This window comes from Acinonyx jubatus, chromosome B4 (assembly GCF_027475565.1).
Source record: "Acinonyx jubatus isolate Ajub_Pintada_27869175 chromosome B4, VMU_Ajub_asm_v1.0, whole genome shotgun sequence".
NCBI classification, from domain to species: Eukaryota; Metazoa; Chordata; class Mammalia; order Carnivora; family Felidae; genus Acinonyx; species Acinonyx jubatus.
In genome coordinates, this window is record NC_069387.1 from 99,845,107 (window position 1) to 99,959,369 (window position 114,263).

General features: G+C 36.3%; 1 long non-coding RNA gene across 2 annotated transcripts; it reads left to right on the forward strand.

Moving 5' to 3' along the window:
- Positions 1-11,412: 11,412 nt before the first annotated feature.
- Positions 11,413-91,434, forward strand: LOC113602895 (uncharacterized). Of its 2 annotated transcripts, XR_008300362.1 has the most exons (7): positions 11,413-11,978; positions 32,555-32,627; positions 40,290-40,356; positions 40,596-40,667; positions 57,900-58,054; positions 59,056-59,210; positions 89,096-91,434. It is a non-coding gene; the product is annotated as an uncharacterized LOC113602895 (long non-coding RNA). The 2 variants fall into 2 exon arrangements; XR_003424426.2 differs by lacking the exon at positions 32,555-32,627.
- Positions 91,435-114,263: the final 22,829 nt, after the last annotated feature.

Genomic DNA, 114,263 nt, shown 5'->3' on the forward strand with positions numbered 1-114,263 from the left:
CTGACCTGATATCATTTATTTTTAGCCCCGTACTAAATTAGAGAAGGAAGTAGGGGAGCAATCCAAAATGTTAGTGAGGAGATACTCAGCAAAAACACTACAAAGATTCTCTTGTTCTCCTTCTGGATCAGAGGAGGCTTTGTGAGTGAACCATTGTACAGATGAAGAAACAAATACTCTCAAAGATTCCTGCAAATGAATCTGTTTGAATCTTGTCAACTTGCAGGAGCTCTACAGAGGATGCCTTGGCCTGTCCTTGGGCCTGCCCTCTTCTTGTGGTTACCAAGGATTAGGCGAGTGGTTCTTGACCTATCTTTGCCACATAGCCCTTTGGTAGTTGGAGGAAACTTAAGGACCCCTCTTCTGAGTTATGTTCTTTTTAGTTTTGTGTTTTGTCTGTTTTTGACTTTTCATTTTGGAATAATTATAATCAGGAATCAGGAATAATCAGGAAGTTCCAAAAATAATGCATGGAATCTGTATATGTTTCATCCAGCTTTCTACAGTGGCAACAACTTTTATGACTCCAGCACAATATAAAAACCAGGACACTGACATTGGTACAATGTTAACTAGATTATACAATTTACTCAATTGTCATAGGCTTTTCGCATGCAATTAATTTTGTGTGTATGTGTGTCTATATCTGTAGATGTATCATCTTTTTGTCAGGATTGTTGACTTTGAATTTATTGCCTCATACTACATTTCTCATATCAGATCAAAATTTATCATACATCTACGTCTTATGCCACATATTATCATAGTACGTTTCTAACATCATCTCTATAATTATCTCAGATCTACAAACACTGATAGAAAGATAGGAGAAAGTAAAAAAAAATTAAACATAGACTAAATATTTTCTCATAAATAAAGTGAAGCCCACCTGTATTTATAGAACACTTGATAGGTACAAAGTTGTTTTGATAGGAACTGGGAGATTGTCTTCCAAAACAGGAAAATTCAGCTCCCATGGCAAAAAGCCATTAGAAATAATCCACCAAAGAGAAGGAGAGAGTATCATTAGTTTATTGTAAGAATCTTCCATTTTTTCATGATATTTAGTTTAGAAGTCGAAGAATGTTACTTTGATTGAAGACTTGAATTTAAGACCCAATCTCAACTGTATGGCCTAAGGTAAATCACTTAACCTCTTGGAGACTCAGTTTATATAGCTGTAAAAGAGGAAACCAGTGGCTCTAAAAATACTATGAACACAAAATAATTTTTTTTCATAGTTATGTATTCAGCAAAACTATAAAGTAAGAAACTTCCTCTTGGAGATTTCACGTCCCTTTGCATTGTGGCTCTCATTGGATTTCTTGCTGTTCTGACATCCCTCCTTCAAAGTGCCTTACCATTTTAACCCATTTAGTTTCCCTTGTTTTGAAGCATTATATGCTCTTGGCGAGTATTTCCCAAATCAATTTGACGACAGATCCTGCTACCCCTTTCAGCAAAATCTATCAGCAAGTCACTTTGGGAAATGTTTTCCTCTGTCTCTTTTCCTCTGGCATCTTGACATTTTTATATATCTATCCTACCATATCTTCTTTTAGGAAAAGATATTTGATAAACCTATTCATTTTATTCTAATGGGGGAGCTAATGTTTCTATGTGCAGTTAACTTAGTAGATTTTTAAAAATCATGAATCAAAAACCACTTTTTGATAATCTCTAAATCATAGAGGAAATATATTAATGGAGCAAACTTGTTTTCCACGATCAGTATTTTATGTCATAGGACCTGCAAGATTTTGATTGGGTAGACATTATCTTCTCTCACATTATACAAGAGTCTAGTGTTATTCTACCACTTTTATTTATATCTATTGATGTCTTTTTCCTATGTAGTTATCTTAGAAAGCATTTCACTTGCATTTTTGACATTAAAAAATATCTGACTCCATTTAATTTTTCAGCTAACAAAAATCTACTTTCATGCCTGAGCAGGTATGGAAAAAGACAAGTCAGACATTTTCATACTGGCAAATATTATTTTCTTTCTTAGCTTTCCTAGTAGCAAGGATTGTCACTTAACGCTGGTGACATTCTTGACTTGAAATTGAGCTTCTCCTCCCATATTTTACATTCACTTCTGTGTTTTCCATCTGATGGATTGATCTGACATCTATCATAGTGGCCTCCTGTCAGTTCCTCCACTACATTATCCCTGTAAAGCTCTTATACATACTTTACATCCTGTCATTCTCACAACTATAACAATCTTCTAAAAATCTGACTTTTTAGCCTCAGCATAGATGCTCTCACTACTGATAGAAACGACTATAATCGCTGTGACAACCAGAAGGTACACAAGATCGTCATCAACTCTTGAGATATAAAACACCCCATATTGATCTGACACTTTATCTTTCTTCCATTATCTCCCTAGTTCCTCAAACCATTCTGAGAGCTATCCATGGCAGGTAACGTTATTCTTTACAACTTTTTGGAGGCATAGAGAAATTAAATGACTCACGTATCACACCAAAAACCTGGTTCTAGTCAGTTCTCCTGTGTTCCAAGCAAGAGGTTTTCAGTGGACTGTCTTTGTAGTGCCCCAGCTCATATGAGACCAGTCATGCTTCAGGTGTTTGAGAATACATTTCAGGTCCTAAAATGTTCATGCCATCTCAAGGCAATATGCTGCACAATATGCTGCACAATATGCATCTTCCCCAACCTGCCAGTGAGTTCTCATTTTTGTTCAGATTATTAGTCTACATGCTTACATGACCTGCTCCTTCCTCCCTTAATTTCCACATTGCCTACTGCTTTTATCCGCACTGATTCTATGCATACCCTCCCATACTGGCCTTCTTGATATTTTTTAAACTTAGTGGGCTATTGTACTGGCTGTTTCCTCTCCCGGAATCATTCTTCTCTGAGGTATTAACCACTCAGATATTCAAATGTTTCCTTTTCAGTGAGGCCTGCATTTTTTACCATTTCTTTCAGAATGGTAACCCTCCTCCCTCCTTCCATCCTTCTTAGCATGCTTTATTTTCTTCCATTGTACTGACCATTTTTAATATACTTATGTGATACATGTATTGTGTGTTATCTGTGTCCCTCAACTGGAAGGTAAGCTATTGGTGGGGACTTTGGTCTCTTTTGTCTGTTGCTGTATCTGTTGGAAAGGAAAGATTTTCTCTACTCTTCAATATTCTTCTAGCTGGTCTAACAGTTAAATTGACCTAAGACCGATTAACAGGAGAAAACAAGGAAACAAACAAACAAAGTTTATTATGTGCACATGGAGACCCAAGATTGAAATTGAGATCCGAAGCAATGATGAACGCAGGCAGTTTTACACGTTTTAGACAAAGAAACATAAATCTGTGAGCAATTGACAAGAAAAAGAAAAATATGAATGTCTGAGAGCTTCCATTAGGAAGGAATTCTAGAATTTGGGCTGAGGTAGTAAATTAAACAAACAAAAAACAAAAAAAACCACCAAAATAAAAACAACAGCAACAACAACAAGAAACCAGGTTTGTTTATGCATAGTTTTCAGCTCTGAATTTCCTATGTCTGACAATCAGGATGTCTCTCTCCCCCTGGTACAGGGAACCCACCTTTCACATGGCAGATTTATTTCCTACTTTCTGGATGCGAAGGGGGTCAGAGTGTTCTTTTTGTACTAGCTTCTTCTTAAGTAGTTTTAACTCAAAATAATCCGTATGCCAAAGTGGCACCTTTGGGGGCAGCATGCCCTTGGCCCCCACATATCCACAGCATTTACTGGGCTCAATAAATAACAGTTGAATAAGTGAACACACACTCTGCCAGGCTCTCTATATGTTTGCAGATACCGCCTCCCCTCAGAAGTAGGCTTTGGGATATTGCCTGCATTTCTTAAGTTAGAGGGGTAATAACCCTGAGCTCCCTCAAAGGAGATTGTAGCAGAGCAAAAAGCTCACTTTTGCAGCTTGAGGGAAATCCAATTTAAAGAGCCACCATATTCCATAATAGAATATAGTTTGATAAAAGATTTTGAAAATAATTTAAAAGCTTCCTGGTCAGCATTACTTTTATCAGCTGATATATCTCTATACTGTCACTCTTCTTTTCAGCTTTGAAATTGTAAAATGTTTTTTTCCTCTGGCTACAAGTCTGAGGAAAACAGTATCTAAATGCTATTCCTCTGAAAATAGAGTGAGCAAGCTATGGAGAAACCCACATGTGGCATTCTAATTTTTACATTTTTCAGTAACTAAAATGATTGTCTTCATTCATGGGACTAGTTTGCAAATACCTAGCTTTCTCCAGTTAGACAGTTATGTGTAAATGCTTTTGGCTTGTGTGTGTGTGTGTGTGTGTGTGTGTGTGTGTCTACCTATGTTTGGTGAATTGGTCATTTAGGACCTTAGTGATTGTTTCAGTGCCTGGATGAGCATTTTGGCTGTTTTCATCCTGAAAGGGTATAAACTATGTTCAGAGAGATGTGCTTCACTTCTTACATATTATGAAATATTCAAGGTCTACTAACCATCACAGAGCGGCATTTCCAATTGGAAATCCTGGACAATGATTACTTCAAAACAAATGGGAAATATTTTAAAGACTCTGCTTCTTCTTTTAAGTGTTGGCTCTGAGAGAAAAAAAAAAAAAAAGGTAGTCACTTAGGTGTTATCCGAACAAGCCCATCCAAAAGATTCCTCTTTCATCAACTTCTACCTTGTTTCCTTAAGATGTTGAGTGGAGACAAAGGGAACTTTATTTCAGTGTGGATCTCCCAGAGGAAATGTTAATTGAGGGCAATGGTATTGTGTAGCAATTCTCTGGCTCTGTCAAGTGTTCAAATTTGTTGATTTACTTGGAAAATGAGAATTGGGAAGGTGTGTTTGTGGATAAGCACTTGCATTTTTTCAGATTGTGTTGGGCACTGTAAATGGAGGTGAGGAAGTCAAAGAATTTTTTTTTTTAAAAAGGCAGAGGCATGTCTCAGGAGGACTATCTGGTACAATAAGTGACATGCTAATTTTTTCTCTGAGTATTACGTTTTTATTCTCCTTGAAGTTTATCATCGAGTAAAGGAAACAACAGCTTACTCATTCCAGTTTTTCATGAAGCCTAAGAACAAATACATCTCTCTCTCTCTCTCTCTCTCTCTCTCTCTCTCTCGGCAAAGCAAAAAGGAAAATTGACTTTATTTCAAGATGTATATCAAGTGGAGTAACAGTGTACTGTTTGAGACAAACATTAGGTGCACTCTTTCAAGCTATTTCACAGCATAGCCCATTTCTTAAAAAATCAGGTGAAGTTAGTGAAATAATAAAGAGAATGTCCTCAATTTTAAAGTCAATTATAGTGGATCTGAAGCAGTTTCTGCAAGTATAGTAAGTTAGTAGAGTTTTGGATTTGGCCCCTAGAACATGACGTTACTTTGGAGAATAAGACTGATGTGCTGAGCTAACAAATTCACGTTTCTGTGGGAGCATCTGGTATGTGCATACAAGGTGACTGCACACTCATGAGATTGGTAGCATAGGGTGGGGCAGGTGGAGGAGTTTTGGGGAGAGCAATTCTTACTCCTAGTACATTAAAACAAAAGGACAGTCCTTGGTTTTTAAATAAGAGCTGTAAAACTATTTTTGTAGGGGGTTAAATAGTAAATATTTTAAGCTTTGCTGGCCATGGAGCCTGTCACCATTACTCAACTCTATCAACACTATACTGTGAAGGCTGTGTTTCAACAGAACATTATTTATGGACTGGTGAGCCTGGGTAGCTCAGTCGGTTAAGCGTCCAACTCTTGATTTCAGCTCAGGTCATGATTTCTCGTTTCGTGGGATCAAGCCCCTTCTTGGACTCTGTGCTAACAACACAGAGATTGCTTGGGATTCTCTTTCTCTCTGCTCTCTCTGACCATTCCCCTGCTTGCTCGCTCTCTCTCTCTCTCACTCTCTCTCTCTCAAGATAAATAAATAAACATTTAAAAAACATTTATGGACATTGAAACTTGTATTTTATATATAATTCTCAGGTGTCATGAAAAAGCCTCCCTTTTTTTTCAGCCATTCAACACTGAACAACCCATTCTTAGCTCACGGGTTGTGTAAAACCCAGGATTAGGCCACAAGATGAGCCATGGGTTGTTGACTTCTACCTCAGGGCAACAACTGATACATGTAAAAACTAGTAAAGGATCCGATACATTTTTTAAAAATATTTTTTAATGTTTATTCATTTTTGAGAGAGGCAGAATGTGAGAGGGGGAGGGAGAGAGAGAGGGAGACACAGAATCCAAAGCAGGCTCCAGGCTCTGAGCTGTCAGCACAAAGCCCGACGCAGGGCTCAAACTCATCAACCACGATATCAAGACCTGAGCCGAAGTCGGATACTTAACTGACTGAACCACCCAGGCCTTTTGTGGATTACTTTACCACGAAAACCATGAAACTGGCCTTTTGTGGATTATTTTAATCACTGATGACCATGGAATTAGCTCTTAATATACAGAGGAACATTCTTCCTCTATACATTTAACAACTTTTCTTACAGGAGGTAAAGAGAATTATATCTAGTTTCTTATATTCATGCCCCTCATTTCAAGCATAAGTTCCTTCACCACCTCTAACACTTGTCTTCACTATTTAGTGCTTTCTGTGTCCTAGGCAGTATGGTAAATTCTTCAGAAATGTCATTTTTTTAAAATATTTTCAAAAACTCTTTAGAAATGCTTTTACAATTCTCAGTTTGGAGATGATGAAATTGTCTTACATGGATTGTATAACATACTCAAAGCCACACTGCTGGCAAGGGGTAGATCTGGATTATGAAACAGGGCTTTCTACTTTCCAAACCCATATTTATGCTATATTTTTTTCCTATAGACATTAGTACAGTATTAGCAAATCTATGGGTCTCTAAGGACTCTGGTGAGCCTCAGACTGATTGACCATATGCATTCATTAAAGTTTTTGATTTCTACCATGCAATAGGCGCTGGGGTTAGACTGGTAAATAAGTATAATTCCTATATCAAAAAAGTTTTAGTCTGGCAGAAGAGACAGATACCTAAATAGTAAAATATAATTCCCCACTCTAGCAAAGGTAGGTATAAAAAGTAGATACAGAAATTTAGATCCAGTAGTGATTAATTTAACTGAGGAGAATGGAGAACTCTGGAGATACTTGACACAATTTTGTGAGATTGACCAGGACCTTGTAGGACTGAAGCATAAATGAGTGATTTCTGCTTCCTAGACTGATATGTTTATAGCTGTAGTTCCTAATATTCCTAGTTAAGGCAGCGTTTGGAGCTGTAATATTTGTTCCAATTCTTCTGTGAGAATTGGATTGTTTTCTGGATGTGCATTTTAGAGAATAAGCTAATGTTTTCTGCCCAAATAAGATAAAACACCAAAAGCTTTCCAAACCAAATAACGTATTAACTCTCTTTGGCAGAAATCAATTAGAACACCAAATGAGTAATTGCTTATACTTCTGAAAAGCATCATAAACTATAATGGAAAGAACAAGAGGGCTAAAAATAAAATACCAGAGGCAGTTTCTTCATCCATTTGATCATTTATTCAGGCAAATATTTATGGTAAGTTTCCATTAGAAGCCAGTGACAGTTTTGGATGATGGAGATATAGCAGTGAATAAATTTAAGAAATCCTTGATTACTGGAGCTTACATCTAAGATAAGACAAAGAACACATAAACACAAAATAAGAATTTAAAGAATAAAAGTGCACTGAACATAAAAAAGAAACTATTGTAATGGAACAGTAAGTGAACTAGGAGAGGAACACTTTCTTTTTTTAAATATAATTTGTTGTCAAATTGGCTAACATACAGTATGTTATAATGTGCTCTTGGCTTTGGGAGTAGATTAGGACAGGAACACTTTTAAGAGGACAGCTAGAGAAGGCTGTTCTGAGGAAATGATATTTCCACTGAGATTTCAATGGATATTAGAAGTCAGCTATGGAAAACTTGGAGCCAGAGAATTCTGGGCTAAGGTCATATCAGATATAAGAGAAGGAGCTTCGTGGTATATTCTGGAATCAGGAAGAAGTCTTGCTTAATGGAATATACTTACTAAAAGAGGAGATGGTTATGAACTGAGGAAGAAGGAAATATAAATCTTTAACAAACATTATTTTTAATAGTTTTATCTTCATTCTCATTGCACTGGGAATTTATGAAAGGGTTTCACACAGTGAAGTGATATTTGATTTGTAATTTGTAAACTCTGCTGTTATGTAGAACATGAAATGTAGTTGGGCAAAGGTAAAAGTCTATTGCAGTTGATTATTAGTTCTTATTATGGGTAGAATCTTTGTGCCAATTGACTGGGGTAAAAATGGTAACGATTTTTATGCTTCCAAATGAGTCTAAATGTTTTCTTGAATTTTGGGATACAGAGAATTGGTCAGTTGGCAAACAAATTTGCATATTGGCAAATGGACCAACTTGCACATTTGGGCCATTAACATGTACAAGAAGGTGGACCTACGTGTGTCATAACTGAAACCTCACTGAAGTGTTTATTGAAGCCTATCACCAAGATTCTAGTCAAAATCTGACTTAAAAATATTTGTTGGATGTCTTCTTTGGGCAAAGAACTTTGTTTGGGCCAGGAGGAATATGAAACTGACATAACTCCCGCCCTTAAGAGTGTGATCTACTGCCCAGGGAGCCAATCTTAAAGAATCAGATTTTCACAGTGCTTATGTAACCCTTATGAGTGCACCGCTATTGTCCATGTTGCTGGCAAATCCCCCATTTTCTTTTCTTGATAAATGAAACATTTGGCTGGCCCGCTGTAATTAATGGTCCATTTCCAATAGTGTCTTTTGCTGTGATGAGTGTCACTTTAGTGTGGTTTAAGATCCTTCTCTTGCCACAATTAAAGTTACTCTGGCAGTCCTTTATTGCCACAATTCAAGTTTCTACATAAGTCCTATTCTTACAATGTCTATTAGCTGAGTCCCTGGTGAATAATTGCGTCCCTGGTGATAAAGTAAGTGTTTGAATGAATGATTCTAGAGGTTAGGTAATAATACTCAACATGTATTGTATGCTCACTAAAGGTCCATCACTGTACGAAATGGTTTTGCAACTCTTATTTTCTACTTCTATTTTCAACTTTTACTTTTCTACTTCTACGTATAAATGAGGAGACTGAGGCACAGAGAATATAAGTAACTTTCCCCAGGTCTCGCCTGACTCAGCAGCCTGCACTGAGCTGGGGCCTCTGTCCTTTGTCCCCACAGACCTGAATTTGGAAACATTCTTGAACAAAAGGCAAAGAGGGAAGCCTGACCCTGCCTACCTTTGCGGCTACGACTTCACTTATACTCCCCTCCCAGTCTAGGCTCCCTCACAGCAGGACCACGCCAGCTTCCCTAGGCACACCTCTGGCTCATGCTTCTGTGCTTGTGAGCAAGGACATGCTCCATGAGCACGTAACCTGTGTGGTTGCACAGGATGCCACACATAGAAGGGCCCCCCGCTTCACTGAATGCTGTGCCATTGTGGTCTGAGAAGTCTTCACGATTTTATCTTTGAACTTGTGTTCATTTGGTGAAGTTCCAAGGAACAAAGGAGCATGAACATGAAGAAAGAGAATAAATATCATCTGTGTCTTACTTTGCTTGCTGCTCTATTTGCCCACGAGATGCCCCATGAGTACAGCAAGTATGGTGGACCCACAGTGTATTGAAGGTCAGTGCAACTCCAAACAAAGTACATGTATTAAGTCTACAACTGAGGCAGAAGGGGCACAGGCAGGCAATCTGAAAGGCCTCACTTTCCTATTGAAACTGAACTGGCTTTAAATGCAAAAGGAAGAAAATGGCATTGTAGGAAACTTAAAATACCAAGGAATACTATCATATCTCTTGTTACTTGTATTATTTCCCTGTATATTAGCCAACTAATAATACTGGAAAGGATGACATAGAAAGAAAGGGAAAGTTAAGGACAGCCCATAGGTCCTTTTTATTTCAGTTCTTCTCTTCTGTAAGCAAAGTAGAGAGTGGTGGAATGTGTTGGTATCAAAGAGTGAACTAGGGGCGCCTGAATGGCTCGGTCAGTTAAGCATCTGACTTTGGCTCAGGTTATGATCTCGTGGTTTGTGGGTTCGAGCCCTGCGCCGGGCCCTGTGCTGACAGCTCAGAACCTGGAGCCTGCTTCAGATTCTGTGTCTCCCTCTCTCTCTGCCCCTCCCCCTGTCTCTGTCTTGCTCTCAAAAATAAATAAACATTTAACAAAATGTTAAAAAAAGTGAGCTAGAATTGATAGGTTTTTGAAGCACTTTTATTGTTTGGTAAGAACAATATGTACACACATATGAACCATGAAATATGAATCGTGTGATTCTGTGATTCCACACTCAAGTTAAATGCTCTTATATTTTCGTTTAAAACTCATATTGCAAAAAAGTTCAAGATGAATGGCACAATTGATGCTTATAATTTAAAATCTTAATGGTTTTCTTCTTAGAGCAACGTTAAGTAGCAAACAAGAAGCATGATAAGAAGTGGAGGAAAGGCCATGGGAGACAGGAAGAGGTGTGTATTTTAATGCCTTTTAACACCACTTTCCTCCCCACTTTTTGAACAAAGGTCTGATCTCGTGTTTTCATGTTGTGCTGGGCCCCATAAATTACGTAGCTCTGCCTAGCACATACTGTCCCTATGGTCAACACATCAGACTTCCCTGGCATACCTGGCAAACAGCTAAGCAAACTCCAAATCTGTCTCGGATGTCACCTGTGCAATGAGTCTTTTTGTATCTCTTAGAGATAGAAATTAGGTGTTTCATTTTCTGTCAACTCACAGTAATTAGCACCTCCTTACTTGCTTAGATTCACGCGTTCCACAAATATTTGTAGCCTACCATATCACAGGTGCATTTTGTACCTTCTTTGATGACAATGTCCTTCTCTTGTATTTGCCTTCCTATCTTTTCTGCTAAATAGAATGTTCATGTAGATATTTACTGTGTCACATCAGGTTTTTTTTTTTTTCCAACAGGCATTCTGTTGAGTGCCTACTACATATCAACCACTGTGCTTCATTAATGCTTTTTTTATCCCCAGGCCCAAGCAGTGTCTGAACAGAAATTGATAATAAATATTTTGTAGGCAACCAAGTTGATGAAATAAATAGGAGCCATAAATGTAGTTGAGTAAATAGCCAAGTATCAGCATGAAATTGAGTAGAAAGAATAAATCCAGGGGCACCTGGGTGGCTGAGTCAGGCTCAGGTCATGATCTCACAGTTGTCGAGTTTGAGCCCCACGTTGGGCTCTGCATTGACAGTGTGAGCCTGCTTTGTATTCTCTGTATCCTTCTTTTTCTACCCCTCCCCTGCTTGCACTCTCTCTCTCTCCCAAAAATAAATACATAAACATTTTAAAAAAGAATAAACCTAAATTAAAGAAATGCATTCTTCCATGATGATTTTATCAGTTTTCTTGCATCTACATTTCTTAGTTCACTGCCAGAGAATGCAAATAGGCTTCTGGATGAGTCACATTAGAGTCATCTATGGTTCATTATATGGCAAAACTGGAACATCAATGACAGACTCCTGGATGGCAATGTCTACCATCAGGGAAGCCAGCCTGCTGCCCTTGAACTTCACTGAACTAGATATGGGCAAAGAACAGATGACAGGAAGAAGTTACTAATACATAAAAAGGGGGAAAACAGTCCTTGGGACATCCAGGGGCATAACTTGAGGCAATGCAGCATAGCTGTGAAATCTTCTGGGGAGAACAACAGGGTACTCAGTAAGCCAATATACGTGATCAGTGTGAGCACAATCTTTCTTTATTTTTTTGTATCAAAGTGTCCAAAAATGGATGAAAAGAGGCAGAACCACAGGCATTAAGTTGTCTTGAATGCAGGCATTGTGATTGCAACCAAGAAGAATTTCTTGTAGTCTTCGTGGGAAAACTATCACAGGAAGAAGAAAAAGCAATGTCGAGTGAGATGGATGGTGGAAGGTGAGTTTAAAGAGTTATGCCAATGTCAGTTAATTATGTCAGTGTGCCTAAAATATTAACCTGTATTCTGAAGTCAGGGAAGGAGTTAGCAGAAGGTTTTAAATAGAATTCAGTGGTTATGCTGGCAAAAGGACACAGTGATGGAGTGCAGTTTGCACTGAATGAGTTGGAATAAGCCAAGTGGATATCTTGGGAATAGCATTTTAAGCAGAGAAAACAGGAAGTACAGTTAGGAAACGGCAGGGTGGGTGAAGTGGCTGAAACAAAGTCATTAAAGAGAAAATTTGTGGGAAATAAAAATTATGGAGGTCTTCCAGATGGGCCAGATCATAGAAGAGCTCATAAGTTATGGTTGGGACCTGGCTTTTTATTCTAATTGTGATGGGAAACCACTGGAGTGTTTGGAACATGTGAGTTTTCTATTTGAGAAGGATCACTTTGCCTACTGTCAATAGACTCAAAAGTGGAAGCACAGAGGTCAGCGAGATGATAAGCTACAATAATAACTTATATCAAGATGTTCATCGTGGAAAGTAATAAGATTCTAGATATATCTTTAAAGTAAACCTGACAGGGTTTACCGACAATTAAATGTGGCATCTAAGAGAAAAAGAGATGAGTATAATTTCAAAGTGAGGTGAATGTGGGGGTCAGGATGGGAAATGGGGCAGCTGTGGGGTAGGGGCAACCCAATGGTAGTAAGGCAATTTCAAAGTTCAGTTTTTTTATATGTTAAGTTTGAAATACATATTGGATAATGTATCCAGCATTCCTGTCAGCTATGGAGTTGTATATGATTTGGAGATGAAATTCTAGACGAAGGAGATCAATTAGAGAGTGTAATGGTAAAAGAGCACACTCTCCCCCACCCCAGGAGGGTAATGTGTTTTAAGTCTATTAAGTACCAGAATGGACTCATACTTAAATTATATTATTTAATCCCCATCATAACCCTGTAAAGGAAAGTAATATCCTCATGTTACAAACAGGGAACCTGAGATGCAGCAAGATTAACAATTATCGAGTGCTGAATTCGTCATCATAAAATTGGCTTCCATCATGACACCTAATAATCTTCTCAACAGTGAAGGAAAGTAGCAGTTATGGGGTACAGCCGGGGATGAAATGAAATGTGATGACCAGAAAGAACATTCAAGTTCCAAGTTTGGGGAACGCTCACCCATTCCCATGGGAATGTATTCAGAGTGTGAGTCCATGCAGGGGTATATAGAATAAAGGTGGGCCATTCCTGGGTTTTCCATATGGATATGCCTCCTGACTGAAGTGTTTCCCAACTTCTCAATGGATATTTACTTTGAAGAATAAAGCAATAATCAGCTAGACAAAAACTGAAGGGCATAGCATGGGCTATGCAGCTCAAAATTAGGTACGTCATCTCTTCATATAACTCTTCTCATTTTGCCAATGGAATATTTGTAGCATTGTTTGATTAATTTCTGCCTCTTCTACCAGAACTTAACATGTCTGAAGACAGGCTCTTTTTCTGCTTTAGCTACCATTATTACCTTAGCCTGCAACACAGTGACTGATACGTTTTAGGCACTTAGGTCATGTTTATTGAATGTAAACATGTGAGTAAACAAAAGACTACGGCAAAATTCACTTGCATCTCTTGAGGCGGTATGACTCCCCTTTCTCTGGTGTTGCCTTTCCTTATGAAGGAAGACCACGTATGATTCCTTTTCAAATGTTCTATGATATTGAAGGCAGTGGCCTGAAGAAAATTGAGAGTAAATTTTAATTCAAGGATGGTGAGTAATAGTCTCTCTAGAAACAAATTTAAGAAGCCCTTTGTGTGTATTTTTAAATACATGTTTAATGTGCACCATGAGCTTGACTCCTTCATTTCAAGCCCCCTCTTCTTCTTCTTCTTTTAATTTTTAAACATTTATGAAAAAAAAAATAAAGAAATGTTTATTTCTGAGAAACAGAGGCAGAGCCTGAGTGGGGGAGGGGCAGAGAGAGAGGGAGACACAAAATCCGAAGCAGGCTCCAGGCTCTGAGCCCTTAGCCACAAAGCCTGACATAGGGATTGAACCCACCAACCACGAGATCATGAGCCAGAGCCGAAGCTGGACGCTCAAACCCACTGGGCCATCCGGGAACCCCTCAATTCCCCCTTTCTTAAAAAAGGGCTTGGCTCAAGCCTCACAGGATAGATAGTCTTGGTAAACATTTGTTAAATGCATGACCAAATCCTGATAGGATTATGTATTGATTTAAAGCTCTGAAAAGCAAAAAGCTGCGAAGTGTTATAATGGGTTAAAAAAATTCACCGACTATCACTATCACGGGGCTTATGTTAGTTTTCATACTGTTCTTTGCCTTGTAAAGACAATCTTAGCACTTATTCAGGTACTTCTATTGACCTGTCTGAAAGTTCTTTGATGTGTGAAATTCTCTTAGCCATAAAATAAAGCAAAAGTTTGAATATAAGTTATTCAAAGAAAGACCATAACTGTGATAGGACAGCATGGGCCTTGCAGAATTTTTTAGTAAAGTGAAAAAAGGCTTTTCAAAGCCCAGCAGTTGCTACTATGTATTTGACCCACTGTTTCAGCCTGCAATTTCAGATGTTGTGGAAACCTGGATGGAATATAACATGACCAAAAGAGCAGTGTTCTTTTCCTGAACCTTGCCTCTTGCTGGTAGAGTATAAAGTATAATAGCAAAGAAAATTTTAGGCTGAGACTTGAGCTTCAAAAGACAAAACATAGAGGTTGTTTCTTAGCAGGAATGAAACATATACATTTCAATGAGAAAATGGGAAGTCAGAGGTCACAATTGCTGTGGAACACATCTCATGATAGAATCAATATCAAAATGATCACTAAAGGTACTGTGGAGGGCACAGAAGGCCAGAACAATAATGTTTCAGGACTCTGAAAAAAGGCGAGGCAGGAAAAGCTTTCTGTCTGTCAGGTAAATGTGCTTTTATTTTGTTTTTGTTGTTGTTTTTTTTTAAAATATCCTCAAATGTAAAACATAACACTCTAACAGTTGCAAAAAGTTTTTTAATAATTTTTTTTAAAATGGGTATAGAAATACAAATACTCTTTTTTTTATCAAGTAGTATGTTCCTAACAAACAGTCATTAGGAAACGTTCTGTTTTTTATTTTATTTTATTTTATTTTATTTTATTTTATTTTATTATTTTATTTTTAAAAACCCTTAATTCCAGTATAGTTAACATACCGTGTTTTATATTAGTTTCAGGTGTACAATATAGTAATTCAACAATTTTATTCATTAGTTTTCACCATAATAAGTACACTCCTTAATCACTATCACCTATTTCCCCTACTCCCCCCTGCATCTCCCTTCTGGTAACCATCGGTTCTGTATATTTAAGAGTATGGTATTTCATTTCTTCGGGTTTTTTTGTTGTTGTTGTTTTGTTTTTGAGGGGCGTGTCCCTTTTTTCTTTCTTTGTATTGTTTTGTAAATTCTACGTGTGAGTGAAGTCACACAGTATTTGTCTATCTCTGACTGACTTATTTCACTTAGCATTATTCTTGCCTTCTTTGTTGAAGATTAATTGACTATATAAATATGGATTTCTTTCTAGGGTTTCTATTCTGTTACATTGACCTGTGTGTCTCTCTTTGTGCCTCTGCCATACTGTTTTGGTTACTACAGCTTTGTAGTATATGGAAACAGTCTGTTTTAGGGAATCAACTTTCATGACTGATGAGGTTGACTTTGTGTGGGGTATTGGAGAATAAGGAGGAAGAATTAAGTATGTGAGGCAAGACTGATTTGGTCAGTTGGTTAATTGGCAGTGCCATTCAGTGAATTAGGAAAGACAGAAAAATGAATGGATTCTGGTGAAAGAGTTCTGTCTGAGATATCTGTTTTGTTCACTACTAAATAACCAATGCTTAGCAGAGACCTGGCACCTAGCAGCTGCTAAACAAGTATTTGTTGAATGAACAAATGAATGAATGCATGCATGGATGAATGAATAAATGAATAAATGAATGAAATAGAACCATTAGAGATAGAGCTGGAGAAATTTGGTTTGGAAACAGTATTGGAAATCACCAGTATTCAGGTTGTAAATTAAAGGAATTTAAAAAGAATGAGCATAGAAAGGTCATAAGACTGAATGACAGACTTTTGAGGTAACATATCTTTTTTTATAGATAACAAATTATCTCTAGCTCCTAGAGTTGGGCAAACACCTATTAAGCCCTCATCTAAGAACTTTCTGGAAATGGTGCCCATGCAAACAAAAGATTGTACATGGAGTCAATACTGTGCACTGAGTCAAGGGCAAGTAATAGAAAAAACCAAGATAAATAATTTGAGCTCCTATTGATACTGTGTTGTTACAGCTTTTACAGCCATCTTATTTAATCCCCACATGAACTTGGTGGGGAGATGCAGGGCAGATATTAAGCTGGCATTCACTATCTATATCTGTCCTTATTGGTCACACTTCTGTGCTGATTGGCTGGAACTTGTGCCTTACTAATTATTAACTGTTTCAATATCACCCTTGAAGATAGACATTATTGGTCACATTTGACAAGCAAGAAAAATGAGGCTCAAAGACTGAAAGTCCAAGGTCACGCAACTTATAATTCTTTTAGTTGATTGTGAACTGGCTGGACATTTACGCAATTAAAGCACAAAAGCTTCCCTCAGCTTCCTTCTCTGTTTCTCCCATTCCAAATGGAAGAGAAGACATTTGTTTACTGAGAGTCAAGAACTCTTTGTTTCTGGAGATTGTGGCCTCTGTCACATTCACCTCCTGAATGAGTGTGCATTTAATAGACCAGCGGTTCTTAACAGTTGGAACTCCCCATGAAAGTATCATGGGTATTGGCTATTTCTGTGTAGACTTGTAGAGACTTCCTGAATCCTGGCTGTTTCATCTTCTTACTTTAGTTTTTAAGTCACTGAATCTAAAGAATACGACTAAAACCTGCCTTCTTTGTTCTACCTTGTTCTGACTCCTTATAGCTGCCCTCAAAGCAGCACAAAACATATTTTAAACACGTGGTCTCTTTAAGATAATATAAGATAATACATTTTATGTAACAAATAGTACGATATGAAGCAGACTTTGTTGTCCATGCTGTTTGATAAAGTCTAGATGTCATAAGTTTTAAGTGTATAGACAATCATGAAAGTGGTGTGTCAGTAAAATACTGAAGAGCATAGTTAAATGGGATCTGGAATTACTCTGTCAAGGAATTACTCTGTTCAGGTACAGATGACAGCTACTTAAAGGGATTCATTTAGGTAATTTAAATTGCTTGCATATTGTGTATAAAACATTCTATCTTCTTTAATAGTGAGCAACAAGTTGAAAGACTAATGGAGGAGGCAAGACTGAAAAATGTTCATTTCCAAGGGATCCTTTGATTAGCCTCATCTGAAATTTACCCTTTATATTTAGTATCCTTAAAATTAAACAAAGAGTTTTTTCATTAGTTCTAATGTAACACTTCTAATGTGTTTCAAATACCTTTTGCCGAAACTCTTTTCAAGCTTTAATTAAGGGTATTTTTGAACAGTTAAAATCAAATAACACAAACATTTCAGAGTTATGTTCCTTTTCAAGGACTCCTAGGAATACCTTTTTAAAAGTTTCTGCCAAAAAGTCAGCTGTAAAGGCAATAACAGTATCGCAGACTCACAATTTTAATTAACATTGCATTAATTAACAGCACATAGATTAAAGTCCAAGAAAATGTATGCCTGTGTCTTTGGGTGAGGGTATATTAGTGCAAGTTTCTCAATGTGTTCGTTGTTTTAATTATTTCAGAGATATTTAGCATCTACTTACTTGGATCTTATGAATACAGAGACTCTCCGGAGAAAGTGTGAAAGTATCTCTAACATCAGGCTCAGTTGTGCATATAAATGGTGATTTTAGGGGCAGAGGAAGGTAGAAACTTCCGAGTTGGCATCATCTCCTCTGTCTCCCCACCATACACAGACCCAATCATTCAGAGGCCTAATAGATTCTACTAAATAAATGATTTCACATTTTGTTCCTCCTCCTGAACTCTATCTAGTTTAATTTCAGTTATTATCTTTGGTTTTGACTGCTGTCAGTTTCTTTTCACTCGATTCTGTAGTCTGCTAACAGAATTACTTCTGTTATATATATTTTTGTTTCTGATACTCAGCACTCAATACTATATATATATATATATATATATATATATATATATATATATATTTTTTTTTTTTTTTCCTTTTCAATGAGGGCACCAAATTCCCCTACCTACAGGATTGCTTTTGATGGCTATTCGGCCACTGCTGACCAGTCAACTTCTGCCTGTCATCCCCTCTCAGCCCCCAGCACGGTGATTTATTTGTTCAGGGGCGGGACCATAAGCCAAGTTGGTACAATCAGATCGGTTCTTAGAATATGTGGTCGAGCCAGAGAAGAAACACTCTCTACAGCCTGGGACGATGGGGCCCGGGTGCAGTTGGTAGCTGTTTGGACAGCTGACAGAACTGTTTGTGATTCAGAAGAGAGCTATTGAAAATTGACATTGTTTTCTTTTGGATTAGTACTTGGCAAGAATGTAGCTCTAACTCTCTGGCAGTTTTATTGCCACCAGATGGAGCCTGAGATAAAAGCAACATGGAGGAAAGCAAAGATGTCAGAGAGTGAGTCCTGGGGACAGGGTGTGAACTCCTAGGTCAGCCAGCCCCTGAAACTACTCCCATGAGACAGTTTTATTTGAGGTTTCTGTCCCTTGCAACCAAATGGATCCTAACTGCTCTATCCTTAGGCTGAGGTGTTAACAAGTTAGCAGAATATTCAAATTCCTTCACAGTGGGGCTCCAATCACTCTTTCAGGACCACCTCTGTGCTTAATAGCGGTACCATCCAGCGCTCAGGAAGACTGCACTATTTACCATTTTCCCATCCTCTAATAATGTTTGGCTTTGTGTACTTGGTATACTACTCATCTTTTGACCTGCTCAAATATTACCTTTTCTAATAACATTTTCCCTAATGCTCCAAGGAGGAATTATCTACTCTCTTTGATTCCCAAAGGTTTTTGCTCATAGTTCTATCACTGTGCTTAAAATTCCTCTGTTTCTTGTTATTCTTCCCTCCTTACCGCTCCATTATTGCAAAAGCAGCACCTCATTCATTTTTCTATCTCTACTTTCTGGTACAGTAACTGGGAAAACCTGGTGTGGTGTTCTGTATTTGATGGGTATATATAAGTAAATCAATCAGAATCATCAGGAAGGCAAATTTAAACATTGTACCTTAATCTCAGTCATATGGATTCATTTACCTAGGGTGGAGCCCAGAAATGTGTATATTTTTAAAGATACCTAGATGATACTGATTCTCAGACATGTACTAATACATGTAGAACATGGCACTTTAAATTGAGAAGCTTTGGGGCATCTGGGTGGCTTGCTCAGTTACAGGATGAACTCTTGATTTCAGCTCAGGTCATGATCTCACGGTTCATTTCCTGAGTTTGAGCCTGGCATTGGGCTCACTGCCGTCAGTGTGCAGACCCTGCTAGGGATTCTCTGTCTCCTCTCTCTGCCCTGCCCCTGCTTGTGCTCTCTCTCCCTCTCTCAAAAAGTAACTAGATAAATAAATAAATAAATAAACAAACAAACAAACAAACAAACTTCAAACAAAAATAAGTTCAGAAGTTTAGATGATGGAGTAGGGAGGATGAAGAAAATCTTGAAACATAAATTGACTTGGAGTCAAGGAAGGGTTGCAGAGACTCCACACTTGGCCCTTGGAGGGAAAGAAGGAGCCATGAGGAAGTGAGGGTGGAGAGGACAAAGTGACATGGTGTCAAAGATAGACCGTGGCTTGCGTCTCATTTTTCCACCTCAAATTGCTTTTTTATTTTGCCAAAAATAGTCCTTTTTCATAAATTTTCAAAATATAATGTGATTATTGTGTGGTTGGGTTTAGAGAAGTAGCTTAGTGATCATTTTAGTTCATTTGTTTACCAGTGTTTCCTATACATTATAAACCGAGCTAATCACATATTTCATCAGTAGAGAGAACCCTTGATGTTCTTTTTGTTTTTTGTTTTTTGTTTTTTTTTTTTATTTCACTTCATCTATAAAATGGAATCTCTGTGTTATAAAAGACATCAGAGGTTACAGGAATGCTATCAGAGTGGCAGAAAGAAAAGTCACTGAGTCTCTAATAATCTGTTGATAGCTTCAGACCTGAGAACATTTCATGAATTAGGTTAAATGTGCTAACATTTGGAAGAAACTGGAGGATTAATTTTTAAGCTCATTAGTTCTGCAAATGGCTAAGAAATAATGCCCAACTGCTAAAAATAGATCAATTTCTTTTTCCTGAAGGCTTTAAGTGGCATGTTTATTACTTCTGCAACTTAGTACTTTTCTTCCTTGGATTTTCATTTATGTGTATCTGGTGTTTTTTGTCTCTTTAAAACATTTCTGAAATTGCCTGAACACAACCCTGCTATAGAAATGCTGGCAAAAGCAAATGTGAGCTCTCCCATCTGTAGCTCTCTACCTTTAAAAGCAATATCATGATTGACTTAGTTACCTTTTGAGGGAGAAATAAATATTCTTTTCTAATTCATAAAATTTTTCATGACTGCGAGTTTGAGGAATTAAAAGACAAAATTCTAAGCAATTAATTATTGCTAATTATGCACGGCAGTAGACTATGTGCATTATGACTTATGAAGATAGCAGTTGAGAACAAAAGGACATATTAAATAAACATATACTGAAAAAATATAGGCTATTTGGGGACGTAGATGCCCCACACCAGCTTATTTTCGTTTATACTCGCCGTTATACCCATTTAAATGATTTTAAATTAGTATTTTATTATAAAAGTATTAGAGTAATTGGAAACTGTGCTTATCTAATAAGATTACTGACATAATACTTTCTGAAGCTAGAATTATTGATTTGTGATATATATTTAAGTAGTAAGAAAAGCTCTAAATTGCAGATTAAACTGCTTTTAACCCAGCATTCCTTTACCCCAAATTATAGTTGTTTCATATAAATTTCTCCCCCCTACTTTACTGGGATGTAATTGACATATAGCATTGTGTAAGTCTAAACTAGGCAACATGATTTTTTGAGATACATATATATGATGAAATGATTACAATAAGACCAGTTACATCCATCACCTCACATAATTACTTGGTGTGTATGTGGTAAGAGCATTTGAGATTTACTCACCTAGCTGACTCTAAGTATATAATGCAGTATTGTTAACTGTAGTCACCATGTTGCACATTAGCTCTCCAGAAATTAAAACTGAAAATGTATGCTCTTCGCCCAACATCTCCCCATTTTCCTCAGTCCTTAGTTCCTGGCTGCCGCCATTCTACTCTTTGAATCTATGGTTTCAGCTTTTTGAGATTCCACATGTAAGAAGTAAGATCACGTAGTTTTTGTCTTTCTCTGTCTTACTTGTCACACTTAGCATAATCTGCTCAATGTCTACCTTTTTTGTTGCAAACAGCAACAAAAGGGCATATTCCTTCCTTTTAATAACCAAGTGATGTTCCATTATATATATATATATATATATATATATATATATATATATATATATATATATCCCCATATTCTTTATCCATTCATTCATTCATTCAACACTTAGGTTGTTTACATGTCTTGGCTATTATGAATAATAATGTCGTAAACATGGGGGTGCACATATCTCTTTGATATAGTGATTTCAGTTCTTTTGGAAATAATCCTAGAAGTGGGATTGCTGGATTATATGGTAGTTCTGTTTTTAATGTTTTGAGGAATTTCCATACTTTTTTCCATATGGCTGTACCACTTTACATTCCCTTGCATGGTACACAAGTGTTTCCTTTTTTCTGCATCCTTGCCAACACTTGTTATCTCTTGTATCTCTGATAATAGCCATTCTAATAGCTGTGAGGTGATATCTCACTGTGGTTTTGATTTGCATTTCCCTGATGATTAGTGATGTTGAGCATCTTTTCATATGTCTTTTGGACATGTGTATGTCTTCTTTGGAGAAATGTCTGTTCAGATCCTTTGCTCTCTCTCTTATTTTTTTCCCTATTGAGTTGTAGGAGTTCTTTATATATTTTGGATTTTAACCAGTTACATATGATTTGCAAATATTTTAATGGCATCAATTGTAATGTCTTTTCTTTCATTTATCATTACTTGACTCCTCTCTCTTTTTTGTTGGATAGTTTATCTATAGTTCTGTCAGTTTTATCTTTTCAAAAAAAAACAACTCCTAGTTTCACTGAGTTTTTTAAACTGTCCTTTTCCTCTCTATTTAATTTATTTTGCTTTGGCTTTTGTTATTTCCTTTTTTCTGCTATGTCAGACTCCGTTTTTTCTTCTTTTTCTAGTTTCTTGAAGTGTAAAGTTAAGTTTGAAGTTTTCTTTTCGTTTTTTAAATGTAGGTATTTACTGCTGTAAACTTCCCTCTTAAAATTGCTTTTGCTATGTATCTCTTAAGGTTTGATATGGTGTGTTTCCATTTTTGTATGTCTCAATATACTTTCTGATTTATTTTCTGATTTCTTCTTTGGCTCACTGTATATTTAGGAGTATGTTGTTTAATTTCCACATATTTGTGAAATTTCTAATTTTCTTGCTGTTCTTGATTTTTGGTTTCATGCCATTGTGTTCCGAGCAGATGCTTGCTATAAAATCAATTTTCTTAAACATGTTAAGACTTTCTTTATGGCCCAACATCTGATTTATCCTGGAAAATAAACCATATGTACTAGGGAAGAATGTGTATCCTGATGCTTAGGAATGAAATGTTCTGTATATGTCTATTAGGCCCATTTGGTCTGTAGTGTTAATCAAGTCTGCTATTCCCTTATTGGTTTTCTGTCTGGATGATATATCTAATTTTAAAAGTGGGGTAATAAATCCTATTATTATTGTTATTATTATATTGCTACTTATTTGTCCCTTCAGTTCTACTGATATTTGCCTTATATAAAGCTATTGTTGGGTCTGCAGTGGGGCCAATGTTTGGCAGGCTTATTACTAGGCTGTTGGGTATACCTGGATCCTGCCTGGCCCCTAGGTGGGAGGGACTACCTCCAGGACCTTATACAATAGGGCGGTGCTAGGACAAGGATCCACTTCAGAGTCTGCAGTTGGGTCCTTATACAGCAGACCTGTCACCAGATATGTGGCTCGTGTCAGGTATCTGGGAGGGCTTTGCAACACTGGAAGTTGCTGAAGCCTGCGTCTGGGGCTGGCAGACCTTTTCCTGACCTGGGGCCAGGAGAGGCTGGAGTAGAGCTCTTTCAGATCTTTAGCCCAGAAGAGAGTGTCTCCCACCAGTCCCCTGCCAGCAGGACCGCTCATAGGCTGTAATGGTTTAGTATAACTCAATGATATTCTTTATTTCCACAAAATAACACTTCACTGGACTAAATACAGCATTAACGAAATAGTATGTGGTTCTAATTGCTGTAAGTTTTACTTGAGACCCAATGCCAACATGGGATAGTGAATTCTCTCTCTCTCCTTGTTTTCCCTACGTATTTGCCATGTATATTCTGGCCTATATAATCCAGTTCAGTTTGAAGAGGGAACGTACATCTTCATTTTCTAGTTAAGTAGATGGCATATCTAGTTAAGTGGATACATAAATGAGTATATAAACACATGAATGGAATGAAGGTTATACAGCAATCATGGAAATATTGCTGGATATTCTTTTATGACAGTCAATAAAAGGACTACAGTACTGATCAATGGAGCTCTTGAATTGCTCTTTTGGTAAGGGAAAAATTTAACCCTGGTGCTGAAAGCCTGGCTTAAGCTGTATCCCTTGAACTCTGCCTTGATATTGAGCCCACATGATGAACTTAAATTGATTAAATCTAGGATGCTATGTGTTAAGTCATGAAAATGCTGGCTTTCAGAAAAGATAATAAATTATTTTTAGAAGAGAAATCAGGTTATTTGAGAGAGTGAAGTGGGGGTGGGGGATAAAGAGGATACTTCCATTGAACAAGGTATTTGGAAAAGTATATTAAGAAAAAAACTACAGTATATATATCTAGGTCTGCCATACCTATATGACCATAACTGTGATTATATCCAGATTTCAAATAGGTTTGAATTCTTTTTTCTTATTTTCTTTTTGAATTCTTATTGAATTCTTATTTTCTTTCCTTTTATTTTCATATTTAACTTTTTTCTATGTTTTTCTTTTACAATCAGTAAAGAATAAAATTCAATTAAAAATACGTGAATAAAAACGAACTAATGTTTGGTAAATAGTTAAGAATAACTTCCTGAGAGCTAACAAGTTCTTTCCTGTAATTAGAATACTCTCTTTTAGTTTTAACCACAGAAATGACAACATACAGGCTTAGGATGGAAAAAAATATCATTGGGGCATTTCACCTGAAAAATGATTGAGTACCCTTTACTCTTTATATCAATTAAATATAAATGGCTAAAGTATTTCCCACTTAGTTATGACTCTAGAAAATAAATGTTCAGGTAAACATTTCCTAAACTTGTTCAATGAAACATTAATATCTTGAAAATTTGCTCACAGGCATTCCTTAGAACAAGGGTTTTATAATCCACTTGGTCTGGGAAATTAACTTCAACAAAATTAAACAGCCTTATTTTACAGGTAGTTTCTCAGAGCCATTTCATGTAATAATGTGCTTTGTGATTCTCCAGGAGCAGACACAACTTGTAATGTTTCCTAAACCTTCACCAAGAATTCCCATTAACACATGGCATAATACAGTTTTGGGAAAAACATGATGGCAGATGTCTGCTGCTACATTCAAGTGGGACATAATGCTCTTCAGTGTTTAGTTATCTCTAATTTTACATTCACATTGTTTTGTTCACCTTTCATAATTTATCTCTATCCTCAAACGCAAAATGGTCTTGCATTGCTTTCTTTTTATTTTTGAGAGATGGAACCAATATATCTTTTTTTACAAGAAAGATTTGTTGTTATGAATTGTATTCTGTTACAATAAGAAATCTAGAGAATTTATTCATTTGTTTATTTTTGATTATAAAATTTTCAAGTAAAGAACCATAAAGAATTAAATAGTGAATACTTGTGTAAGCAGCTCCAAAAAATAAAACATTACAAGAAATGTTTCCTTAGACTCCTCCTACTCCATATCTACTATGTCTAAGAGGTGGGCATCTTGAATTTCAAAACTTAAAATACAGGTTTTTATATATTTACAGGTCTTTATATATTTCACTTTTACTTAATGCTTTATGTGAATGGTATGACACTATATGTGTTTATCTGTCCTACAATTTTCCCCCTCCGTGATGTGTCTGTGAGTTCTATATTAATGCTTTCAAGGCCACCATGATCGATCAAACAAACAAACAAACAAACAAAAATTTGGGGTGACTGACAAACTCAGTTTCCTGATGTGGAAGTCTTTGACTGGTTAAGGCTTGATTATTCGACCTAATATATCATTAATTAGGATAAATGTCCCATTTGTTCCTGAGACACAACTATTTTCCAATTTTTGAATGCTGTTTTCTACATGCCTATGATACATGGGCATGTTTTTATCCTTTTGGTTCAAATAAATCCACACATTTATTCTGTTTGGTGATCTCTCAACTAAGAGAGATGTTTGAAAATTTTCTGCATCCAAGTACTTATAATTTCCTCACTTTAACTTAGCTTTGCCAATTTCTTCTTGTAATTCTTTCAGTTTTTGCTTTATATCCTTCATAGTTTGTGTTATTAGGTGTAACATAATTTAGAATTATGGTATTATGTCTTCCTGGGGAATTTAACTTCTTAATCGTGATATTGTATCCCCCTTTATCTTTACCACGCCTTTCTTCTATTTACCTTTATTTTATTTGATAGTAATATAGCTATACTTAATTTTCACAAACTTCAATTAAAAAAATTTTTTTAAATGTTTATTTATTTTTGAGAGAAAGAGTGAGACACAGCGTGAACGGGGGAGGGCCAGAGAGAGGGAGATATAGAATCAGAAGCAGGCTCCAGTCTCCGAGTTGTCAGCACAGAGCCCAATGCAGGGCTCGAACCATGAACTGTGAGAACATGACCTGAGCCGAAGTCGGACGCCCAACTGACTGAGCTGCCCAGGCGCCCCACAAACTTTAATTTTTAATATATTTATAGGTCTTTATGTTTTAGATATGTCTCTTTAAACAATATAGCTAGAATATTTTAACAATCTGAACATACCTATTTTTTAACTGATAAATTTCATTATTTTATATTTATTGTATTTATGAGTATACTTGCCCTTATTTCTATTAGTGACTTCTAGCTTTCAATTTGTCCTGCTTTTTTCTCCTTTTTTTAAGTATTCGAGTGCCTTTCTTTGGAACGTTTCAGATATGTGTTCCTGTGCTTATTTGGAAGTTATACCTCAATTCTTTTCTTTAGCAGTCACCCTTAAACATTTAATTTAACATGCATATTTAACACAATCTAAAGTTAATGAATATCTCTATACTGCTTCTGAGCAATTCAGTATGCTTTGACTTCCATTACTTCCTTCCAATTTACGTAGTATTATTTTCCAGTATTTTAGTTCCACTAGATCAATCTTGTTTTTCATCTCCCAGATTGTTACTAATGTTGTTGCCTTAAGCAGTCATCATTTGCTTAGATTCACCCACACCTTTATGATTTTCTTTGATCACCATTACTTCTTTCATTGTACTTTTTCCCTTTTGGTTCAGTTTCTTCCAGAAGTTCCCTTATTGAAGGTCTATCGGTGGTAAATGCTCAGTTTTTGTTTTTCTGAAATGTCATCACTTCACCTCCTTTCCAGGTGTAAGTTTATGATCATACATCATTCTAAATTAACAGTTCTGAACAGTTCAGAAGTGTGTATCAGTATCCCATTCTCTTCTGGCCTGTATTCTTCCTGCTGAAAAGTCTGCTTTAGTCTATTTGTTCTTCCTACGATGTCTCTCAATTGTGACAGAGACAGTTAACCATTGGGTTCCTGAGTCATCTTGGACTCAACAAGCTGCAACCTAACGCCCAATCTTCTACACATTAAGAGACAAATCAATGCTGCCTCATTCTTCTGAAACACCGTGGGTTTAGAAGGGATTTAACCCCAAGAACTCTGGAAAATTTTGTTAATAGCCCTTTCCACTTTCAGTTCTACCTGTTGCTTCTCACACCATTGACAGTGAGAGAGTTGAAAGATCTTTAGATGAAAACCCTCAGAGCAGGTGAGGTATGGTCTCTCCATTGGACATTAGCCTGGGAATGAATATCTCTCTGAAAATTTGAAAATCAGGCCACCAAGATTCCTTGACCCTGTGACTATTAAAAAAGCCTGGAAAAGAACCCATCTTTTTTTTTTTTTTACCCTAGGGCATGATTTGCTGGCTGCATCAAGAGTGGGCCAAGCTACATTAAAATGCCCCTTTAAAGGAACTGGATGTGCAACCAGAAGGTTTGGGAGCCATTGAAAGGAATTGACAGGGCTTCTCTGTTGTGCACTACATACAGAAGTTGGGTGTTTACTTTTTGAGTTGTTAGAACATGTTAGATTCTGTGCAGGTGGAGAAACGATAATGTGATTTCTTATGAGTGCTAACCTGGGGGGAAGAGTACAGACCTAAATTGATAACACAAGATTATTTTGAACCTGGACTCCTCAAGCTTCCTCCTGTTGTTTCAAGAGCAGTGTGTTTTAAGTGTGTGCGTGGGTGGAGGTGTGTAGAGAGGACCAGGGACGTCTCACAACTTCCATTTCCTTTCAGTCCGTCCTGTAAGATCTCTAGCTCTCAAGTGACTAAATTGGCTTTTCCTGGCTTTTCTCACTAATTCATGTGCCATTCAGGGAATCCAGGTGGTTTCCAAGAAAACCATATCTTGCCTGACCTGTGTAGGTAATATTTTTACCACTGTGACTATCCTTAGGTCCAAGGTAACACTACCTCATCGAGAAGCATCTCCTCTTTGGAAGGGGATTTAGACCCCAGAAGCCAGCCTCAGTGAACTGACAAACTTTATGTTGTTTGGGAGCAGAATGCTTTCTCCTGCTGCCATTATCCTCATATATCTCCCCTCAGAAAAGTGGTAGTTCTGACTCAGCCTACTGCCTGCCAGGCAAGCCATCCTAACAAGACTTTTCCTCAGCATCACTCACCTTTGGCCAACCAGTGTCTCTTACATGTCTTGTCTACACGCCTCACTGGCACAAATGACACAGCTTACATTTCAGGGTAGGGCTCTCACCTGTTTCTTGGGTTCCCTGCGCACTGCTTCTCTTTAGCTTGAGCCTTTGTTTTAAATTGAGCAACCATTTTCTTCCCATTATCTGGATTTGATTTTATCATTTGTTCACAGATCTCCTCCTCACCCCCAGAGCATCTGTCGTGTCTACCTGTCCACTCGGATCCTTCCAATCTCCATTAGCTCATTTGTTTAAATTGTTTGCCTGTATTTATTTGTGTATCACATTGTTTTGGGGAGAGGGAATAAGGAATGATTCACTAATTTCCAAAATAATATTTTTTCTTTGTTTTCCATGTTTCCTATGTGTATTGTTGTCTGAAACACACGAGTCTCCAACTTTTTTTCAGTAGTTTAAATAAACAACATTATTCTCAGAGTGAAAGACTTCTTTAACATGAAGCTGCATGAAATGATATTGATAAATGGCCTGTCAGCTCTGTGAGTAGGGCAAAGGCATGAGTTTTATCGTGGACATCAAGAAAAAGAAATGGAAATTAGGCCTAAGGTCAAATCAGTGTTAAAGCCAACCAAAGCAATTGACTGGATGGAAGCATTTTATAGGACCTGAATTAATAAATAAAGTAGATATTGATGTAGCTTTAAGAGATCTGAAATGGAACTCTTTGAAAATTAAAAATACATCTTGAAGCATTTTGTCCTTTCCCCCCCTCTCCCGCACTGATGAATACCCGACTGGAACTTTGTGGCACATTTACGGAGTAAAACTGGAATTCATGAATTATTATGCACAATGTTCTTAACCGCACATAGTCTCTGTCACCAGAACCATTGTCACCCACCCCCACATCTTGTCTCTCCATCCAAAACAGAGAATATTTGTGCTGTGAGACATGTTGTATTGAATTACAGGGAAGAAATATGAAGAATATCCAACTCTCGACATCCAAAACTGAAGCACTAAAATTGCACATTAAATGTATTGTTCAGATGAAAAACACCACATTTTCCTTTGATTTTTACAATAGTTTATGCTGCTTGGAAATTATGGGCTGGCATTTCAAAGTAACATTTTAGAAGAGGAGAATGGATATTTTAGAAGAAGATTTCTTTGGCATACACTGTGTCAGAATGGATTTTTTTTTTCAAATGGTGAAAATCCCTATAAGGTTGGAGTCTTTGAAGGCAGACAGACAAGATGGAAGATATTATGTGACTTAAATACATCTTTCTGTATCTTAACTCCCAATTGTTTCTTTATGAATGACCTCAGAAGGACTGATTTTACTGCTACCGAAAACTGTCTGAAGATGAGAAGCCATTTCAGTAAGAAAAGCAGAGTAAACAAAGCTAAGATACTGAAGTGAATGCCATGAATCCTGAATAGAACACATGGATAACCTGATTTGTTCCATTTTATTAAGTTACAATGAAGTAGAAGTTTGTGGGACTCTACTGTACATAGAGGTCAAAGTGGTATGTGTTTTTATCAAAATGAATTCTAATTGTTCAGCTGTATGAAGGTGAATCCTGGCAATATAGCACAGTGGTTAGAAGAGAATGAGCTTTGTGGTCAGACTGAAACTGGCTTCAAATCCCAACCCTGTCAATTGCTAGTTAAGTGCTGGCAAATTACTTAATCTAAGTCTTATGTCCCACATTTCTCTGTGTCACAGGATAATTGTTTATTACATGAAGAGTGAGAAGTACATAAGGTATCATCAAAATTAAGTAAAATTTGGGGTGCCTGGGTGGCTCAGTTGGTTAAGCATCAGACTTCAGCTCAGGTCACGATCTCGCAGTTCACGGGTTCGAGCCCTGCAGCAGGCTCTGTGCTGACAGCTCAGAGCCTGGAGTCTGCTTCATGGATTCTGTGTCTCCCTCTCTCTTTGCCCCTCCCCCACTCATACTCTGTCTCTCTCTCTCTTTCTGAAAAATAAACAAAACATTAAAAAAAACTTAAAAAATTAAGTAAAATGAAAGAACTCAGTGCAATGTCTGGCATGCATATATTAAGTTCTTAGTAGATGCTACTTTTTTTTTCTTTTTAATTGTTTTTTAACGTTTATTTATTTTTGAGACAGAGAGAGACAGAGCATGAACGGGGGAGGGTCAGAGAGAGAGAGAGAGACAGAATCTGAAACAGGCTCCAGGCTCCAAGCAGTCAGCACAGAGCCCGACGCAGGGCTCGAACCCACGGACCGCAAGATCGTGACCTGAGCCGAAATCGGACGCTTAACCCACTGAGCCACTCAGGCGCCCCAGTAGATGCTACTTTTTATTATTATTATAAGACAAAAAGGTTGTTATATAGGAAGTAGGCAAATTCTGATTTTCAACTTTTCCATTTTTTTATAGTAAATTAAAGTAGGCTCCTCCTACGTGTGGGGGCTATGTTTCGAGACCCCCAGTGGATGCCTGAAAACAACAAATAGTACCAAACCCTATATATATATATATATATATACATCTATATATGTGTATATATATATATATACACATATATAGATGTATATATATATACACACACACACACATATACATATATACACACACCTATATATAGGTGTGTGTATATATGTATATGTGTGTGTGTGTGTATATATATATATATACATATATATATATAGGTATATATAGGTATAGATAGGTAGATAGATATAGGTAGATATAGGTATATATATAGGTATGTGTATATATAGGTATATATATAGGTATATATCATAGGTATATATGTGGGTATATATATGTATAGGAAAAACATAGTTATATATGTATATATATTAGACATATATATTATATGTATATTATGTTATACATATATTATATATATTATTATATATATTATATTATAAATATATTATATTATATTATGCATATATATTATATATATAACTATGTTTTTCCTATACATATATATACCTATGATCAGTTTAATTTATATATTAGGCACAGCCAGCAATTAACAATAATAAAATGGAATGATTATGACAATATACTCTAATAAAATCACACATTCTATGTGAATGTGGTCTGTTTCTCAAAATATCTTACTGTGCTGTGCTTATTCTTCTTGTGATGATATGAGACGATAAAGTACCTGTGTGATGAGATGAAGTAAGTGAATGATGTAGGTATTGTGATGTTGCGTTAGGCTGCTACTGACCTTCTGATGATATGTCAAAGGAGGATCATGTGCTTCGGACTGTGGTTGACAGTGCATAACTGAGACCATAGGAAGCAAAGACACAGATAAGGAAGGACAATTCTAATACTATTAATAACTTCATAGATGAAAGTTACCACAAACTGTAAGGAACTGTGGCAAAAAAAAATTTTAACTTTTTTGCATTATCTCAGCTCTACTTTACCCACTTCCCTGATTATTCATAAGCTTTGAAAACTTCTTCCAAAAGTAAGTACTTGTCAGTCTTCTTAATGGCCTCCAAGGAGAGAGATGTCAGGAAATTCACTTGAAGACTATCTTGGTGTTTAAGCCTGCTGAGCTTCTGTCTCTACAATTTGACATTCAGTGGAAGCAATAAATGGTGATCATATCATCAAGAAATTAGATTCACCCTTCAAAACATTTTAGTGACCCATTCGTTTCACATTTCTCTGTGGAAAGATTTATACGTTTATACTCAGAATGGTTTTGTGTGTGTGAGCATGCGTGCACATGTATGTGTGTACGTTGAGAATGCCAAGTCTGAATCTTTCACAGGTCTGAAGTGGAGTCTCCTCGTGGCATAGCCATGTGTTTGTAGAATTGTACTAAGTTTACCATTTAGTCAAATAGCATAATGCATTTTACCTATGTGCTACCATATTAAACAAATCCCATACTTTTCTTTATTTAATTGCCTACACATATGGAGAGACTTATCTGAAAGGCTGTCTTTAATGGGATAAAAAGTCCTACTATTCTAGATTTTCAGTTCTCCGTAAATTGGCCAGGGCTGTTGATTACAAATATGAGAAATGAACTTCAACAAGATTATGAATGGAAGAAATTTATTATGAGAAAGATAGGACAGAGACACTTCATGAACCCAAAGGTGGAAAAGTACTGAAATTTCAAAAAGAGGGATTGCAATTAGGAATTAGATAACCTTTAGAACTCTTGTAGCCTACCTCTCTATACCTGTTGTATTATTTAGACTTAAAGGCTATTTCTTTTTTCTTTCTTTCTTTCTTTCTTTCTTTCTTTCTTTCTTTCTTTCTTTCTTTCTTTCTTTCTCCTATGTGCTTTGTGGAAAATGGCTGGCTTATATTTGCTTATTCATGTTTAAAGGATAAAAAGAAGAAAATCAGCTTACATTGAACTAGAATTCTTTATTTTCTAAAAATCTATGTTTTCAGGGGGAGAGAAACTCAGGAGGAAGACGTTTGGGTCAAGTATGCAACAAGAGTTCAATAAAGTTTGGACATAGAGGTAAGGTTATGTAGTATAAACATGATTCCCTAGTTGCTTCCCTGTCATGTTTTTGAGGAGGTAAATTACAGGGTCATAATGAGCTATGTTGATACCATAAAGGAAGTCCACTACTCTTTCTCATCCCAGTGTCTGAAGAAGAGCTCTGCGTCTCAGAACTTTATATGAGGTGTAATCATTTCACATCTGCTTTGCACCTCTCCCCCCAAGTTTTCTTCTCTGTATGTGTGGCAGTCTCTCATCATAGTTGTTTCTTCTGAAAAATATTTTTTTTTACTTTGACTACTTCCAAAATTAACCGTGATTACATTGAATCATATTTCTGTGTTCTATTGGCACTATATTTATAACCGAATATTCTGCTATTCATAATTTTAGTAAGATATTGTTCATTCTAGTATTTATGACACTTATAAATAATATCCCTGTCTCAGCTTTTAGAGCATTACTAAATATGTTGTCCTGAATGGATGTACACATACTCAGCCATAATGCACCAGGTTGTACCATTTACATTTATCAAACAAAAGCCAAGATATAATAGATATCAGTGTGTGTGTGCATGTGTGCATGAGTGTGTTTGGTCGGAAATAATGTGGCATAATGGTATGTGGGAGCTGTCAAGCATGCAAGAAATGTAGCCTTTCTCTTGAGAAAAATAGGGGGGAGATAGAACTATACCCACATCTCTTACGATCTTGAGGAACTTGCATAGATTTTAAAACACATAAGAATCAAATGAAATGAGTATAATTGTCTATTGCAATGTCTATTTGAGCTCAGTTTCACAAGTTTGAGGTTTTCATGCTTAGACTACTATTAATTTGCTTGGCACACTATTTTCCTAGACTATAAAAAGGTTCCTACTGTCTACTTCAATCAGCTCTCTATTTAACAGAGCTGGCAGTCAATGCGCAGCTTGAGCTAGTGAGACTCCCAAGAGGACTCTTAAGGACATCTGTCGCTAATCTCCATTCCCTCAATTTTCCGAAGATTCTCTCCCTTCCCCCCCCCATTAGCAAATAGTATTACTTACAGCATTCCTGAGAAATGAAGCTTATCTGACATGCTTGCTTCATTTTTAGTCTATGTTCTTGCTCTTATCACTTCCTACATCTGATGAGACATTACTCCAAAAAAATCTTTCAGTCTTTTTTTTCACTTTCACCTAATATGAACAAACTCCTCCCCTCTACAAATACATTCCTATTTGATCCTTGAAGTTACTGCTCTTTTCCCCTCCCTTCTCCACCAGACATCTTAACATAAATGTCTGCACACAGCCCCCACTTTCTCACTACCCACATTTTATCTTTTTTAAGTAGGTTCTATGCCCAACATGGGGCTCAAACTCACAACCCTGAGATCAAGAGTCACATCCTCTATACTGACTGAGCCAACCAGATACCCCCACACTACCCACATAATTGAGCTCTTGCAATGCAATTTCCACACACACTACTCCTATTTTTTTGTATCAGCTGACTCCTATCATAATTTTCTAATGTGTATGACATAGATAAAATGCATATCAATTTTATAAAAATATTATTTTGGGAAAAAATAACTTTCCATCAGGGTGAGTTAAAAGTATGTTTATAATAAAATTATTAATTTAATTACAATAAACTATAAAAATAAAATCCAATAAGAAATCAAAATTTCTGACTAGATTGTAGTAGTCTATTAAAGACTTAAAAATAAAAATATAATTTAAAACAAATATAATGGAAGCAATAAGTACTGATACTTAACAGGGTTATAATACTTAAATTGAAAGAGACCTGGGAGGATTAAAAGTTTCCCACTCTGTCCCCTGCATGCCCTCAGTACCCACAGCTGTTCCTCTCAAACCCCTCTTGAACTTGACCACTAATGTTCCTTCCAATAAAAATATAATATTAGATTAAGAGGTATATACAGTGTGATGATCTTAAATAGGGGTTTGTGTAGTTTGTTATTTTTTTAAACCACTTTATTGAGGTTTGATTGACATACAAAAAGGTATGAATGTTTAATGCACGTAATTTAGTGAGTTTTAAGATAAGTGCATGCCTGCAAAACCATCATTATAATCTATTCCATTAATATATCCATCGTTTTTAAATTTTTCTCCCATAATTTTTATTTTATTACTATTATTATTATTAACACTTAGCAGTAGATCTACCCTCTAGCAAATTTTCAAGTACGTAATACGCTATTTTTACCTGAAGCTTCTATGCTTTAGAGTAGATCTCTATGACTATTTATGTTGTATAACTAAAATTTTAAAATCTGACTAATATCTCCCCATTTCCATCCTTTCCCAGCCCCTGGAAGCCACCATTCTACTCTGCTTCTGTATGACTAGTTTAGAGTCCTCTTGTAAGTGGTATCATGTAGCATTTGCCCTTCTGTGCAAATCTTATCTCACTTACCATAATGTCCTTCAAATTCATCCATGTGTCACAAGTGACAGAATTTCCCTTTTTTGCAAGGCTGAATAATATTCCATTGCATGTACCACATTTGATCCATTCATCCTTTGATGAACATTTATGTTGTTTTTATGTCATGACTATCATGAATACTATCGCAGTAAACACAGTAATGCAGACATCTGCTCGAGATCCTGATTTCAGTTCCTTTGGCAATGACACTCAGAACAGGAATTGCTGGCATTATCAACAATAACCAAACTATGGAGAGAGCCCAAATGTCCATTGACTGATGAATGGATAAAGATGTGATATATATATATATATATACACACACACACACACACACACACATACATACATACACACACACACACACACACACACACATATATAATGGAATATTACTGGGCTGTCAAAGAGGATGAAATCTTGCCATTTGCAATGACACGGATGGAGCTAGAATGTATTATGCTAAGTGAAATAAGTTGATCAGAGAAAGACAGATACCATATGATTTTACTCATATGTGGAATTTAAGAAATGAAACAGATGAACATATGGTGGGTGGGAGGTGAGTAGAAGAAAGAGGAAAACAAACCACAAGAGACTCTTAATGATAGAGAACAAACTGAGGGTTGATGGAGGGAGGTGGATGGGGGGGATGGGCTAGATGGGTGATAGGTATTAAGGAGGGGACTTGTTGTGATGAGCACTGGGTGTTGTATGTAAGTGAATCACTGAATTCTACTCCTCAAACCAATATTGTACTGTATGTTAACTGAAATTAAAAAAAAAAAAAGAAGTAGAGTTGCTTGATCACATGGTAGTTCTATTTTTAATTTTGAGGGAAACCTCCATACTGTTTTTCATAATAGTTGCATGAATTTACATTCCTAGCAAGGGTTCCTTTTTCTCCACATCCTCAGCAATATTTATTATCTTTTGAGGGATTTTTTTTTTGACAATAGTCATCCCAACAGGTATGGGGTGATATCTCATTGTGGTTTTGATTTGCATTTTTCTGATGATTAGTGATGTTGAGCACATTTTCATCTACCTGTTGGCCATTTATATGTCTTTGGAGAGATGTCTTCAGTTCCTTTGATCACTTTACAATAAGATGATGATGATGATGGTGATTTGTTGGGTTGTATGAATTTCTTATATTTTGGATATTAACTCTTTATTAGATATGTAGTTTGTAAGTATTTTCCTCCATTCCACAGGTTGCCTTTTCATTGTGTTGATTGCTTCCTTTGCCATGCAGAAGATTTTTACTTTGATGTAGCTTCATTTGTTTATTTTTGCTTTTGTTGCCTATGGTTTTGGTGTTATATCCAAGAAATCACTGCCCAGACCAGTATCCAGAAGCTTTGCTCCTATGTTTTTCTCTAGGACTTTTATGGTTTTATTTTATTTTACTCTACTATTTGGTTTGGGGTCTCTTGAGAATATAAAGTATCTGTAATATTTCCCTACCTGAAAGTAGTGGAATTAAATGTAATTTATTTATTCTTAATTTTTAAAAATTATGTAATACTTGATGCATGCAAAAATATAGGCTAAAAAGAGGATACACTTACATATAGGGAGAATAAAACATGTTGAACCATTTGATTCCAACCTCATACATGTTACTTCATGGAATTATCTTATGGGCACCTACATATCTGGGTTCTAAGAATAAGACATATTAAAAATAGATTTGATTAAGTCAGACTGAGAAAGACAAATACCATATGATTTTACTCATATATGGAATCTAAGAAAAAAAACAAAGGAATAAACAGACAAAAAGCAGAATCAAGAGAAAAATCTGATGGTCGACAGAGGGAAGGGGAGTGGGGTAATGGGCAAAATGAGTGAAAGGGAGTAAGAAACAGGATTTCAGTTATAGAATGAGTAAGTCACAGGAACAAAAAGTATGACTTAGGGAATATAGTCAATGACATTGTAATAGCATTGTATGTTGACCGATGGTAGCTATACTTGTGAGTGTAGCATGACATATAGAGATGGTGAACAACTATGTTGTGCTATGTAATGTAATCTGAAACTAACGTAACCTTGTACATCAACTATAGTCAAATAAAAAAATTAAAATAACTAAATAATGAAATAATATTAAAATAGATTTCATGAATCTTGGCTACTTTTGACACTGTGAACGTACGCAAGGAAAATGGTTAGAAATTTTGTGTGTTACCAACTTAATTTAATTTTTGAATATAGCAATTCTAGCTATTCAGCTATATGAGCAACTCATGATTTTTCTTGGCATCCAGCAGACTGTTTTTGAATTTCTATTTCAAAAATGTTCTGAAAAATATTCAGTGACCTCATGGACCAGTGGTATGAAGTATGTATTGGAATAGGTTTTTGTCTGGACTTGTTTTTAATAAAATCTTCAAGCGGTGTCCCTTGCATCTCAGAAAAGCTCAGAGGAATATTTTGGTTTGTGGTATAATGATAAAATGAAACACTGTCCCCTGTACACTTTAGGGAGCAGTCGTACATTGGTCATAAAATATAGTTTCTCTGCCTTCACAAATACATTTTTGAGTAACCTCTTTGTTGATTTTCATTATACTTGTGGGTAATTTGTTGGGGATTTCTTTCTAAGCCTATGTTCATACAATTAGAACTTTACAAGACAATTAATTCCAATGCAAACAACTTTAACATTAATTTACATTCTGTAACATTAGTAACATATTTTATTCTGTAACCCTAGTAACATTTTTCTTTTGTTACGGGGTTACTCAAATACAGTTGAGTAACACGATTATATTGTCCAGATAACTGCAAATGTCTGTATTAGTAATGTTATCAATCTCACACTCTGGGGAAATGTAGTGGTAATGTCTTTATTCCACTGTTAACATTGGTTGTTTATCAGGTGGGGCAATGAAAATCTTTGGGCAACTTCTAGAGCCCCAAAAGGTATAGAAGACACAAGAATCGAAAAAAGAAAGAAAAAAGAAAAACCCATAACATTTCTAGCGTTTGTTTTTCCTCCTCTAACACTTCTGAACACCTAGTTCCAATTTTTATCTATTTGGGAAAAGGCCAATCAAGATTAAGCTTCCTCATTTTTAGAGTGAGGATAAAAAGGCCCTGAATACCATTATAAAATTTACTCGTCTTCCATCTAATCATTTTACTCCCTTTGTTTAGCTAATATATGCACATTGTAGATATTAAGTAAGTAAATGCTGATTTGATTTTAAGAGAGTTGAATTTAATTTTTTTATATTCTCAGTTTATTCTCAAATTGTTTTTGCAAAAAGAATTAGAAGTTGCCTTCTTTTGCTTCCTGAAGAAGCTTTATCTTGTAAGCCTTGGGACCTCTTGAAGTTCACCACTTTTGCTTCCTTGTGATTTGTGTCCATTGAGCTCAAACCTTGCATTTTATCATTGCTTCTGCTGTGTTAAATTTTGGGACAATCTGACTATCATGATTTATTGATAATTTCATAAGAAGTTATCTTTTCAACTCATTGGTATTGTCATTTAAAAAAATCAGATAAAATTAGGGTGAAATTAAACCATTGAATGTCATGAATCATGTATTTCAAGATTTGCCTCCAAGTTTAGAAACTATGTGCTTCACTTGGATCTACTGGGAATAATTATTTCATGCAAATCTTCTTTATATGCCAGGCAAGACATGGAACAGCTTGTTTCTCTTAGTATACAACTTCACAAAGTTTTTGTTTCTTCAATAGGAAGGAAAGAGATTGTTAAATTTTCATAACAAATTGCTTCAATTTACTTGATTGATATTGTTTACAACTTAACTTCTATCCTTGTTATATTAATCGTAAAGCTCTTATTAAACTCCACAAGGAAACAGTATAAATTGTAATATTTATATGAAACATGAACTTAATAAGCAAGATTTAAGCTTTGCTGCAGTCAAGTAATCACTTTCTTAGTGTAAATAAATGACAAGTGCTACTATAGATCTTAAAGAGAAAATGTCATTACAGAATCATCCCTGATATAACATTTGCCAAGCTGCTTTCCCAAAATATTTCCCACAGAAGGATCTTTCTTTCACATCCTGGTCTTAGGTCAGTCCAACAGTTTCCTTTTCAATAAAGATGAGGACTTCTTGGAAATTTGGGGAATTATGATTAGACAAATATAGTGTTGATATAAAGGAAACAATAAATATCTTTCTATAATTATATAAAGAATGAGTGAAATAAATCATACAGAGAAAGACAGATACCATATGTTTTCACTCTTATGTGGATCCTGAGAACTTAACAGAAGTCCATGGGGGGGGGGGGGGAAGGAAAAAAAAAAAGAGGTTAGAGTGGGAGAGAGCCAAAGCATAAGACATTCTTAAAAACTGAGAACAGGGGCGCCTGGGTAGCGCAGTCAGTTAAGCGTCCGACTTCAGCCAGGTCATGATCTCGCGGTCCGTGAGTTCGAGCCCCGCGTCAGGCTCTGGGCTGATGGCTCAGAGCCTGGAGCCTGTTTCCGATTCTGTGTCTCCCTCTCTCTCTGACCCTCCCCCGTTCATGCTCTGTCTCTCCCTGTCCCAAAAATAAATAAACGTTGAAAAAAAAATTAAAAAAAAAAAAAAAACTGAGAACAAACTGAGGGTTGTTGGGGGGTGCGAGGGAGGGGAGGGTGGGGGGTGCGAGGGAGGGGAGGGTGGGGGGTGCGAGGGAGGGGAGGGTGGGGGGTGCGAGGGAGGGGAGGGTGGGAGGTGGGTATTGAGGAGGGCATGTTTTGGGATGAGCACTGGCTGTTGTATGGAAACCAATTTGAAAATAAATTTCATATTAAAAAAAGAAACAAGTAAAAAAAAAGAATGAATACTGCCTTAGACTTTAACATTGTGCAATATTAGCATTTTAGTTTGGTTTAGTTTAGTTTAGCTTTGTTAAAAAGGATATAAATAAAGGGAGGCGGTTGAGTAAAAACAGTCACATTGACTGTTTGCAGGCAGCTCTAACCCAAGAGGAAAGTAAATAGGGCACATGTACAAATGCTTACATTTTATGTACGAAGAAGGAGAAAATACCTTTCTTTTCAGCACATTAAACATGTTTGGCCCAGGGCAAGGCAAGAGGGTTATACACTTGGTCTGTTTCTTCATAAACAGAGGTCCTGCTATTTCACCTCTATGGTAGTTTTCTAGGCTATGTCTTTACCATTCTTGAAATGAAAAGGAAAGATTTCTGATGTACCGTAATAGCAGGATGATTGTTTTTTTTTCCAGGAATATAGTGTATTATCAGCTTGATGTGCGATTGGAGAAACCAAAGGGGTCACTTCTTAGTGCAAAGGTGAGTAAGTGCACCTAAGTCTGTACAAAGAAGCACTGTTTTCAACATTGATAGAGATGTTCAGTAACTCATAAATCTTCAGGAAATATTTCCATCAGAAATGGGTGTTTCATCTCTTTCTATTTTGTTACTTTAGCTCAATATTTTCAGAATGGTGCATGTTATTAACTCTCTGTTCATCATCATTGTCTTTATGAAGCTTTCCTCTAGTGGAAATCTCATTTTGTTTTTCTATTCAGTCAGATGAAGGGGCATCCCGCCTAAACAGCACACAACTACTGGATGTCTGTTCTGCACCAGATGAACTCTTGGTATGATTCCTAACTGGTACAATTTTAATATATAAGAGAGACAGTACAAAAAGATCCTGAAGACCTTGCAAACATGTAAGATAGTTTATGCAAATTATGCAAGCTCTATCTATTTTTAAGTGCTGTATTGTGTGGTATAAATATATGACCATATGTTACAAAACCAAAATCAGTACCCTTGTTCCAATAAATTATTTTTGTTTCATTACTGAGTATAAGGAACTGTCTGGAAAAAGTAGTTTAAGTGCTGCAATAATGGGATTTTCAGGGTGTTTTAAGAGTTTATGGGGAGAACAAACATATTTGAAATTAGATTTGTCCCTCAAAACCTATGATATAAATGTATTTTGGAAATTCAAACGCAACCAAGAATGACAAAAACTGGAATTTTACTCCTCAGGACTTTAACACTCAGTGTGTTAGTGAAAAATTTTTCATGGATCAACATTTGAAAAACTGGTCTTGGAAGTAATGCAAAATAAGTTTATAGATACAATAAGCTGGATTGCTTAAGCAAAGTGGATTTTGGGGAACAGGAAGGATTAGAAGACATGTTGGGTTGGGGGAATGAAATCTTTGAAGAAATAGAATTCAGGAAGAATCTAACACATGATGAATGTCGAACCATTGAAGTGAAAAGTACGTACTGCTGATTAGAGGACCTGAGGAATCATCATCAGCAAAATGAAACCAGGATTATGGCAGGCTTGAAAGATCAGACAGAATCTGGGCATGATGGATTATCTGGATTATTTATACACTCTGATTGCAGTCAGGCATAGAGTCAATTTTAAGATGATTATGATGACTATATTCCTTTAGAGGTTTATAATGACAGGTTAGTGTATTTTGTGGTGACTATACCTTGATAGTGTCCTAAAATTTGAGTTTCCTTTTTAAAAATCATTTAAAATATACAGAAATAATTTCTCCTATCCTTTCTCCTCGTTCTTCTCTCTCCTAGTCTCTTTCTCTCTCTCTCTTTCTTTCCACATACACATATATACCCCGTATATGCATATACATACACACATATATGGTATTCAAACATGACTGAGTATACAGAAATCAATTGATACTTTTGCAGTGTTTCTTTTATTTCCTGGGTGATACTGTCGTTGTCCCCTTGTCCTTATGCCCTAAAAATGTTTTTGAATAATAAAACAAAAACAAATCCCACCCTAATTGTTGGAAAGTGGTGGGAAGAAACTCAAATGTATTAAGCAAAAACTACTTGATAATCACTAATCTGGATCCTAATATGCACACATCTATTTAATCTTCTAAGAAATCACAGTAAAGGATTATCTCCATGTTACAGATGAGAGTATTGAAAATCGAAGAGGTCAATCAACTTGCCCAAGAGCTCACAGTAGGCTAATGAGAGAGGCTGGATTTGAGCTCAGGTTTTTCTGGCTCCAAAACCGTCATTCACTTGTCTGTATAATTCTTTGTTTTTTTTTTTGTTTTTTTTTCCCAAGAGTAACATTATTGTAATCTTATTTTATTTTATTTTATTTTATTTTACTTTATGTAATTTATTGTCAAGTTGGGTAACATACAGTGTATACAGTGTGCTCTTGGTTTTGGGGGTAGATTCCCATGATTCATTCCTTACATAGAACACCCAGTGCTCCTCCCAGCAAGTCCCCTCCTCAATGCCCATCACCCACTTTCCCCTCTCCTCCACCCCTCTCCCCCATGAACCCCCAGTTTGTTCTCTATATTTAAGAGTCTCTTATGGTTTACCTCCCTCCCTGTCTGTTTGTAAATATTTTTTCTCCTTCCCTTCCCCCATGGTCTTCTGTTAAGTTTCTCAAGTTTCCCATATGAGTGAAAACATACGATATAATTCTTTACTCAAACAAAATATTGACACCAAAGAGTTAGTGATCTAGAAGATTAAGATTAATTTTTTCTTTTCAATACCGCATTTGTTTGCTTAATTTAGTGAAGTGTGTGTTTCTATTTTACCTTTAAGTTATGGACCATGAAACAGTCACCTTCAATGATTTTAATGGGAAAAAAACCACAACAAATTATTAGAGTATTTGTTCATAAGAAGCTGTAAGATAGGTTAGGAATCATGAATCTCACCACTACTGTTTGTAGTCAACGGAGAAAATAAACTGCGGGCAGTTTTCCTGATAATAAAAAGTGAAAACAGTGATATTGGTAGGACAAAAAAAAAAAGTTAACAAAATAGAATTAGCTGTTTTTTTTCTTTATGACTGTCTGCCATCTACATTCTTATTGCTAATGCTGTCCTGTTATCTGAACAGTGGTAGGTACCAACAGGAAATCCCCATCTAATCATATGTTAATCTTATAACACAGACCCTAATCTGTGAATTTTCTGAGTAGTAAATGCTTCCCTCATCTGCTTTGTCCCTGTCTATGTATCAGACACTCTGAGTCACCTGATATTTTATTAAGGAAAAGAAAAAAAAAACCTAACCTTTGCACAACCCTTTTGTTCTGTGCAGTAGTTATCGTTCTTGCCTGATTCACCTACTCCAATTACTTCTATTGCTTTTGTTGAAGAAATTATATCACCTAGTGTTTGTTCACCCTTGCTCTCTGGGAAGCCCTACTTGAAGCACATCACTTGAAGTGATGGCTTGCTTATTCCTGTACTTAACCCTAGGAGGCTAGTTCTCTTACCATCCCTGATTTGTAGACGTGGAACTGGTTGTGGAGTAGGGATTTGAACCTGGGCACTCTGACTATCAGGGCCCAACAATTAAACAGAACATTGTATCACTCAGTGTCAACAAGGAATTTGAGTCTCATTTTCATTATTGTTAAAATGTAGAAAATATTTTCCAACTTTCTGAATTAAGATTAAATTAGGTATTTTATTACTATGATTACCATAGAGCCTGACACAAGGTATTTTCTCAGGAATAGCAGTTTCTATTAATTGCATTTTATTTAATGATACATTAAACTTAGTTATTAAACATAAGTGAAATAGGAATTATTATCTTCACTGTTTTTATTTTTGTTCTGACATGCCTGTCTCCTATTATATATAGGTACAGAACAAGCTTTGTTCTTATTGATTTTGTACTCAAGATGAATAGTGTCTAAAACTTAGCAGTTGGTTAACATATGTTGAACCAATAAGAGATGTGAAAATTGCTTAAGTAATGCCATGTGTTTTGAAAGCTAGTTTTGGAATTACTTTATACTTTCCATATTATAGCTAAACCCTTATAGAATGTAAGTATTTAAAGCCCCCTAAAATTCCTTAAGAGGGGATATACCATGTGTTTTATAATGAGGGATGAAGAATGGCAATTTGGATTATTAAATTAATAAGGAAAAATACTAGAAAATTTAAAAGCGTACAAATATGTTTCTGGTGACATTTCCTACAATAGATCTGCCTGACAGTGGAAACTTCAGAAACTTTCAGATAAAACCTAGATATTTATTTCACAGTGTTTGCAAAGAAAGGTCCGTTTTGTCTAATTAGAAATAGCATGGGGGCGCCTGGGTGGCGCAGTCGGTTAAGCGTCCGACTTCAGCCAGGTCACGATCTTGCGGTCCGTGAGTTTGAGCCCCGCGTCAGGCTCTGGGCTGATGGCTCAGAGCCTGGAGCCTGTTTCCGATTCTGTGTCTCCCTCTCTCTCTGCCCCTCCCCCGTTCATGCTCTGTCTCTGTCTGTCCCATAAATAAATAAAAAAACGTTGAAAACAAAATTAAAAAAAAAAAAAAAGAAATAGCATGAATGTGTTTTCTGAGAGTATTATAAATCAGGGAAGGTAATTGCAGATGATGGGATATATTTAAAAAACTCTGATGTACTAGTAGCTTAACTATATATATATATATATATATATATATATACACAATATATATAAATTATATATACACATATTTATACATATATTTATACATACATATATACATTATACATATTTATAAATATATTTATATATACATGTATCATTTATATATTTATACATGTATATTTGTATATGTATATGTGTATGAATATACATGTATAAATATATAAATTGTGTATATATATGCATATATATACACATATATTTATAGATAGATAGATGCCAAATAATACAAATGTCAGCTTTATGAACTTACAGGTCTAGAATGAAATCAGTGAAGAATTTCTAAAGCCTATGGGAAGACATTGGGATGCTGACACAGTATTGAAACTAGTAAGTAAATTCAGAAGCACCTGATTTCTTTTTTCTTTCATTATCTTTTAATCATTTGTTTGTTTTTCCTCATTCTTAGTCTCACTCAAGTATGGAATTTCTCTTCAGTTCATCTTCCTGTTCCATCCATCATTCATGTATTTTCTTAATTTCTTGTTCTTTCCAGGTTCCATAGTAGAAATGGCATTTGCTCACTTGCACAATCATTTGAAAAATATGTATTGAATGTCCACTAAGCAGATAGATTTTGGAATGAGACACTTATGGGTTCAAATCCTGATTCAACCACACAGCAGCTGTATGATTTTTCTTTTCTCGTGATCTAATTATCAAATCCCTGAAGTTGGGAGAAACAAACCACTGCCACACGTGAAGAAGGCCACTTGAAATAAATCTCAGAAATAGGCAGAAAGCACGCAAACAAACAGAAATGTAAGAATGTGTTCTACAAACTGTACAACACAATACAAACGTTTGCAGGAAGAGGAGAGAGATTCGCCCAGTTTTCAGGGATATGTGACATTTCCTACTTCAAACCACTGTTGACAGTCTGGGTCAAAGATTCCACTAAGTAAGAAAGTGAAAACTCTTAGAAGTAAAATAAGAATGTTCTATGGGAAATTAAGGTATTCATAATATTCAGAGTATGTAAGTCAGAATTTAGGAATGGAAACCTTGTGGAACATTAGAAGTCTCTTATACAAGGTGGATTAGCGAACATAGCATTGTAGTCAATATAAAGTATGTTCCTATGTTTCCATTTCTCAAGCTCATGATTCCTCTTGATTTAATTCAATGAATCCAATTCATATAAATGGGGATTAGTGTGACATGTGGACTCCTGCAGGAGTAAGATGGGGATTTAAGAAGGGTGGCTTTGTTCGTAAAGTGCACGAGAACATCCAGGAATGGAAGAACTGAACCAATCTGAGAAGTGAATATTGAACTTGTTTACTGTTTGCCTTACATCATGAAATAATATTCAGTCCATTTGAAAAATGGACCTCACAGATACCTCTCTTTCAAAAAAAATTATTACAAACAAGCCTGACTCTCTTCCCTCCTTTATCCCTCTGCCCTCTCTCCCTCCTTCTCAAATGTTTCAGCATGAAGACAGAGTTCAATAATCATTAATTTTACAAAGGCTATTTGAACAATGCTAATACTTTGAGCAAATAGCATAATATATACTCATCTTTTTATGAGGAAACTTTAAAGAATTTACTGAAATCCAGGAAAACACAATGACTCAATTTCACAGCTAATGCACACATATTTATAGTTGGTCACATCTTTTAATGTGAATCCCTCTATTTGCCTGAAGGCAACAGAACCTGTCAGGAAGGACCTATTAATAATTCCTTGATGCCCTGAGAGTATCTTGCACTTTCACCTTGCTTTTTTTTGGTTCTGTGCTCAGACTGATCCAGAATATACGACTGATACATCCTTAGCATGCTCTTTATACCAACAGGGACAACGCCTTTGCATAGGTAGAGAAAATACATTATTTTTTTTAACGTTTATCTATTTTTGAGAGAGATAGAGAGCAAGAGCATGCGCATGAGTGGGGGACAGGCAGAGAGTGAGGAAGATGCAGACTCCAAAGCAGGCTCCAGGCTCTGAGCTGTCAGCACAGAGCCCAATGCAGGGCTCGAACCCGCAAACTGTGAGATCATGACCTAGGCAGAAGTTGGATGCTTATATCATTTTATATATTATATTATATTATATTATATTATATTATATTATATTATATTATATTATATATACACACACGTACATATATACACACACAGTGGAATATTACTTGGTGATAAGAAAAGAATGAAATATGCCATTTGCGGGGCGCCTGGGTGGTTCAGTTAGGCGTCTGACCGATTCAGGTCATGATCTCACAGTTTGTGGGTTCAAGCCCTCATCCAGCCCCTCTGCTTACAGCTCAGAGCCTGGAGCCTGCTTCAGATTCTGTGTCTCCTCCTGTCTCTGCCCCTCCCATGCTCATGCTCTGTCTCTCTCTGTCTCTCAATAATAAATACACGTTAAAAAAAATTAAAAAGATAGAAATATGCCATTTGCCATTTGCAACAACATGGATGGAAATAGAGTGTATTATGCTAAGCGAAATAAGTCAGAGACAAATACTATATGATTTCACTCATGTGGAATATAAGATACAAAACAGATGAATATAAGGGAAAAGAAGCAAAATGATATAAAAACAGAGAGGGAGACAAACCATAAGAGACTGAATTACAGAGAACAAACTGAGGGTTGCTGGCAGGGTGTTGGGTGGGGGATGGGCTAAATGGGCAAGGGGCATTAAGGAGGACACTTATTGGGATGAGCAACGGGTGTTGTATGTAAAGGATGAATCACTAAATTCTATTCCTGAAATCATTATTAACTAACTTGGATTTAAATTTAAAAAAAGAAGAAGGAAAGAAGGAAGGAAGGAAGGAAGGAAGGAAGGAAGGGAGGAAGGAAAGAAAGAAAGAAAGAAAGAAAGAAAGAAAGAAAGAAAGAAAGAAAAGAAAGAAAGAAATTAGGCTTAAAGAATGGGCAAGGACCATATTAAGTGGGACTTCATAGGTTGCAGTAATTTTTACCTGTGTCCTAAAGGCTGTAGAAAATTATTAAACAGTTTAAACAAGAATAAATAAATAAATAAATAAATAATCTCTTTTGCATATAATAGGGTAGATTAGCACACAAACTCTGGAGCTACCTCCAACTCCTGCTGGAGTTTGAATCCCAGTTTAGCTACTTATCAGCTGTGTTATCTTAGAAATGTGTTTCAACCTCTCAGGGCTCAGTCATTTTTTTCAGTGATAACAACATATTCATGTATGAATATCTTGCAAATATTGAAATAATTGATTCAAATAGATTTTTGAAACTTACCTACTTATCATGTATAAAAACCAAGTTTCGCTAGAATGAAGTTGGTGGCGGCAAAAGACTTATTTATAGTTAGGAATTAAGGTCATATGAAATATTATAAAATTAACTTCCGGGGAAGGAGACCTACCTCCTACCAGTTTCCTTTTATTTAAAACAAACAAACAAAATAAACAACAGTTCATCTGTTTCATTTTAATGACAAAGTCAATATTTGGTAATTTGTGATATATTTAATAGGTTCTAATTCTTTTCATTAGTCAACAGTTTAAGGGCAGTTCATTAGGTTTTGATAATGAGTTCAGACTCTGGGTCATGCTTTTAGTTTTGAAACACTTTCGATCTCTTATTTGCAGAAAAATTCTGGCATATTGAATACTCTTTTGTTTGTGTTTTTAGACAAAAATGCATTAAAATGATACACAAACATTCTTAAAACCTATAGATTTGCATACTGGAGTGTATTTCCCCTGTTGATAATGTATTTCTTGGAATATATATTTTTTATGGAATATGTCTTGTGATATACAAATATTCTTTGAATAACATCTTCAACAATCTCTTAAAGTTTCAGTGGAAATGTACCAAATATGTGGTTTTATTGATATTAATTATATTTGCAAACATTCATTTATAATTTTTTCTCATGAAAGTCAAATTTTTTGAGTGTCGCAAATTGACGCAGTTTGATTAGTCTCTGTGGGACCAAAGGAATGTATTCTGGGGCTTCAGTCATGCTGGAACCAGAACTCTCTCTGGGGAGAAAATTAGTTTGACTTATGTAGGAAATTTCATAAAGAAGAACTTGTTATTCAAAAAAAGATTTTGTTTAGAAATAGTGCTTCATAAAACCAGAGAGAGGGTTGTTTACCAAGAAATGGAATTTAGGGAGATAATTTATGTCTACAAAGTGAACAAAGATATGTATTTCCTGTCCTCATTCCTTCACTCTTTACTTCTTTACCATGTTATCTGATTTTCTACTTATATTAATAAAACAATCAAGTCCAACAATGCAAATTAGATTGCCAGGGACAAAAATGTGATTTTAATTAAATTTGAACTTTTGGTCCACTTCATTCTCTTAGGATTTGAATAATCAAAATTCCTTTTTTAAAAAATATTTATTTATTTATTTTGAGAGAGAGGTAGCGAGTGGGGAAGGGCCAGAGAGAGAGAGAGAGAGACGATCCTAAGCAGGCTCTGCACTGTCAGCACAGAACCCAATGGGAGCTGGAGCTCCATCCCGCAAATTGTGAGATCATGACCTGAGCGGAAACCAAGAGTCAGATGCTTAACTGACTGAGCCACCCATGTGCTCTAATTAGTGTTCCTTTTTGATGACAATTCTCTTGTGCATTGACAGCTGACATGTCTCAAACTTGCCATTTTCTCCAAGTCCTTTGAGAGTTTTCAAGTGTATGTTAAGATATTATTTCTGTCATCACCAGTAATAGGCAAGAGAGGTCCTAATGGCAACTTCACATTAGCCCTATCTTTAGCCTGTTGGTAAGGCGCAGTTCAAACAATAGCTGCAAAGTCAGATTTTTGTAAGTGTCCCATTTACTAGCTGCATGGTCTTAAGACAGTTCCCACTCAGTTTTCTCAATCAGCAATATTGTTAATACCTCTTAGGGCTATGATGAAGATGATGTGAACAGACATATGTAAAAGGACATATATAAAGACTTAGCCCTGTTCTGACTTGTAGTGATATTCAAGAAATGTATTTATATTCTTCCTCTTTTTCCATTTCCTTTCCTTTCCCTCTGTCAAACTTATGAAGTTCTTACTAAAATAAATTGTATTGATCATCAATATTCTCTATTTGGCAGAAAATTTCATACATGTCTTCTCCAACTTTCCTTGGAATATACTTTCCATTCTGTGTTGAAAGGGAAAAGAAACATGATCCAGTTGGGAGTCATGATAAATTATTTCATGTTCATGTTAGTGAGGGGAAATTCATAAGCTCACTCAGAATGCATTTATTTCTGAGCATGATTTAAAAATATTTAATAGCTTCCAATCAATTGTATTGAGTCAATGCCTCCTAGTTGTTTTGATAGCAACTCACGTCAATTTTTTTCCTGCGACTTAATATGACCTAATAGTGGACTTGTCTCAATAATGTGTTTATTTAGAATGCTTACTTGATAATGCTATTTGAATGGTAATGATACATTTTCATATAGCCTGTTGGTACGTAGGCATGAGGAAATTCAGGAGAACATATGTATAATAGTAAAGAAAAAGCAGGCTGATGGTATAGATTTTCTCTGATTAAGGCAAATTAGTGGGAGGGAAAGGAACCTCCTTCATTCACATTTAAAATTCATTTGATCTCAGTACCCAGGTTCACCTAAAAGCCAAAAATATGGGAAAAAAATAAGGAAACTAGCTCTAGCATACTTCTATTTAAAATGCCATCAGGACCCATCCCTCCATAGATCCTTTGGAAACACAAAGATGATTTAATGTATTCTTTATTAATTCACTCACTCACTAGCCCCAACTATGTGCCTGACACTTTGGGATACTTAGGATACATAATATCCCACGCAGAATATAATCCCTGGCCTTATGGAGCTTACATTTTATAGGAAGATTTGGTTAGAAAAGCAATAGGTATTAAACATAGTAAGTAAGATATATACTTTGCTTAAGGGTGATAAATGCTTTGAATAAAAAAAAATCAAGTAAGGGGGCATTCAAATACTGTGAAAGAGGGTGTGTTGCATTTGCCCCACTGATGTTAATTTAACATTACACCAAACAGAAGGTCAGAAAATTAGACCAGAAATAGGAGAACGCTATCCAAATACAATGAGAAAATGGTTGATTAGTGTATCAATGTTCTCAGGTGAAAACAGGTAGAAATTTATTAAAGTTGTTCAAAGTATCCTCTGGTGAGCCAATGACTAAACATGAACAATGCCCAACAATGCCGTGTGAAGTGTTGTAGAGAAGAAATCACTGTCATCCCCATCCTGCACAAATAGCATGGTTTTGAGTCAACACAGTTTGCGCCAACAATGCCAATAATGGCCACACCACACACTTGTACCATGGCTACTCTCAAAGGGTCTTACCCCTTCACCATGTCACTCAGTAAAAGATGGATTCCCTACATGCCTACATCCTATTTTTTCTTATAGAGACTCTTGTTCCTTTTAGTTGCCTCACATAGGTGTGTCTAATTGGCAGAATCTAAGTCACCCGATGCCGTAACAGTAAGGGAACCTGGCACAATGAGTCCTAGGATTGACTTTAGAAGAATAAGACTCAGAGTATGGGAAATTCCCCAAATACCCAAAAGATATTCCAATGATTTGGGGCAAACCCAGCATGACAAATATACAAGGAATCATAGATTAGCTTCAGAGTCATGTAATCTTTTTTTTAATGCTTTACCTTACCTTTAATTATTATTTTTCCCTCTCAGACAGATTCATAAGAGTGTAGCTCTGTGTCTTTCAATAGCAGGGTTTGGGAATATTTTAGGCTTTCAAGCAACATGGATTTTTCTTTCACATAGGTTAAAGACAGAAAATCCGTTGATATTGCTGATAATGGTTTTCATGGTGATTGTATTTGAATACCTAATAAAAGGTGAGAGAAGCTTCTTGATGACTACAAACAGTTGTAGTGTTAAACACAAAACTCTAAGGGTGCCTGGGTGGCTTAGTTGGTTAAACATCTGACTCTTGATTTCAGCTCAGGTCATGATCTTATGGTTCATGAGACTGAGCCCTGCGTCGGGCTCTACCCTGACAGTGTGGAACCTCTGTGGGCTTCTCTCTCTCCCTCTCTTTGTCCCTCCCCCACTCACAGTCTATCTCTCTCTCCAAATAAAAAAATAAACACAAAACTCTAAATTTTGACATGCTGTGGGAATTTGGTACTCTAATTCAGTAATCTCTCTTTTAATACGTTTATTCCTTCCTAGAAACAGGTTAAAAAATATATTCCTCTCTCCCTACAGATGATCTAATATTTTAGATGATGATTGAGTGAAATATTGTCTTTGAAAACATATATGCAACAACTGTAAAAATCACAGTTGTAGAGTTATACACATATGCACATCAGTGTAGGTATTTTAGTTGTGATTTATGAAGTATATGTTTTCATTTATGGATGAAATATTTTTCTTCTTAGTTTTTTCCCCTCCTTCCTTAACTTAAATCTAATTTTAATAGTTCTCATCTATATTTATCAAGAATTCTTAAATATATATTATTCATTTAGATACTTTATGTATATTTTTAAAGAAGTCAAGTGCACATAAATAATGGGTTATTTCATTACGTTTTTTTTACCTCATTTAAGCAAAATGTAACTGAGCCAAAAACTGTAGTGAAATATCTTTCCCAAAGAAAGATGATTTCAGAACAGAGTTTTCATCATTTAGGTCATCATTAAAGAAAGGCAAATGATGAGGCTAAAACAGGAGTCAGAATGGAAGGGTGGCATGAGCAAGCATGTTGAAGAAGTGCTGGTAAATTGCATTAGAGGGAGGAAGAAACTGGCATAAAGTGAACACACCGAAGGAAGGAGGGCATGGGTTTATTAGAGACAAATTCTTCTTTCAGCATCGTTTCTGTATGGAAACCATTGAGGGGTGCTAACGTTCCCTGCGCTCACCTCTTTACTGTCTGATTTATTCAGTCCATACACCTGACTGTGTAGGGAGGAAGAATTCCAATTGTGGCCCTTCTGAGATTGTGAAGCAAATGTTACTTACTTCCATGAGCTTATTACTGGGTGTTTCTATGCAAAGCTGGCAGAAAATTGGGCCACGCATGAGCTCCTTTTGAATTAGTCAGCCAGACTACAACTTACCACAATTGAAAAGACTTCATAACAGTTGCCAAGGATGTTTGGACAAGCCAGATTTCCACAGCTTCCCACAGGGGAATTCTGACACATTTTTCACTTCCTAAATCAATCAGTGGCCTTGTTGTTTTTGCTAACTTTACCAATGGCAGGGCTACTGTCCCCAGAGATACTGAGAGCCAGGCCGAGGGGGCTGGGCAATCTGCAGAAATATGTACCGCAGCCAGGACTGTGAAGCTGCATGAGTTTTCCCTTGAGCTGAGAAACTTCAAACACTATCATGATGCAATGCCTTGGACTATAAGCAAAGGAATTGTCAAAATAAAGCATTCTTGTATGCTTGGCAGTATAACAGATGCAACATGCAGAGAGATTAATCTGATCATTATCCAAAGAATAGAGCAGAAGGTAGAGCCTGGCCTAGCACACCTTTAAGTATGTCAAACACAACAAAACAAAACAGTCTATTTGGAACACACTTTATGTTTTTTTACTGCTTTCTCACATGTATTAGTTCGTTTGACTATAACAGCCTCGCGAGACTAGACAGTGTAGCATGTGGCTGAACACAGGATTGGGAACCCTAAAATGTGGATCCAAGCCATAATTAAATGTGTGTGTCACTAGCATCTGGGTGCCATGTGTACAAGATAATGTGAGGATAAATAAATGATGAATGAGCAAGTGCTTTGTAATGGCCGTGCAGAGAAAGCAGTTATATTATTATTAAGTGGACAATACCCTAGTAAACAGTATTGTGGACTATTATTTATATGACCTAGAACATCTGTAAAGATTCCCAGAAATAGATGAAGAAGGAAACCCAGTTAAAAACCAGACCCCTGTGGTTAAGCAAGTTGAGGATTTGGACTATTCTTATTTGGGCTTTATAGGAAAAGATGACCCTTGAAACCTGGAGAAATCTAGGACATCTGGATTACATAAGCAATTCTTTGAAAGGCCGCTATTAGTCTTGGTCAGATAACACTAGAGGAAAGTTTTTATAATTCTGTTGTATGTGGAACGAACAGTACCTGTCCAGGTACTGAAAATTGAATGATGTTCCTTATTTGTAGAAGCAGGGATAGATAGCAGTTTTGACATGACTCTGAAGCCATGGACATAAGTAGAAAGAGAGAGATTATTATCCAACAGACAGTAATTTTATTTTCAGTCTCTAAAGCAGTTTGTCTCAATTTCCCATGAAAATATTAAATGTGTATGCATGCATATGCACACGCATCACAAATGCAAAAAAAAATTGCTTACTATAGGGCAGGGCTCAGGAATTTGGATGAAAATTGTGAGCAGCACTATTGAAGCTGGTCTAATTTTAAATTCCCTCTTGCAGCTGCAGCATCCTGCCCTAGTCTCTATGAATACAACACATTGATTTAAATAAAAATAGTTATCTGCATCATGCTTCCCTTTACCAGCTGCAGGACTTTCATAAGCCTTTGATTTACTCTCTATCAGAGGTATAGAAATAAAGTCATTTAAGATTAAAATAGTAATGTCTCTTACTCCCGTCCCTAGATCCTGTCAAATTTAACCTAAAGTCAATTAATGTGACTGGTTTGGTATTTCACAATGGGATGAATCTGGTCCTTTCTGTAAAGTAGGGAGGAAATCTTTTTGAACAGGGCCCTTTTCTCTGTTGTTCACAGGTTTTGTCCTAAAGTTGATTGCATACTCGGTGCCTTTTGTAGTAGTTCCTGAAAACCCCATGGTCTTTCCTCTCTTTTTGTGCTTATAAAGTTTCTCCCTCTTTCTCCTATGCATTATTGGAAAACCTCTCTTGACAATACTTTTCATCTCTTACCTGCTCCCTTACCCAGAGGGTACACAAAGCGGGTGTCCCTCCTTTGTGCTTTCAAAGTGCTACGAGCCTCACTCTGTGGAAGCCTTTCTTTAGATCTCAGTATGAACAGAGGACCTATCTGTATTTCTCCCATCATTGTATCTCTAGCACAGACAGCACAGTACATGCTTAATAAAAATAATTGCAAAAATGGAAGATAGAAATGAGTACACTGCCTACTTTCTTGCTTGCCTTTTCTAGTGCCTAATGCTGTGCTAGCACAAAATATGTGCTTGGTAAGAAATACGCATTGAAGGGGCACCTGGGTGGCTCAGTTGGTTAAGTGGGCGACCTCGGCTCGGGTTATGATCTCGTGGTGCGTGGAGGTGCGTGGATTTGAGCCTCGCATTGGGCTGTGTGCTGACAGCTCAGAGCCTGGAGCCTGCTTCAGAATCTATATTTCCCTCTCTCTCTGCCCTTCTCCCATTCCCGCTCTCTCTCTCTCTCTCTGTCTCTCTCTCTCAAAATTAAATAAATATTAAAAAATTTAAAAAAAAAGAGAAAGAAATATACATTGAAGAAGCAAATCCAGTGTGTTATAGTGTTTTTTACTGGTTTGTGTCGACCACAAGAGGAAGAGCACTGTGAGGGCAGAAGAGAAAATACTCCCTTCATTAGTTTCATTGCCACTAGAATAAACTCAACAATACCTAGCGTGGTTAAAGCCTATCTCATTTCAAAGCTTGCTCACCTATCTGCTTTCACCTCTTGCCTCTTGCCAGAGTTGTGCTCTGTACCCCAGACCACTCCCTACTGCATAACTGCAGACCTAATGTATCCAGCCCTCTTTTCGCCAGGCCATTACATGTTTTACTTCTATCAGAAATATCTTTCATAACCTCTTCACCTTGCTTCCTCAAACTTCAGGTCTTGGGATCAACTTCACTCTTTCAGAATATTCTTCCCTAACATACCGGGTTGGTATGAAGTAAGTTTTTGTGAGTTCTTTTTGGCCTACTGAGCTCACCCTACTTCAGCCTCCATGTTTGGTTATAAATTATGACATTCCTAGTCTTTTAAATCCTTTTCTACTGTATGAATTTGAAGGTCATTTCATTTAAGATAAAACTCAAGTTTCTTAAATATGGAACACAAGGTCCTGGGGGATCAAACCACGATTTGTCATTCCAACCTCACCTCAGCCTTAGGGTCAGTCACTGTAATGTACCTCACAGTTGAAAGCTTCTTTAGCCTTCCCTCAAAATTCTTTCTCATCTTTCAGCCCTCTCTCAGAGCATAGAACCTCTTCAGTTAACCCACTGACTAATTAATTCCTAGTTCAAAATATTTGTTTCACAAATGAATGACCTATCACTGTGCAGCTAAGTATAATGATCAACACAAACAAGATGTAGCCATATGATATTGTTAAATCATAATGCTTTTGCAAATTATTCAGTAACTATATGCTTTTTTTTTAAAAAAAAAGGTCTAATACTCTGATGATGCATCATAGATCTATGTGCATGTATGTGACTTCTCTCTGCCTTCCTATCAGGCTCTAACAGTTAAGACCCAGGGGTTTGTTGGGTTGTTCTTGCCTCACTTATGTCAATTAAAGCCTTCAACAAGGAAATCAAGGTATTACAGAAGGGAAAATGTTGTTTAGCCCACTACAGCTGAGAGTGCATCAGTTTAATCCTCATATCAATACATAATCACTGCAGGGTTATATTATTCACCCGTACAAATTGTGCAAGCTAGATCCTCATTGTTTTAATTAAGCTCCAGAGCCATTCCAATTAAGGCAGCTATAGAAAGATGTGAAGGGAGAGAAAAGTGGAAGGACATTTGAGTGTGAACAAGAAAAGAAGTGATGGGGAAACTGAACAAGCAATTCTATGTTACATAACAAAATCAGTTTAAGAAGTCAGATTGTAAGAACTGGCTGTCTCAGATTTTTATACGGCACCTAGCATAGTCTGTATATATGCCTTAATGATCTGAGTCCTTCCTGTGCCCACGGATCCTCTACAGGAAGAACTAAGAGCTGGTTCGTGAGCCTGCTGCACAGATACATGAAATATTAGGAATAGAAATTAAAATGTTACACAGAAGGCAATGGTGAGTCAGTGAAGGGATTTAAAAGAAGAGATGAATAATGTGTGATTATTTCATGTGAGTTTTAAGCTGATTGAATTCAGGGGTAATTAATAATGCCTCAAAAAAAGATTTGGAAATATGGACTCTGTCTCCTACAGATATAAAAAGTTGATGATATTAAATATTCAGTTCAACCACATATTAAACTCTTGCTGTATGTCAGTTCAACTACAAGATTTCTGTATTTTTATGTCACCTGCCCATAACTCTCTAAGACTCGGGTTGGTATTATTACCATTTCAGAGGTGAGGAAATTAGTAACTGCTCCCATATCACATACATATTAGATGTCAGAGCTAGAATTTGAACCCAGGACGGTTGCACCCCACAGACCAGGAAATTACCTTTCCACTTAGCACATATTATTTATTTATTTCTGACAATAATCCTGTTGAGACAATGTCATTATTCGCATTCTGTAGATTAGAAGATTGAAGCCTGGAAGAGGTCAGTGACTAATGGTCAGTCAATGGTATAGCCAGGACTTGAACCCTTCTCTTCTTCAATCCTGTGCACAATCTTTTTTTTTTTTTTCCTACTAGATTAGCTCTGATGTGGTAATCCTATACCATCCTCTGGTAACTCAGTGGGTAAGGAAGCAAACAATCATTTCACTTTTACATAATTGAGAATGTAACAGTCAAATGGGTAAGTAAACAAGGTAGTTGGAAATTGTGGCTACACATAATAAAGGTTTCTTAGAAAGCTCACTCATACAAGTTTACATTTCAATTTAATTTTGCCATTTGGAAATTATTTCCCTTTATTATCTATGCATTTGAAATAACTTGGTGCCAAGAACTATTGGATCAAGTTGCTGAAATTCTGAATTGATTTATTGATTGATTAATTTATGGCAATCCAGCCTATCCTGACTGAAAAAAATCTTCCCAACTCTGCCACATTCTAGCTAGATACGTTGGATAAATTCTTTAAACTTTTCTATACTTCAACATTCTTGCCTGCACAGTGGGGTTAATCATAATGCTGATCTTATAGAGGAATTGTGGAATGAAACTAGTTAATAGATTTATGGTTCTTAGAACAGGGTCAGTACAAAGTAAAAACTCTTCTCTTGCTTGAATCTCCCATTATCTCAGCTGCATATAGATAAAAAAGCTAGAACACTTTGTATGGTCAAAGAAGTTAACCAGGCTCTCTTTAAAGTAGTCATTTCAAAGCTTCTGCTGAATTTTTGGACCTGTAAAGGGAAGCCCTGACCTGAGTTGACAACAATGGCAATGGTGAGCAAAACTTCTCTGCATTAGGAAATGGGAAGGATTGTTGTTAGTGTCATTACTGGATTTATATCTGTATGTTTTTGCTTTTATCATGAAAAAGATGATAAAGGAGGAATGAGCTACATGGAATCACTGAATCTCATAGTGGTTAAGGACAAGAAATCATCATCATCATCATCATCAAAGAGGTTTTTGTTCCTCTGATGCAATACCATTTTCATCTCCTCCAAGACTTTCAGTCACATGGAAACCTTTGTAAGTATTGTTTTCTTTTTTTCTTTGTTTTGGTGTTTGCCTTTGATTTTTATTCTATGGTTCCAATGATTTTTTGGAAGTCACAGAATGGAGTTGAGGACAATGCCATAGCAGAGATAAAGGAACATAACTAGAAGAGTCAGAAATAGGAGCTAGAGAAAAATGTTGTAGAACATCATCTATGGCCCAACTATAATATATTCATAGTTGATACCAGTGTTAGTTACCAACATCCCATAATATTATCAGAAACTATTAAGATTGTTTATCCAAAAGAGATTTAAAAAAACAAAAAAAAAAAGTAAAAGATACCAATGGCATCAAACACCTACACTCCCCATTCCTCCATCCTTTGTCCAAGGAAGGATGACTTTCATGAATCTGGCCTGCCTCCCACAGGGATGGAAGAGGATTCTAGACCATGATTAAATCTTGGAAGTTTCCATCTTTCTGCTCTGAAAATAGTAGACTCTCCAAAATTAAGGAATGAATATTGCGTCAACTCAAATAGCTCCTGTCTGTAATTGTTCACAATTTTTATTTCACTTTCAACACAAATAGCACCTGTCTCTCCTTCCACTAGAAGATAATGCATTTCTCTTAGGCTGTTTATTTTAAAACAAAAGACTAATGTTTCCTGCTGGTTTATGCCCTCCACAGTTCCAACAGAGGAGAGGGGTCTGATATCTGTTGGTTCAACATTTTTATTTTTTATATAAATAAATACATTTATTGAAGTAAAATATTTTCTAAGTGGACTATGATCAAAAAATGATTTTTTTTTAATTCGTAAAACATTTAATCCAAATATACCATTTACTTATTCTAAAAGAAGAAAGTCACATGCAAAAGAAAACTTACATGTTCAGAGTAAAACTTACTTCGCCCCTTTTAGGGCAATGTTAGATAATAAAAAGCATAATTTCAATAAGTGTATTCTTTAGTAAAATTAAAATATTACCCTCTTATCCCTTTTTCTCTCTCCCTTTCCTCAAATATAGTTTTGGTGAAGGTATTGGACTGTTCACAGGACGCAGCATAGGAATTCTAGCCAATTTCTTCTGACTGTCAAGGGGCAACTGACAATCGTGTGACATATGCATTATTTTATTTAATCTTCAAGAACCCTGCGGAGATGATGAAATTGAGGTTTAGGGTGGGTATTTTTCTCAAGTCACAAGCCGATGAGGATAGAACTAGGATCTCCACCCAGAGCCACATCTGCATTACTACAATGATGACTCCTACAACAATAGCTTCCCATGAATTAAGTACTGATTATATAATAGCTACTATATTAGGTAATTATATTATTTTATCTTCAGATCAACTTTGGAGTTGAAGTCATTGCTCTCACTTTAGTGTACTAGATACTTTCCTCATTTGAACCTTATAGCTAGGGAAACTTGGGGTCATACAGCCACAGCCAGTAAGTGGTACTGCTGTGAATTGAATCTATATCCCTTGGTTGCCAAAGTTTTCCTTTTACTACAATCTACATCTCTCTGCCTACCTTCTGTTCTTATTCCTTAGGTTCTAAAATCCTCCTTGGAAGTTTTTGCTCCTCTCTCTTGTTTTCTGCTGCTTCCTATCTGTTCATGCCACCATCTATGAGGTCCTTGCTCCACTAATAATGCTCCATTAGGAATGGTGCTTCCACTGAGAAATTCCAGCTTTATCAGACTATCATAAAATTTCTGGCCCTTATTTAATTACGTCTGTTTTAAGCCAGTGCAAAATGGCATTTATAATGTCTTAAAGAAGAAATTAGATTATTTTACCATAGTTAGAGTGGAAGGAATTTAAAGTCCAACAACTCAAAGTTGAACACATCAGATTCTCCTAGCCTCCCAAAGGATTGCAAGTCTCATTCTCTGAAATTTTGAGGTATTACTTCATTTACCAGGAATCTCTCCCCTCAAAAGTTGGGGTGCTGATTACCTTCCTTTTTTCACAAATCTTGATGCTACTAAGATCCTAAATGTGCTAACATCGGTATCATCTTACTTCATAATTATGCTTGTGCTGCTTGAAGTGATATAAAGATCCACTTTAAAATAGGAAGCAGGACAAAAGTCATTTTACCCTCAGATATTTAATAAAGAAATACGAAGTATCCACTATTGTAAGGATGAATCAAGTGCCCTGTCTTAAAGAGACTTTCCTTATTGCAGGTGAGATAGTTATATACAAATAACTATAAGATAAGATACAAATGATGAGTGTAAGAAATAAAAAAAAGTGCTATTGGAATTCATAGAACTCAGAGAACACTTATAAAGCGGCGATGGAGTGTAGGAAGAACTGTTTTGAGGAGATAGTATTTCAACTGGTTACATGGGATTTGTATTAATAGTGGATATACAGGAAGGGCGTTATTGGCACAAGATATGAGCTGATCAATAGGAGAAATAAATCAAAGGGTATATATAGGAAGCAGTATTTTGCTGTTACTGGAAACTGAGGTGCATAAGAGGAAGTAATGAGGATAAAGCTAGAAAAAATACATTTGTGAAATATTGAATACCAGGCAAGGACATTTGGGTTTGTTCACAATTTATTGGAGAGTCACTGAAGCTTTTGAACAAGGGACATATATGATCAGAATTGAGCTTCAGGGATGTTAGTCTGACAATAAGGTCTAGAGTGGATTGGAATAAGGAAAGTTGAAATAAGGAAAGTTAGGACACTAGGACAATGCTTTGGGGAGAAGGTAAAGAGAATCAGAACAAGTGCAGATTATGTGAAGGAAATGCAGATCAGAATAAGATCCAATAGCACTTGGTTATCGATTAGATATTGAAGGTAAAGAAGGAATAAAATATGACTTAATCCTAGGATCAGTAGCAGAATTAAGGAAACCAGAAAAGTGAACAGGATTAGGGAAAGGAGTTGGGCTTGATATATACTGACTCTGAGGCTCAAGTAGAATGTCCAAGTGGAAAAACCCAAGAAAAATTGGAAATGTAGTCTGGTTTATGAATTTCTTTGGGGGAAGAACACAGAGAATTTTCTCTTTCTAGAGTATTTAAAAATGTATTTTTAGGCAAGCATGCACTTGCCGGTTCAAGATATTCTGGGAATAAAAATGTTTAGAATATGGGACAGAAGTGCTTTAAAATTGTATTAGATAGCTGATAAATCCGATTGGAAAATATTTTAGAGATTCGTTCAATGTATGTTTTCTGTTTCTAAGGCAAAGAAATCTATTCTCTTAAATAGTTTTGGGAGACAATTCCAACTCATGTTTAAAATTGGAATGGTCAAGAAATGACCACAATAACTCTTACAAGCTAATGTAATTTGTTGTAATTTAAAACTATTTATACTCATTTTTAGAGACATTTTCTATTATTGCACATTTTTCTCAAATCTTATTCATTACTTACTATCATCTGCAGATCCACTTTTGTAATATTTGAATTTTAATCTTGAATTCACTTACAGAGATGTATTGCCAGGAATTTCCCATTTATTCCTTGACACGTTTAAAAGATTTTCAATTATCTTCTGTTTCATTGTATTTATAATGTACATCAGTATAGCATTACCTTGATGTCTGGTTGAAATAATTTGATGGTTCAGTAATTTAGTGAAGATATTCATGACAGAACACAGAAAATCTATTTCAACCTTTTTGTGGTCTCAAATGTTTGGAGGCAAAAAGCAAGGATTACTTAGGAACCACTGAATTGGCATTTGGGGAATGTTTTTCTTCTTATTTAGATGTGGTTTTAGGCATAGATAGGAAACTCCTGGGGGTGATTTAAGTGTTTAGTATACTGGGCTCCTCCTGCTCTATACTTAGTTTTATGGGTAAGTGTTATTCTGCATTAGGCAAAAAGAGTAGCAATTTTATCTGGAAACTAATTGTAAAATGTGTATCTGCATATGAAGGAAATCATCTAGAATCTATTAAATCTATTTAAAATCTATTAATAATTTAACCTTAGACATAATTCTACTTTATCATAGATTGTATCTGTTCTCTTGACATCATGTGAAACAATGTTCATCCTGTCCCTTTATTAGACTTTCTCTTCACTTAACTTCAATAACATTGAATGGTGATGGTTTTGCTCCTATGACTCGGAATCACCTTGTGAACATTTGGTTGACTTTCTCTTTTCATCCTAAATACAACTCAGAGGAAGTTTATCATTTCAAATGATTCCATCCACTCTGCTAGTGATTCTCTAATTTTCTACCTTGGATAAAGATTTAGTCATCTTTGACTCTTTTATATTTCAGTTGTAGTCACATCCTGTCTAATCTGTATCATAAATAACCTCTGTGTACTCCTCACTGACTCCATTGGTACAGTCATCATTTTCTGGATTTTTGAAATCAACTTCTAATTGACCCTCTTACTGTGTCGCTCGTATCTACCTTGCTATGCCAGAGTCTAAGACATGTATCTGTAGCATACACTGAGTTCTTCCAGAGCTTTCTTAACATGCCAGCCAATGCTCTGGCTGTGCTTGCCACAAAATACTTCTCAGAGCAACCCAAATCCTCTCCCCCTAGCAATAGGTATTCTTTGTTGATGAAGGTGTACCTTGGTCCTATTGTCCCTATTCCTTTTCTCATGATCTTCCATATTTCCGGGAAATACTTCTACTGCCTTCTCTGCCTAGTAAATTCTTACCCATTTTTAAAAGCTTAGCACAGATATCACCTCCTGTAGTTTTCCTTGATTCTTCTTCCAGAAATAAGAGGAAATTGCTTATGTACTTGACTGCTTGTAAAAGACTGAAAGCTTCTCATGGATATATGTGCCGCATTTCCCTATGTTTCTGATGCCAAGTATAGTACCTGAAATTACCAGACTCCCAATAATTGTCTGAATCACTATTGTGTCATATTGAGAGGCATAGAAAAGCCAACCATCTCTAAGGAAGAATGGAGAATCAATTCTAAGAGTATTAAATTCTACTGAACTTTAATTTTGTTTCACAGAATTATTATTTGTAAGACAAATGTCATTAAAAGGGTATAGAGAGTAGAGCAGCAGCCCTTCTGAAGTGAAAGCTGCCCTTGGGCAGGTTACACTATTGGTATGTTTTAGGGGAAACAATTTTCTTGAGCAGCTAGCCAGTATGGACAAATGAGGATAGGGGTGAAAACAGCACATGAGTATTAGTGACAGAGTATGGCCTTTAAGAGTCTAGTAATGAACTCAGTTAACTGAGGTTTGGGACAGACAGAGTGCCCGTAGCTACCCATTGGACAAGATCAGGCCTCTTTGTACTCAGGTATCTCCCTTCCCTGTACCATCTCTACTCTTATTTCTCCCTTATTCCTCCTCTTATGTTCACATTCTTCTTCTAGATTAAAAAAGAAATGTGGCGGGGGGGGGGGGCGCCTGGGTGGCTCAGTCGGTTAAGCGTCCGACTTCAGCTCAGGTCACGATCTCGCGGTTGGTGAGTTCGAGCCCCACGTCGGGCTCTGGGCTGATGGCTCAGAGCCTGGAGCCTGCTTCCGGTTCTGTGTCTCCCTCTCTCTCTGCCCCTCCCCTGTTCATGCTCTGTCTCTCTCTGTCTCAAAAATAAATAAACGTTAAAAAAAATTTTTTTAAATAAAAAAAAAAGAAATGTGGGGGGGTAGGAGGAGAATAAGATTAAGAACAACAACTCATAAGAAAGAATTTCTTGAAATTTACACATGCCTGTCCTCAGATGCCTGTTTATTGTATACAGAAAGGAATGCTAGCTATATTACCAAGTAAATTCCAAAATCTCAGTGGTTGAACACAGCGGAGGTCTGCTTCTTGCCCACATAAGTTTCAATTGGCAGTCTGTGTGTTGGAGTGAGGGTGGAGTGAACGTGTGGAGCGTGTGTAGTAGAGGGGATTTCTACTCCAGACATTCATTCAGGAATCCAGGCTGTTAGAGACTCTACTTTGTTCAGCATAGAACTCAGTTAAATGGCCATTTCTAACTCCAATGCAGTCTGTAAAATGAATGCTAGCGTGTGCCCAGAAGAACAAAAGAATTGGGTCCCTGAACAAGCAGCCAATCTCTGCCACACTACATACAAGTAATGCTACCGAGAGTTAGCAAGAAGAAAATTTTAGCTGTTACATTAATATGGATGCATATATGTGTGTGCATTCATATCAAAAGCCACAAAAGCCATGTTAGGGTATTCTTTAATACCCTTAGCAATAACTAATTGCATATTTTTTTCAAATGTCTCCATATGACATCAACTGTGCTTCGGTAAATTCATTTTATAGTTTAGAGGCAGTGACTAGAATATTACATATTTATTTTTTGTTTATTTTTCTAAAAGCAGAGCAGCGAAACCTTAAATCACACTTGCCCCAGCATTCAGAAGTAGAGATTTGTGGAGGGAAGTAATTTATGTGTCATATAAATAACCTTATTTCTGGTTTGAGACAACTGAGGCAGTATAAACAAAACAATACATTCTACTGAGTGCTGGAGCACTGAAGAGTAAATAACAGATTTGCTTGATGTTTGCATAGTTAGAGCTATAATTTCTACAATTATGAGACTTATTTTACAGAAAAATTAAGCCAAATGTTGAAATAAAAAAGACAGTTATGTCCAAGTATAATGAATAATCTGTCAGATTAGCTCATTTCTGTTTGTCTGCAAAGCATTTTCAGACGTACCATCCTCATAATTACTCAACTTCAACCCTGGGCAATTTACAAACTCTGGTTAGAAAGAACCGGAATCCAACATTGCAGTTGAGGAAATACAGTCCCCAAATTATTTTTCTTAGTGTTAAGAAATGACACTAATATATAAGGGCTTCACTGTTTTTGTTTTGTTTTGTTTTGTTTTATATGGTCCCAGGACTAATTTATTGTAAGCTACTTCCCCACAAATCACACTTACTTAACTATAGTTGTACAGGATTTCGGGTTTGTTTATTTCACCTCTGTGACAGATCAGCAGTGTGATTCAGACCTCATGTCAGGGGGCCAGTGCCCTGTGTGCTCCAGTACTTGATGAAAGAGATGAAAGATGCTCTCCCTTGAAGTGGACTTCTTCATGCCTTTACTGTTCATGATTCTCTCTACATTCAATATGCCAAATTCAAGTTAACCTGTGCCCCAGGTAAAACGGTAATTGCATTTGATGCCTGGAGGGGTGAACATCAATTAGTTACAAGTGTTCAAAGGGTTCCTGACTGGCAGGTTACATTATTCTTGTATGATGATTTCCAATTGCTTTGAAGGCATTTTTAATGTCAACAAGTAGCAAAACTTTTAATTTTGCCGCTTATCTCTGCCACTACTCCATTAAAACCTTAGATTTATCTACCTTATCTAACAAAGCCTGCTACTGGCCTGTCTGGATTCAAAATTTGCTTTCTTTCTTTTTCCTCTCCTTTTATTTTCACTGACATTAATAATATAACTATGTAGGGAAAGAACTTTAATCACTTACAAGAAAGGGCTCAAAAAGTCAAAGTGATTTACTGAAGCTCCTCAAATTTTCATGTAGATACAGATCACCTGAGGATTATGTGAAAATGCGTGTTATGATTTAGTAGATCTGGGGATCACCAGAGTCTACATTTCTTATAAAATACCAGATAATGCTGATGTTGCAGGTCTGTGGATCAAAATTTGAGAGACAAGGAATAATATTTCAGTAGTATGCAAGACTAAAAGTTAGCCACAAGGCTAAGACCTAGCCACAAATTTAGGTCTCTCATTTTCTGATTAGTAGAATAGAGTCTAATATATTGTTTAAAAATATCTTTGGGTCCAGTAGTAGCTACTCATAGTTGCTGGATCTTAACCCTTGGGAATAAACAAACTCTAGTAGGAAGAGCCAGCAGTCCCAGGAAACCTGGCCTGTGGATCCATATTCCTAAATTCTGGAGAAAAATGGAGTGAATAAGAAATTTGGCATCACAATTTGCTTTGCAGTTGTCTGATTGCAGAGCCCCCCAAAAATGGGTCTAGCTGAACATCTCTACAATTTAGCAGAAGGTCTGGTACTTATTTATTTCTCAGTAAATGTTGAATGAACAAAATTGTGCAGTAACCTCAAATTGTTAAAAGATGTTGACAACTGATGCCCTACATAAGTTTGATTAAGTTCATCTTCCTGTTAGACATATTCTCCCCTACATGACTGTATTAAATGAAAGATGTGCTCTTCCCTTGATAGTCTGAATGGGTTTGCTAAAAGGCCCTCACTATACAAACATATTAGTAATCATGTCTGTTCAGAAAATAATTCAACAAAGAAATCACCCAGTAGAAGGTGGAGAGGATAACTCAATTAGTGATAAGAAATTAACACATAGGAGAAGGCACTGTAGAGACTGAGACAATAAGAAAGAAATTCCGGCTAAATTAAAAACTAGGCAAAAAGCATTGTGTCTGACATGCATTAAAGAGTAAGTGAAGGAACAAACAGTTATTATCCTTCTCCAAAATAGTTGATCTATGTTTGTAGGGGGAAAAAACTCATTTGTTCTACAATAGAGAAGGCAAAGAATTTTAACCATAGGAATAATATATATAGTGTAGTGTTTGTTGTCTCAGTGCTGGAAATGAGAAAGGCAGCCACAGGTAGTATGAAAGAAAGATATTTTGCACACAGCTGCATTTGTCCAGGGCTTTAGTAAAAACTGTGTGTTTCATCATGACAGGTTCAATCAGCTGAAGCTGATAAAGGACAATGAACTTTGAGAGGCTCTGGGACACCAGATCCTTACTAAAACTAAATTAAGCCTTTCCTGAACAATCAACAATGGGACCAGTTTTAATTAACTGTTTTCAAACATATAAACTCATGCAAGTCATAACTGGAATGCAAATTTTTACTCCTTAATTGGCATAACCACCATGAACTCACTCCTTCTAACACTTAAAAGCTCCTGAAACTTCCCTTTATCCAGAAAGTTAATAGACTATTGCCATAGACCAAATGTTTGCTCCCCCTAAATTCACATGTTGAAATCCTAACCTCGGAGTACCTGGGTGGCTCTCCATTAAGTGTTGGACTTTGGCTCAGGTCATGGTCCCACAGTTTGTGAGATCAATCCCTCACCATGCTCTGTGCTGGCATCATGAAGCCTGCTTGGGGTTCTCGCTCTGTGTGTGTGTGTGTGTGTGTGTGTGTGTGTGTGTGCCACCCTCTCTGCCCCTCCCCCACTCTTTCTCTCAAAATGAATAAACTTGAAAGAAGAAAGAAAGAAAGAAAGAAAGAAAGAAAGAAAGAAAGAAAGAAAGAAATCTTAACCTTTAACTTGATGGTATTAGGAGGTGGGGACTTTGGTAGGTATTTAGGTCATGAGAATGGAATCCTTATGAATGGAATTAGTTGTCTTGTAAAAGAGATGACTGGAGAGCTCCCTCACTCCTTCCACCATGTAAAGACACAGAGAGAAGTCCACAATCTGCAAGCAGGAGAGGCCTTTCACCACCACCTGCCTACGCTGGTCCTCTGATCTCGGCCCTATCAGACTGTGAGGAGCAAGTTTCTGTTATATGTAAGCCACACAGTCCAATGTATTCTGTTATAGAAGCCTGGACAGACTAAGATACTAGCACTAACTAGTAGTAACTAGTAGCACTAGTATTCATGGTGCCAGATAATGTGGTTACATATTTTGGATAAGATAGATTTGTCTCAACTATGTTATATCTATCTCTATATAAATATATATGCTTTCAGATAAAACTGAAACATCTTATACCATGGGAGATGTTAGATAAGGTATTTTCATTCATCCAACAAACAGTTATCGAATGCCTAATGTGTGTGTGTATGAAGAGACATTTATAAGGGTAAGTAAATTATACTGTACTACACAGTACAGTATTTAATATATTAAATAGAGTCTGGAGAAAATTTTCATCAGAAAAGGGGGATGAGAAGTGCTGGGAATGTGGGTGGGGGCAAATTGCAATAACCAATCAGGTACTTAAAGAAGGTGTGGTTGAGAAGGAGCCATTGGAATAAAAACTGAAGGTGAGGGAATGAGCCATGTACAAACCCAAGATCAGAGGTCCAAGTAAGTGAAACCTTAAGGACTTAGGGGAAGGATGCCTGGGGTCTTGGAAAAGGGTAGCGTGGTAGCAGAGTAAGCTATGGGGGAACTGATAGGGGATGGGATTAGAAAATAAGGTTGGAGGATGAGCAGCAGATCCCGAAGAAAAATCAATCAGAGAAGGGAGGTGGGGAGTGCTGCACGTGTCTATGTGTATGTGCATAGGGAGGTGCATTATAAATTAGGTGGTGATTGTATGTAATTTAAAAATCTTTGGTCTTAAATTTGAGTAAGATGGGAAGTTTTGAGAGGCATGTGAGCAGTAGAAAAACATGACCTCATGTCTTGTTGATACCACAGAATCAATTTAGCCATTGTGTTAGGAACAAACTGAAATGGAGTGCTATGAAAACAGGGGCCAGAGTACTATTAAAATATCTGGATGGAAGGGGAGCTGGGTGGCTCTGTCGGTTGAATCTCCAACTCTTGATTTCAGTTCAGGTCTTCTCATGGTTCGTGAGTTTGAGCCCCATGCCAGGCTCCGCACTGAGCACAGAGACAGCTTGAGGTTTTCCCTCTCCTTCTCTCTCTTCCCCTCCCCTGCTCTCTCTCTCTCAAAAATAAATAAGTAAACTTAAAAAAGTCTGGGAGAGAGAAAATTGTGACTTAAGCTAAGGGCATGGCAATGGAGATGGTGAGATGTAATTGGATTCTGGATATGTTTTGAAGTCAGAAGTGGAAATATTTGCTGATGAATCCAATGTGGGATACGAAAACAATGAGAGAAGTCGATTACGACTCCAAGATTTTGGGGCTTAGCAAACGGAAGGTCTAGGATGGAGATATAAATGTGGAGGTCATCAGCTTTCAGAAAGTATTTAAAGGCAGGAGACTGGATAAGCTAATCTTTTTTTCAATCTTGACATAAAACAGAAGAGGCTCAAACAATGAGTCTTGTGATAGTTCAATATCAAGAAGTCGGGGATATATGAGCAGGAACCAGCAAAGGAAGCTGAGAGAGACCAGTTAGTACTGTAGAAGAGAGAATAATTTTAGTAATTTTCAGAGATAAATTACTTCCAGTCATACGCAGGAGAAATCCGTAGTAATTCAAAAGTGAAAATAAGTGAGAAGAAAGGAAAGAATGTTTCCAGAACTCTATGTATCACTGTACAGACTAGGACAGGGCTACTTAGAAATGTGAAGGAATATCATCATTATTATTAACAATGAAAGAGAAAACAAATGTCATTTAAGTTACACATTTTATTTCATCTTCACAAAAATGGCAATATTGTTATTCACATTTTTATGGAAAATGAAGAGGAGAAAAGGTAAGTAACATTATCAAGGTCATTCAGGTACAAAAGAATTGAAGAGATGGGAGTTAAAACTGGAATTTAGACACCAAATGGAATATGAGGATATAACTTTGAATTTAGAACATGCACTTTTTTTATTTTTAAAAATAGTTTAAAGTTTATTTATTTTGAGAGAGAGAGAGAGAGCAAGCGTGCACAAGCCAGGTGGGGGTGGGGGAGGTGGCGAGAGAGACAGAGACAGAGAATCCCAAGCAGGCTCCACTCTGTCAGCGCAGAGCCCAACCCAGGGCTTAACCCCATGACTGTGAGATCATGGCCTGAGCCGAAATTGCATCCAACACTTAACCCACTGAGCCACCCAGGCGTTCCTAGAACATACATTTTAATGAATTTAAAATTGTTAGTATAGCATACATTCAGCAGAGTGTGTTACATGTAAGTACAGTTTAAAGAATTATTAAAAAGCAAATATTAGGATAATTACCACCAAGGACATGAAATTGAATATCATGAACTCTAGAAACTTTCCAAGTGCCTCTTTTAGGTCAATACCTTCCAATTCATCCTAGAGGTAACCATTACCCTGGTTTCTTTGTTGTTGTAATTAACTCTTTATTGTTCTAAATAATTGTGCTATCTATGTAAGAACCCTTAAGCTGTAATTATTTTGTTTCCTTTTGAATATTACAGAAACAATGTCATATTCTTTTTAGTGTTTGGGGATGAGCACTACAACTAGATAAAACATAGCTATTAGTTCTAAGACAAAATGTTATCAATGTGACTTAGTTGTTTGTTCCAGGAAATCTTTGCTCAGAAAAATAGAACTATAAACCAATGAATAACACCATTGCTTGCTTCAGAAATTTTATGCAAAAAAAATCTGTGAAATAACTGCTCAAGACAATTATGGATTTTCACTTGGCTACATTTATTAAGCTGGAAATATGTATCACAGACTTTACAAAATCCAGTTAATTCCCTGACACAAAAGCCTCACCTTAAACTACTTGCTTCAAAACGTCAAGATCTTATAAATATGCCTCTTCCCGACTCCCACCCTCTGAATCACTGTTAAGATGTTACTAAGATACTTTGGCTACCGTTGAAAGTGCTGCCATAAACATTGAGGTACAAGTGCCCCTATGCATCAGCACTCCTGTATCCCTTGGGTAAATTCCTAGCTGTGCTATTGCTGGGTCAATGAAATATGGCCTTTTGTAGCAACATGGAAGGAACTGGAGAGTGTTATGCTAAGTGAAATAAGTCATACAGAGAAAGACACATACCATATGTTTTCATTCTTATGTGGATTCCTGAGAAATTTAACAGAAGACCATGGGGGAGGGGAAGGGGGAAAAAAAGTTAGAGAGTGAGGGAGCCAAATCATCAGAGACTCTTAAAAACTGAGAACAACCTGAGGGTTGATGGTGGGTGGGTGATGGGTATTGAGGAGGGCACCTGTTGGGATGAGCACTGGGTGTTGGATGGAAACCAATTTGACAATAAATTTCATATTAAAAAAAAAAAAAGAAGTTACTAAGGTGGTGTTTTCCCTTATTGCAGTGATTCTAGGCAATTTAGCTTTTCTTTATTAATGAACGGTCTCATGATGTTTTGGAGAATTCACCAAACTTGGGGAATTTTGGGGGAGTCCCACTGAGATCCACTCAAGACTTCCTCATCATCATTGTCGGAAAGGCTTAACTCAGAGATTGTGTGCTCCACAGAGGTCCTCTGAGCCTCTCAGCGGTCTATGGAATTAGTCTCTCAGTGGGTCTCAGCACTGATTTCTCTGAGTTCCAAATATTATTTTGTTTTTCAGAAAGTAAGGGATTTTAGGGGACGTTTTTGTTTTCTGATCAAATTTGAAATCTCTTATTTTTGGTGGAAATCTATTTTGTGCTACAAACACTACTTTCTGTGTAAACTCGCCTGTGAAATTTACATTGTAAATCTGTAGAAAAGATTTCCTAAGGAGAAAATGAGCATAAGCTCTGCTTCAATAAGTATGCCTTACTTATTGAGTAACTTTCCTCAATTATGAGGACCTTCCTCAATTGATTTTATTAACTAATCTGTTTAGTTCTATCTGTCTTGATTTGAGAAATTTGTTGGGCTCTTGACTGGTAGGGGATCTGTTGGCTAATTTCTGAGGACACTTTTGTTTTTGTATGGGCATCACACTTAATGATTGTTGCAATTCTCATGGGCCATTTACATGTAGGTCTTGAATCCACAGGGAACTAGTTTTTATGTAAAGTGTGATGTAAATATTTAATTTCATTCTTCTTCCATATGTATGAATAATTTTCCCGGAACATTTATAGAAAAGTCTGTCTTTTCCCACTGATAAGCAATGTCATTTCTGTCATATATTATGTCTCTACATGTGTGGATCAGTTTCCTGTCTTCCTATTAAGTTCCTTTTAAGTCTTAAGCCTAAGACTATCATCACACTGTTGCAATTTTATTTTTATAACGAGCCTTGATACATGCTAGTGCAATTAATACCAATTTGTTCTTCTTTATGAATGTCTTGGCCATTTAGACCTTTTCACTATTTTAGGCAATAAAGAATAAGCCTGTCAAGTTCAACCAAAAAGTAAGGATTTTGTTTAGGATGGCATTGAACCCATAACATAATATGGAGAAAAGTGACATTTTTCAATAGTCCAGGTTTTCTTGTCACGGGCATGGTATATATCCCTATTTAAGTCTTCTTTAAAGCCTGTCAATTAAATTTTATAATTATATTTTATTTACAAAAGCATTATCTATATTTATAGATATATCATAGGAATTTTGCATTTCTGATTACATTATACATGGTATATTTTTTTTTTAAATTTCAGATTCTAACTAGCTGTTGGTGGTTTGTAGAAAAACAATAGGTGTTTATATTTTTATTTTCCTCTGGTCCTCCTGCTAATCTCTTATTAATTCTAACAGTTTACTTGTATATTCTTTTGATAATACAGATCACAATTATGAAATACAGATACCATCCCTAAACAGTAAGAGTTTTGTCTTTTCCATACAATCTTGAGTCTATTTATTTTTTTTGCTCTGCTCTATGATGAAGGCCTCCTAGCTAAATGTTGAGTGGAAATGTTGATGATAGAATTAATTTCTAGTCCTTTTATAAAGGAAAAGCTCTCAGTATCTCACTAACTTGCTCTAATTTTCATGAGGATACCATTTAGCAGGTAAAGGGAGGTCCTTTCTATTCAAGTTTCCTAAGAGTATTATTTTTAAAATCATGAATGTAAGCTTTTATCCACTTGTCTGTTCATAACTCCACAAAGAAACTTGGTATCATCCTCCCTGCTCTTTTTCTCAGATTCCTACCATTATTCTATCTCTTGTTCTCTATCTTCAAAATATCCATAATTTACCTACTTCTCACGATCCCTTATGCCGCTACCATTGTTGAAGTCATCATTGTACGTCACCTGGTCATTCACAAAGTCTCCATTCTAACAGTGCTCTCTGCCTCACCTTGTGCACCCTTGTGCACCCTTGTGGGTCAATTTTTTTGTTATGTAAATTAATCAGACCACAAGACTTGTCAAAACCTTCTAATTGCTGTCCCCCTCACTCAGGGTAGTAGTTCTTAATTAACATAACTGTTAATTAAGACTCTCTAGGAATTCCTTTTCCCCTCCCTGTCCCATGTGTAAGTTCTCATATTTATTTTCTTACATTCTTCCTTGGCTCTCTAGATGCCAGCACAAAAGGGTTTGTTCTGTTCCATGGATCTACCAGGCTTGTTCTTAGGTCGGCGCTGTGCACTCATTGATCTACTATTTCGAACGCTGTTTCATCTATCTGCATGCCTGATGTTCTCATTTCCTTACATTTTATTATTTAATCCACTGCACATCAACAATAACATTTATAATTATTTTTAATACTGCTTTATTTTGGATTATATTAAATTAATTTAACTAATATAAATCATATTGTAATGGACATCAACGAATATCAATTTTTTCCATATTTAAATTATTTCCTGAAGACAATCTCAAAAAAGAGTTATTATCCCACTATATGCATATATTTGTTGTTTTGGTATATCATCCCAAATATAAATTCAAAGAGATTATGCCCGTGTATGATGAAGGCTCTGCCCAGCTAAATTTTATAATTTTTAATTATTGCTGAGAGATTTTCTGTTGTTATTTTGATTTGTGTCTGATTAGTTCTATGAATGAGCATTTTCCCACAGGTCTGTTTATTGTTTGTATTTGTGCTTTTGGAAAGTGTGTTCATTTGCCCATTTGTCTTTTGAGATACGTTTTCTCCTATTAATTTTAAGAACCTTTCTGTATAATAAAGAGATTGACCTTTGATCTATCGTGTTTGCTACCACTATTTTTCTTACTCCTTTTGGCTTTTAATCCCAGTTTTTGTTTTTACCTGCAAAACTGTGTAGATACTTTCCTCTGAGATTTTTCCTCTTGCTTCAAGATTAAGAAAATTTTTACCCAAAAAATATTTAATAGGCAGTATCTTTTTATAGCTTGACTAAAGTTTAGTGTTTACATTTAAGTACTTAGTTAAAATTCAATCTGTTTCATATATACTATTATAAGAACCACTCTGAAGCTTTTCTATATTGCTAACTATATAATTCCAAATCCATTTATTAACTGCCTTTCCATTGATCAGAGTTGCCTTTTTTTTATATTTATTAACTTATTAACTGTGTTAAGATCTTAAATGTGATTGTAATTTTTTTCTTCAAGGTAAGCGAATATATTTATGGTCTCTAGACTATCTTTATAATAAGGCATATTATATTTTGAGATATGACTCCTTCCCTATTAAATAACAAATTCATAGTAAGCAAATTTTGAGGTTATTAGTATGTACTTTTGTTCTGAAGGATAGATATCCTCATTCATTAATGGTTGCTGAATGGAAAAGAGATCAAATCACTTAGTTTGTCTTTGAAACTATAGTAAGTTAGATTGAAACATAAAGACCTCTCTCACAATTAGAGCTTTTGAAATGGAATTAACCATCTCAGGAAGCATTGAGATCACCTTCACCAGATGTTGTTAAAGAAAGTAGTTAAATAAGAACTCATTACCATTTGGACAATTTTCATAAAGCTATACTAGAGGACTCCAAGGTCCATTTCAAACTTAAGAATCCATTTTTCTTTTATCTACCTATGAGAATGCTTTTTGTTCACAATGTAAGACTTAGAGTGTAGGAATATTTTGGTTAACTTTTGTGTAGCTCCTAAACTATAGAACAAATCAATTGTTTCATTTAATTCTATTTGAATGACCAAATTTGCATAGATTCTCATCAAGCTTAATGTCTATACTAACTCAACTCTTTCTCAGTAGACAACAAAGTCCTAGGGAATCAATCCATACCTAAGAGAAACACAGATTTCTTTAGAGGTTCCCAAGGTAGTTTTAGAAGTTGACTAAAACAATTAGCTGGACTTATCCAATAGGGGCTTCATAAACTTACTGAGAGAGTGTATATATGCACTTTAAGGAGGATAATAATGATGAATCCATAAAGCCATACATAAGTTGCATTGAAAGCAAAATTATGTCTCATCTATTTAGATAAGTGAGAAAAAAATCTAATATTGAATTATAGAATATTTTAAGTAAACATTTATAAAGCAATAAATAAAACAATAAAATATGATTCTGATGAAGAAAAAGTACATTTTCTACAAGATAAATTGCCTCAACAAATAGATTATCATAAATTAACGTAGGTATTACATTTTAGTGGATGCATTTAGGATTAAAATGTTTGATTTCCCTCATAGCTTGAAAAATATTGATGGGACTATAAGCTACTAATATCCCTATTAGTCTATTTTCTGTGATAACCTAAACATTAGTCTGAGCCCTAAATAATTAAAAAAAAAAATAAGTAGGTGTTTCTCATTGATGAAATTGTAACACACCATTACCTTTCCTATAAGCAAAAAGAATGCAATAGAAACACACATCACTTGGGGCGCCTAGGTGGCGCAGTCGGTTAAGCGTCCGACTTCAGCCAGGTCACGTTCTCGCGATGCGGGAGTTCGAGCCCCGCGTCAGGCTCTGGGCTGATGGCTCAGAGCCTGGAGCCTGTTTCCGATTCTGTGTCTCCCTCTCTCTCTGCCCCTCCCCCGTTCATGCTCTGTCTCTCTCTGTCGCAAAAATAAATAAATGTTGAAAAAAAATTTTTTTAAGAAACACACATCACAGAAAAAGTAAGAATCTTTGGTTTTTAAGATGATTCTGAGAAGAGGTTCAACCATGAAATTCCTGCATCCCTGACTCCAAGAAACTTTGTAGACAGGTCACAAGAAATTGCACATTTGGGTACCTACTATTCTGCTATATGTCTGCAGATATACATCATCTGCACCAATGATATGGTACAGATGGTTCACAGTACCTACAACAAACACAGAGGAATTCGTAATGTGTGATCATCATTTCAAAAATTTTGCATTTATTTCCTTCTCTGGAGGAATCATTTAGTATGATGTGTCTAGTAAAGATTATTTTCACTGTAAAACACACAAACATATACACAAATGTAGAATGGTTCCACACATTTGAAAAAATAATCCTTATTTTCAAATAAATTGGCATCAAAATGTAAGTTAAAAATAATAAATAGTGTTTTAACATGAAGATTTTCCTGTTTTGCAGTGTATCCAGCTATTTCATGATAATGATAATAAACCCACGCTGGTGGATATTTAAAAAGTTAATAAGGATATAGCATAAATGCTATGTTAAATTGCAATTCACATGTTTATTATTGTTCCTTAGAGTATAACGAAATGAGATACACTTATGTTCAATTTGACACATGTATAGACTTGTGGTAGGCAGCATAGAGAGGGTGTGATGCTATTGCTGACATGGAAGAGACGGATGTCAGGTTAACCAGTCATCAGATTGGCTGTGACGATGGAACAGATGGGTAGAGGAGACACATTCTGGGCTGGAGGCAGGACATGGTTGAGAAAGAGTGGTGGAGGGGGGTGGGGAGACAGGTTTAAGCAGTAATCCATGTTGCAGGTTCCCCAAGACCAAATTTATTCCTTATACACATAACCGAAACTTCCCCATTGCATTCTTTTAAGTAGCCCAATATTCTACCACGTAGAGACATCCTCACTTGAGTTCAGGAGCTTTCAGAACATATTCATTTTCCAACTGTCTTCTAAATATGTTGTGCCCTATATCTAGGCCTTTGAAAATACACTTCTCTCTGTCTGGAATGCACATGTTCTCGCCCTTTCCTGCACAGTATAGACTTTATCTGACAGCTTGTACTCACCCTGCAAACCCACCTGAAAATAATTTCTTCTGTGGCGTCTTCCTCAAATCCTCCAGTATGGTGAGGTGCTCTTCTCTTGGAAGTTTTCACAATGCTTCGTTTTGTGTTTCGTAATGCACTTACCTGACCATATATCATAATTTGTCTATACTGCCTAAAACACTGTGGAGCTACCTAGAAATGAGGACTGTATCTTACCCATGTTGGATTTCCTAAAATCTTGCATGTATGGTATTTCTAACAGTCGTTTTTGCCTGAGGTGATGGATGTAATAGTTTTTGTATCATAACTTGCTAAAAATAACTTGGGGACAGAATCATAGCTGAAGGAGTAAGAAGGGGCAGTCAGAGGTAATGAGAAATCTTTGGCAATGTCAGTTCTAGAAAGACACCTGGAAGCAAGACTCCAGGAGCCTCCAAATGAGAGGACAGGTTTCCATGTGGTGGAAGTGGTTACAGACTTGGGGCAAATTGAAAAAAAAAAACCAAACAGCTTCTTTCTCAGTTCTGCCCAGGTCAAGTTCTGAGAAGAAGGCCCTCAAATTCAAATTGTTGTGTTTTTTTTCTTTATAAGTTGCACCCCCCCCCCAAAAAAGCCATCAAGACACATGATTGTAGATGTTATTGATTTCTGTTATTTCTGTATTCTTACTGTTTTTACTCTCCAGGAGTTTAATTAATGTGCTAAGTTTAGTTTTTAAGTTTTCATGCTTCTTACACTGCATTTTCCTTTTCCAAGGAAATTCTACAGAAAAAAAATTCTGTACAAATTTTAAAGCAAAATCTTACTTATCTCACCACTAATTTGAAATAAAAAAGAGTATTTTTATCAAATCTGAACTGTGTAGCAGATCAGTCCTAAGCTGTATCTGACTGAGGAGGGAAAAATCATACAAAGATGTCAATACATAGGGTCTGCTCCTAAGGAGCTCTCAGGGGCATGGGAAAGTAATTCATTTATAGCATTTTATAGGTAAAAGGATAATTTCCTATTTCGAGTCTACCTCACTTTCTTTCTGCAACTTATTTCTTATCATTATCATTTACTTTTTCACAGATGAGGAAACTAAAGGTAAGGGTTTAAATGACAGTTGTGGTCACAGCTATTAAGTGGAAGAACATGGGCTTCAAGAAACAGGTTTCTGACTACAGTTCACATATCCTTTGAACAGCACCCTACTTTGTTCTTTTGCAAGACCTCTAATCAGACTGATTAAGCCTGATCTCGTGAAGCCCAATTTATCATTGGAGACAGGTGCATTTCCAATGTTTTTATAGAACTCCTGGTATGTATGTATGCACAAAATCAAGTAAGAAGCAACAGGTTTAAGTGATAATATTGGGAAGTGAGATGAGAAGGTGACTTTATAAAGGAATCAATTCTTCAGCTGAATTTTGAAGAACAAGTAAATGCTAGTTTAAGAAGGACTGGGGAGATTACCCCCATGCAGAGAGGACAAAGCATATATGTGCACAGAGGTAGGAAGAGCCAGGATGCATTTGGGAAATTTAGAACTGCAAAAAAGGCTGAAATAGAAAATAAAGAAGTGGAAGGAGCTGAGCCATTGGAAGACAGACATTAGCTCCTAAGGAGGTTGATAGAATCTGAAAATAAATCTGGCCTTTTGTTTAGGAAGTGGGAACCCTACAGAAATGTGATATGACTGAATTTGTGTTTTGAGAAGTTTGTTTAGCCAGCACAATAGATTGTTTGGAGGGACGACAGGGATTGTTTAAAGACACAGACACAAGGAAGCCATCACAGTCACCCAGGGGAAAAGGAAAGAAAGTTTCAAACACAGCATGGCAGTACAAATGGAAGGAGGGGGATATGAAAGATTTAGACACGTAAATATCTATAAAACTTAATTGGTTGAGATGGGAAAGAAAGCAGAATCTATGAAAATTATCAGAATTGTGGTTTGGGGAACCAAAATAGGTGATGCTGCTACTTACTGAGAGAAAAATTTTGAAATCTGAAGAAAAGACACAGTGAGTTTAGGCTGGCATATGTTGGATGTATTGTATCTCTGAGCACTGAACAGTATAACCCAGGATTAAGGATCATATCTGTGAAGCTAACATGACTTGCCTTTCAAGCCCTGCTCACCACCTATCACCTGCATGACCTTAAGCAAATTATGTATTTAATGTCTTAAAATATTATGTTCATGACCAGTAAAAATGGATTTAAAATAACTGCCTTAAAGTTTGTTTTGAAGATTAAGTATCATCACACATGTAATTATTTAGGGTCTATCTGACCAACTGAACTGACTCCTATTTGAGAAGAGGGGTTATGTCTCTTTTGTTTAATTCTGTATCTCAGTACTTAGAACTGTGTCTGGAACACAGTAGGTACTCAATAAATACCGAGTCAGTTGAACGGCCAAATGCAGAGAGACTCTGGTATAGTAGGTGCTCAGTAAATTGTTGGCATAGGTATCATATGTGAGATTGGAGTTTAGCAAAGAGGTTTGGGAAATAAAATGTATTTGTGTAATTTATTCTAGCTATGGGTTGAAAGTGGGCCACACTAGAGTATATACCCACCGTTTCCCTGAGGAGTGGAAATTTTAAGGAACCACTGAAGAAAAAGCAATTCATGCTGCCATGACTCTCAACTTTGCTCAGCTATTTTTTTTTTAAGTTCAGCAATCTAATACTCTTAATATCAGAACTGGTTCCTGCAGGCACCCCCTCATCTGTAACACAAGATTAAGTTTGGTGACTTCTCCAATGGTGTGCATTGGTCAGTCAAGTGTAGGATCAAATTAACACTAGAGATCTTCCTTTGGACAGCCTTCCTTTGTCCATTCATCTTCTGTGTTGGGGAGTTCCGGCACATTCAAGAGGGCCATTGACTTTGGTGGTGGCATTTAGAACATGGACGGGAGCGGCTGCTCCTTCTATGCATTCCTGTATATAGCAAGCTGTAGGTGTTCACTTTGTCTGGATACATTTCACAACTAACTTCTATGCTGCCGCTATTAAAACACGAAACAACTGTGGCATCTTTAGATGGGAAAATCTAATTTGTTTCATTCTATTCTGGATTTAAGTTTCTAATTAGACTCGGAGAGGTGACAACATTGTGGGTGTGTGAAGTTGCCTTCCTGCCAGCTGAGTGTTTCTCCTTTTTTGCTTGTGTGGCAGAGAAGGTTGTACTTTGCTTTGTTAACACTGTGTGACAGATGCTTTCTCAGGCTTTTTGTCAACAACGGGCCATTTGATGTACACTCAACTGTTCTTCAATCAGATGACAGAAATGTCTTAGGGGGGTTCTCTGATCACAACCAAAATAGCTTTTCTGTGTATCTGAGAGATAGCAAAAATAACAATAATTTTCCAAATGTATAACATTTTAGGACATGAAGAAGGCAAGGAGGGTTAGAACGTAAGCCTGTTAAGGTGTCCTTTGTTGTGATTGAATAAGTTAATAGCACCTAAAGTTGAAGAAACACCTGCAAGATGCAAGATGTTAGGTCCATCACCACAAGGTGATGGTGGCCTGAACTAAATGGGGACAGTGGGATTAGGGGAGCTATTCATTACCTGACTTGGTGCTAGATTGGGGGTAATCAACAAGAGGGAGAATCAGTGATGGCCACTTCTAATAATTTTAGGTGCCTCATTTGTATGCTGTATGTACTTTATCCTTTGTAACAGTCTTAATATCTGTTATTTCTTCTTAAAATGTATTCTTCGCTATTGGATTGGAACTGAACGAAGGCAGGGGCAACATCTGTCTTGCGTATCAGGGTATCTTTACCAGCTGGTGGAGTGAATAAATGTCATTTTCTAAGACATGAACCAAAGAGAAAGGAGCATATTGAAGTTGGGTGAAGAAATGATAGTTATGGGCACATGTGAAATATTCAGATGGAGCTGAGCTGAGTTTGGGACAGCACTCTAGACTCTGGAGAGAGTTCTCTGGTGAACATTTAGATTAGGGAACTATCAACGCTTACACAGGAATTGCAACTATTAGAGGATTTGCAATCTATGGAGAATTTGTAGGGAGTGAGAGGGCACGACAGTACTCTGGGAACAAAAACACTAAGACTTAAGGAGAGAGAACAGTCCACTTCTCTTGAAAGGCGTTAAGTAAACCGAAGAATTAAAAGCAACCTTTGGGTTAAGTACCAAAGATCTCATTGATTACCTTGCTAAGAGAAGATTCCATGGGATTTTGGCAATGAAAATAAGTTTGTAACAGATAATCTGGCTTCTGCCACTGTCTATTTTGAAATGGCTATTTTCTTTTGTGCTAATTGAGAATATTTGTCTTTCTCTCTCCAAAATGGCTTAGAGTTTACCCTTTTGGGACAAAGCTGTGACTGTGTTTTTCTCCTGCTCTGTATGTTCCCTTTATATAGGTTCACTTGAGCTTGTTTGAGGCACTTCAATGGTGAGACACATTTTCTCCAAGTTTCCAGTAAATTTGGTAGAAAGAGAAAAGTGTCTACGCTGACCTGGAAATGAGTGTCTACCAAGTTTCCAGTAAATTTGGTAGAAAGAGAAAAGTGTCTACGCTGACCTGGAAATGAGTTTTGTGGCTGTTGTGAAACTTGGGGTTACAATATTGTAGATAGCCTTGACTTCAGAAGCTCAGTGTTTTTCTGTCTAAATTTTCATGCTGCCATAGGTGAAAGCCCTATAAATCTTTCCCAAATTGTGTAGGCAAGAGACAGAGGAGTGGGCAGAAGTAATAATCCACCACCATGCCAGTCACATCTGAACTAAAATAAAACACTTCTTAGTAACCCTGACCTTTAAAACACCCATCATCTCCACAACTATGTTCAAAATAAATCTACCACCAAATGTCCTGTATATGCAGCTGGAGAAACTGATGCAGGGAATAATGAAGTCCATATGAAAGAACTAACAAAACGTGGTGAGATAGTCAAGGCAAAGATTTACTGGAAAAGATCTCTGAAGGGCAATTATCTTTGCCTTCATATGCAGCAGGTCACGCATTGGACAGGAATTGGGTCATCTTCTGATGCCAGCAAAGGGCCTAGTCCCTACACTGCAGTGTGAGAGCAATGAGTTCCCTTTGCTTCCTGGGATATTGCTGAATTGAATGCTGGCTGCCATTGTAGCAGATAGAACCTGAATTATTTGTAGGACTTCAATTATCATGTGCATACCATGGAGCTTGAGCAAGAGATTATTTGACTCCTAATGTTGTAAATTTGATTTTTTTTTCTGAACACCTGCTAAAGGACTAACTAAATCATTTGACAGTGTGAAATACAGGCATACCTCTGAGATATTGTGGGTTCAATTCCAGACTACTGCAATAAAGTGAGTCGAATGAGTTTTTTGGTTTCCCAGTGCATATAAAAGTTATGTTTACATTCTACTGTACTCTATTAACTGTGCAATATAATTATGTCTTAAAGAGTACACATCTTAAGTAAAAAACAAAAAAATGCTAGTCATCATCTGAGCTTTCAGTGAGTTATAATCACTGGTCACAGATCACCATAACAAATATAATAATAATGAAAAAGATGAAATCTTGTGAGAATTAACAAACTGCGGCACAGAGACATTAAGTGAGCAAATGCTGTTGGAAAATGCTCAACACAGGGTTGCCACAAGATTTCAATTTGTAAGAAGTGTGATAAAGCAAGGCACAGCAAAACAAGGTATCCTGTATATCACACTGAAAGTTGATAGTGGCTATATTTATTCTCCTGAAGCCCTGTTCCCCAAGAAGTCTGCTTCAGTCTGTAGAGGCAGAAATGAATTTTTTTAAGTTTTTATTTGTAATTTCAGTTACTTAACATACAGTAATATTAGTTTCAGATGTACAATATAGTGAGTTAACACATTCATACAACACCCAGTGCTCATCACAACAAATACACTCCTTAATTCTTGTCACCTATTATATCCATCCCCCAAAACCTCCCCTCTGGTAACCATCAATTTGTTCTCTATAGTTAAGAGTCTTTACCTTGGTTTGCCCCTGTCTCTGTTTTTTCCCCTTTTGATCATTTTTTTCCCTTAAATTCTACATATGAATGAAATCATATGGTATCAGTCTTTCTCTGACTTATTTCCCTTAGCATTACACTCTCTAGATCCATCCATGTTGTTGCAAATTGCAAGATTTCATATCTATCTATCTATCTATCTATCTATCTATCTCGCCATCTTCTTTATCCATTAATCAGTTAATGGGTATTTGGGCTGTTTCCATAACTTGACTATTGTAAGTAATGCTGCTATAAACACTGGGGTGTATGTATACCTTTGAGTTAGTATTTTTGTATCCTTTTAGTAAATTATCTAGTAGTGCAATTGCTGGGTTATAGGGTAGTTCTGGTTTTAACTTTTTGAGGAATGTCCATAATGTTTTCCACAGTGGCTCCAATTTGCATTCCCACCAACAGTGTAAGAGGGTTCCTCTTTCTCCACATCCTCGCCCACACCTGTTGTTTCCTATGTTGTTGATTTTAGCCACAGAAATGAATTTCTTAATGAAGGTTTTACAACAGTTGACTTTTTCCAGGCTAAAGGATGAGTATTTGTAGGTTACACATACTAATCAGAGTATTGATTACAATGTTAAAGGATTTTAGATTTTTTAATGGTACATTTGTCTCACATTTTAAGGCTCTTAGTGGTGAAATTGTTATATGCAATCATCACGCTTTTACCCAGAGAAGTCCCGACTGCATTTTCTCTAACAGTCTCACAGACTATCTCCACAAACAAGTCAAATAATTAATATGTAGGAAAACCAAACTGTCCTCCTACTACAAAAAGTAAGACAGAATTAAGGCAGACAGTTTTGGGAGGGAACTTAAGAACTTTATCTTGCCTTTTGAAAGAAAAGTAAAATCTCTATATATAACATCTTTTTGATCCTTTCCTAAAGTAAAAAAAAAAAAAATGAGCTACTCAGGTTAAAATTAGGGAAATAAATTAATAACATGTGCATTAATTAATATGTGCCTTATTTCTGTGGATCTTTTAAAGCAGTAGCAAAGCAAAAAATAGATTTCATACCTCTGGTATCAACAGTATCAATGAACTTGGGAAGAAAATGTAATTTATAATGGAATACCCATGATATATAAAAATGAATATAAATTTGATGTGTACAATATGAAGATAATGAATACAAATTTATTATTCTATCATCACCAGTGTTTACTTCACTTATTTACTTTGAGATATTGTAGATTCTGGGTCTGGAGGTCTCTCTTGTCCAGCAAGAGAGCAGGATGCAGGATTGAAAATGCAAGAGAGGCTACTGTCCGGGAGGAGACAGGAGCCCAGAGTAAGTGTCCTTGCTCTGTTTTTATTAGGATCAGAAGGCTTACAAGCATGATGGACATGCACAAAGAGACAATGAAACCATGAACATTAACTCATGTACATGGAGAAAAGGGGGTTTTGAAGAAGTGTGGTATTAGGGGTTTGGGTCAATACAAAACAAGATTCCAGTGCTGGCTGGGAGGTTGTTGACAGCAAACATGAGGCCCCACCTCTGTTTACCTAAACTGGCCTAAGGGACAAGAAACGGAAAGCATGCTACTCACTGTCAACAAAGCATCTTTCTTTTGTTAATTAGTTCTGCTCTAGGCAACTCTGCCCCACTGTGGTCTGTAGCCCTATTTACCTGTTTGCCTAATTCATTCCAAAAGCAGCTTTCTGCTATTGTCCTACACCTTTGTCCTATACTGGGGGCCTTTGCTCTATTTGCCTAATCTTATTTACCTAACCTTGGATGTTTTCATTCAGAGGTTTCCTATTCCTATATCTTTGTCCTATACTGGAGGCCTTTGCTCCATTTGCCTAATCTTATTTACCTAACCTTGGATGTTTTCATTCAGAGGTTTCCTATTCCTATATCTTTGTCCTATACTGGGGGCCTTTGCCCCATGTACCTAATCTTATTTACCTAATCTTGTTTACCCAAACTTGGGTGTGTACATCCTATGGCTTTCTAATTCTTTATGCCTTGTTAACCTATTTGTGCAAGCTCAGGGAATTTCTAAGCTTATTCCCCACAGGATATAGGATAATAAAATCATAGGTTTGGCGGAAAAAAGGAAATATATTTCTAAGTTGAAAATGATTTTGGGGACGCCTAGGTGGCTCAGTCGATTAAGTGTCCAACTTGATTTTGGCTCAGGTCATGATCTCATGGTTCATGGAATTGAGCCCTGGGTAGAGCTGTTTGCTGACAGCATGGATCCTGCTTGGGATTCTCTCTCTCTCTCTCTCTCTCTCTCTCTCTCTCTCTCTCTGCTCCTCCCCTGCTTGTGTTCTCTCTCTTGCTATCTCTCTCAAAATAAATATATATTTTTGTTTAAATAAAGTGATCTTTAAAGTAATCTTTAAAATTATCTTTAGGAATATAGGAAGTTTGGTAAGTTCCTCTTTAGAAATGCCTTCAGAATCAGACTCACTCATGAAATTCAGAATTTATATGTAGTAATATATTTTGCATCCTGCATTCCATAATTTTTCTTATGATCTTTATTTACCTGTTGCATTAATTATGTGCATGTCTATGTTTACAAGTAGATTTTAAGCTCCTTTAAGGGTACAAACCACGTTTCACTGAAATTTACATCTTCCACATAATCTGGGGCAATGTTTTCTATTTGATCATTTCTATTTTTTAACTTTTTTTAATGTTTATTTTTTTGAGAGAGAGACAGACAGACAGAGCACAAGTATAGGAGGGACAGAGAGAGACAGAGACACAGAATCCAAAGAAGCCTCCAGGATCTGAGCTGTGAGAACAGTGCCCAACGCAGGGCTTGAACCCATGAACTGTGAGATCATGACCTGAGCCGAAGTTGGACACTTAACCGACTGAGCCATCAAGGTGCCCTGATCATTTTTATTTTTAAAATACTTGGGACGGGGGTGCCTGGGTGGCTCAGTCGGTTGAGCATCCAACTTCAGCTCAGGTCATGATCTCATGGCTCGTGAGTTCAAGCCCCCCGTTGGGCTCTGTGCTGACAGCTCAGAGCCTGGAGTCTGCTTCAAATTCTGTGTCTCCCTCTCTCTCTGCCCCTCCCCCACTCATGCTCGCTCTCTCTCTCTCTCTCTCTCTCTCTCTCTCTGTCAAAAATAAATAAACATTAAAAAAAAATTACAAAAATAAAAAATAAAATAAAAATACTTAGGACATATGAGAACTCATGTGGATATAAGGACAAAGCACACAAAGAAAGAGAAATGTGGGAAGGTTGGGTCACACTCTATAGTTCCAAACAGGCTGTTTTCCTAGGCAACCCAAATAAGCAACAGTTGTTTTCCTGAAAGGGTTATGTTGCTTATAGTTGCTACTATGAGTTCAACAAGGAGAGGGAACTCTTAGTTAATTAATTGTTAATTATTGTAACAGATTATTTAAAATGTTCACACAGAGCAGGAAATAGAAACACTTTCTAGAAGGTTTAAGTGACATTGACACTGAACTACAACAGGTCTTCAGTTTTCAGGTAGAGAAAGAGGCAGGAAACAAACAGGAAACAAGAGAAGAGGAAGGAAAGAAAGAAAGAAAAAGACAACACCTTTAGAAATAGTTGGCAAAGAAGTGCTAGACTTTTGTCATTGCAGTTTGTCACCAAACTCCTTAAAAGAATCAGAGTAGTTAGTGGGTATCAATGTTTATTTTTAATTTTAATTTTTTTAAATTAAACAAATTAATTTGTTCTGTTTTCAAAACCATTAAACTTGTTTATTTTTAAAGAAGAAAGAAAATATCTGGGCTTGTATCAGTTTGCTTAGCTCTGTTATAGCAGATTGAAAATGGATTATGAACTTGTCCATTCATGAACAACTAAATATCCTATTCTTGGCTGAAATGACAGCTTTGGTTAATTCTGTTGCAGGCATTTACACTTCTGTGGGCAGTGCACCATGGCCCAAGGTGTTCATGAGAGAAGCTTCCAGAATGTCCTACTCTTAATACTCACAGTATTATAAGGACTTGCGCTATTAAAAAGTATAGGTTTCTTTTCACTAAGGATCATTTCCTCTCTTGCTTACGTCTCTTAACATTTTGCTGATGTAAACCGAAAAGACCAGTAGTCCACACCACCAATACTGAATGAATGGTTTTGCCTGGAAATGTCATTGTTTCCAATTTCCAACATCTCTCAGAATTCTTCACCCTCTACCCTTGAAATGTTCTCTTGCTTTCACTTTATATGTCAACAGCTCAACCTCCCTAATCAATCTCTCTTGTCTCTGCCACTGCAGAAACTGCAATGGTAGGAGTGGTGGATATAAGATTGGAGCTTTAATTTTCAATTCCATATGCTCTTTGACCGCGTCCTGTGGAAGCTGTGAGATTTCAGTGTCCCATTTTTTAAGCAAGCATTTGTTGTCAATAAGTCTGGCAGATGGCCACAACACCTGGGGCAATTAAGCCCCAGGGATGGATGAGTAGTTTCTAAGGTGAGCAGAATTTTCCATCTGCTCAAATGGCACTTTAGGGGTTTGAGCAAGCCAGTGCTGGTTGTCTGGGGTATGTGCCTCATACAAGCCCACCTTTTGGTCCCCCAGATACTTCCTGGCTATCCCTCTAAAAAATAGGAAAAGCTAGAAAATAAATATTTAGTCTATTTTACATCTGCTGGAAGTGGATCACTTTGCTCCTTTGGGTTTGTGTTTAAGAAGCAAGATCAAACGGTTTCCATGAAATTCCACTTACATTTTAAATGCATGACTTATTTTGGCTTATTCTGTTGTAGAATATTCCAAAATCAAAATTAAATGCTAAAGAATAAATTAGCCCATTTAAAAGATATTAGTGTGCCACATAACAGATGTGGCTACCAAGATTCTAAGTCAGGCCTTCCCCTCCAAATTTCCCACCATCCCTTTCACCTGTGCAACCCTCTAATTAACATTGTATGATTAAATCATCCCAAATCAGTATTTAGGAAGATAGTAATTGGAACCTAGGTTATTGTTTTGAAAGTTTGTTTCTTAGAATAAAGCCACAGAAATCTTTTGTGAATTGGGCAGTTTGTTTGTTTGTTTTCTGTTTGAGGGTGTGCAGTAAGTTGGCTTATCCAAGGAAGCTCTTACATCCCTGCAAACTTTAGTCACATTGCCATGTAAAGTCATTGCCAAGTTTTCAAAAACGAGTCTGGACTGCTATTCCAATTCACCAGTGTTCCGCCTCCATGGCAGATGGTGTTCGCTTATGGAAGGGACACAGCTGAAATTGCACAGTGGAGGTGTCATTCCATTGCTAGGGTTTTGGATTTTGTTGCTCTGAAGAACTCATATGCCAGAGACTTACAGCTCCTCGGTCTTCTTTGCTCTGTATCACTGGCTGGTGTCCACCTTTCTCCCCATTTCCTCTAGACCTGAGCATGATTTCTGGACCACAGATCTTCCCTTTCTGAACTTTTTTTTTTTTTTTTTTTGTAAGCACATTGAGTTCTATGATTTGCTGGTAATTCCTGAATATTCAGTTTGGCCCTGAATCTCAGTGCCTTTCTGAAGGAAATATCTGGACAACCTTGTGGCAGTAGTTGGAGAATCCTTTAAATGCTGAGACCCAACCTGTCAAAAAGTTGAAGTGGCATGAAGGACAAAAAGAGCATGGCTCTCGAGTTCAGACAGACCAGATTTGAACTTGGCTATGCCACTTGTTGTCAGTGTAGCTTCAGGGCATATACTTGACCTATGTTACTTATAAAATGGAAATAATAATTCTGTAGAAACCTCACAGGATTTGGAGGATTAAATGAAATTCAATCTTTATGTTTGATACAATAAGTGATAACAATTTGTGTTTTTCTTCCTGCTAATTTGTTAATAGTTGTAAACTTCCAACATTGGAATTATCTTTGATTTTTCACCTCTTTACCTTCTAAATCAAATGTATTGCCATGTTTTATTAATTATTGTGCCTCTCTTTTTCTGCGTCCATGGCTGCATTTGTTATTAATTCAGACCATCATTGCTTACCAGGAATACTGCTATATTTTATGTTCAGAATTCTTTACCTTTCCCTATCCCATCTAATATAACTAAAATTTCTTTCCATTTAGTAAACATTATTTTGAATCTACTACTTGCCATAGAGATTGTTAGGCTATATCCTAAGTGGGGTTGCTAGACTCTTTTGGAAGGCACCATTAGTTAAGACTTGGGCTCTGGAGCCAGATTGCTTGGATTCAAATGCCAGCTCAACCATTTATTAGCTATTTAACTTTGGGCAATATCTCTTTTTAGTATCTCGTATCTTGGCTTCCTCATTTCTAATAAGAATATAATAATAGTATCTCATTTCATAATGATGGCTATAAGAAATAATGGAGATAATGAATAAAAACTTCCTAATATGTAGGAAGCACTCATAATTTTTATTTTTTTTATTAATAATCTTCATATATTTGTTTCAGCCTTGGCCTCCCATTTTGAACACCTACAATGACCACCTCTTCATGTTATATGAAATTGATGCGTGTGTATTTGAGTTCTCCATTAACTTCCTTTTAATCAATTGATACCAAGTTCTTTGATGCCTGCCTAAATAAAGTACATTCAGCCTGCATACATACTCATTTGTCTTCTTTCCTCTGTTATTCCTAGACTTCCAATCACCAACATGATTGGTCCACAATAGAGATTCTCTCACTCAAACCATTATGCATATTCATGGATCTTCATTTTGGCCTGATGTATAGAATATGATGACTGATTCGTACATTTACCTCATTCCTACTTTTCTACTTTTTAATTTTTGCTAATGTCACACGTTCTGCTTAGCACTTGCTTTTCAAGAACCTTGTCCTTACTCAATGCTCCTAAACTGACCACTCTTGTATTCCCTCTGCCTTTAGAACAATTATGTTCTGTTTGTACTATGTTGAATCTATTACTCCATATGCCTGCTTAAATCTTTCTGCTCCAACCACATTGGTCTCCTGCTGTTCCTGAAGCATGTCAAGCATTAATCCTTCTTAGGGCCATTGCACTTGCTTTCCTTCCCCTTTAACTGAAAATAATGCTTTTCTCTAGATATCTGCATGGTTTATGCTCTTACCTTACTCAGGGCTCTGCTCAAATATCACCACCACAGAGAACTCCTCATCACTTTTACATGGTTTTATTTTTCATTGTAGCATTTCTTTCTTTTTTTAAAATTATTTTTAACGTTTATTTATTTTTGAGAGAGAGAGTCAGAGCATGAGGGGGAGAAAGACAGAGAAAGAGGAAGACACAGAATCCAAAGCAGGCTCCAGGCTCCGAACTGTCAGCACAGAGCCCGACATGGGGCTCAAACTCATGAGCCATGAGATCATGACCTGAGCCGAAGTTGGACGCTCAACCAACTGAGCCACCCAGGTGCCCCTTATTTTTCATTGTAGCATTTGATAGAGGTAGCTCTGATGTTTATTTGTTTATTGTTCTTTTCCCCCACTAGGGGGAAGGGCCACTGACTGTTTTGTTCACTGTTCTATGCCCAGCTCCTAGCATAGTGCCCTTTATATAGTAGACTCTTAATTAAAATTTTTGATGGAGGAATGAATAAATTGTAACCAGGTATCCCCTACCAAAAATAAAATCCTAAGTGCTTAAAATGTTAAGACAATATCTTTGATTTTGTAACATACCACCATGTACTGTGATATAGAGGAAACCATACTAGTTTTTGGATAAAACTGGCCTAAATCCCCAAATTCTCAAATATTAACTGAGTGGATCACAGTAAATATCTCTCTGAGCTTCAACATATTTATGTGTAAAATATGATAATACCCACTGTGATAATTAACTTTATGTCAACTTGCCAAGGACATAGTGCCTAGTTGTTTGGTCAAACATCAATCCAGATGCTGCTAGGAAAGCATGTTTTAGATGCGATTAACATTTAGATAAGTAGACTTTGAGGAAAGCAGATTACCTTCTGTAATGTGGGCAGGCCTCATCCAATCTGTTGAAGGCCTTAAGAGAAATGACTATTGTTTCCTGAAGGAGAAACAATTTTGCCTCAAGACTGCAACATAAAAACCCCACCTCAGCTTTCAGTGGGGAGATTTTGCTCTCAACATTGCAACATCAACCCTTCCCTAGATCTTCAGCCTGCTGGCTGGCTCTGAAAATTTCGGATTTAGCCCTAATTGTATGAGCCAGTTCCTTAAAATCTCATCCTCTCCTCTCTTTCTGTCTCTACCTCATATCCCAGGTGTGCGATGTGTAGGCAATGTGTGTGCCTGCGTGTGCACACTTATATACCTATATACTACATTGTATTGGTTCTTTTTCTCAGGAGAATACTGACTGATAAACCTACCTTGCCTGACTGAAGTTAGGATTAAATGAGGTATGTGTTTAAAAGTCTTTAATGTGTTTACAAGAGCAGCAATCATTATGTGGTCAGTAAATTCTTTTGACGGGTTAACATGTCAGTCACATAGTAGGTGGTCAGTAAATATATGATGAATGAATGAATGAACAAATTAATGCCAGAAATTGGATGACCTCTGAACAAATATTATTCTAGATAGTTGTAAAAGCTCATGTGATTTGGTCACCATTAATCATTCCTGAACAGTCTTTGAGGCTGAATGTATAGCACATTGCATTCTCTGTGAAGATGTAAGGAAGCTTATCCATATGCAACATCATTCACTGAGAGTGAGTATTTCTTTTATAATGGCAAAAGTACTATTTGAGATTGAAAGGAAGGTGGATGCCAAATCATTCCATGAATCTGCCATGGCTTTGAGATAAACCTCATTTTATATCCAAAAACACTCTGTAAGAGTGTTTTGAACACTAGTTGGCTAATTGGGGCAATATTCTTTGAGGAAAAAATATATATACATATATATATAAATATATATACATATATATATATACACATACATACATACACATACATATGATATATACATATCATAAAAATGTTAAGTATTTTGTGTTTGATGGAAATGGGAGGTGGTAAGGGATTTTTAAAATGTTTAAGCATCTGGAAATTAGGTACACAAAATTTAAGAATATGTTAATTCAGATGATGTTCTAATGAAAACATATTATGCTCTAAGAATTTAGAAGATTGAAATAGTCACTGTTGAAATTTAGCAGATTCCCATGTATTGTAAAGGTATTTAGCAGTATGTGGACTTAGAGGCTTATCAGATGCCTTCATACTTGGGGTCTCACAGAAGGTATCAACTACAAGTCTAAGAGGTAGGCCCACAGGTCAAGCAAGGATGACAGAGCTAACCCCAGGACAGTGGTAGGAGTCTTTGGTTCAACCAAGCACACTCACCAAAGCCTGTGCTCTAGAGAGACATTTAGGGAGTAGATGAGAGGAAGAGGAGATGATTCAAAGATCCAAAATGAGATGCTGGAAAGCAAGTTGTCAGCCCTCGACTTTGCATTGATTCTCATCTAGAGTCCTTCAAAAGAAAATGGTATTTTCAAACTCCATGGACACTCTTACGGTGGTGGAAATATCCTGAAAGTTGGCAGTAATTATAGTCATCGTCAAGCCTTAAATTAGGACAATTTTATAACCTACTAACTCTACCTTTCCAATCTCCCCGATTTGATAGCTGGGGATAATAGCCCAAATGAGACTGTTTTTGTTAATTAAGATAGGAAAGTGTCTAAAATAAGAAAACATCCTTGCCACTTTTAAATATGCTTGCATTATAAATCTACTCACTGAAATAACAAGCTTCTCAAACATTATTAAATACTTACTTAAAAATTCATTTTTAGTACTTACATATTATATTGTGTTTTGTTTATTTCAGCAGATGCTAAAGTAAGCCTGCCAGTTCCATGGGAATTTTAGCAACAAGACAGAGGAGATATCTAGTTCTTTTCTAAGTATTTGAATTCAGGCCAACTATAGGGTATTAGCAGCTAGATGTGTTTAAGCTGTCAGATTTTTTTCCTTTTTTTTTAATGGAAGTTCTACAGATTGGAACATCAATGCATTAGAGATATTTGGGGGGAAGAGAAAACACATTAAAGAAATCATAGGAAATTTATAGACTTGTCCATCAAATCCTAGGTTCCCTAAGGGACATAAAATGTCTTATGGCTATAAAGTGTGGCTAAGTAAAGTGACATATCGGACATTAATTGAATTCCCTGTCTTAAAGAAGAGAGATCTGTGCTAGAGCAATGGAACTTGTGAAAACAAAACATTATTAAGCTGAACTGTATTTAAAATTCACACTAAAGTTTGTGCCCTATGCCATAAGCATTCAGGAGTTGTCCCCAACATTGTCTCTTGGTGTCATCGGTGTTCCTTTGACTTGTGGTGGGCATGTGGCTGGGAAGCCAGCATAAGTTAAGAGCACACATCACCTGGAAGTAGATGGATAATAACAAGAGTGCACGTGAAGGGGGAGGGCACAGAAGGAGGGCTGAGACAGCCATCCACTGAGATTTGCTGCTATATAGGGAAGAGCTCAAGGACCAGCAGCGTGACTTAGAAAAAGCCACTGAGGGACCGGTTCTAATCCAAGGGATCTATAATCTGAGGGATCCGGCTTCCATGCTTGCCCTACTATATCATCATTTTTCACTAAGCAAAATGAAAGTTGTTACAAATGACTGTTCTGTTGATGTATACAGGTCTGAAGTGTCTTCAATCTGATAATACTATTAAATAAGCTGTGAGACACCACTCAGAATGTGTATCTTTTACTAGAAATTCAAATAGTTGCCACCAAAGCTTTCAGCAGAGGGGAGGAAACTTTCCCTCACTTAGTTTCTATCTCTAAGTTACACTGTTCTGTGCATGGTGGCCTCTTGGGCCTTTTTATAAAGCCTTGTCATCAAAGCTAAAAATATCTGCCAAATTGGATTTAAAGAAGAACAGTCCATGTGCGTACTGATTTTTTGCTTGTTTGTTTTCAATTTTGCTAAATTGCAGATACATAATTCTCTGCACAGCTGAGCACTGTGCTCTTTCACATATTTTTCCCCTATCAGAAATTTAAAAATATACATATATATTTTCCAAATTAGCTTTCACCAAAACATAATTTTATTAATATATTTTTAAGTTTAAGGTGATGGAAACCTACCTTCAAAAATCTGTCACTAAAGATTACAGACATTATGTTAGACAGGCAGCCAACATGTTGGCCACAGATTTTATTGTCCAAATCTGCTCAATGAAACCCCACACCAACCTTGGTCATTATGAAATAAGGCTGCAGATATTTTCAGAGAATCTAGAGGCCACAAAATCTGCATGTCATATGCATACATTTGCATGTGAAACTAAAGAGGACTTAACTTCAAGTGGGAAAACTAAGTGACTTCCTGAACTTAATGCTTTTGTTTCATCTCAGTGGTCATGTCTTAACATAAGAAATTTACAACTGGTTGTGCCATGATGCTTGGGAAAAGTGGGGTAGAAGTAATCATAGCAACTAGCAGGAAATCAAGCTTCAGATGATGGACAAATGGACAGCAAAGTTCTCTGTTGTTCTGTTTGTCTCCTTTTTCTACAGGGTTAATAAGGTTAAATTTTTTAAAGTTTTATTTATTTATTTTTGATAGAGAGGGAGAGAGAGGAAGAATAAGTGAGGGAGGGACACAGAGAGAGAGACAAAGAGAGAGAGAGAGAATCCCAAGCAGGTTCTGTGCTATGAGCACAAAGTCCAATGCAGGGACTTGAACCTATAAACTGTGTGATCATGACTTGACCTCAAATCAAGAGTCAGAGGCTTAACTGGTGGAGTTACCGAGGTGCCCCTAAATTTGTAATTATGTACTCTAATTAATCTGGTAGCCATAGTCCAATACTAGCTAGTGGTAAAGAAAGAACTGAACAAATCTTTTTGACTCCTATTATTTTGATATTTCTTTTCTATCATACTGTCTTAACATGATAACCTTAGCTACAATAAAGTATAGAATTTGAAGACAATCCACATCATTTTGTAAGTACTTAATAGATCTTCCCCTTTCTAACCCAACAAAAGGCATCTGAGTGATGTTTGTGGAAGCTGAAAATAGCTAATATCTTATTCATAAAATTCGATTTCTGAGGAAAATACATCAGGAAAAGATTTGCTTTAGCTTTTCCAGGATGCAAACCCAATCATATCAGTTCAACATACAAAAACAATTAAATAAAACTCTTACTTCCCTTGGGCCCAAGGTCATTTCTATATCTATTATTCTTGTAATATTTTTGATTTTCAGTTATTTTTAGCTTAGCCAAACCAAGTAATATTGACATATACTAAATATAATTCTTTTTTAATGTTTATATATTTTGAGAGAGAGAGAGTGAGAGAGAGAGAGTGCAAATGGGCTAGGGACAAAAAGAGAAGGAGAGAGAGAATCCCAAGCAGGCTCCAAGCTGTCAGCACAGAGCCCAACATGGGGTCGATCCCATGAACTGTGAAATCATGACCTGAGCCAAAATCAAGAGTCACATGCTTATCCGACTGAGCCACCCAGGCGGCCCACTAAATATACTTCTTAATCATTACGATGATTAAAAATAACACATCAACAGGTTTTCCAAACAGTGCTTTACACTCCTTCTTTATAATCGTATAATTTTCAACTATTAATTTAACATACATTTATTGAGAATAAGCTACGCTCTAGGCACTGCAAAAAGCTTTGAGTGTACAAAAATAGCAGAATCCCCTCCCTGAGTAGCTCAAATATCTTAGTGCTTAAAAGGAATTGTAGAAGAGCTTTTAATTCAGTTTGTCACAATATTCTTCACAGCTGCTGTCACCCATTTCATGGAAAGGCTGGTGGCAAAACCCCTATAGGGGAATCGGAGGGCCTGAGTTAGAAGCTGCATGCTGAATAACCTTGGGTTAGTCAGTGACCAGTGAAATTCTTAAGCTTGTTTATTAATTTATAAGATAGGACGGTAATAACACCTATCACTTAGGGTTATTTTAAGAATGAAATGAATTGATACCATGTCAAGTGGCTAACAGAGTGGCTTGCATGGAGTCCATATCACAAATAGTAGCTATTTTCAAGGAATTAACATTTAAATAAGCAACTCATTCTGCTTTCAACAGTTCTAATGTCACAAAGTTCTGAAATCTGCCTCCTTGCAAATTCCAGCCATTGGAACTCATTATGCTCACTGGAGCAGATAAGTTTAATTCTTTCTTACACATGAGCACCCTTAAGATATTGAAACCGTTTCTACCCATCTTCATTTTTTCCCAGTTGAACATCTGCAGTGAACTTTTATTGTTATTTAACTATTTTTTCTTAAGTGTAACGAGTATATTAGAACCTTCCAAACCATTTATGCTAGAGTGGGAATCAGCATAGGATAGAACATTTTGTACCTAATTTAAATCTGTTTAGTAATTAAAATCAGAAAATAACCTCTCCTAGTTTTTCTTATAAGATAAACTCCCTTAAACTTTCACTGGGGCAGTAGTCTCCTAGCCTGTCATCTCTATTGCTGCCATTCCAGTTTCGATCCTATCCTCTCTCACTTGGGTTATTCCATAGTTTCTAGTCTCCCTTACCAGCAATTAACTACATGCTTATTCCAGAGAGATCTTCACAAAATACCAATATGACTAAAACCACTGTTAGCTTTGTGTGACACACAAAATGAACTCAAAACTTGTTTTGCATATTTTGTAGAGTCTTTATCCTCTTACCTCTTTATTTCTTGCTAAACTGACTTCTCAGTTCATTCCCTCTGCCCTACCCCACCTCGTTATACACCTGCTATGTTGAGCAACTTGGAGCTCCTGGAATGTGCTCTATCTATATTTTAAGGCTCAATTTTTTTCTATTCCTTGTATATCTTTTTGAAAATTGGCACCAAGCTTTCCAGACTCAGTTCTTTTCTGCTCTGATGTCATTCTGCTATGACTTTCTCCTCTCCTGAGTTTATTTAAGCTCTGTATTTTATAATGATTTATGTCACAGCCTGTAGCACTTTGTTATCTCTATAAGTGTTTATATCTTTCTTTCTTCACACACTAAGACATATTTACAGAACTACCAGTCATGAACTCTTCCAAGGAAAACAGTTTTCCCTTCATCCCTGCTATATAAAGATCTGTGAGTTGGACCACAATTCTGTTCTTCTGGTAAGGACTTCCATCCAGGAATGTTTAGCCAATATGAAGGCAGTTAGTCTAAAGAATGCAAAGGATCCAAAATGACCTATGACTTATGACCAATGGCATACCAGCTATGAACATTTGAGTGACTGATCAGGTTCTCTGGGCAAACCTAGTTACAAAGAGCTGAGTCCTAAATTGGAGGTGAAAGAATTTCTGGGAGTACTTTCACAAGTCCATATCTGCATGTCTGATTACCTGTCTACATCTGTACCCACATACTCTGCCTCCCCATCTTTGCTACAGATGTACCTGCTGACAGTGCTTGTGTAAGGGCAACCCTCCCCTGGTACACTCCATCCTACCTCCCTCATGTATTCAAGAATATCAGTCTCATGATTCTCTCCTTTTTTTCTTACCTTATCACTCTCCACTCTAATAAATCATTCTCATCAACTACAAATATCCTATAACTTCTTCTATCGGAAAACATATGTATATGTTTTTTCTTGACTCTATCTCTCCTTCTTGCTACTGACCTGTTTCTCTTCTCCCTTCAATGGCAAAATTTCTGGGATAAAGTCATCTCTAATAGATGTAATAACAGTGTTCTCTAATTCCCTGAGCCCACTCAAATCAAGCTTTTACCCTACTACTGCAGAGGTACCCTTTGGTCCTTCTTTTGCTTGATGACTCAGAGGTTTTATTCTACTGGTCAACCCCTCTCCCATGAAACACTTTGTCCACCTGTCCTTCAGGAGATCACACTTGTCCAGGTTTCCCTCTACCTCACTGACTCTCCTTGGGAGCCAGCCTCTCCAGCTGTTTTTCTCATTGTTTCCATGCATTAAGTCAATTCTCTTTTTCTGTCTAGACTCTTCTTATTAGTATTTTCATTCAGCTAGGTAGTTTTATATAACATCTATACACTGATAGTTCACACATTTTAATCTCCAGTTCATCCTACTTCCCTTAACTGTAGATTCCAAATGTCTCTTAGACATATACCACTTATGTCTCCCAACATCTGCATTTACCCCTCCATGATACACTTTTATTAATGCAGTAGCCAGAGCAATGCGCTTATAACATTAGTCACAGGATGTTCCCCTTCCTCTGTGACCCTCTCGCACAATACACAAGTCAGAATCCTTGCTATGACCTAAAGGTCACTACGTACTCTGGTCTCCCTCCTCCCTGTTATCTCCCTGACTTCATTTTCTATTGTCCTCCTTGGTCACAGGGCTCCCATCAAACATGCTTCTGACTCAGAGGTTTTACACAGGTTCTTACCTCTGTCTGTAATTCTCTTCCCTTAAATTTTCCTTGACTTAACTTTATTCCCCTCACAACTTTGCTCAAAGGTTACTTTATTCATGAGGACACCCATGACCCCGTATTTAAGACTGAACTACCTCCTCACCCACCGTGGTCAATGCCTTCTTCCCTGCTTTGTTTCCTACTACAATGCTTAATCAGATATATCCTTTTATTTATTTACTCAAACTCTTTTTTATCAATATAGTCTCCTAAACTTTAAGCTTCAAGAGGACAGGGATTAGTATCTAATTTTCTGCCTGCTATATCTGACCAATGCAGTCTTAATCGTCCCCTCAGCTTGACTAAACTTTAGACAAGTTAATTTCTGACTATAAGCCCCTGACCTCCTTTTTCTTAGAGCATTTGCTTTAGAAAACTTGCAATAGTAAATTTTTTCTCTGCTTCTTTGTGATGTAAATTTTCTTCCAGCCAGTTTTACAACCCACGCACAGGATGTCTTTCTCACAGACCTGAGAGACATCCCTTTCAAATGTAATCATCAGGAAAAATTGAACTCCAATCTCCTCAGCTCTGTGGGAGGGTGGGAGCCTAAGGTCAGTAAGCACCAATTAGCAAGCATCGGTGACCTAGTCACATTGACTGAAGTCCCCCTTAACTGTCTCTAGTACTTTTCTAGCAGCTCACTCCAAGTGCTTAAAAACTCTCCTGTCTTTTGTTTCGATGGGGGTGAGTGCAGCTCTGTGTTGAAGTCCTCTCCCCCACAGCAGTAACTTGAATAGCTGTCGTGCCATATTCAATGAATCCAGTGTAACTTCTTCACATCCCTCTTATTTCTCTTTAACATTCCATATACTGTGCCTGCACATAGTATACAGTTAAGAACTGTTTGTCAAGTAAATAAATGGATGCAAATCCTCGTAAAAACAAGACCTTTGAAATGGTAGGAGGGAAACATAAAAGATAGACTCTCATAGGCAGAGAGAAAAGGAAGGAGAATATGCTTAGGAAACAGAAAAAGAGAAGGAAGGAGGTGGGGAGAGAGCAAAGCACAGGTGACCTCTGGGCTGTTTCTGTCAGTTTCAGGTTCACACATATAAAATATATTACAAATGCACTAAAGACATTATCAGAAATTATTATATATTATGTGTATACAATTATATTTACAATATACTGAAAGGATATATTGCATATAATGATATAAAAATAAATATATCCTTACATAAACCTGCTTTTTTTTAAGTTTAATTGAGTGAATTTCCTGAATCTCTGATACTAGCTGTTAGATGTGACCAATTAGAACTCTCCATTAGATTGTGATCTCTTATAAAAAAACCCATCCTTGAATTTGGTGTCCCTGGCATTGTACCTACTATGTATCAGGTATTCACTGGCCAATTTTAAAACAAAAATGTAAGCATATCAATATCTTACTGTTCCATCATCCTCATAAGTAGGTCTTCCAACAGTTTATGATGACATTTTAGGCAAAATATATTTTATGTGGTCAAGATTGGAAAGAAAGTTAGTTATATGACTATCTTACCTTTGGATAACAATAATAACTTTCAATACCAGTGGAAACGAATAAAATTCTTTTGGAGTTTAATAATTGTTAATTGAGGCCCTCACCAATTTCTGGTTGTTAGTAATCAGACTTAAGGCAATGTAGAAAAACATCTAGGCCCACTAATATGTGTAAAACATTCAGATTCCACGTTCTGGTTTTATTATCACTTTGCCAACATAGGATGGCTGATTTTGCTGGAAAACCCAATCAGAGAGCTCTCTGAAAGGAAGCAGCCAATAAATGTATAGTAAAGAGATGCATTTCCCCTTGGTTTGAATGACCCCTCTACCCCGTGGCTCTTCCCAGTTCTAATCTTCAGACCAGACACTTTCTCACAGCTGGCTGAAACATCTTAATTTACTATTATTGTCTTCATAGAGCAGGAGATCTTGTTCCCGTCTCAAATATATTTTTGACTTAGGAGGCAGAAAGTTGTTGTGCATAGCTTCATAGTTCAGTCTTTTGCCAGTTAACTTTGATGAACTCTGTGTCAATTCACAACAAAACAGGATTTTTCCCATCCCTCAGAATATGAAAGTCTCTCCTGACCTTTAAAGCAAAAACATAAAGTATCTAAAGGATTCTTAAGTCCCCCATGCTAATTATCTTAGCAATTTGGTTGAACAGGAAGATAGATTTTATACTTCTGTGTATCGATCTATTTCATCTGAACAACCTTTTGTGTGAAGTAATTCTTTTTGTAAGCAGTCAATTGAGATACGAGGAAAACATCTATCTTTGACTTTAATTCGGGGTTTTTTTTGGGGACCAGGCTAAAGGGATGTGTATCGAATGATTCATGATAAGACCAAAGACATGGAATTTGCTTCTTTTTCTAAGGTACAAATGTCAAAGTCAAATGGAGATTGTTAAGGCAGTCTTCAGCCATAGGGCTCTAAAAAACAGTGATCTCTCCAATTCTCAACAGGTTAGACCTGCCCTAGCTAAATGCTAACTACGAGCCAACCACAGACTACATGAAGAGGAGCCTGAGGGGATATGTTGTTCTGTAAAGGGGTCAAATGCATGGTTCAAATCAGTCTCACAGCATCTTCATTTCTTAGAAGAGGGAATTATCTGTATTGAATGCTAGAGATGGTCCAATGGGACTACAACGTGCTTTATTCTGCTCCTATTACGTAAAAGGATTTAGGGAAGTTTGGAAACAAAATACATATAAACCACCCACATGGGTGCGTGCATACACATTCCTTAAATCATCTAATGATCTGCTTTCATTTGACAAAGGCAAACTCTTCAGTGCTAAAGATTGAATGACCTCTCAAGAGACCATCTTTGGAACATTATTTATTAACGTTACAGTGAGATGCTCAAATATTTCATGTTTTTCTTACTCTGTGGGAAATGCAATCAAATGGTAGCAATAAAAAATGGAATTTTACTGATCCTCACTCCAGGCTCATATTGTTCCTACTTGTTTTGCTTTAGCTCTTAATTATATTTAGCACTTTTTATTGCATATTCACATTTAGCTAGGGCCTAGAACCTGCTGAGACATGTTACATCTTCCTTCTCCTAGGAGGCTTCCTTCTGACATTTCACATGAACTATTTAGATGTCTTTTAAAAATACTTTTCAATCTGGGGGGAAATTATGAGGAGGTCAATTCATAGTGGTTTGCTTTAAGATCTCAATAAACAAATATCCTAGAAAATATTGCTTTTAAAAGAAGTTTAAAATGTCTTCTTTATTGCAGTTACTCTTAGGGGGAATTGGATTGACCTGAAATAACTACTATTTAAAAATTATTTAGCAATTATTATTATTATAACTTGTACTACTGAGGAAAATGTGGTGATAGGCTTAGAATATTATTTGTGGTTCTGATTAGTATTTTGGAAATTACTAAGTAGGTTTGAACAAGGAACGAGGCTTCAGAGGCCAATCTGCAGACATTTTTAGGACCATAGAGGACCACATTGACCAAATATTGTCGATAATTTAAATACTTCTATACTAAACACATACATAAAAATACATAAAGAGAAACTCTGATGGAGTGTAACATTGGTGCAGAAAGTGAAGTCTGATAAATTCCTTACTAAAATTGTTTTCCTTTACAATAAACCAGGGGATGGTGGCGATAACACATTTATCTAGTAGTTTATTTGATCATTTGTTCACTGAACAAAGGTCTAATATAGATCCTTCTATATGCCAACCACCATATCAGACCTTGGTATTTAAAAATAAATAAGACTGCTTAAGGAAGTTCAGGCTTGCTAAGAAAGGTGGAATGTGTTGTGGGAAATATACAGCAATGTTATTAGTACTGAAATAAGTAAACAGGCTGGTCATAGAAATGAGAGCTCTCTCAAAAATGTTCAAGGACTCCCCATTGCGTTTAGCATAGTTAAAACTGCCCAGCATGGCCTTTCTCTACCAAACTACTTCCTATACTTTTCCTCCTGGACACTTTGCTCCAACTGCCTGGGTCTTTCAGGCTCTTGATCATTTCAGGACTTTTCTTAACTTAAGGCTTCTGTCTAGTCTCCTGCCTCCACCTGGGCTGCTCCGGTACTGCTCTCTTCATGACTGTACTCTCATCCTTCAGTAAGGAGTGAGACTCATAGCACATTGTGGTTTCCTCCCCATCCCTGACTGCCTTATGTAAGCAGGCTTCCCTGATCAATTTCTACTCTTTTTCTTTGGGTATAAGCTTTATTAACACAATTCATAATAGCATACTATGCTATTTACTTATTTGCTTATTTATTTGTATTCATACCCTCTCCATCCTAAGTTGTAAACCTGATGAAAGCCACTTTATGAAAAGTTTTAGCAGTCACGGGAGCTCAATAAGATATTTTAAGAATAACTGTGAAAGGAACAAATTGGGAAATTTTTCAGATATGATAATATTTTTCTTCTTTATCAATTCCAAGATTTCAGACTTTTCAAATATTTCTTTGTTTTTTTCTTTTCATCCTTGAGGAAGTTCTTCCAACCAAATGAAATGGAGCTAAAACCTGGGCTAGCACCAAAATACTAAGAAAGTCCTCAGAAAGATCTGTCTGTCGATCTACCTGTATTTCCACTGAGGGCACACTCAGAAGGATATTAAGCCATAATCATCTCTTTCTAAGCATTGTTGAACAACAAATGATTGTCAAAGGACTCCCTGCCACACTGCAAGTGAGAAAGTGCCACAGAGGAGAGAAAGATGGTTAGCGTGAATCCCTCCAGTCACTTTGAAATAAGTGAGAACAGACCGCTTCTATCTGATCATTATTTACCTTTGATCCTTCACCTCTTGAAAATTCCAACCATCACAATTGCAATCTTTCCCAGAGTAGGAAATATGATCCACCAGATTTATATTTCTCTCTTTCCATGTGGAATAAGGGAAGGAAGGAGTGCTGAAAAGTCATATTCTTTTCAGAGTATGTCTAGCAACACTTTTGCACTTGATGAAATGCCAATGATAGCTAATTGTGCTACATTGTGCATCTATTTGTGCATTCTATTTTCAAATCCACCTGTCCTTCCATCGCAATACAGCTATGTCTGGTATTACTGTGAAAAATCTGGATTTGATATAAATACATACAGAAATTTCCAACATCAAAATATTTAAAATAATCTATGTGAAATTTTCTAGGAAGAAGATACGGTGATTACTGCAAAGATTTTTCAGGCTAGGTTAGAACAGAGAAAAGCACAAAACTGCATTTAGTATTCGCAACAAATCCTTAGTGACTAATGTGTGAGAATTTGGCAGGTAAGGAAGGTCATCTCTCAGACTAGTAAATCCACAGACTAGACGGAAATAAATATGAAGTGTGCCAAATCACACTGTCTCCTGTTTTAGACCCCTGACCTCAAAGGGCAGGTCTTTTCCATGTACAGACATTCCATCCCTGATGATAATTGGAAACTTCAGTTTATTTGTCATCGTGTAACAAAACATCTAGAGTATTGATTTGAAAAAAAAATCTAGATATTTAGGCATTATTTTGTCTAAATCTCTATTTAAACTGTACGGAAATAGTGTTTTAGAATTTTTTTCTGATGAAATAGATATTTATAAATTCCCAATATCTTTCTACCTGTTAAAACCTGTCTGAAATTTCAGAAAACATTAAAAATTATGAAGTTTGTATGTCCTAATTAAATAGGTTATGCTCTTGGCATTTTGTGGTGTAAGTTTAGTCTGTTACTTCACCGTCCTTTATATTTTATTATATGAACCTAAAGTGCAATTTCCTTATGCTCTTACTTTTCTCTCTTTTATGGTAAGTAGCTTCATAGTTCTTTATAAAAATCCAATCATCTCACTTGTCCATATAAACCATTTTCTCAGAAGAGGCTATTTGCTTTGAGAGCTCACATCATTCTTGAAAGATTCTGCTTGTTTGTCCCTTGTGGTTAGAAATAAACTGTTGTACTTCTTAGAAAACAAAACTACTGAAATTCTAGCTTGTAAATCAATCAGTAGAACACAATGACTTTCCAACCTGAGTGGTAATTTCAGCATAGCTCATTAGATGAGGTATGGAGCATCTGGATAACTGAAATGAAACCCCAAATAACAAAGCAGTTGAAGTTCAGTAAAATTTTAGAGAAAATTGTGTAAGTTGTCTTAGAAGGAACAGAATGCATTTCTGCCCTTAAGCACTCCATTTTTACATCAGCATAGCAGAGTAGAGCCAGCTAGTGAACTAAAAATCAAAAATGGGTCATGGTGCTAGTTTTAAAAATCAGCATGTTATTGGAATATAAAAACAGTTGTATAAATTCTAGAAGCCATGGAATATTTGTTTCTAGAAATAAAAAGAACTCCTTGGCTACTGAACTGTCTTTTCTGAAAGCAAAATGTGGATACATTTACGAATCTCTTTTCTTATGTTTGTTTGAAAACATGATGCTACAAATGTACAATTTTTCTAAAGAGACTTAAAAATAAAAAGAAATAGATTCTGTTAGAGAAGCATGAGTTGGATGATACTAAGATTTCAGGCCCAAAATGGGGGGAATGAAATGCACAATACAGATTATCTGCTGAAAATGAGAGACCTGGTATCAAGGACTTTGCTAAAAGTGGTTGGTTGCCATGGAAACAAGAAGTAAACGTAGATACTAATGGGGAAGAAAATACCATGTAGTGGTATCAGATAGGATCAGAGGGGCAGGAATTTTATTTTCCTTCTCATTTAGAAGGGGAAAAGAAATGAAGAGCGAAGTTGTCTAGGACAGATCAGAATCCAACTGAAACAGGTTGAGGAGTCAGTGTATTACTTTAGGCTTATGGGTGAGGGTAGCCTACCCCAAGTGACTAGTGATGGGCTCTCAAAGCCACCCTCCAGAGGGAGGGGAAGAAACAAGGTTGAACAGTTGGATCCCAGGTTTGCCATGACTCTGGATTTAATACAGATAACCAAATATGTAGGTTTTGGATCTAATGGAAACAGTAATCAAATACATATATTTGTAATCAAATACATATATGTGTCTTAAATTTTTTTCAAAAGGAGTTATATATTTTTTGATTCTAGGATACCAGTGGATGAAAGATACATCAAATTAATCACTTTTTAAGAAACTAAATGTACATTTTACTCTTAATGCATCACATACACATCTTATTTAAGAAACTATAAAATGTGAAAATCTAGGATTTATTTGATGCTTGACAGAAGTTCTTTATACACACATAATACAAACTAAAGCAAAATATAACCTGTAATCTAGACTAACATCAGTAAGTTTCACATACTGGGGTGCCTGAGTGGCTCAGTCAGTGGGGTGTTGGACTCTTGATTTCCGCTCAGGTCATGATCCCAGGGTTGTGGGATCGAGGCCCACCTCGGGCTCTGTGCTGAGGAGTGTGGAGCCTGTTTCAATTCCAGCTCACAGTTTTCTTGCAAAAGCATGAACCCTGTCTCAGGGGGTTGTCATCCAAGAGGGAGTATGCGGGCGTTTTTCAGCAGCAGCAGTAGAAACAATAAAATGATAATCATAACTATTATTCATTTGGCATTTGTCATACACCTTTCTTTGTATTTTATCTGAATGATCTCATCTCATTTAAAAACGTTTATTCATTTTTGAGAGAGAAAGAGAGCACAAGTGGGTGAGGGGCAGAGAAGGGGGAGGACAGAGGATCTGAACCAGGCTCTGCCCTGACAGCGGAGAGCCCAATGCAGGGCTGGAGCTCATGACCTGAGCCAAAGGTAGACACTCAATTGACTGAGCCACACAGGCGACCCTCATCTCGTTTAATTCTTAAAAATAAACTTGTGAGATCTGTGCTTTGAATCTTCGCATTTCAGAGGAGGTTTAGAAAAATCAAGTACCTCATCCAAGGACAAATGTCTAGTTAGCAGAAGAAACAGGACTCCCTTTCTGGTCTGGCTGATGTCAGTGTCAAGGCTCCTAATGCTTTGCTGTCTTGATGCTTCCAAGTGACACAATGCAAACTCCTAAGAAACTTGGCCTTCAAAACTGCCAGTGACTGAAGTTCTAGAAGAGCTTCCTAGTTCTAGAAATCAGTGGATGTCAGCCTGAGAGATGGGCCCTGTGAAGAATGGAATAAAATCATACACATGAAAACATACATATGTATTTCTATACAAAATTAATGACAGAGGAAGATTACATATTTATCTAGATAAATGCCTCCCAAAATGATTAGCCAAATTCAACACTCACTCTAACTATCCCCCCCACACAAACATAAAACAAAAACTAGTACAAACATGAAAGATTGTTGAGCTGGAAATAAAATAAAGCAATATGTGTGTCTGTTTCCGAACACTCTTTTTTCCTCTGAACTGTAGACCTTTATCTATATCTTTATCTCTTTATCTCAATAATACATGGTCTTGACTATTGTGTCTTTTGTTGTCTTGAAATCAGTTAGCACAAGCGCTCCAATTTTGTCCTGCCCTTTAAAGTTGTTTTGACACTTCTAGATCCTTTAAATTTCCAGGTAACATTTAGAATCAGCTTGTCAATTTCTATAAAAAACTCCTGGAACTTCTGTTGAGAGTGCAGTATTTATTCATACATATGTGAGCATATATATGAATTTATTTATTTACTTAATGTAGAAAATAAATTTGGGGAGAACCCATATCTTAAATATTATGTCTTTTAATCCATAACCATGATAAGTATCTTCACTTATTTAATTTCTCTGACCGGTCTTTTGTAGCTTTCAAGATACAACTTATGCACATTTTGTTAATTCATGCCAGGCATTTCATATTTATTAGAACTTGTTGCTTGTTGTTTATTAAAAATCATAAATGGCACTTTTAATATTTTGTTAGTAGGTGGAAATACAATTGAATTTTGTATACTGCCTTATATTCTGTGTTCTCACTAATTTACTTGTTTCTAGTAACTTTCTTACAGATGTCCTAGGGTTTTCTTCAAATTTGATAACATCCCTTGCAAATTAAAGCTATTTTACTTTGTTTCATTTCTTTCTTTTGCTTTATTTCACTAGCTAGAACCCACAAAACAATGTTCAATAGAAATGGTGAGAAGAAACTCCTTGTCTTATTCCTGATCTTGGGGGAATAGCATTCAATATTTTGCATTTAAATATGATGTCAGCACAAGGTTTTCATAGATATCCCCCATTAGATTGAAGAAGTTTCTTACATTCCTGGTTTACTAAGAAATTTATCCTAAGCAGTTATTAAATTTTATCAAATGATTTTTTAGTATATGATAATTTTTAGAAGGTCATATGACTTTTAGTTTTTTGAAGTTCTTATATGGTCTTGAATCCCTGTAAGAAATCTATTTGGATAAAATCTCTTTTTTGTATTTTTCTGAGTTTAGCTTGCCAATAATTTTTAAAGAGTTTTGCATATAAGTTCAGGAGGATATATTTGTCTCTTGCCTTCTTTTCTTATAAAAGTTGTTAGATTTTTGTATCATGATAATGCTGACCTCATAAAATGAATCAGAACATACATATCTTTTCCTCTTCTCTTTTCTGGAAGTTTGTGTAGAATTGGTATTATTTCTTCCTAATGTTTCGTGAAAGTCACCATTGAAGGCAGATAAGCCTGGACTTTTTCATTGTGGGTAGGTTGTTTTGTTTTTGTTTTTGTTTTTGTTTTTGTTTTTTTTAACTCTGAATCTAATTTATTTAAGAGATATAGGGTCGTAGAGGTGATCTATTTAGTCTTGAACGAACATTGATAGTTGTGTCTTTCAAAGATTTTATTCTTTTCACTTAAGTTGTCAATCTGATTGCCACAAAGTAGATGACAATATTTTCTATTATCTTTTTTAAATGTCTATAGGATTTTTAGGGATCATCACCCTTTCATTTCTGGTATCATAATTTATACCTTTTCCTTTTTTTTTTTTATTAATCTGGCTAGAGGGACATTGATTTTATTACTCTTTCAAATAAATAACTTTTGGGGGCACCTGGGGGCCTCAGTCAGTTAAGCGTCTAACTCTTGGTTTCAGCTCAGGTCATGATCTCATGGTTCGTGGGTTCGAACCCCGCGTCAGGCTCCATGCTGACAGTGCAGAACCTGCTTCAAATTCTCTCTCTCCCTCTCTCTCAAAAATCTCTTTCTCCCCCACTCATTCTCTCTCTCTCTCTCTCTCTCTCAAAATAAATAAATAAACTTAAAAAAAAACATAAAGAAACAACTTCTGGCTTTATTTTGTTGTTGTTTTGTGTTTTCTATTTTATTTCTTCTTCTTGCTTTAAATTTAATTTTTTATTCTCTTTCTATATTGTAAATGTGGAAAGTTAGATTACGAGTCTTAGACCTTTCATATTTCTCATACAAGTGTTTATTGATGTATGTTTTTCACTGCTATTTTAGCTGAATTGAATAAATGTTGATATCTGTGTTCTAAATCACCCAGTTCAACATAACTTCTGATTTACCTGATGATTTTTTTCTTTGATCCACATTTTATTTATGTCTTTTGTTTAGTTTCCAGGTACTTGGAAATTTTACAGAAATGTTTCAGTTTTTGATTCCCAGCTTAATTCCATGTGGTGAGAGAATGGCTTCTAAGGTAATAACTACCTGAGGACTCTCCCTGATGTCCTGGGTGTTATATATCTCTCCACTGTGACTGGTGGAAAAGCAAACCATTCCCAATCTTGTAAGAGTTCTAGAAAATGTTCAGCTTATTGCTTTTCAGTTGGCCTTTCCTGATCAGTAGTTTCTTTCAGGCATGTACCAGTCATTACTCATCAAGGCTTAATAGGAATCTCTGCAGAATTCCAGAATTCTCTATTTGTGGGGCACCTCTCCTGCCCCTCATGTCTGGCCTCTTAAATTTCTAATGGCCTATCCTTTAACTCATATTTCTAAGCTCAATTCAGCAAGACTAATGGGTCCTTATGGGGGTACCCATATATATCAGTTTTCTATTTCTTCAGTAACATTTCCACAAAATGGATTGAAACAGCCAAAATATATTTTCTTACAGTTATGGAAGTCAGAAGTCCAAAATGGATCTCACCAGGCTATAATCAAGGTAGCAGCAGGGCTTAAGTCCTTTCTGGAAGCTGTACAGTTGCACACCAAGAAACATTTTATGAAATATTTTGCCGTTTAAAGATAAAGAAACACAGTCAGCTACATTTCAGAAAAGTCACATAGTTAAAGGAATATAAATGAGGCTTTCAAATTTATTTTCTGTAATAATGAAGGTCAAAGATGTAAGTGTCCAGAGATGTGTGTGTGTGTGTGTGTGTGTGTGTGTGTGTGTGTGTCTTTGGTTAGGGATGGGGAGTGCAATCTACAAATCTTTTCTCATCCAAATAATTTCTGAAGATCAAATGAAAGCCAAAAGTATGCCATAAATATACTATTGGCGAAAAGTTCTTTTAGGTTTTTTTAGGAATCTGAATGAAGAACAAAAAATAAGAATTAATAGGAATATTGACATAAAATATGGCTTGAGGGTCTTTCCTAACTTAGTTTTACCATTTAAATAAGAATAGCACTGATTAGCAAAGAGTAGAAAGTTTCTGGATGATTTTTATCTACTTCAACTTTTGGAGGTATATTTCACAAAGTTTAGATGATAATATGTATTACTCTTATAATATTCCTATGGACTGAATGTATCCCCATAAAATTCATGTGTTGACACACTTTCTTCCATTATGATGGTATTAGGAAGTGGTATTAGAAGGTTAGGCCTTTGGAAGGTAATTAGGTTGAGATGAGGTTATGAGGATGGATCCCCCACAATGAAATTAGTGCCCTTATAGGAAGAGGAAGAAACAGCAGAGCAGTGAGAAGGCAGCCATTTGTAATCCAGAAAAAGGGCTTTCACCGGGAATCAGATCAGTTGGCACCTTGGTCTTCCTGCCAGAACTGTGAGAAATAAATGTCTGTGGTTGGAACTACCCATTCTATTGTATTCTATCCTAGCAGCTCAAGCTGATGAAGAGAAATATGAAAATAGAAATTTAAAAATAAATATGTGCAACTGTGGTATGAAAAATCACAGTTATGATTAAAATAGGCACATAAAATAATTAAAAGGATAGTCACTAAAATATTATCTTGGGACAATTTATCCCTAGGTGTTTCTTTTTCTTTTATTTCCCAAGTTTTCTCTCTTACCCAGGTTTACTTTTGTAACAGAAAATGTTTTTTAAAGTGTAATTTAAAATTTCAAAACTAATTAACCAGTTTTGAAACATATGCAATAAACATTGAAAAACAAATATTATTATCTATAGGATATAAAGCATGTGCTGTGGTTGACAGCATAAATTATGTAAGCTCTGGGAATTAAAAAAAAACAGTAAAATCTGGATATTTCATAAAGTCAATGTAAAGATCAAGTAATAATATTGTATAGTCATAGCATATGTGAAAATAATTTTCAGTATTATCATTTTAAAGGCCTAAAATGTACAATGCTGAAAAGTAAAATTTACATGAAAAACATGAGCTATAGCAATAATTTGGTCTATAAATGTCACATGACAAAACCTAGGGAAATAGAAAGGAGAAAAAAAACTAAAAAGTTCAGAGTTTTGTTACATCAGGAACTAGAATATGAAGTAGCATTTGTAGATTGCTTTGGAATTCAGAGCAAATGGATATTTGGTCAATTATGAAGGAACTTTAGATATCTTTTTACATCATTGAAAAGTTCTTGAAAAGGAAATTATATATGTTAAATCTCTTTGAAAATCATGAATTATTATTTTTGAATTAGGACCTGTTAATATCAGGCTTTTCAAAACAGATTTGGCTGTATGTAAGAAAGAAATATCTGTTAGTATATGATGTCCAGAAATTGAATAGATTGCTGCCTAGGAAAGTCAGTTCTCTCAGTTCCTGAAAGTGTTTAAAACTAAACTTGGACTACATTGGGTGGGAATGTTGTAGAAGAGACTTAGCTTTGATTGACAAAGTAAAGCAGATAATCTTGATAACTGTCAGATTACCAAGTGTGAAATTTCAGAGTGGTATATTCTAACCACTGGTATGTTGGACTTGGCTTGCACCAATTCCTGAGGGCTTGCTGTTAGCAGCTATCCCTGACCCAACTCTGTATTCAGTGGCATCATGTTGGCATCTTGAAATCAGCCATAGTGGAATTAAAAATCAATAAATATTATCCAATCAGGGCTTTCCCTCTGACTACAGATCCAGTGGCTAAACTTTTAAACCACAGCTTTCAACAAAATTTAAGCTTGTATAATATTTCCATTTGTATATCTACCTAATATTTGGGGATTAGGATAAAATGTGATTCTTTTCTATAAAAAAATAAACAGTATTTTCCCAAGGCCAGGTTAAGTCACTTATAAGCCCTAAATCCTGAAAAGATTGCAGCATCCAACAGTACCAAATTATAAAAGTATGTGCAAGGAAATCCAACTAAGGTCTGTCTCATGTCCATGAACAAGAAAGAATTTGATACTTTAAAAAAAATATCCCATTAAAAAAACTTTCTGTAACTTTATTAGTGACCAAAATATCTGGTTGGGTTGTCTATTAAGTAATCTAGTATAGGTCTCCCCTTTATGTGTTCATTCTATTAAATGCTATCCTTTATTGTACACTAGGAATTAAAGAGATATTTGGAAAGAGAAGACTGACCTAGCATTCGTTTTCCATTTTATGATATGGATGATTAGATGAATGGATGGATGGATGGATGGATGGATAGATGGATAGATAGATAGATAGATAGATAGATGGCATGGATGATTGGAATAGGTGGATGGATGGATAGATGGATGGATGGATGGATGGATGGATGCATACATGCAATAGATCATAGATAAATAGATATTGTGTCCTTTAATTTCATTCTACAAATAACACTGTAAGAAAGGTGTTATTTTCCCCATTTTTATATTTAAAGAGACTCAAAGAGCTTAAGTAAATTATCCTTGTATTTAGAGCTTTGATTGTATTTCATTTGATTAAATGCAACTCTTCTTGTATATATTGCATAAAGACACACTGCACTGAGTGTGGCCCTTTATACCTTATGCTAGGGGCATGTGGTGACTGACTAATACACAGAAGAAGGTAGAGCTGAACTGGCAAATTGATGTGATAACACGTTTAATTTTCCATGCCATTTTATGTACACATATGACACAGAAGGCCTTGAAGGGAGGCTCTCCCCTTTACTTATTATTATTTGGTCCATGCTCATTCCTACTTCTAGTCCCATTTATGATAGCTAGAAATACCCAGAATGCACTTTTAAATGAATGAATGAGTGACTAATAATTTTCTGATGAGATTGCTTTATAACACTGTTCTGTATTTATTATGTAGCTAGATGAAGTAGATCCACATACATTACCCCATTTACTCTGACAACTGAATAGAGTTTATTCAACTTATGGATGGAGGAAAAATGCTTTGCTTAAATTTATTCAAATGGTAAATGGCAGGGACAGAATTATAGAGCAAGACAACTTCTCTGTCATGCTCTGCACACACACTTTTATTTTGGTAAACCATGAACAAGTTCCTTTGAAATTTTGTGAAAACTCGATTATATAATTTTACATCAAAATTATTACTTCAGCAATGAATAAAATGACTAGAATCTTATTATCTCTTCATTTTAATGAACTCAGGTATGTCTGTATGCTCAGTTTCCTCAATTAATGTGATAATATTTTAAAAGTTAAGTGCAGATGAGCACAGAATTTAAAATGGGGGAAAAGAAGGACTTAAAAAACACATTTTGGCACCTTCTGAGAAACTGATAGACTTCAAAAATCCAAATAGCTATTTGAATTTTTTGAAGTGGATTCTAGGCTAACATTCTTTTTTTTTTTTTCCTCCATTTTATATCAGTCTTATTTTGAATTGGGCCATAAGGTTTATGAGTTGAAGTCTGATTGCAGTCAATTCTGGTTTATCTGCAAATGTTTTATTTACTTTTAAAATTTCATACAGTTCCTTTCCTTTCACTCCGAGGCTGGTCCAGTCTTGATGAGAGAAGATCTCCCTTGGGAGATCAAGACAAGGGGAAAAAGAATTCAAACATGAGTACCTGCACAAATGTTTTACTAAATCAGTATCTCAAAATCGTTTAAAAACTAACATGCTTCTATTATTCTATAAAATTAGGAGTATGCGAGTTTATTGATTAAATGATGGGGTGTTTACAACATAGACTATTACATAGCTGTCTAAAAGAATGAAGCGGACTCAGATGACCTGGCATGATTTGCAATTTTCACAAGCTATTGCTGAGTAAAGATCACACACACAGAAGTGTGATAATTATTTTGAATATACTCTTATAAATAAGGTAAAATAGCCTATGCAAACTCATCTGTGTGTATATCGCTGGCTCTAAGCACATGGAAAATGCAGATTTTTACACTCAGGTGATTTAGACACATTACCTAGGACTTCTGGTTACAGTTGTGTGAAGAGATCTGGAGGGATGGAACGGAGAGAAGCAGTAAGGAGGAGGAGGCAAGTACATACAAGAAAATAGCACCAAATTGTATCTATGATCACATTTATGTAAAATTACATGTGTGTGCATAAATATGTATGTGCATTAGAGATAGTAGTGGTACAAAAAAAGTTAGTTTTATATTTACTGACTACAAAGGAAAAAAAGTGTGAGAATATATTAGCACATGAAAATATTTACCAATGGTTTTCTCACGCTTCTGTGGGGATGCAAATAAGGAGTATATGTGTGACATAGTATTTAGTTTTGCCTTTATGTCATGTCATGTGTATTATTTAAGCCATGAGTTTTAAATATAGCAGCAGGTGAAGCAGTCAAAGCTAAAAAGAAAAAAATTAATTCATATATACATCATTCTTATGATCAAAAGAGCAGTGAGAAATAATTATTTTTCTAGGCAGTTTTTCATGCATAGAGTTCATAAATATAGAACTGACTGAATTTTGACATAATATGATTTTTGCAGTCAAAAATCTATTTATATCATAAAGGAATATGCATTAATACGTGAACATTTTCTGTATCTCCAATAACTTTTTTCAGTTGTTTGATAGTTTCTTTTCAGTTGGATGTACTTTTCAAAGAAACTAATTGGTAACATATCCTTTACCAAGCTTTGAAATGATCATCAAATGCAAGAACATGAATATGAGTCATAAAATATTAGTTTTATATTATTGAATGCACTCTAATTATCTCTGTGTTCGCTTCTTTGCTGGAAGCATGTTT